The following is a 144,179-nucleotide window of genomic DNA, read 5'->3' as shown; positions in this document are numbered from 1 at the left end:
AAATGTCAGTCTAATTCTTCTATCCACTGACCATCTTTGTCTACTTCTCCAGTTCACCATTCAGTGACAGGTCATGGTTTTATTGCAGAAGAAATTCTGCATTCTCAAATCGAGAATATGCCCTTCTCAGAAGCTGTTCTGACCTACAATAACAAAACTATCTTCTCACTCTAATGGATACTTTTTTCTTTTTCACAGTATTTTTAGATTCATTAAAGACTGTGGTCATGTTTCTATGACTCTAGTCCATTCTTATTTTTGAATACCTTATGTTTTATTAGCTAAGCTGTTCAAGCAGAAGGATAATTATTGGGAACTCTCTTAGTCAATAAAATTTCATTAGATCATCTCTATGCACATCTTGAGCTTTAATTATTGTGGTTTCATCATGATGTGTAAATACATTAAAATGAGTAAGTTATTCCAATCCTAATCAATGGAAGTAAACAGAAATTTATATTTATGAGCAAAGAATATTCTTAATGAACCATCCACATGCCTAACTTAGGTTTAATGCTGGGGCAAATGTTTTAACTCAAGAATAACATGCTACCGATATATGTATATGAGTGTTTCCTATGCTTTCGCCTCTTCATTGAATACACACTTGAATTAAATGAATTCCTTCTACCCTAATTATATTACATTGCACTGAAATCATTTCGTTTCTAAGGCACGTAGCCAGTGTTTGGGGGACCTAGCAATTTCCATTTCCTAGGTACACATAAAATGCATTCTGACAAATACTGTGGACTGACAAGTAACATGGATAACATATATGCCAATACACTTCTAGCAGAGGTTGAGAAGGCAAAAGCTATATTTTTTAGACTCTTTTGAAGCTTGGGTCTGGGTTGATGGAGGATCCACCAATCAGATGCCATCATGTGGGAACTGCTTTCGGAATGGTATTAAGTGGGGTGAGAAATACCACCATTTGGGTGCGGATCAGGCTGGATCTGACTGAGGCTGCAGCCATGCGGCTCTGGACTGAGGACCTCAAGCAAGACTCCTGATTTAACAGATGGCTTCTCAATCACGGCAGCAGAAGCCGGGCAATTCTCTGGACGATTTGGGGTTGCCTGTGGAAGCTCAGACTCTTTCTTCAGCTCCCTGCCTCCAATGATTCTGTAAGCTATTTTAATTCTGCAATACATTCCATTCTGCTTCTCTTAGCTAGACTTGATTCTGTGCTCAACAGCAAGAAGCCTTCCATTTAAGACATTTCTCATCAGACACGATACATATTATCCTCTCCATGCACATCTTGAACTTAAATTTTTTTTAAGTTCTTAAGTTAAATTAAGTTTTTTATTTCTTTGCACATATCACAGTTACAGTGCATGTAGCTGGCTTCACTTAATGATCTGGTGATACAATAGTCTAATTTCCACCTCAACCTAGAAAATGCAATTATCAGGAGGTGAGAAGACAACATAGAGATTGGATTGTTCCTTGGCTCAGGGTTTTAGGTGGGACTGGTTTACTGGGAGGTCTGTTAAACCTACCCTTCTCTGATTATAAGCCCCAGGCATCCTGAAGGTACAACATACCTTGCATTCACAGAATGCTTTTATAGTTGTAAATGTGCAGTCACATATATTGCCTCAGTGAAGGTTAACAACAACTGGAAAGCAGAAAGAAAACAAAATGATCACATCCACATTAAAAATGAAAGAACTGAACCTTCAAGGAAGTTAGGAAGTTTGCTTAAGGTGTTGTGGGTATAAAGTAGAGGCAGGACTAAGATCCAGGACATCTGTCTCTAATCCAGTGCTCTCTCTTGAGCTCTTCTCTGAAGTATGTATATCCTTAAGTCCCTGTGTATGTACCATTGCAGGGACCGTAGCTGCTACCGAATATCCATTCCCTTCTCTTTAGAAAGAGAACCCCAGGGACACCTGGGTGGTTCAGTCAGTCAAGCGTCTGACTCCTGATTCCTGCTCCCGTCATGATCTCGGGGTTGTGAGACTGATCCCACCATAAACTCCTCCCTGATCATGGACCTTGTTTAAGGTTCTCTCTCTCCCTCTCCCTCTGCCTCTCCCCACTCTGTCCTCTAAATAAATAAGTGAACAAATAAATAAATAATAGAACCCCAGTCTGGTTGGAGGCAACAATATACCTAATTATGAGATTATATTTCCCATTCTCTCTGAAACCTAGGTGAGACCATGCAATTTCATTCTGGTCAATGAAATTTAAGCAGAAGTATCAAATGGCTTGCTGACCTCGAAGGCCGCTAAGAAGCAGCTAACTCAGCTGGGAGAACTCTTATCCTTCTGTATTTAAAAAACAAAGTAACAGTTAATTTTGTTAATGTTTCCGAGATTCTCTCCTTGGCCATCTTCTAACGGTATTCACTTCCTCTGTGCCATCTCATCCACATCCTTCTGTGCACAGTTGACTCCTGGGCTCTGAGCCAGCATTTTCCAACCATTGCCCTGGCATCTTCCCTTCAGTGTCTTCATGCACCTCAAATTTAGGTGTCCCAAGCTGAACATCTCTCTCCTCAAATCCTTCCCACTACTTAAATGCAGGTGTAATCGTGAGAACTCCATCAGCCATATTGGATCAAAAATGTCACTTGCTAAGGTTCAAGTAGCAAAAGAAAAAAAAGTGGGGTGTGGGTCAATGACTTTACAGAAATATGCTACTCCTGGACTTCTACCTCTGGACATTTTTTTAGATGAGAGAAGATAAATATTTATCTTGTTTGAGCTACTGTAATTTGGGGTTTCCAATTATATGCAGCAGATCTGAATCCTAAATGATACACATAATTTTCCCAAATTATTTCTATTCTAAGGTTACGTTCTTTTAAATAAATGCTTTCACCAATGAGCAATCAGAGAATGGAGTGATTATCTCAAGATCATAGTTGTCCCAAGTTACAGAGCCAACATCTGGATATACTGTTAGATCTATATTACATTTGAAGAGTAAAAGCTAGATTCTCCTTAATCTACCTTTTAGAATGAAGGCTTAAGTTGCATCAGTGTGTTTTACACATTATCTACCCATCCATCTGGACACGGGAGTACTTAACAACATAGGTAAACTTGTGCAGAAATTGTATGGGTGGTTACTTCACATAGTCCAGAGAAATACCACAGTCCACCTGGGTTCATGTCTGATAGACCGTGAGTAGAAGCATCCTTTGCTATTGACACCTGGGGCCTGCTCACATCTCCAGCTACTGGCTGGCTGGTCTTCTCTATGGCCAAGATTTCTGACTCAGATCTGTTGTACTGAGGATCAGTCATCCTTGCTGAAAGCAAAAAAAGCAAATGAGGTTCTCTTTCTCTTTCATAAGATTCTCTGGACTCCACACCGAGAATTTGGTTTCGAGGCTATCTTTGAACAGATCCCTTCACTCAATATACCTTCACACCAACCTTTCAGGGGTTCTTTTTTTTTTTTTTTTTTTTTAAGGATTTGTTTATTTATTTGAGAAAGAGAGAGAGAGAGCATGAGTAAGAGGGACAGAGGGAGAGAGAAAATCACTCATTCCATGCTGAGTGTGGAGTCCAACGGGGACTCGACCTCCTGACTCTGAGATCATGACCCAAGCCAAAATCAAAAGTCAAGACACTTAACTGACAGTGTCACCCAGGTGCCCCCTTTCAGGGGTTCTTAACCTATGCTGTGCCATTCACCCATCTGACAGTCTGGTGGATCACTTTCAGAAAAATGTGTTTAAGTCTATGAAATTAAATAGGATTGCAAACCAATTACACCAAAATACAGTTATCAACATATTTTGAGGGGTTGGGTTTTTTTTTATTCCAGTGTAGTTAACATACAGTGTTATATTAGTTTCAGTTGTGCAATATAGTGATTCAACAATTCCATACATCCCCCAGTGCTCATCACGACAAATGCACTCCTTAACAGTTATCAACCTATTTTTTGAAATTGATATGCTAATATATGTACTTCTTTAAAGCATTAAATTTTAAAATGTCACAGATGTCTAATAATCACCACGACTTTAAAATTGAGGGGAGGATAAGTAATATTTTATGACATTGGTAGAAATTGTAGTATAAAAGGAAAATAGCTGTGATTTCTATTAGAGACAGAATCACAGATATCATCAGTAGGTGATTCTATTGTGGTCTGTGGCCTACATTCATAAGGGAAGGAAACACTACCCTCCAGTCAGAGAGCAGTGAAAATAAGTATGTGGATTTTTTTCCCATCAAGTATATGGATCCCTCAGTCCTAAACACGATGCCCTTGGAGTCTATGAATTCCAGGTTAAGAACCCTGCTTTAAATCATGAAAGAATTCTCGTGATTTCTTCACACCATTAGAGACCACGTGAGAGGTCTGGTTTGTAATATGATTAATGTCTGACAGGGTCAGCCCTGGATTTTAGTAACTTTCACAGTTCAAGAACCTTGTGGAAGCCATAATGGATATCTGACTCCAGTCATTGTCCTCCACAGAGGTCTGTGTTGTAAAATGTTAATTCCACTGCCAATGACAAATGACATCAGGTTGCAATTATAGGCCAATGCATGGATTACAGGAAAAATGAACTACGAGCTAACCCCTTGAAGATCTCTCATTGGAGGATTGAGAACCAGGAAATTGGCTATATGTTTATTCTGCACAAATTCTGTTTTGGCCAATCCTCAGATAAAAGATCTCAGTCTCAAAGGCCTTATTTAGGACATCCTTCTGAACACTAAAATCAAATATGAAACTAAGAAAAATAATAAAAATCAAATTCTTCTGAAAATTCGCCATAAACATTAAGCTCTAAGCTCTCCCCAAAATCCAATTTAGTGAAAGAAAGTTCTACAATACAGTGGTGCTTGACAAGAACAATTTAAGGAAATAGTTCTGGTGTCTTTGTCTACTATTAAAGAGACATACACAAGTAAAATATGATTATGTGTTCACCACAAACAATATGTTTTGCAATTTTTTCAAAACCATAAGAGATTATAAAAGACAGCCTCAGTGTTCATGAAAATGAACTATAAGCCAGGCTTGAAGTAATATCTGAAACCTATATTCAAATCAGTTCAGTGGAATTAAGGAAAATCAAGAGAAAATATTTGTGATTTATAAGATACTTTTTGAGGGGCGGTTCAGTGGGTTAAGCCTCTGCCTTAGGTTCAGGTCATGATCTCAGGGTTCTGGGATCAAGCCCCGCATCGGGCTCTCCACTCAGCAGGGAGCCTGCTCCCGTCCACCCCCGCCTGCTACTCTGCTTGCTTGTGATCTCCATCTGTCAAATAAATAAATAAAATCTTTTTTTAAAAACAATACTTTTTGAGAGAGAGAGATGCCACCTGTGTGTGTGTGTGTGTGTGTGTGTGCACGCGCACATGTGTATGAGCTCTGGGGGGGGGGGGACAGAGGGAGAGGGAGAAAGAATCTCAGGAGAACTCCATACCTTGTGTGGAGAGTGTCACAGCGCTCTATCTCATGACCCTGGAATCATGACCTAAGCTGAAATCTAGAGTCAGACACTTCATTGACTGAACCTACCCAGGTGCCCCTCATTTAAAAGATAATTTTAAGTGGAGCAAAACTTGAGGGTAAAAGTCCCTTTTTAACAAAATGGTGTTTCTGTAGAGACAATTTTTTATTAGAAATTTCTTAATAGGTGCACAAAGCATACAGAAAATTTATAAAAGCCTCGTGGCGATGCTAAACACACAGATGCACCATAGAGTATGAGATCTAGAGTCAGAGAAAGCTGTTTTATATCTTTGTTCTGCAATATATTTAACAGTGCTAGCTTGGGCAACTTATTTAGCCTCTCCGATCTTCAACTTCCTCATCCACGGGAGTGACCTGTCTGGTCATTTGTAAGAATTAAGTAAGGAAATAACTGTAAAAACACCTAGAACAGTGCCTAGTATATACTAAGCAATATTTTATCATCAAAAAAAAACTCTTGTGAGGATTAAATGTGATATTTATTACCTACACAGTCCTTGGCACAGCGTCTGATACATACTTAACACTCAATAAGTGGTAGTATGTATCAGAAGTAGAAGTAAGATTTTAGTATTGGCATTTAATAATACTGGAATTAGTACTGGCATTAATATTCATGGTGTATCGCTATTAGTATTGTAATTGGTATTGGTTTGGATAGCAATAGTGGTATCAGCATTTAGTATGATGTAATCCAGGAAATCATGCCAAGATGAGGGACCCCTCCTCAAGGTGCCATTGCATTGTGGAACCCCCTTCCTGCCTTGTCTGAAAAAAGTTTTTGACTGGGGCCCACCATCTTTCTTTGGGCCTATCCTAGAAATGGATTCCAAACCAACAATTCCATGGCTACGTACAATGATGGCCAGAGACTTTGTGCCATTATCCTTGGGTTCAGACAATAGGGCCATGCAATACTAATAGGACAGCTCTCTCTCTCAATAACATCCACCAAAGAACTCACTATATCTGCAACAGATACTGCCTTTGGCCCCCACAGCCACCAGCCCAGCTCTGAAAAGGTCAGCTATTTCTGTGCTCAAGTTGGATCCATTAAGAAAATATTCAATAGTCCATGGGTGTCAGGGTGGCTCAGTCAGTTAAGCCTCTGACTTTGGCTCAGATCATGATCTCAGGGTCTGAGATCAAGTCTCCATCAGGCTCCCCACAGAGCAGGGGAGCTTTTCCCCTGCCTCTGCCACTTGTGCTTGCTCTCTCGCTCTCGCTCTCTCAAATAAATAAATAAAACCTTTAAAAAAAATAAAACATTTAATAGTCCAATGATTTATTAATTTGTTAGTGGTGAAAAAACTTTCCATAAAATCCCATTGTCCAGAATGTCTAGAAATAACTTCTCAAACTTAGCTACATTCCTTGGGAACAGAAATTACCCTAGAACCATCTGTAAATCACTGACAAGCTATGATAACGCCATGAGAAGCATCTAGTTTTCATGTTCACCTCAGAAATTCTGAGCTATCTCACATGGAGTGAAAGAACTTTGCCCACTTAAACAATGATCTCAGTCACCATTAACTAAATGCCTACTATATGCCAAGTGTCTTTCATAAAATACCCCTGTTTCTCATAGCAGTCCTGTGAAGAAGTCATTATTGTCTCCAATTTGTGAGCAAAGAAACAAAGTCCCATTTTTTCAGCAATTTTCACCAGTTCACAAGGTTACTAGGTAGATGAACTAGGATTCAAACCCAGGTCTTCCCAGCTCCAGAATCTTCTTTATCCTCCACTTAAAGTTAGACTTGCCAAAGTTGATAGGAAGAGCCATCACCTTCCAGGAGTAACTCTCTCTTCATATTTCAGGGTCAGCTGAGCAAGAGCGACAATGCTGAGCTAGCACATTAGGGCTGACAACAGAAGACAAGGGGAATAAAGCAAGAACAGTTAAAATGTCAGTCTGAGTGACAGGAACAACAACAAGGCAAGCAGGACAGTAACAGTAGTGGTGGGAAAGCCGAGAGGTCACCAGGCCTAAGGAATGCAGCTCAGAGGCCCAGAGTGCAGAGTTATCCTGAATGCCAGACTCGGCCCTCCCTATGCCCCACTTAAACACACACTGACTGCCTGACCTGAATAAAGAAGGCAGACCTATCAATGAGCAGGCGCACCAGTTAGACTCAAGTAGCAAGGGACAAGGGAAATGTCACAAGGTGACAGAGCCAGCCAAGCTGCACCCAGACCCAGACAGAAAATAACTTCTTACACTTTTTAAGAAATTTATACTCACCCAGAAGCACCTGGATGGCTCAACTGGTTAAGCATCCAACTCTTGGTTTCCCACTCGGGTCATGAGCTCAGGGTCATGGGATCGAGCCCCCCATAATGCTCTGCACTCAGTGGGGAGTCTGCTTGAGATTCTCTCTCTCCCTCTCCCTCTGCCCTTTCCCCTACTCTCACTCTAATAGATAAAATCTTAAAAAGAATGAAAGAAAGACAGAGAGAAAGAAAGAAAGAGAAAGAGAAAGGAAGGAAGGAAGGAAAGAAGGGACTCGTCCAAAGGTTGTCCTGGACCCGTCTCTGCAAAGACCTCTGTTCCAATCATCCCTGTATAAACAATTCCCCAACCTAGCCCATCAGTCCCCAAGAATAAGGTGCACCAGGGAATTGATCAGATTTAAAGATCAGCTTTTTTTTTCCACTTGAGGTAGAGTAGAGGGAGACAGCAGTGAGGGAAAAGGAGGTCCTAGGGGATTTTGTGGGGCACATGAACTTTGTTTCCAGAACTCACTTCCTTCTCTGCATTTGCACCTCCCCATCTCTTGGCACATTTACTCTTTCATCCCTAATATCTGGCTGATGAAAGTTCTCCTGTCAAGGACTCCCTGTAAAGGTTTCTTCTCCCCAAAAACTCCCACCCCTCACAATGTATCTCTTTATTCTCTTCCCTCTCTTCCCCCTCTCTTCAGAGCTCCCTCTCCTTCAGTTTAAGTATTAGAGAAGCAGTTGATGATTGATAATTAAACTCATCAATTCCAAGTGTAAATGAAAGATCTCCAACTTCAGGGAACCCTCTAGATAAGTGTCTGATAGGAACCATGTGAACATTGTGGAGAAAACATCTCACACCGGAGAGCCCTTTTCTCAAGCACACCTTGTTTTTATTTTTGGTGTTTTTGTTTTGTTTTTTTTTTTTAAGATCCATTTATTTATTCATTTATTTATTTAAGAGACAGAGAGAGCGCATGAACGTCTTGGGGTGGGGGAGGGGCAGAGGGAGAGATTCTCAAGCAGACTCCCTGCTTGGCAGGAAACCAGACTCTTGGCTCAATTCCATGGCCCATGAGATCACAACCCTTGAGAGCATGACCCTAGCAGAAACCAAGAGTCAGAGCCTCAACTGACTGAGCCACCCTGGCGTCCCCTTAAGCACATCTTTGAGGGAGTCTTGATAGAGTGGAAAAACAGAGGTATTGGCAGCGCTTCCTGGGAGTAGGAAGGAATTAGAAAACCCTGGGTTCTCTCCAATGACCACAGGGTAATAATGTAGGCAAACTGGGTTTGGCTGGGTTAGGGAGTGCTCCCTGACCCAGGTGCTCTCGGACGCCCTCCAGGATATCAGTGCAATGTCTACAACGTGCTGGGAGGCAGAACAGGTGATAACCGAAAACAGCCAATTTTGCTAAAAGCAAAGCTATTCCAGCACTCTGCTGTGGGTGTTGTCTGTGGCACTGTTTACTAAGAACTGGATTCTGGGGTAGCTGAAATGTCCAGATCCAAGCAACAGGCTGGCGGAGAAGGAGGAGCTACCAGCTGATTCCTCCCTCAATTGGGAGGAGGTGAGCCCTTGCCCCTCCTCTTAAGAGAAGAATTCAAGGGAACCTCTTGTCCCTCCTACTCTCAAAACCACTTCTCTGTTCCCCACCTTATGCTAGAAAAACACAGCTATGAAAGCCCTTGAGTAACAGATTCAAGATCCTTCAAAGAGACTCTGAGAGCAACTTCTTGCTCTTCTTCATTTTAGTTTTCCCTGTCTTGGCTTGGCTGTACAAAATAATTACAATGACACATTAAAATGAACTACTTACCATTTATGCCTTGTTATCATGCAGCACAATAATTATTATGGCTATCATTAAATATATGTCTAACTTCATTAAAGGTGTTATTTGATTAGAATCCTAAACTCTGTTCACAGATGCTCATATTTCATACTTTATTGCTCAAGCGGTATGATCATTCACTCACAATTTTAAAAATATTAGGAGAACCATTAATTAAGAGACCAGGTTTCAGTCCCAACTCTGATTATAATTAGCTGTGTGATTTTGGGCAACTCCGTTAGTCTCTTTAGGTCTCAATCTCCTCAAATATCAAATGAAGTAATTGGACTAGAAAGCTCTCTAATTTACCATCTATATCTAAAAGTCCAAACTGTTGTGCTTATGGTAACATTTTAACATTATTAAGGAGACTTTTTAGAACCTTATACAACCTCAAATATTTTTTATAGAAGCTACTTATGTTACGATATCCTGCCATTCACTGAGCATTGTATCTGTCCTAGGCACTATCTCTGGCATTTCCCAACAAGGGGCTCATTTAATCTTCTTAACAAACCTATTAGGTACATACTATTGCCCTGATTTTAGAGGTAAGAAGCCTGAAGCTCAGGATCCCAAAGTCAGCAGAGCTAGAATTCACATAATAAGACTCCAAAATCGGTGTTCTTCAAGCCATATCTTGATGTCTCCAAAATAATTTTGCATAATGTAAATGGAGTAAAAGATTGGTTTTAATTATTTGCAAATTTGAAATACATCTTGGAATTTGCATGTATGTATTTTTCCTCTCCCAGACTTTCCTGCCCCCATCTCCTTCTCCTTCCTCTTCTTCGGCCAAATTTCCCTAAAAATTGACTTTTAATCATCTGTTTCTTTCTCATAAAATAAAAATTTAAAATGGCTACAAGCGTTCCTATTACCAGAATTAACTGGTTATTGAAATACCTGATAAATTAAATTTACTGACTTAGGCTAAAAACCAAAAATCACACAGAAAATGTCCTATAATGATTTGTAATCTATATGTAGAGAGAGAATTCAGTGCAGTGAGGTGCATAGGCTTTGGAACTAGCTAGATAAAGTTCAAGTACTAGCTCTGCCAAGCAAAAGTCCTGTAATTTGTAGTTGATTTCTAAACTCCACAGGTTATGAGTTTACTCATCTGTTAAATAGATGCAGTAATGCCTGACTCCCAGAGTAATAGTAAGGACCGAAGGTGTTAATGTAAGTGAAAGTAGTTACAACAGTAAGAATAAATTGCTGATTAGCACCGTGTACTGTGGTAAATATTTTGTTGTATCATCTCATCAGTCCTCACAACTGTGTATGACTGAGTCCTGCCATCCCCATTTTATAGATGACAAAACTGATATGGCAAGGTTAAAGAGTTTGCCCAACTCATGCAAACAGAGAATAGCAGCGCCCGGATTTCAGCCTAAGAAGTCCGTCTTCAAGACCTAGACTCAAAGTGAGGTGCCTGACAGAGAAGAGAAACTCAGTAAAGATATGTTTCTTTCACCCGCGTAAATGTTTAAAAAGATTTATAGTAAGAAACTGGTCAACACATTATTTGATGGAATGAATTTAATTTCTAGCCTTAAAAGTCCTAGATTTTGTAGAGAATATCGTATCTGACTGTTGGAAAGTATAGAGTGACCTACTTCAAGCAAAGCAGCTTTAAATAAGGTCTGTTTTAAATAGAACGCCCTAGAGTATTCCCCACAAAAATTGCCAGCCATTTATCAAGTGAGCTACCAGTGCATGTGTATGTGTGTGTGTGTGTGTGTGTGTATGAGAGAGAGAGAGGGCAGGGGAGGGGGGCGGGAGAGAGAGAGAAAGGGCATCTCATCCACTGATTTGTTCTTCTGACATTTGGTAAGTAGAATTTTACCTTTGTCTTTTCTTTTTTTTTTAAAGATTTTATTTGTTTATTTGACAGTCAGAGATCACAAGCAGGCAGAGAGGCAGGCAGAGAGAGAGGAGGAAGCAGGCTCCCTGCTGAGCAGAGAGCCCGATGTGGGGCTTGATCCCAGGACCTTGAGATCATGACCTGAGCCGAAGGCAGCGGCTTAACCCACTGAGCCACCCAGGTGCCCCCTGCCTTTGTCTTTGATACCTAATTTCATCTGAACTTGAGCTTGAACACAATATGAATCAAGATTAGTCACACTTGGGACGCCTGGGTGGCTCAGTGGGTTAAGCAGCTGCTTTCGGCTCTGGTCATGATCCCAGCGTCCTGGGATCGAGTCCCACATCGGGCTCCTTGCTCTGCAGGGAGCCTGCTTCTCCCTCGGACTCTGCCTGCCACGCTGTCTGCCTGTGCTCGCTCTCTCTGACAAATAAATAAATAAAATCTTTAAAAAAAAAAAAAAGATTAGTCACACGTTAGGGGAAAATATTTAGGGATCTGACACTCTTAATAGAGTTCTAATTTTTTGTTACTTGATTTCTACCAAATGACACAAATCCCACAAAGGAAAAAAAAGAAAGAGGGAAGGAAGGAAGGAAAGAAACTCAAGCCAAGGCAAAAGGGTACAGCCACAAATACCCAAGTCAATGAGAGAGTATTTCAAAAATTAATTAAAACAAAAAATAAACTAAATGTACATCAAGTACTTCAAAGATAACAATAAATGGAACACCATACAGAGACGAGAACACAACTGTTCATGTATTTATTATATACACAAAAATTCAGGTATATATTCTCTAGTTCTGGTGAAGAATGAATCTAGTCCTGCAAATGAGAAAAGAAGTAGGTGGTTTCTTCGGAAATAAAATGTATTCCTTAGTAGGCAGTAGTAATTGGGAAGAGAGTCTGTGAGCTTGGGGATGTGGGCAACAGACAAACAACGTGACATGACGTCATACGGAGCAGGGCAGAGATGCCCCTTCTGGTTAGAAATCACCAGTTCTAGGTTCTGTTTCAGTCCTGCTATGTAAGTTACCATGTGGTTTACGATAAATTATGTAAACTCCTTTAATGCATTAAAAATGATGGTATGACCACAATTAGGCTACATAGTGCATTTGAAAGTCTTAATTTAGAAATGCAGTTTGAATGAAATCTCAGTAACATGATGTTTTCCCATCTCTATTTGACTTTGTTTTCAATGCATTTAAGGTGAGTTGAGGCTAAACGTGCATATTTCAAATGCGATAGTTTGCTCCGCACTTGAGGTGAATAAGAAGAGATGTGGATAGAATATTTTTGCTAAAGGGTCTCTTCGCTTGGGGTTACCCTTCATGTTTTAAAAAAAAAAATGTGTGTGTAAAATTTGGACATATAAAGTCTGTTGGATGGGGTGGGGGGGTGGAGTGTTAAGCCGGAACGAATAAAAGTTCCAGCACATCACACAGCCCACATCCTCAATTCTGTTTCCTTGACTGACGCTAGATATGAAAAAATTGAAATGCTAATTACAGTGGGATTCAAGAGCAGGGAGGAGGAGAAAGCAACCGAACTGATCACAATTTTATTTTCATTTAAATCAGTTTGTTAATTGGGTTAGAATCCTCCTGCTGAAAGATGGAGAAGGAGGAGGACCATAGATTAGTTTATTTTTAGCTAGTTGCTACAAAATTTTCCAGTGCTTTTTTCAGCTGGGAGTCCAAAGAGGAGTAAATGTGCTTTAAGGTAACAAAAGTTTCAAGCTTCTTTCTCACCAGCCACTTCCTTCTCAGGAACCTGAAGTTTGATGTGAAGACATCAGACCCATTACCACGCTCCTTGCTCTGCCTCCAAGCCTCTGGTGCACGTGAAAGAAAGTTTTACCTTCCCCAGTTTTAATATATTGCAGTTGAGCTCTTCATAATTTTACAGCATAAACCACAGCCTCATATATATTAATTTCAAACTATTTATGGCTCACCGTTTTTTTTCTTCCATGAATAATGCATAAGAGAATAAAACATATGGAATCCGCCTTTTATTTCTCTACCAGCAAAAACAAAAATAAAAATGAAAAACACCTAGACCAGTCTTTGCTGAACAGCTTTCCATCCAGAAGAAAGCTGACGGCTGAGAAGTGGTCGGTGATGGATCCCCCAAGACTTCAATTCTTGTGTTTCTCCCAAGACCCATCTTGTCGTCTGCCTTGTGTTGTTATTATTCTTCATTCTTCTTCATTCTCTTTGTTTAAGTCTTGAATTTCTGGCGAGCATCATCCTTGCTTATTCCATGTTTTCTTACTCCCCAGGACCAACCTCAATACATCACAGACAATATAAACTCAACATATTTTGCTATCATTTTTTCTTTTTAAAGAAGGAATTACCCTACTATGTAGATAAGGAAATGGAGAAAGAGCCAGCCTTGCCCAAAGTCTCAGAGTTGGCTTTGTGGTCTTTGTCATTCTATTAAATGGGCCGATGAACTGATCCCTGTCACTAAGTTACTGTATCAGAGAACTTGAAGTGGAAGTTCCCAGAGTTGCCTCGCTACACACACATGACTTCAGGCCATTCGCTGTCAGCTGCAAACCTCACAGCCTTTGAGGTCCCTAAAAAGCTTGGTCGCTGTTTTTCATTGGCATGATTGGCACAGGGACGTTCAACTCTGTTTACTCAGATTTGCCTCAAAGCACAAGGTTGTCAGTTGTCGTAACGTGAATGGGGCTGGGCTGCTCCACCAGTATTTGGTGGATGGCTTCCCAAAATGGCCAGGTCATATGAGAAATGGCAGGTGACTCACTTCTCGTGGCCCACATTCTGAGTCATTGTCCGCCAAATTCCTCCAGAGAGTGCGAAGGAAAAGACTAAGCTGGAGCCTCCCAACCCCAGGGAACTGTGAAATAAGTCACTTTTGCCTTTTCTCTCGTCTCCTTTTCTCCTCTGTACCGCCTCTCCAGCCCCACTTGACCCTCTGGGTGCCAGGCCTGGTCACTATCATTCTTGTCTTCCCCAGACTCAGACTTTCTCCCTCCTGATTCTTCAAGACCGGTTGTTCATCTCAGAAAAGGAGTTCTTACTCTTGGTCAAGGCAGTCTCTTCCTTTCTAAGAAATACGTTTTCATTTTGTGACAGCCTGTGACAGTTAATGCCCTTGCTTTCATACTCTAATCCAAGGGTGGCAAGTGGATTTCATGTCATGTGTTAAAGGCAGCGGCCTGGTGGTCGAGCCTGGGATGCTGGGCTGAATGCTGGGATGCTGGGATGCCGAATCTATTCCCAGGCTCAGCAGTGAAGAGGGTGCTGCTGGAGAGCGGGCGCTCTGGGTATGGGCATGTCTGCCATGTGTCCGTCATCCCTGACCTCAGAGGAAGTGTTTCCAATGGTAGGAATCTCCAGAGAGGCAGGATGAGAGGAACCATCACAGCCGACTCCTGGTGACTGATACAGTTAAGTGGATCAGACACTAGGGCATTCTGCAAATTATGTCACTTAAGAAGCTTCAGACTTTATCATAGGCAGGGTCCGTTTCAGCCAGAAACATCATCCACAAATATAATATCTTAGGAGTTTTTAACTCATTTATATTATGGAAAGTACAGTTCCAGTTGCATATAATTATTATTGTTTTGTTCAAAAGTAACGTGTGAGAGGTGCCTGGGTGGCTCTGTCATTAAGCGTCTGCCTTTGGCTCAGGTCATGATCCTGGGGTCCTAGGATCGATCAGGTTCCCTGCTGTGCCAGAAGCCTGCTTCTCCCTTTCCCACTGCCCCTGCTTGTGTTCCCTCTCTCACTGTGTGTCTGTCAAATAAATAAATAAAATATTTTTTTTAAAAAAAGGGGGGGTGAAAATCTACCTTTTTGTTCTAGTTATAAATTGATTACTTACTGTCTTTTTCTCTGTAGAGTTCCAGCTGAACACTTTATTTTTAATATCCCTTTCTTTTCTTTTTTCTTTTTTATTTAAGATTTTATTTATTGGGCGCCTGGGTGGCTCAGTGGGTTAAGCCGCTGTCTTCGGCCCAGGTCATGATCTCAGGGTCCTGGGATCGAGTCCCGCATCGGGCTCTCTGCTCGGCAGGGAGCCTGCTTCCCTCTCTCTCTCTGCCTGCCTCTCTGTCTACTTGTGATCTCTGTCTGTCAAATAAATAAATAAAATCTTAAAAAAAAAGATTTTATTTATTTACTTGAGAGAGAGAGAGAGCACAAGCAGGGGAACTGCAGAGGCAAAGGGAGAAGCAGGCCCCCCACTGAGCAGGGAGCCCAACATGAGGCTCAATCCCAGGATCCTGGGACCATGACCTGAGCTAAAGGGAGATGCTTAACTGACTGAGCCACCCAGGCGCCCCAGTATCCTGCTCTATAAGCAATGTTATCTAATGTTATTGCCTAGCTACCACATACCACGGAGCTGAAAATACTGCAGGAGTTGAAAAGTAACCTTGATTTCCCATGTACTCAGAGAAATATGAAATATTTGAGAAACAAATGAATTCACATCTCTACCTTACACGTCTGATGGATTTCCAAGGAAGTACAGGACTCATTACTTGCATTTGACTTCTATTTAATTTGCAGAGGAGTCACCTCTGACAATGGCAAAGATGCAGCTACCACCACCAAAGTTCCTGTGGGGACTCCCTACACTGTTGCACTTGCCATTGAAGAGGAGGCTGCTTCAGGGGCACCTGGTTTGTTTAATTGGTAGAGAGTGCAACTCTTGATCTTAGAGTTGTAAGTTTGAGCCCCATGTTGGGTAAAGAGATTACTTAAAAGTAAAGTCTTGAAAAAAAAAATAAAACAAAAAGAGGGCACTGCTTCAAAGCCTATTCCTCTGGAACCTACCAAAATAACCATTTCCTGTGGATCAAAGCCATTATCAGCAGCCAGGAGCTCTTTGCCTCCACTAACACGGCTACCATATAGACACCAAGTCACCTGAGATGCCACCAATGCAGCCTCTGGAGGAGTAAGGCCAGCCCAAGAAAACCTGGAAAGTGGAAAAATGTGTCTTCTGTGCTAATCTTTCATTGTCATCTAAGAAAGACTCCAAGCCTTGACGGGGTGGAGACCATGACTTTCTTACTCATTTTTCCATCCCTAATATCTAGCAGAGTTTGTGGTACCTCACTGGTACTCAAGAAATCATTGTTGAATGTGTAGATGATGGATGGAAGGACGGATGGACAGATCAATGGACAGAAGTTTGGGTGGATGGATGGATGGATAAATGAATGTTGTTCCCTCCAGATGCCTTATGTTAACATGTTGATGTGAAACAAACAACAAACCCCCAGATGGTTGCAGTCAGGGGAAACATTTGATAGTTTGACACAGGAAATAACTATCAAGCAAATGAATTTTTTTTTAGTAACAGGAGAAGGCTTTTTGATGCAGCACTCAACCTGAAAGTTGTTTTCTTCCTGTCAAGGTTAGGGCAGTATGACACATTGAAGAAAAAGAAAAGAGATTCCTGGGTATTCGCAGACAGCTGTAGAAATCAGCACTGGAGAATTTTCCTTGGAGAATGTTTTTTGCACTCCAGGAAAGCTTCAATAGTCTACACCATAGCGAATAGGAATGAGATTAGCTAGAGCTCTTTAAACACAGTTCATTAAGACACCCTACCTAAAGTCTCAGGGCAGAATGCTCTTAAACTCCATTGCTTATACATGACTTTTCAACCCTGATAATAGAAAGTCAGCACTCTACAGCAGATCAGTGGGGGGATAGGATGGAACTGGGCATAAAACATTATGAAATCCCCCAAAGAAGCTCAGCAAATAGTGTTGGACTAAGAGATTTCTTCTTTCTTAATTATTTTTAGCTGTGGTTTTACTGGTGGTAATTCAGTCGAGATGACTGAGTATAGGACAGAAACAGCTTTATTGAGGTATGATTTACATACCATAAAATTCACCAGTTAACAAGTATACATTCCACGGATTTTAATAAGTTTATGCAGTTGTAGGAACATTGCTACAATCTAGTTTGAGAACCGTTCTCTCACCCTCAAAATTCCTGTCATCTCTGCTTGCAGTCAATGGCCACTCCCATGCCCAGCCCAGGTAATTACTATTCTGTTTCTCTGTCTTTATAGATGTGCCATTTTCAGAAATTTCATATAAATAGGGTCGTGCAAAATATAGTCTTTTGCGTCTGTCTTCCTCAACTTTGCCTGATGTTTTTCAGGTTCACCTATGCTGTCCATAGATCAATAATCTGGGTGGGAGGGCCGATTGCTGGTTGGTATTTGTGGTATAATACCACAATTTGTGCAATGGGCATTTGGATTTTTTCCATTTTTAGCTATTATAAATAATGATTCTATGAACATTTTTATATAAATAATGATTCTATGAACATTTTTATACAAGTCTTTCTGTGAGCATATGTTATTTGTTTCTCTTGGGGTATATACCTAAGAAAAGAATTGCTGGGTCATACACTAAATATATGTTCTACTTCTTAAGATGTTGCCAAACATTTTGCCAGATTGGATGTGCCATTTTACATTCTCACCAGCAATGCGCAGGTGCTCTAGTTTCCCCATATCTCCCACAAATCATTCCTTTGAATCAGTTGTTCTGGAGGCTTTATAGTGGAATTTCATTGTGATTTTTAATTTGCATTTCCCAAACCAAGGATGTTGAGCATCCTTTCTTGTGTTTATTAGCCATTCAGTGAAATGTTTTTCAAATCTTCGGCCTGTATTTTTAATTAGGTAGCTTATCTTATTATTATTGAATTGTAAATGTTTTCCCCCCCCCTGGACACAAGTCCTACATCAGATATATGGTTTACAAATATTTTCTCCCAGTCTGTGGCTTATCTGTTCATTCTCCTAACAGCACCTTTTGAAGAGCAAACTTTTAAAATTTTGGTAGTGGCTGATTTATCAATTTTTTCTTTTATGGGCTGTGCTTTTGGTGTTGCGGCCATACTTTTTGGTTTTATTTCCCTTGTTTTACTTCTTAATGTTTTTATATCCATATTTTTAAATTAGTTGTATCTATATTTATGCCTAAGTTAAACTAAATAGGTATTTTATAACAAAGTGTTTATCTGATGGCCCTCCTCTTTCTTTCATAAATTTACACATAAAAAAGAGCTCCACTGGGTATTTTTAAAGTGAGGTGGACTGTTTGACAATTTCAATAAATATTATGATGCCTCAAAAGCTAGAAAAGAGAGGCGTCTGGGTGGCTCAGTGGGTTAAAGCCTCTGCCTTCAGCTCAGGTCATGATCCCAGGATCCTCTGATCCACCCCCCCACCCCTCCCACCCCGCCTTGGGCTCTCTGCTCAGCAGGGAATCTGCTTCCCTTCCTCTCTCTCTGCCTGCCTCTCTGCCTACTTGTGATCTGTCTGTCAAATAAATAATAAATAAAATCTTTAAAAAAAATTTTTTTTAAAGCTAGAAAATAATAGGAATTTGTCAAGGGCTTACTGTGTGTCAGACACTGTTTTAGGCACTTTGCTGATATTAATTCATTGAATCCTAATGGTCTCATGTAGTAAGTACTTTATTACCACCATTCTAGAGGGGAGGAAACAGACACAGAGTATACTTACTAAAGTTGCCCAAGAAGTGGCAGAGCTGGGATTTGAGCTCAGGCAATCTAGACCCAAAGTCTGAACTCCCAACTGCTATGCTATCCTGCCTATAAGCAACTTCCCCTATAGAACGACTCTCCACGTAACATCTCTTTCTGTGGGGCTATGTGGAGGGTATCTAATAATTGTCACCCCCCCCCTCATCTCTGCCCACAGGGAGGGATCCTGTTTCTGTTGCGTGAATTTCCCCCCCCGCACCAATCCCTTCCCGTCCCCTGCTCAGCCATTGCTGAGTAAGCCAACTGCCAAGGATAACCTAAGCCAAGCACATTCTAGTTTCACTCTCACTTGAAGCTTCAGAAACACTGGAACCAGAAGTCATGTCAAATCACTGGATTTCCATAGGTGGGGACCTTCACCAACTGCCAATACAGTCCCAGGACGTACCTTGACTCCTCCCTTTCTGGTCTATAATTCCATAGTTCCCTGAGGTACCCCTGTATTCTTCTCATACTTCCCCTTTCTGCTTAAGGAAGCTCAGGTTGTATCTGTTACTAGCAACAAACAGACCGTCACTACCGCAGGCAGCCATGTCTGTCCAGGGTCCTCACGCTGCCCCTCGCTACGTGGGTTTCAAGACCTCTGCCCAAACCTGCCAGCCTCACTGACCCCCCTCACTGAGCACGAGTGACACTTGTCAAGTGTGTCTTTGCTGAGGCTATGATCATCTTTCCAGGCTTTCCAAGACACAACCAGCTTATCTCATAAGCTCAAGAGTGCTAATGAGAGAGAGCTGAAGGAAACCCAGTCTCCCTTTCCTGCTCCGAGGTAGCCTGGGCATACAATCACACTTTTGTTTTCCAAACCTACTGGCTTTAAGAGTAGCCACTTCGGGTCAGAAAAGAGGAGGACTACTTCTGGGCAAAGGGGCTTTCTTGTGCCCCCCTCCATTTGCTTTCACTGGGCAGTAGCTTCTTCCCTCTTAGTAGAGGGTGGGCTGGAGGGCAAAGAGCCGTCATGACATTCCACCAGTGGTAGCCGTAGTTCCCAGGTGTGACTTCAGAACCTGCAGCAGCTCCAAAAGTGACCCTAGCCCTTGGGACAGTAAAAAATGGCAAGACATTGTAGTTTGGGGCATGTGGTTTGAGATAAAGAGCATGGACATTGGAGCCAAATCAACCTGTATTGAAATTACGGCTCTTTGCGCGCACACACACACACGCACACGCACAGAGAGGCAAGAGTCGGTTTCCTCATCTTTAAAATACAGTTGAGGGGGCGCCTGGGTGGCTCAGTGGGTTAAGCATCTGCCTTCGGCTCAGGTCATGATCCCAGGGTCCTGGAATGGCACCCTGCACCAGGCTCCTTGCTCAGCAGGGAGCCTGCTTCCACCTCTTCCACTCCTCCTGCTTGAGTTCCTGTTCTCACTGTCTCTCTCTCTGTTAAATAAATAAAATCTTTTTTAAAAATTAAAAAAAAAAATAAAAATAAAATACAGTTGAGGACAGTGACAACGTTAGTAGGTCAAGGATTGATTTGTATAAATCCTGGCACACCGTTTTCCCTATGTTATTCAGGATTACCCCCCCCCCTTTTTTTTTAAGATTTTGTTTATTTATTTGACAGAGAGAAATCACAAGTAAGCAGAGAGGCAGACAGAGAGAGCAGGGGAAGCAGGCTGCCCGCCAAGCAGGGAGCCTGATGTGGGGCTCGATCCCAGGACCCTGGGACCATGACCCGTGACGAAGGCAGAGGCTTTAACCTGCTGAGCCACCCAGGAGCCCCCAGGTTTACCCTTTTAATAAACAGCAACTCCACAGCTCTTTCTACTGTTTCTCTCTCTCTCTCTCTCACACACACACACACAATATAATTCATGAAAGGATCATAACTGAGTGTTAAATTAAGACATTTCACAATTATCATTTTGTAATTAGTCGAGTCAGTAGACCCACACCTGGCACCAGTTTCCTAGAAAGACATTCTAGGCCAGACAAAATGTTCCTATAGTTGCAACCTGGAGAGTATCTCCTGGATTCTGCCACAAATGTTACCAAACAATTAAAAAAACTGCTAACATATCAGAATATTCAAAAATCAATATTAATTTCCTTGCTACTTATTTTTGAGCTGTTGAAACTGGCTGAAAATTGCCCCGAACAAGAAGAGGTTCTTTTATATTTATTCCAATATCTTTGCTCTTTCCACCAAACTGCACACTGGAGCTTCCTCCCTTCCATCAGACTCTCTAGATCAACTACATTTGTTGCTGATGTGGGGTACCCCCCCCCGGAATCACACAATTCAGACATCTCTATCTGGAGGAAATTCCTAAAAATGCATCAGAAAATCTATGTAATAACTAAATGATAATAAAATCATAGTGGCTAATATTTTTTGAGTAGTGGCTATGTGCAAGGCGAGGTGCAAAGGATTTTAAATAGATTGCTTTATTTAATCCTCAGAAGTCTGTAAGGCATATACTATTCTTATTCCAATTTCTAGGTGAAAAAACTGAAACTTAGGGTGTGGAAATAGCGTAGGTTCTCACAACTAATGAAGTACTGAGTCAGAGTTTAAACCCAGGCCTTCTGGCTCAGAGCCCAAGTTCTTCACCAAGACGTTTTTGTACTGGGGTGAAATATACATAACCCCAAATTGACCAATTTAACCACCTTTAAGCGTACAGTTTTGTGGCATTAAGTACATTTACATTGTTCTGCAGGCATCACCGCCAGCCATTTCCAAAATATTTTCATCTTCTCACACTGAAACTCTGTACCCATTCAACCCTAACTCCCCCTCACACCATAGCCCCTGGCAACCACCACGCTACTTTCCATCTCTATGAATTTGACTACTCTAGGGACCTCATATAAGTGGAATCTTACAGTATTTCTCCTTCTGTGGCTGACTTATTTCATTTAATATACTATCTTCAAAATTCATTCCATACTGTAGCAAGTGTCAGAACTCCCGTCCTTTCTAAAGTTGAGTAATATTCCATTGTATGTATATATTACATTTTGTTTATCCACTCCTCCATTGATGGACACTTGGTTTGCTTTTATCTTGGCTATTGTGAATAATGCTGCAATGAACATGGATAGAATAAATATCTGTTCTTGTCCCTGCTTCAAATTCTTTGGGGAATACACCCCTAACCAAGATATTTTAAATACTTTTCTTCTCTTTGCTATTGGCCACTTATTCTTTGCTTTTGTTTGTTTGTTTGTTTTTTGCAGATGTTTCCATTTATGAAGCACTTATCAAGGTATAATTACCTACACAGATTCCTCTGTCATCTTACACAAGAGGAGATTGGACTGACTCACATCTTTGGTAAATGTAGACACATTCAGGCAGGCTAGTGAAGCAGACAGAATTTTTCAAGCCAGATATATTTTAAATACAATTTCCCTCCCTTGGCTACCATGATCTTTGGACATGCTTTCCTAGGCATTAAGGACATGACAAGCTACTGAAGAATTTAGATAGAGACAGTTAGGAAAGGGATTCTAGTGAAAAAAAAATTGTGGTTCTGAGGTCTACTGAGAAGCAGGAAGGAAATGTATAAGCACATTGGTGATGTTCAAGTCTGTCTTTAAAAAGGCAAAGGATATAATTTAAAAAGAAAAAAGAATTAGACAGGATCGGTTAGAGTGGGTCACTGAAAAATACATGCCCTTAGAAGGCTTCTTCTGCCACTATTAAACTTCTTTCAGACTTGAACCAATTCTTATCAGAATCCCACTAAATAATTACTTTCTCAAATATATTTACCTGAGGCCAAAATAATCTATTCCCCCTGATTATACACTCAGGTAGGACTCTGTATTTTCTTTTCCATCTGGACAAAGAAACTACTAGAATTTCCTTTGGATCTTCACCCCCTCCCCTGCAAAACCATCCCTCATTACTCCATCACTATCTTTATTACCGCCACAGTGTAGTCAGGTGGGGAGACCAAGAGCCCCTCAAAAAGACAGACCTCGCCCTGCCTCAGACTAATACTATAGCCCCATATTTTTCCATAGTTTCCCTCAATCTCTTTCTTACCATAAAAACAGAGGCAGAAAAAAAAAAAACCAACTCAAAGAATTTTTCAAAAGATGAAGTGAGATAACTTCTTAGTATATAGTGTATGCTTAAGGCTTATTAACTGGACTTCTTGCCTGTATTTGGGGATGGATGAATAGTTTTCAATCCATCTTCTATATTTTCTTCACATTATGTAAATATGTGAAAGCGAGGTCCTTACTTTCTCAAGCATGTATTTATAGATAAAGATGTGTAATGAAAAGCTATAGGAGTTTTGCCACAGAATGCTTATGAAGGCATTGACGGAAAGTGATGTCATTTGTACAGAAATTGAAGGATAAGGAAAGGCACATTGCAAGAGAGAAAAATACAAATAGTCATTCACTCAACAAAAGGGAGAGAGACTATTAGAGATTAAGAGAGATTTAATAGGCAAAATAAGTAAATGTAATGTTTGAACTTGTTTGGATGATAAATTTAATAAACCAATAGTAAAAATTCATCTTTGATACAATCAGGAATTTTTTTGGACTAAAATCTTTATTAACTCTTCAGGCTCTGGTTTCTACTTCTTTCTTTCTTTCTCTGTTTAATCAGGATAAAATTGGTATATAACATTATATTAGTTTTAGATGTGCAACATAGTAATCAAATATTTGTATACATCACAATGGAAATATTTTTAATTTTAAAACTTTTTATTTTTCAGAGAGGGAGGGCAGGACGGGGAGAAGGAGAGAGACTCTTAAGCAGGTTCCCTGCCTAGCACAGAACCCAGGACTCAATCTCACAACCCTGAGATCAAGACCTGAGTCAAAATCAAGATTCACACACTTAACAGTCTAAGCTACCCAGGTGCCCCACAGTGGAAATTTTAAATATGGACTGGCTACTATATTTTGTTAAGGAATCCACTATTCAGGGTAGGAGGAGGGACAAAAGTGAAAGCACATAAACCAACCAGACAATGGAAATGGAGAAGAGTGGTCATGTTGTAGTGATTTTGGAAGTAGAATTAAAAGGACTTGGTAAAGAATTTGCTATGTGAAGTAAGGTAGAGGGAAGTGTTAGATTTCTGTTTTAGGGAGCTGCTACCATCTATTGAGATGAGGATTCCTGGAGGAAGAGCAGTTATGGGGGAGGTCAACCAAGGAATGTTTTCGAGAAGGCAATTGGCTCTATGCATCCAGAGTTCAGCAGAGAATTCTGAACTGCAGGCATAAATCTATGAGCTGCCATTATTTAGATGGCATATAAAGCCATGGGAAAGCCCAGAACTGCCCAGAAGAAGGTGTACAAGAAGAGGGTCTAGGATCAAGCTCCAGGGGACTCCAACCCTTAAAGTTCAAAAAGAAGAAGAAAAAAAAGCCAAAGAGAAAAGAGGAAAGCCACAAGAAAAAGGTGCTGTGAAAACTGAGGGAACAGTGTTATAAATGCTGATTAGTAGTAGTGGAAAGACTATAGGTATGCCTTGTTCCATTATGTTTCACTTTATCGAGCTTTACAGATACTGTGCTTTTTACAAACAAGATTTGTAGCAACCCTGAGTCGAGCAAATCTTTTGACACCATTTCTCTAAAAGCATTTACTCACTTTGTGTCTGTATCACATTTTGGTAATTCTCACAATATTTCAAAGTTTTTCATTATTACCATGTTTGTAATGGTGATCTGTGATCAGTGATTAGGACTTGCTGGAAGCTCAGATGAGGGTTAACACATTTTAGCACCTGAGAGAGAGAACACGAGCAGGGGCAGAGGGAGAGAGAGAGAGAGAGAAACAGACCTCCTGCTGAGTGTAGAGCCCAATGCACGGGGCTCCATCCCAGGACCCCAAGATCATGAGCTGAGCAGAAGTCAAACACTTAACCCACTGAACCACCCAGGTGCCCCAGCAATAAAGGGTTTTTAAATCAAGACAGATACATTGTTTTTTAGACATAATGCTATTGCACACTTCATAGACTATAGAATATGTGTAAACATAACTTTGTATGCACTGGGAAGCCAGAAAAATTCAAAATTGACATGCTTTTTGTGATACCCATTCTATTTTGGCCGTCTGTTACCAAACTGGCAATATCTCTGATGTCTGTCTACTTTTAGAACTGCATTTTAGTATCTATGGATTAAAATCGGCTTTTTAAACTTCCTTAATAATCAAGTCATATTTTAAGATACTCATGTTGTAAACTTTGTAACAGTTTCCACTGCATATGTATCTTCAAGTTATAAGCTACTAGCAGGAAGAAACTCCAGAACACAACCAATCTTTAATGGAGAACTGTCATAAGCAAGGCAAAAGGAAAGTTTAACTAACGCTTGCTGAATTCTTACTATGTTTGCACAAAATTTTAATGTGCCAGAGGCTGTAGTAGGAACCAACATTTATTATTGGTTAATTAACAATCTTTTAGACGACGACAGCTAACATTTATAGACTGCTTGCTTTGTGGTGGGCACCATTTGCATTGTTAACTCTTTTAATCCACCCAGTAATCCCATAATGCAGGTTCTATTACTGTCCACATTTTACCAAGGAGGAAACAGAGTTGCCATTCTAAGACGAATGGAGGCTGTGTTCAAACACTTGCAGTCTGATTCCAGAACCAATACACTTCCTTGCTGCTCTGTGTTACTTTCATTTTTGTATCTGCTCTCTTATTTTTAAAAAGTTTAAAGCTGGGGTGCCTGGGTGGCTCAGTGGGTTAAAGGCTCTGCCTTCGGCTCAGGTCATGGTCCCAGGGTCCTGGAATAGAGCCCCGCATCAGGCTCTCTGCTCAGCGGGAAGCCTGTTTCCCTCTCTCTCTCTGTCTCTGCCTGCCTCTCTGCCTACTTGTGATCTCTCTCTCTCTCTCTCTCTGTGTCAAATAAATAAATAAAATCTTAAAAAAATAAAGTTTAAAGCCTTACATTATAGATACAGTTACTCGCCTTTTAAAGATTACTGAAAAGGAATTTGGAAAGGTTAAATAACTTCCAGAGTTCACAAATCCACTCTGATCAGCTTGGAGGGTCTAACCAAGATTAGCAAGACCCCCCAACTACATTTTATTTCCACTGTGCGATGCCAGGCAGTATGGTAGCTGCAAAAAAATTGGAAGATAGGTCTTGGCAATCTCAGGATGGAGGGAAGACAAAAGCAATTTAAATAAGGTCATGTCTGATAAGTACCAAATGAGTGATACAAACAATATTATTAGGGAAATTCAGAGAAGCAAGAAACCACTGGGTCTTAAATAATGACTAAGATTTAGATAAGAACAAAAGAGACAGGAGAGATTTTCTGGATGAAAGAACAGCATTAATAAAAGAATAATTGGACAGCATGGTGCCAAAAGAAGACAGACAAAGATAACAAATTTCAGCTCTGCCCACATAGTTCCATATGGCTGTGGCCACTTAGCCTTTCTAAGCTTTAGCCTTCTCATCTGCGTAATGGGTTATTAAAACCTAGCTCTCGGAATTTGGCCATTTTATTGAGCTATGTGATTCAGACACAGGATTCAAGGCTAACTTAACTAGAAGCCAAGTACTTGTATCATAATGATAAAGTCTAAGGGGATGCCTAACTTTAGAGCCTAATGATTAGGCTGTTTTATGTGGAGATGCCCCAGATTCTGAAAGTACTTGTATGGGATTTTTAAAGTCTTTCTTCATTTAAATTTCTTTTTAAAATGTCATGACAGGGGATATTTCATGAAGCTGGTTCTTCCAGTGGTTTTCTCCTTTAACATTCATTTACATGCCAGCTCTGGGAAGGTCCTTGTCATTTGTATGGTTTTCCTTAGCCACAGCTTAAGAAAGGGGAACATTTTAATTGCAATCTATCTGTTCCTTATGTCATAGACTTTAGCAATGACAAAACTATAGAATTGTTAGATTTACTTAATGTGGCATAGGCAGGTTTGATGGTCAAGTCTCCAACTGCTAAAATAGAATGCAGACAGAATTTGAAATGCATTTTGAGACAAATACGTGGTTATTACACAGAGTAGAAAACATACCAAGCTGCCTCATTTTTTCTTATATATGAATACTTGGTTTCCCCAAAACAGAAATCTTAGAGGCATACAAACTACCCTTAGAGAGTATGAGTTCTGAGTTGTTTTCCTATAATAGCAATGGTCAAATAGGCTCTTATCAGGTCTCTCGTGTGATAAAGGGCAGAATTTATAAAAATGACCACACAGAGTTTGGAACACAATGTTTGACCAAAAAAACCCAGAATGAACCTAACTGGAAAGTTAAGCCATGTTTTTTTCTCTTTCACATCAATAAGCAGCCTCCTTATCCTTCTCAACCTCCAACCCCAGCTATGCCGGATACGGCAAAAGAATAGAACTATATTTACATACTAAACATTATATATGTTGGTGCATATATATTATACATATACATACATGTTACATATACACCATACACATACATATTAAATATATGTACACACACACACATACATACATGAATACACACAACAGAGGACAAAAACAGTAAGTGCCTTAAAAGGATCAAATTTCACTATTGTTCATTTGTGAGTGAAATAATAATATTTAAGGTTAATGACTTTCAAGCCTCTTGATAACATACTTAATTGGAAGTTAAACATCATGACTCTTATTAATGCTAATAATCATTAACTGTTAATTAGGAAAATTATAAATATGAGGATTTTTGAAATCTAATTTTGGACATGCAATAAGACCTTTATTTATGTGGACCTTTTTAATAATATTTTATTTATTTATTTACTTACAGAGAAAACACAAATGGGGGAAGGGGCAGAGGGAAAGGGAGAGAATGTTTCAAGCAGACTCTGCATTGAGCATGGAGCCCCGTGTGGGGCTCGACCCCACAACCCTGAAGTCATGACCTGAACCAAAATCAAGAGTCGGACACTTAACCAACTGAGCCACCTAGATGACCTTTCCTTTATGTGGACTTTGAAATTAAACTAGGCATAGATGTTATCTGAAGTATAACTTTTAAGGAAGCAAAGCATGAAAAATCAGAAATACTGTTAAATACAGTATTATACAGCTATATACAGTTAAATAAGCAAGAGTTTTGGACAAGCATCCTATTAATTCACTTCCCCTAAAAGGGAAAAAAATAATTTTGAGCTTCATCCACTCCCAGGGGCTAAGACATAGCTATTTTCTATATTCAATCTCAACATTCCATAAGGCAGAGTTTATTATCCCCAAGTTATAGAAGGGAAAATCAAGGCTCAATATGTTAAGGAATTTGCTTAAGACCCTACAGTTAATAAGCGGTGAAGCTGAACTCTCTCCTGTTCTCCACTATTCCACAGTGCCTTAGGAATAAAAAATTCAACAAATACTTTTTTTTTTTGAGAGCCAAAGGACTTTATTACTCACAGTAAAAGCAGTAACCAGAGCATCATGCTTGCATTGGTTCTATATACCCCCTAAGTCCCCTGGGGGCAATGAAAGTAGACTTCTGTGGATGTCTACACTTGCAGGTGGTTGTGATACAGGAGGGGGTCCCTGAGCTTAGAAGATGTGCTGCTTTTAAAGTGAGCAGAAACAATTCTGCTCTTGCAGGAGGTGGGGGGGGGGCTGTTACCTCATTCTTCAACACTGCTCAATGCAAACACAACCCCGAGAAATCTCTCAGCTAATACATTTTGAGTGCCTATTATGTGAAAAACACCATACAAAACATGAGAAATATACATTGTATGGATTTTTCTCTTCTAGTACATGCAGGACCCATCTACATAATTTGAGGAACCCAATGCAAAATGAAAATACAGTCCCTTTGTTTAAAAATTATTAAAAATTTCAAGATGGTGACATTAGAGCATTCAGCTGATCATTGAGCCTTTCTTAAGCTCCGGGCCCTGTCACAGGCTCATGAAGCTTGTCCTGAGCACAGCAGGGCAAACATGGACAAATCCACCCCACTACCTGTTTTTGTACAGCTATGGGCTAAGAATGGTTTTCACATTTTTAAATGAAAGAAGAGGAAGAAGGAGGAGGAAGAAGGGGAGGAGGAGGAGATTCGTGACATGTGAAAATTATATGAAATTAAAATTTTAGTGTCCATAAAAAAAGTTTTGTTAGAATACAGTCACATGGTTAAAGCCTCAGCCTTCGGCTCAGGTCATGATCCCAGGGTCCTGGGATTGAGCCCCACATCGGGCTCTCTGCTCGGCAGGGAGCCTGCTTCCCTTCCTCTCTCTCTACCTGCCTCTCAGCCTACTTGTGACCTCTATCTGTCAAATAAATAAATAAATAAAATCTAAAAAAAAAAAAAAAAAAGAATACAGTCACACTCATTCATTATGTATCCTATGACTGGTTTTGCACAACAAAGGCAGAGTTGAGTAGCTACAACAAAGATCATCTGGCCCCCAAACCCTTAAATATTTACCATCTGGCTCTTGGCAGGAAAAGTTTGCAAACCCCTGCTGCAGTAGGATAGTAGAATACAAGTGACCAAAGAAAGGAGCGATAGAGTGTTATGGGAATTCCAAAGAGAAGAAACCACATTCAGTTGAAAATATCAGACCATATTTGACTGGAAAGATGTTCTTTCTTAGAGAAAGTAAACAGACCTTGATTAGTGGACAAGAGTGGGAAGGAACATTTCAGGCAGAGGAAATCACCTATACACACCAGAGCAGTAAAGCACTGTCTTTGGGCAAGATGAAAAATCCACTCTGACTATAAGGCAGTTTTAAGTGAGAAGGAGGAGTAAGACAAGCTACAAGGATTTTAACTTTATTTTGGTAGGGCAACAGAGTAACTGAAGGCTCTTGGAGGAAGAGAGTGATTTGCTCAGGATGCTTAAGATAATTCATCTAGCTACAGAATGGAGAATAGATCACAGCAAGACCAGACAGAGGCCACAAGGCAAGGTAGGAAGGTGTGGCTAAAGTCCAGGAGTTGAGAGGTAGTGCCAATCTAAACAAGTGTGGTACTAGTAGAAATGAATAACTGGGACCCCTGGGTGCCTCAGTCATTAAGCGTCTGCCTTCTGCTCAGGTCATGATCCCAGAGTCCTGGGATGGAGCCCCATATCAGGCTCCCTACTCAGCGGGAAGCCTGCTTCTCCCTCTCCCACTCCCTCTGCTTTTAGACCCTCTCTCACTGTTTCTCCCTGTGTCAAATAAATAAATAAAATTTTAAAAAAAGAAAAGAAAAAGAAATTAATTATTATCTAATAGATGTGCTAATTCACTGATGGTTTGAGGAAAGGCAGAGAAAGAAGTGTCAGGCTTGGACACTGGCTAATTTAAAAGATGGTGATACAATTAACAAATGAAAAGGTGGAGAAACTAGTCTGGTACTAAAGATGACCGTTCAGTCTGCAAACACGACCAGTTGAAGTTGCAAGTGGAATATCCTGGTGAAAATTTCAAGAAGACAGGAACCCGGACTCCAAACCCCAAAATGAGTTTGGGGTCAAGACATGAAGATTCTGGCATTCTCTGTATAAAGATAATAGTTTAATACAAGAGTAATGATTTCGGGACACCAGGGAGGCTCAGTCAGCTAAGCGTCCGCCTTCAACTTCAGACCATGATCCCAGGGTCCTGGGATTGAGATCCACTTTGGGCTCTCTGCTCACTGGGAGCCTGTATCTCCCTTTCTCTCTACCTCTGCCTTTCCCCCTGCTGATGCTCACTCTCTCTCTTTCAATTAATAAATAAATGCTTTTTTAAAAAAAGTGTAATGATTTCTAGTCTTTTTTTTTTTTTAAGATTTTATTTATTTATTTGACAGACAGAGATCACAAGTAGGCAGAGAGGCAGGCAGAGAGAGAGGAGGAAGCAGGCTCCCTGCTGAGCAGAGAGCCTGATGTGGGGCTCAATCCCAGGACCCTGAGATCATGACCTGAGCCGAAGGCAGCGGCTTAACCCACTGAGCCACCCAGGCGCCCCTGATTTCTAGTCTTTAAGAAAAGTATTCTTAATTAAAATAAGTATTCCCTTAAATTCTAAATAATCCTAACTCCAACCTTCTAAAACTGACTTTGGGGGTGCCTGGGTGGATCAGTCGTTAAGCATCTGCCTTCAGCTCAGGTTATGATCCCAGAGTCCTGGAATCAAGACCCATATCAGGCTCCCTACTCAGCGGGAAGCCTGCTTCTCCCTTTCCCACTTCCCCTGCTTGTATTCCTTTTCTCACTGTCTCTCTCACTCTGTGAGATAAATAAATAAAATCTTTATTTAAAAAATAAATAAATAAAACTGACTTTGAAAATAAAATAAAAAATCAATTGCCTAAAGGTCAAAGAGAGATGAAAGAAAGAAAAAGAGAAAAACACAGGTATACCCCAGTAACATCTGCTTCCATGAACTTAGAGAGTTTAAGGCTTTCAGACTTGATCAACATTCCATGCAATAACTGAAAAGTCAGTGAAGTCTTAAATTTTATTTAAAATTCATTCATTTATAATAATTCCTACAGACTGGCATGCCTGGGTGGCCCACTCAGTTAAGTGTTCCCCTTAGGAGCATGTCCTCATCCCATAGTCCTGGAATCCAGTCCCACCTGGGGCTTCCCTGCTGAAAGGGGAGTGTGCTTCTCCCTCTCCCTTTGCCCCTCTCCCTGCTGGTGCTCGCTCTCTCTCAAACAAAAAAATAAAACCTTTTTTTAAAAAAACAATTCCTACAGACTGCTCTGAAATTTGCCTTTGAAATTTCCATTAAAAAGGGTTTTCTAACAAAATAGAAATTGCAGAAATATGTAACATTCAATTAACATAAACTGCAAGATACCTAGAAAGCACTTACCTACAGAAAACTTAGGATAATTATAATTCATTCTTATTTATTCTTTAACTTGGTTAGTTTTCAATTACTAGTATTCTTTAAGGGAGGGAAATTAATCATACTTTTTTATTAATCTTCCAAGTTCTTCAAAGTTCACCAAAATGTAGTTCTTTTTTTTTTTTTTAAGATTTTATTTATTTATTTATGTATTTGACAGAGAGAGATCACAAGCAGGCAGAGAGGAGGAAGCAGACTCCCCACTGAGCAGAGAGCCTGATGTGGGGCTGGATCCCAGGACCCTGGGATCATGACCTGAGCCGAAGGCAGAGGCTTTAACCCACTGAGCCACCCAGACGCCCCACCAAAATGTATTTCAAGAATAAAGTTAAGCTGAACTAAGCAAAAGTTAGTTTTCAATTAGTTCCCAACCCCAACTTTCCTTTGCATTTTGCACTTTCTTTGAATCTCTCTCTTCTTTCATCAAAACTTTGTTTCATAAAAGAGCTGATGTTTTGTATCAAGGGTAGATGTATTTCAGTCTTTATAATAATGTAAGTTCCTTTGTTAAGTTTCCACTGTTTTTGGAAGAAGACATTTTTGGAACAGAAGGTATTTTCTACTGCCCAGCAGTTTCACCATAAACCTACCTACGAGTAACCCTTTAAAGTGCCCGACTTGTGTATTTAAATATGCAATTTATTTTATTTCTACAAATAGTTGATTTAGGCAGAGTACCAAGTTGTTTGGGATCTTCGATTTGTTAACCGAGTTTGGAAAGGTAATTTGGAAAGAGGTTAAGACACCAGTGTATGAAATACTTGTCAGGAGAAAAACCCTTTCAAGAATGAAAAGGACCTTGCCCAATCTGGCCCCCACCCATATTACCCTCAGCTATAGAAGGTCCCTGGCCTGGTTTCCTTGGTGTGAGATCTAGGTTGTGTGGAAACTGTACGCTCTGTTACTTCCCCAGCCACTTTTCCCAGCACAAAGGAATACGCGAGCACCAACTGTTGGGTGGCGTTAGTGATTGAAATATTAGTTTCATTAGAAGCACCTTTTAAGTTTCGGAGGGCTTTTAAACCATTCGCGTCACTGTAACCCGCTGAGGTCAGGGAAGTCGACAGGCGCATCCGTCCCGAGCCCGGTGGCCCAGGAGAAGCTGAGGGGGCCTTAGACGTGGGAGAGAAACACCGCCCAGAACTACCCGCGAAAGGGGCCGCGTGTGTCCGGCCAGGGCTGCGGCGGCGCGGAAGGCCCCGCCCCTCGACTCCCCTCGCTCCGCCCCTCGGCCCCGCCCCTTCCCCGGCCGCGCACCCGCGCGCCCCGCCCGCGGACGGAAGCGAGAGCGAGGCTGAACGCCTGACGTCAAGGCGACACCGCCAAACCTCGCCCAGAGTCAGGCGTGTAAACCAGCCGGAGCGGCGGCGGCGGCGACAGCGGCAGGACCGCCGTGGCGCCGGGAGCAGCGACCCGGAGGGAGCGCGACGCGCGGAGCGACGCGGGCGGCGGGGACCCGGTGACAGCGTGAGAGGTTCGCAGAGTGCGTGCGTGGCCGCTGAGGGGAGCGGCGACGGCGGCCGCGCGGGGCGGGGGCCGGGCGCCGGCTGAGGGGAGCGAGCGGGTGGGGTGCGGCGCGGGCCGGGCGGGGCGCGCGCGGCGGTCAGGGACCCTGGCGGCGGCGGCGGCGGCTTCACGGCGCGCGGCAGGTGGTGGAGGGCCCGGCGCCCGACCGGCGAGCGCGCTGTCTCCCGGGCCGGCGGGGACGAGCCGCCGCCGCCACCGCCGCCGCCGCGGGGGAACAGCGCGCTTTGCGGAAGGGGTCAAATGTCTGAAATATGGCGGAGGAAGTGAGAGCCCGAGGACCCCCCCCCCCCACGCACACCCGCTCGCTCCCTCCTGCCCGCGGCCGCCGCAGCTTCTCTCGCTACCTTCCGTCCCCCTCCGGCTCCCCGGAGCACTCGTCCGCCGCCCCGGAGCCCCCTCGCTGACCACCTCGGTGCCCTCCTGGGTGTGGGTGGAAGTTAGAACGGAAACCAGAAAGTTGTCCTTTGAGAAGACGCAGCTTCCCCCAGCCCCGAGCCAGGACGAGGAGCGTTCGGGGGAAACCACTCCCCGGCGCCCTGCAGGCTCCAGCCTGACAGGGAAAAAGTTTGCCTGAAACGGGACTGGTTTGCTCCATTTGTTGCGGGAAGTGGCAGGAGGAAGGCAGCGGAGGGAGCCCCACCTAGTCTGGCAGCAACCACCGCGTAGGGAAAAACTGTTAAAGGGGCCTTTCCCTTCGTCAGCAAGAGGAAATCTCTTTTCTTTTACAGAGGGAGACAAAATCCAGGAAGTTTGTCGTCTTCTCTTTTTCGCCATCTCAATGTGTCTAATCCTAAAACTGTCAGCACCATGAGTTTTATTTAAAAACTATCCCAAATTAACCAGGCCATTTGGATTTTTCTTCTAAAAAGAACTGATGACTTTTGGAGAAAAGATCATCCTGGCGAGTTTAAGCACAAGATTTGCTTCCCCTTCGCCCCCCGCTCCCATAAGTTTAGCAAAACATTTTTGCTCTGCAAAACATTTGGAAGGAATGTACGCAGTTCTGTATTACAGTAACAGGAAATTACATTTTTAACGGGTAGAAAGTTGACACTAAATGAATATTGTGATTTTAATATTTTAAGATTAATTCAGTCTAACTGGATTTTCGTTTTGCTGGTAGCATCTGATATATATCGAGTGCTTACACCGTAAAGCTTCTAACTCGCAAATTTTTTACTCTTTTTTGTAATTACAATGCTGTTTAGACTTGCTCAACAAAACCTTATTTTAGCAAGAAGTAACTGTAAAAGAGGAGGACGTTCATTTAACTTCAAACTCCTAAAAGCTGACTTTTGAATAGTATTTGAGTCATAATGGAGTCATGGGACTTTTTAAGGGCCGGAAGGGACTATTTAGGTCATCCAGTCCCACCCTCTCATTTTATGGAGGAGGAAACTGAGGCCTAGAAAAGATAAGGTTAGTTAGTGGCTTTGCTGACTTGTAGGACAGTATGTAATAGAGAACCAGGAGGAGGAAATAGAATATTTTTATAGTGAATTACATTTTTACAGGATAACAGTCATATACAGAATGTTAGTATCTTAGTCAAATAGTGTGGAAGAACCACATTCTCAGATTTTAGGAGAGGAAATTGATACTCAAGGAGGTTAAGTAACTTTAAGGACACAGAGCCTGAATAATGGTTTTATTTGAGCCCTTCCTGCTTTTAAACTATACATGACACAGTGTTTTCACTTGGATTTTCTTTTTTGAATTCTCAATAAATTGTGAGGTTGCCTTCTCTGAGTAAGCCACAAAGTAAATCTTTAAAACGCCTGTAGCCCGTTTAGTTTTAATGTGCAGATAGCCGAATACCACTGAAGAACCCAATAATAAACTGGCTTAATTTTTTAAAATGTGATAGAGGGCTTGAAAACAATAACTCTGACTTTTGCGTTCTCCCCATAACACCTCCGGCTTCACTCCATGAATCGTTGTCTCTTTCTTTCTAGACACATGTCACTTCCAACATTCTGTTACTGTTCTGTTATCATTATTCATTTGATTTTTGTTACCTAGTTCATTGAGTTGTAAAGTCCAAGGACAGGATGTCTTCTTTGAATGCCCCAAAGCACTGGCATGGTACATTGCACTTAGGTAATACCAGTTTCTTAAATGTAAGCGCAATGAGGGTAGGGACCATTATATTCCCCATTGTATTCTTAGTTCCTAGAGCCTTGTCTGTGCAGATAGCAAGGGTTTAGACTTAAGAATTAACTGTAGTGAACATACGAGAATATTATTTGAAGAGAACTTTGTCTTCCTTCAAAAAGAAACATTTCCACATTGGCTTGGAATCCTTTTAACTTTACAAATTGATTTCATTTTATCCTCAAAACAATCCTTACTAGATTTCCAATATAGAATTCCAGTATTTTCTCTTAGCCATAGAAAGGGAAAGTGAACCCCCATGGTAAAGAGTCATCATGTAAGGAGCATCTGTTGAGATGTAATAAAAGAATTAATTGTGAACTTTGATCATGTACATAAATATCATATTAAGTGCATTTTCTAGTGTAATTCAAGACTGGTAGAAGGTCTTTCCAGAGGTCGGTAACACAGTAACTTACTATACATGTTGTTTTAAATATAAAGTCTAAGATTTGGATGAGAAATTGCTCACGTTCAATTTTCACTTTTGTAGTAGGTACTTGATGAATATTTGTTAAGGGGGTAAACTTAATCAGTGAAACTAGATCTCAATACAAAGAAAATTTGGCGATTTTACACAGGTGTTTATTTTTTTCCCAAATGTGTAATTTTAAATAAGCAATTTTATTATTGAATACCAAGATCTCACTGATTGGCACGTGTCATTTTCCTAGACTAATCAATAATATGCTCCTGTGTATGTATTAATAAAGAGGGTGGGTATTGATCTGTACTTTCTATATATGACTTACCAGGAATAGTTTAGTATTTATGAACTAAATAGTCAAAAGTGCTTTTTTGTTGTTGTTGTGGCAGTGATGTCACATGTCTATAGAAGAACTTTGATAAGATCTTAAAACTTTATAAGACCACACAAGGTTGTGATTAAATAAATGCCTTGATTATTTTTCCCCTCTTGTCATTTTTGAGGATTCCTTAGTCTTAGAGATTAGGGTGAAGTTTTTACTATTAGCCTTTTCAAGTTGAATTTCTTGTAGAAAAAGTTTAAAAAACAGACATTTTGGATGATGGCAATGATTCATTGTAACACTGGACAAATTTTTCAATAAACAGGAGTACTGTACTATGTGCTGAAACACTGTACCATGTGTAATGCTGTACCATATGCTGAAAGCCCAATATTTTTCAGTGTTCTTAGATATTTTGCAATAGTATCCAAAGGTACTAATTACCATTTGAGGACTGTTGTTAATTTATTAATTCTTTGGAAATCTCATGAATACATTGGAAGCAGTAGCTACAAAGAATAGAATTTATCCATTTACAAGAAAGACTGGCTTGCTATATATATATATATATATATATTTATAATCTGTTGTACTTTGAGCCTAGTTGAACTCTGGATTCTAAAACCAATCCTTTAGGTTGGGAGAAGGGAGGTAGGGTTATGGACATTGGGGAGGGTATGTGCTATGGTGAGTGCTGTGAAGTGTGTAAACCTGGCGATTCACAGACCTGTACCCCTGGGAATAAAAATATAAGTTTATGAAAAATAAATAAAAAATGAAAAAAAATAAAACCAATCTTTTAGTCATAGAATTTCTATTTTATAAGAAGAAGTGTTATGAGGAACTTCTGTGCTGCCTTTAAAAAATTAAAACCACTTTTTAAAATGTTGCACAAACAAAAAGAAATACCACTATTTCATTCCTCACACTGGTGTGTTTATTCCTGGTGTTAGTCAAATTAAGGGTATACAGCAACTGATTATTTCAGTAGCAATTTAGAAAGAATTTTTGCTCAGCATTAATAGAGGATCAGGAATTTTTAAACTGTTTCCAAAGAGCCTTAAAACTTATAAAAGAAAAAAATGAACATTTAGGGAAATACACCCATGTTTTAAATAATATTTAAATTACTTATCAAAGGGAAAAATATCTGCAACATGAACTGAAGAATTTCCATCTGGTTTTTATTGTACAGAACAATATTCTGGAATATAACTATAATTAAAATTGATGGTATTTGAGGTACTTGAGTACTAGAAATATGTTCACTTTTAAATTAAGAACCCTAGTCTCTCTAACCATAGAGAATAATTTTCTAATGTTCTGATTTTGGATTTTACATTGAGCTGGTTTCTGAAACTTACTCTTGTAGTTATGCTATTTTATGATTTTATAGTTAAGCTGCTTTATATACTTCATATATTTTATGCATATAACCAATGAGACCATTTAAATTTAAACCAGATTCTGATCTCATGAGATAATTTGCTAGGTAATCTTTTTCAGTGGTGAGGAATTGAATATTTTTAACTGTTGTATAAGTAGACTCAATAAAGATTTTTTTTTTAAGATTTTATTTATTTATTTGAGAGAGAGGGTCAGAGAGGGAGCATGAGAGGAGGGAGGGTAAGAGGGAGAAGCAGACTCCCCGCTGAGCATGGAGGGACCTGGGACTTCAGGATCATGACCTAAGAAGAAGGCAGTTGCTTAACCAGCTGAGCCACCCAGGCACCCCAGACTCAATAAAGATGTTAAAGGAAGAGAGCATTTATTTAACACAGTTAGAATTTTGGTTGCATTCAGTTATTGCCTTCTTGGAATCATCACCTTCACTACATTATAAATCTTGCTGAATTTTTCAGTAGTTGATTTGAAAGTCTAAATATATACTTTTAATAGATTTTTTTTCTTATATGCAAAACTTAGCATTTTATTAAGTAACTTTATTTTGAAAATATACAGTGAACTGGTTGTCCCGATAGTGGATTATCTCTACCTGTTCCTTTCCTCTTCTTTGCCTTGTGGAAAAGAAAAAAGATGAAAGAAAATCTGTTTTGTCCATTTAATAGCAATTTTTGGCAAAAGCTTCTGGAAAGGAAATGGAAAATGTTACATAAAATAAAATCCTAATTATCTGTGTCTTCTAAAATTTATATTTCTAAAGTTTATACATTGGAATATACTTTTCCTGCTCACTTTATTCTAAAAAAAAAATTGGGAGACTTTCTGAGAGTTCTCAGTAAATGGGACTGAGGATGTCAGTAAAATAAAAGCTATAAATATAAGCTCTTTAATTAGTAGGTTTTGGGTGTCAAAGTGGTATGCATATTGCATCCAGCTGTTAAACGTTGTGTTTTAAGGTTATAGTGAAAACATTACTATCACTACTTAATGATAGCAAAGTTAAATAGCTGCTAACTAAGATTGATAAGTTATGGTTACGTTCCTTGAAAATAAAACTCAGGAATCCCTGGGTAATCTTGAATTCTGTACTGGACAGATAATAAAGATGGATAGGGATGAAGCATGTAATATGTGTCTGTTTTCTTTTCTTGAAATTGTGCAACTTGAGATATTGCATTGAATTTGTGTGGGTAAGACTGGCTGAGTTTTTAAGTGTATGTCTTTTGAATTTTCTTATTAAAATATTTCAAACAGAAGAGTATAAAGAAAAAAATTAATATCACTTTTAATACCACCAGAACAGTGAATTTCTAGGCAAAATTTGTACCTCCTTTTTCTGAACCTTTCCTACCTCCTTGGTTCCTTAGTGGGAACAGTGGCTTATACTTAAAGAATCATCATAAATGATTATAAAAGAGATACTAATACAGTATTAGTTTTTGTTCTATGAAACTTTTCTCTCTGGCATTGTTTCTCCCAATTGAAGTTATTCATTAAGGCATGAATAAGGACTAAGAAAGAATAATTGTGACTGTGAACAGCTTAACAAATTGTCTGGTTCAGGGATTTTCAAAATTTACCCCAGGGAATCCTGGGGATTGCCTGAACATTTTCAGGAGTCTGCAAATACAAAACTATTTTTACAATAATACTGAGATGTTCTTTGCCTTTTCACAGCGTTGACATTTGTACCAATGGTATAAAAGCAGTGGTGAATAAAACTTCTGCACCTTAGAACAAATCAAGTCATAACACCACACTGTATTCATAATCACTGTATTCTTCACTGCCATGCATTAAAAAACTAAAAAACTTTCACTGAAATGCACTTGATGAAGAAGTTTTTTTAAAAAAAGGTGTTTTTTTTTTTTTTAATCAAATCTTGGCTCTTACACATAATATTTCAATATAGTATGACAAAATGGAAAGTATGCTTGAAACACTATTTTGCTGCCATATTGAGGGTGAAAATGGTTGTCTATAGGAAAAGCATCTGTGTAATTATTGCAGTTGCAAGCTGAACCAGCCGATTTCTTCATAAATACTTTTTATCCTTGAAGGAACGACTGAATAACTATTCAGAGTTATTTGGACCTGGGTATTGGGCTGACATTTTCTTGGAAATAAACAGAATGAGCCTGTTGCTTTAAGGAAAAGATCAATACTATTTATGGTCAGTGATAAAGTTCTAGTTTTCAAGTGAAAATTAGAATTTTGAAAAATTTGTATCATCCACAGTGCTCTTGACTGCTTCCCAATATTTAGAAAATTTATCTGAAGATATTGATGTTAATGAACATGGTTTTTTAAAAGTAATATATAATGTGTCAATATTTGAAGATCCACATAACTCTTTACACAAGTATTTTCCAAGTGTTCAGTGAATGCATGATGTTACAAAATCATGCATGCATAAGAAATCCTTCCTAAGCTCTAGCTAGACCTATGGATTTTAATGTTAAAGCAGACCTCAAGTTTATTGGTAAGGTTTTCCTTTCCAATATATTGGAACCTGTTGTCAGGTTTTGGTATAGTATCAAAGGAGAATATCCACATTTATCTGAAAAGGCTACTAAAATATCCCCAGCTGTGTGTTTACATTCACTTTTTTATTTACTCATTTTTCCATGCTTTGCTCTCAATGTACAATGTCTTTGATTTATTTAGTTTATATTTTTGTTGGAGGGGAAGATAAGAATAGGAACCAGAGATACAAGTGAGACAGTATTTTCATGCACTTCATCTTGACATCTCTTATTAATACATAATCATTTTAGGTTGAATTTTTTTTAAAGATGCGTTCAAAGAGAGGGTGCGTGAGCATGAGTGGGAGAGGCTGCACGAGGAGAGAGAATCACAAGCAGACTCTGTGATGAGCATGGAGCATGATTTCATGATCCTGAGTATCACAACCTGAGCCAAAACCAGGAGTGGGAGACCTAACTGACTAGACCACCCAGCACCTCCTAGATTGACTCTCTTAATAGTCTTCTCCTTGAGCATTCCATTCCCCTTTTGAACTGTGTAATAAATTAGGTGGTTGGTATTTTTTAAGCCTATTTCTTGGTTTTAATACTTGTACACCTGATATCTCATGCACATAGATTGCTTGTGTGCCCAGATTTTGACATAGCCTTAAAAAAGCTTTTAATAGTTGACTTTCTTAGGAGTTTAGAGTATTTAGCAGCTTTCCTGTAGTAAAAGCTATGGACTTTCTCCCATTTCAAGTTTAATAATGTCTCTTTGACCTGAGTATTTGCTGTGTTGTCTACCTTTAGTAGATATTTTTTAAACAAATTATAATATCCTTACCTTTTGGGCGAAAACAGTTTCTTGTTCGTGCTTGTTTGAGAATAGTCGTAGCAATCCTTGTTAACAACTATTTTTATAAACCATTTGTCATAGTACAGTTCCGATTTTTAAAGTATTTTTAGGCTAACCATTCAGTTCATCTAAAAAGTTTCAGAGTATGAGAGAAGATTGGTAAGTTGTAGATTATACTGTACTTAGTTTCTTGGAAATTTAGTGCCAGTTATTCCCCTAGAGGTAATAAAATGAGTGTGTTCTGTGAAGAAAGAGTAGTTGAGTCTGAGTTCTATTGGTTGTAAGGACAGAATTGACGGAAGAGGCAGACTCCTGGAGTGGAATGGTTTAGAGGAGTAAGTGTGAAAATGCTAACTTTGGAGTAGCTTTGAGGAATAAGCATTATGGAATAAGCATTATGGAATAAGCATTCCTGCCTGCCTGAGCTAATCCCACAGTGAGGGAGGGAATTTAATAGGAAGCTTTAGTTCTCTCTATATTAAACAAGTACCTGGTCAGCTGTTCTAGCTGTTCTGAATTAGGGAACATACTGAGGTCATATTTTATGTTCAGGACATTCAAATTAGTCAGAAGGTTGCCACTGGCTATTGCTTATTCAGTTTTAGTTGCTAGCTGAAAAAATTTTATGTAATTTCCTCTATTTTAGATTTTTTACATTTAGGCTTTTTTTTCTTTCTTGCAAGAGTCCTGTCACCTTAATTCATCATCCTTCGACAAAGAGAAGACAGGATATGCAAGCTTTTAAGGATAGAAGAGCATTCATAACATTTTTTTTATTGTTTACATGAAAGTGATGATGGTAATAGGAAGTGGAGAGGTAGGAGGGCAGGAAGTAGAGCAGAAAAGAATAAAGATGATGATTAAGAGATTCTCTTTCTAATGAGCAAAGCTACTCTTAACTGCACTCACTTTAGAGTTCAGATTAATAGGAATGATACACACTTGGAAAAGCATTTGTGATACTTTAGTGATTGATAAATCTTGTCTCCTGAGAAATGGTCCTGGGTAGAAGATAAATTGATACTATCTATTGTGATATTATGGGGTTAAAGTAAAAGTTTTATCAGTAAACAGTGTAAGTTGAGAGTATGTTTACTTTTACTCCCCAACAGGCTTTTAATGCACTTTTCTCTGAACCTTCAGTGTTTAAATTGGACACTTATTTTTCTCCTAAGTTTTAGCTGATTACTTTGAGCATGAGTAATAAATTTGAGAACAAGTTAATGTCTCTCTCTCTCTCAGGATTTATCTTTACATAAGCCAGTTTGATTAACTAACTGGCTTTTAGGTCTTCTTGAGCTCTAAAATTCTGTGTTTCTGTGATACTACCCTTGTTTAAGCCAGTCATCTCTTGTTTAGACTCCTTCAAGACCTTCCTGACTTGTTTCCATTCTTGTCCTCCTCTACCTCAGTCTCCACCTAGATTTTTAAAATCATCTTCTAAAAATGTAAATCAGATCATATAATACCCTCCAGTCCAAGCTCCCCTCCCACCCACTCTAGTGGCTCAAAGTAGAAGCCAGATCCAGTTCTTGCTTACTTCACAATTTTATCTCCTCTCTCCATTGTTCACTAAGCTCTACCCATATTGGACTTCTTTCTGATCTTGACCCAAGAAGCCCTTTACCATCTTTTTTTTTTTTTTTAAGATTTTATTTATTTTACTTATTTATTTGAGGGAGAGGGCACACCAGCCAGGTGAGAGGCAGGGAGAGAAGCAAACTCAGAGAATCTGAGCAGGGAGTCTGATATGGGGCTGGTCCCTGAATCCTGGGATCATGACCTGAGCCCAAGACAGATGCTTAACTGATTGAGCCACCCAGGTGCCCCCGCCCACCGTCTTTTGAGGTTTGGTGTTTACAGCTGCTCTCTAGCATGATCTTTCCCTACCTCTCTGACATTCTGCTAAGTAGCACTAGATCTCGGCTCAGATGTACATTTAAGGGAGGTTTCTCCTGATCACCTATATAAAGGAGCATCGCCTTCATTATCTTCTTAGCTCTTATCATAATCTGTAATTACACTTACCCATTTATTCTCTCTTGCCCTCCAAACTGTTTGTTTCAAGAGAGCAGGAAAGCAATGTCACTTCACCACCACAATCTCAAATGGTTATCCCAATAACTGGCATATGGTGCCAAATGTTTTTTATTTTAATAAAAAGGATATATAAGGTATTGAATGATTTCTTTATCACTTCCCATCATAGGCTACTTACACTAATTTTTTGAAGTGTTACATCTATTTCCAACTATAATTCCTCATTATTTAGGGCTTCTGTCCCTGGTGACTGCATGTTTTTGAGAGCTAATTTTTCTCAGTTACTGGATGTTAGGATTAAATTGAGGTTTTTAGCAAAGGCATTAAAAGTTAATATGAAATTTTGGGGCGCCTGGGTGGCTCAGTGGGTTAAAGCCTCAGCCTTCAGCTCGGGTCATGATCTCGGGGTCCTGGGATCGAGTCCCGCATAGGGCTCTCTGCTCAGCGGGGAGCCTGCTTCCTCCTCTCTGTCTGCCTCTCTGCCTACTTGTGATCTCTGTCTGTCAAATAAATAAATAAAATCTTTTAAAAAAAAAAAGTTAATATGAAATTTAAATAGCAGTTCAAAATAATAATTGATACCCAAATGAGTGATACAGAAGAGTGCTTTTAGAGTCAAAGGAGTAGCAAAAAGTCATAAGCTCTAGTAGTCAAAGAAGAAATTATAAATGAGGTGGGATGTGTACATGATATCAAGAGTATGTAAGTTTTAGACTAACAGTGAATCAGGGTGGGCAACAATACAGAAATTAGAATATGCAACGTATGTTCAGAGGAGTGTTTTGCTATGGTAGATGTTTATGAAATGGATTACTGGTCCCCTTAAAATTCTTGGTCTCAGATCTTTGGAATTCAAAATTTTGTGGAAAGATTTGTCTTGAATTTTAGTAAGAATAATCAAATTAATATTTCTCAAGTGAAACATAAACAGTCACACTAAATGGGATGAATAAAAACTATAAATAGCCTCATAATAGTGCTTAAGTGAAGTTTTGCTGTATAAAAAAAATTATCTACTGTGAGAAATGGATCTGAAATTGTTGGAAATGCTTTACTCTTTATTACTTTGTGTCTTTGGGGAGGACATCAGGGTCTGAAAATGTTACTTTGAAGCAGTCAGCTTGCAAACAGTCTCTGCCAAGGAATTCTTCTTGACACAGATTCAGGATGGAATGCACTGCTTAGGCCTATGAATCTTTAAGGTTATGGGAAAACCAGCTAATTCCTAGGAGTCCCATTAAATGTTTGGAAATTGTATATTGGTGTATATTTGGGAAGTGTATATTGGTGCCTGGAACATAATAAATGGTTTTTAAAATGTTTAATGATTGAGAATTCATATGTTAGCCACAATTTCTTAATAGATTTTTTAAGTCTTTTAAGATATCATGTGATTTGTCTCCCAGTTCATAAGGGTTCTAAGAGTTATATAATACATTTCATTGTTAGAGTACAGTCTAGAAGATTGAAATAAGACTATTACAGGACTAACATAATCTCTAAAGATTCTTGATGGAATCACTCATTTTTCACATGGAAGGAAGTAAATATCTGAAGATGCTTCTTTGAAACTCAGAATTGATTACAGAAAGTGCCTGCCCACTTTTTGTGGTTTCCCCATATGCTCTCCTTATTCTAACAACCTAATTAACACCCAGACTTTGGTTCTCATTGCTTTTATCCATTCATTTGGTACATACTAATTTCCAGGAATGCAAACATGTATATATTATTTTTTGGATACTGACCTCTATTTTATAGAATTGCCAAGAAAGGCAAGTTCTGAAGTGACTTTTAAAAGAAAAAAAAATGCTTACTGACCTAATTTTGGAAGTTAAGTGAAGTAATGTATCAGAAAGCCAAATAGAAGCATTATTTAGGGCTTCAAAGTGTGGCATGCATTTTATTTTTATGAATGGTGTTTATTTTATTCAATCAGTGTATTTGAAGAAACTGAACATGGTAAAGTGTAAAAGGAAGAACTTAGTGAAAAATAACTTCGTAAGGCAGTTAGTTGTATAAGCCAGTGTTAGCACTAAGTAGCTAGCCTAAACTGCTGCTTAGCTTGAGATACTAAAATTACCAGAGAAAATTATGGGAACTACCTCTGCTTCCCCTGTTTTTTTGTAAGTTGGTTAATTTTTCTCCTCTGAGCTTTTGGCAGGTTTACTAGGGAATTTTCCATTAGAAATGTCCTGGCCTTGAAATTTCATTTAGATTGTAATTTAGTCATGCAAATTATGAACCCACAGTCTAAATCATGGCTTTCTAGGTATGGTTTCTCATGCATTTGGGGACAGTCTTACTAAGCTTTGTCATTTAATCCTAGTTAGGAGGTTAACAGTAAAATAAAATAAAATATTTTTACAGTCATTTATTCCTTCTCTCATGGAACACACTAATTCTGTTTATTTCTGAACTCAGCCTTATGTTGAAACAGATTGTAAAATAGGTTTTTTAAACAATGTTCCCCTTTTAAACAATGTTCCCCTCCCATCCTTGTGGAGGGTGGCATTTTGTAAAATCTGAGTATTTATATTAAAAAATATTTGTGGTGGTCTTCCATTATGAAATCAGGTGTGGTTTATTCTGGAATCTTTACCCATAAATTCTAATTTACCTGCGAGTACTAAAGTGCCTCACTTCTGATTTCTTTTACTTTTGCCCCAACAGGTCATAAACTGTACTTAGTATATATTTGCTTAAAATATATAAAAGCAGATATTTTCCCTAATAGGGATATTTCTGGCTAATGTAGTTTTCTCATTCTGCATCTTATTCAGAAGACATTACTGAGCACCTTTGGTGTTAGTGTTAAATTCTTGAATGACAAATCAGCAAACTTGGAAAAAATACGGCTTCAGCTTGGAACAGAAAAATAATGGTTAGCTTTCTTGGTCATCCCTTTGAAGTGATCATATCTCTTTCTGTGATTTGCCATAGTTGATACATTAAGAGCAGGTTATTTAAATTTACTGAAGAATCTGATTTCTGCAGACCTGAAGAACAACAGACTCTCTTTTTCTTTATTAAATTTTGGGACAGTTATTTGAAAGCAAAATGATGAATATAATTGTTTCTGGTGAACCCTGACTTTTCTTTGCTAGGGATACAGGTCTTAGGGTCTTTAGGAGGAACAGGGAGGTGTTATCAGAGTCTTCTAGAGGTACTTTTGAAAACTTAATGCGCGGGGCACCTAGGTGGCTCAGTTGGGTAAGCCTCTGCCTTCGGCTCAGGTCATGATCTTAGGGTCCTGGGATCAACTCCTGCATCAGGCTCTCTGCTCAGAGGGAACCTGCTTACTCCCCTCCCTCTGCCTGCCTCCCTGCCTACTTGTGATCTCTCTCTGTGTTAAATAAGTAAAACTAAAAATCTTCAAAAAAAAAAAAATGTGTGGCATGTGTGCACACATACACAATTCCTACTATGATGAGAGATGTCACTGATGACCACCTCTGTGATACCCCTTAGCTTTCCTAGGCTTCTTCGTCTTGAGACTTAAATGTGATCTGACTTTGAGACCTTCCTTCCTACCAGTTCCAGCAGTGGTTTTGTCACCTCTTCAGATATCCCATGCATGGCTCCTTACTTGTCAGGCTAGGATGTGGCCCATATGGGCCAGACCTTATCTAACAGAAACATAGTATCTGCCTCAAAATGTCTTATATAGACGTATGCATGTGTGCGTTCACATTTATTTTTAGAGAGACTTACCAGTGTCTGAAAAGACATGGGTCTAAATGAATCTTGGTCAACAACCTTGCTTTGTAGAAAGTAAAAATGCCAAGAACTAGCTTTCCCAGCCTCCTGTGCAGCTAGGGTGCAAGTACTTGAGGTGCGTCCAGCAAACAAAGGAATTTTCTAAAATTCAAGGGAAACTGCAGAGCTCCAGTAGCATGAATCCTTCAGTGTGAAACTGTTTATTAACTACTTCCAGAACCAAAGTGGGCAAATTTTTAATAGATTCAGCTTCTAATATAAAAGTACTTACTCAGCATGCCCTCCTTCACAGTTTCATCTATAAAGGTTGATGGAGTTTTAGGGCATGTTGGGGACTTACCTTCTTGCCGTAGGTTCCCCTAATAATACTGTTCAGTCATTCTCAGGAATAGTTTTAAACCACTGAATCTGTTGACTAAGTGAATAATGAGTGAATATGGAGTGAATGCATGATTATAGTAAAAATGAGCATCAACTGTGCCAGAACCCAAACCATTGTTTTTGGCAGACAGTCTTTAGCATTCAGGCATACCCTTCTCAGTGATTCCTTCAGGGTTGGGGTGGGTGGGGAGAGATTTGCATATTACTTTGCCGCTAATCACCTTTGTAAAACTATCAGACAACAGTGCTAGTTCTTTAGGGGAAAGTATTCTACAGCAAAAGTTTTTGAATGTTTTTAGAGTTGTAACCCTATTTCTCCTTCCTCTAAACCCCTGTAGTCATTAATTGAGACTATACTCTTTCCCTTTGGGACCAGAGTGGGTCTCAGAATCATTCTCAACACTGCACTCCAGGTAGCTGTTTAGTTTTGCATTGGTGTTTGAGCTAAAACCCATTTGCCACCTGTGAATAAATAGACAAGATTTATCTTTATTTCATCCAGGGTCTACCATATAGGGTAGATAATAAGCAAACTTTTTCTCTAAAGGACGAAATAATAAATTTTTAGCCTTTGGGGACTGGACCATACAGTCTCTGTCACAACCATTCATTTCTACCAGAGCAACCATAAACAGTATGCAGTTGCATGGCAGTGTTTCAACAAAACTTTAATTACCAAAAAAAAAAACAAAAACCAGGCAGTAAATGGGATTTGGTCTGAGGTCTGGAGTTTGCCAGCCTCTCCTCTAGGGCAAGAAACTGGTTTTGATTCATTCAACAGATAATTGCCTTCTGTATGCCAAGTGTGTTAAGTGCTGGTTATGCTGCCATTAACTTTACACTTATATCCCTTGCCATGAGATACTTAAGACTTTTTTTTTCTTTTAAAGAGAAAGATAGTGGATGTGGGAGGGGGGAGTTGGTGAGGAAGAGGGAGAAAGGGAAGAGAAAATCTTAAGCAGGCTCCATGCTTAGTGCAGAGCCTGACATGTGGCCTGATCTCAAAACCCTGAGATCATGAGCTGAGCCAAGATCAAGAATTAGATGTTTTAACCACCTGAGCCACCCAATCCCCCTGAGATATTTAAGTCTTAACTGGTATTTTTTATGCATGTGGACAGATCCAAAGCAGTTTTTTGAGGAAAAGTATGGCCTCCCCCATAAATCTGTTCCATTTGTCCATATAAATGAGATCTTAGGCAAATATGCTAAGTGGTGCCATGATATGTAGTAACAATATTAGCTAAAGGAAATCTCGGTATGCTTTGGACATCACATGGTGTGATAGCTAATACTCTGTTGTGGAAAATAGCCTTGATACATGCATCTGATATCTGCACTGTCTGCCCATGGTAGGTAGGTACACAGTATTCATATAGTCTTAAAGAAAAGAAAGCTAAAATTGCTGACTGTCTTAGCGATCTTTTTTCAGTCTCTTGCAATTTCCTACTCTATGCAGTATATTGTTTCTGACTTCTTAATTTTAGTTTTTTCATCTCATTATAGGTTTTTGTTGCAACCTGTGCTATTTATTTATTTGTTTGTTTGTTTTGGTGGGGGGTAGTTGGGAGGAAGGAAGAGAATCTTAGCAGTCCCCCTGCTGAGTGAGTGCAAAGCCCACTACAGGGCTCAGTCTCATGACCCTGAGATTATGACCTGAACTGAAATCAAGAGTCAGTCCCTTAATTGACTGAGCCACCCAGGTGCCCACAAACTGATGCATTTTAAAAGTAAGCTGTATATTTATTATATTTCAATAAAATGCTTAACATTTCTAGATGTATTGTCCAGGCTTCTGTTAGAACTGCTTTTGTTCATTTAAAAAGTAGTTTAGTTTTCTCAGTCTCGGTTGTGTTTCTCTTCAGATCATCCAGTACTGTTGCTTATAAAATGAGACCACGTTCTTGACCAGTACTCAGAGATCTATGTTATGTTGACTGTAGACAGACTATCTTGCTGGTTTTATTTACTTATTTGTACCCTGAGATCACTCAGACTGTGCTTTCTATTGTAGTCTAATCATATTCCTGCATTTTGCTGCCTTCTGTGCTTTTGGCTTTCACTTTTCTTTTCTCTAATGTGTTCTTTCCTATTGAAATGCTGTGCCTTGTGTTCATTTGCCACCTTCTTCATAAGTTTGTTCTTGACCTCTCTTCAAATTTCATATTTCTGTTTCTTATATTTTTCATATTTTTATCTCATTTTTCCTACAAAACTGTAAACTTCCTGAAAGCAAGTATGTTTTGTTTATCTTTGTAACATTCATAGTGACTTGCACTTAAGGCATATTAAAATACTAATTAGATGAAAGGTACTCCTAATTAAGCAAGGGACTATGTTTCTTCCTGAGAAATGTCCTTAGTCTTGTATCCAAATGAGAAAACTCATGTCAAGATACACCTTAAGTTGGTAAATACTATACAAATAGTGTCTCTTATGGTAAACACTCAACGTAGCTCTTGTGCTAAGTGCTGCACAGTTTGGTTTTTAATTTCCGTATTTTACTTCAGAGAAGAGTAGGATTCTGTTGTGGCAAAAGACAAACTATGTAATGCCCCCAAATGTTTGCAAGATGTTTTTTAAGCCTTCCCAGTTTCATATCTTGAAGATTATGAAACATAAGAGGAAGCAAATTCCCATTAAGATATATTCCTCTTAAGATGAGCAACCATCCTGATTTGCTCAGGACTGAGGATTTCCTGAGACATGAGACTTAAGTGCTAAATCAGGACTGCTGGTTAGAATCCACTTTATGATGTAGCCATCTCCTTTGCATGTCTCTGTGTCGGCACAGTTTTAAGAAGTGTAATAAATGCCTAGTAACTGGGTGATTGGTTTGGTTGGAAGGAGGTGTTGGGGCACTTGGGCTTTTATTTGTTAAGTTTCTGACTATGATTTTGAACATTTTCTAATGTTCAAATGAAAATACAAAAGTATTTAATTAATTGATCCATTTAGGAATGTATTTGTATATCATTGGTGACCTTATCAGAAGGTGGTCCTACCCAACTTTTTAATTTAAAATTGCATATTCTGTCAGATGATTAATGCTTTATTTAGATGTACCTTATTAGATAAGGCAAAGTCTGAGGTGGCCTGAAGTTTTCCTTAGTTAACCCTTTACAGCAGTTTAAGCTTTACTCATAGATTTGCTTTGCAGAGACCATGTGTCTGAAGAAATGTCTAGGATGGTCATACCTTTGCTGGAATTATCTCTTGTATATGCTCATGTATAAAGATCGGAGAAGTCCATGGCTGAGAACTCTCTAATAGCAGGGGTATAACTTCCAAGTTACTAAAAATCCTTTTAAGTTTTATCAGCAGTTAGGTAATAGTGACTTAACTATTCTGGGAAATACACTATGCATGGTGGTATTGTTGGAAAAGGGCCATTAAAAATTTTGATACTTTATACCAAAAAGGACATTAATGACCCAGTTCCTTCCCTCTTCCCCCCTCCTTCTTTTGTTTTGAGTTCCCTCCCATTTTGTAATGATTAAATTTTAACTCTACCTCTTGGGGCTATGTAGAATAATAATAGCATCCTTAATTTGATTAATCTTTGGCTAAAATAGACTCTTCTGGACTGGTTTGGTTGGTTGTTACCCTCTTGTTATTTTTCTTGTTTTAAGAATGTGAATAGAATCCTTTGATGTTATTTTAGCTTTTTAATGGTTCTTTTTGCCAACCTTTGGACTTGCCAGCTTATGTCTTGGGCCATATTGTTGTAGAAAAATTACTTGTGCCTTTAAAACAAATGTATCCAACGTTATATACCTATATAGAAATGTAGAGATCAGATTTGGGTTATGGAAAGACTTGAGAAGGCAAGACCATGGAAAAATTTAGGTTGAAGTTGAAAAAGAATGGTCTTTTTTCCAAAAAAGAAGGAGGGAATCTGTACTTTGCTTATAGTAGTTCTAGTTGATTTTTCATAGTTAAATTTTCTTTTAGACTAGATCTTAAGAAAAGAAAGTAAAGTAAACACTGGCAGTGGTGTCACCATAACAGTAGTTTTTTGTTTATTCCTAAAGAAATGAGTAAATAAGATCTAAGATAGTTACTGGTCTGTTTACAAAAGGCTACCAATAAAGAGGAAAAGGGAGCAAGTGTAAAGACACTGTGTGGCATTTTGTGGGCAAATGATTTTTCTGTGTTATGGTTTATTGTACAACACAAGTTAGTCACTGAGTATTTTGCCCTGAGATACTCATTAAGCCCAGAAAGGTTTTTGGTTTTGTACAGTAGTAATCTTTTCTGTTCATATTTCTGTTTCTCATAAATTGGCAAAAAACTCCATCACATTTCATTTGATGAAGACTTAACGACTAAAACTATAAACCTTAACATTGAGATTTCTAATCATCTAAATAAATTACATATTTCACATTAATAAGCCAGGAATATTGAGTGGAACAAATTACACCTGGTACATTTATAATCTTGCTAAAAAAATCAGTGTTCTGTTTTATGCCTGAAGCCTTTTGAATACAGACAGTGAGCATCTTCTTTCCATTCTCTTTAGGAATAAGATGCTACTACCATGTCCATACTATTGTTAAGTTTTTACTCTGCTGTCTTTGAAACCTATTGCAAAAGATAAAAGGTACTTCCTGAACCGAGTCTGTTCCTCTTAAGTCCCCAATCTGATTTAATGGCCTCACTATCCATGTTTCATCATACTGCATCATATTTTTCTTTCCTTACCTATCTAGTCAGTCACCATGTTCTCTTGATTGCTTCTGTCATTCCCCTAACCTTGGTCACTGTCTCTCAGCTGTGGCAACCTCTTACTGAATTCCCAGAATTCAGAAAACAAATACTTAGTTTCTGCGATCTTAGTAAAGCACAGATATGTTCATATCATTTCCCAACTTGCAAATTCTTTGTCTCTCAGTTTCTGGTAGAATACAGGTCAGGGGCACCTGGGTGGCTCAGTGTTAAGGTTAAAGCCTCTGCCTTTGGCTCAGGTCATGATCTCAGGTACCTGGGATGGAGCCCCACTGTTGCGCTCTCTGCTCAGCAGGGAGCCTGCTTCCCTTCCTCTCTCTCTGACTGCCTCTCTGCCTACTTGTGATCTCTGTCTGTCAAATAAATAAATAAAAATTTTTTAAAAAGGAGAAGAATACAGGTCAAACTCTTAAGCTAAGAGGGTTCCCTACCTCTTCAATCCACTCCCCCACTTAGACCACATGCACTCCTCATCCTTTCCCCACAGAATGCCCTCATTTCCCAGTGAACTCCCCTGTTTAAAATATCCACTGGTCTGGTTTAAATACCCATTTAGTGAAGCCTTGCTTGACATACCCTTTTAGGCAGAGAATTCTCTTACATGTATACATAGCACTTTGTTCTGTAGACCCTGCTTGACTGTGAGGTAACACAGTCCAAACACTCCATTTTGATGTTTTATTTATTTATTTTTTCATTAACATATAATGTATTATTTCTTTCAGGGGTACAGGTCTGTGAATCGTCAGTCTTACACAGTGCACAGCACTTAGCATAGCACATACCCTCCCCAGTGTCCATCACCCAGCCACCCTATCCCTCCCCCCATTTTAATGTTTTAAACTAATGGTTTCTGGGGTATAAAGGCCTCTAAAATACAGTTGTCATATACTGCCTTTTTCTCAAATTTCTAGCATGCCCTACCTCTTTGTGTTCACAGTCAAAACTAAAATATCTCTAATCTGGTCATTGAAATTCAAGTGTATGACAGGTTAGTATTTTCCTTCATATTTGCCTCCTGTATCCCACCCCCGCCTTTTCCTCTTTGGGAAATAATGAAGGCCCTTACAGGGTGATGAAGGGGGGAGAGAGTGCAGTTGATTCCAGAGATGCCAAGGTAGAATGGACCAGACTTGGTAACGGAATGGAGAAAGTAGAAGTGTTAGTGACAGTTCCCCCAGGTACACAGGTTCCTGTAATATACTGTGCTTTTGAGGCACTGCAGGTGCTTCAAGTTGAACACTGTAAATAGATGGGATTTTTAAAATAGCGAGTAACACTGCTTACTGTGTGTTATGTGTTTTGTTAAACATTTTCATGGGATAAGTTATTTTATTTGAATCTTAAAAACTTTAAATAGATATTATTACTCCCATTTTCAGATTAGGAAATGAGGGACCTAGAGGCTAAATAGCATGGCCAGGGTCACTTAGCTAATAGTTAGAACTGGCAGTCTAGGAAATCAGATTAAAGCCTATCCTCTTAACACCTACATTTTCCTGTCTTACCATTTTTTCAATTTAAAACCTTGTTAAATAAGGCATGCATGTTTCAGATTCTAAGATATATAGCCAGTAGTAAAGCTAATCTCCATACTCCTATCCATATTTACCTAAATTATGTTTGGAATACACAGCAGATCTTTGAGTCACTGTGTACACCTATAGAATTACTGCTAGATCTGACGAACCAAAAAAAAAAAAAAAACCATGACAGGTTAATTCTTAAGTCATGTTCAAAAAACTCTGGGGAGCAGGGGAGAGTTCTACATAAATTCGATATATTTAGAGGGATCTGGTAAAAACTAATAGGTCATTTTTGAGCCAACATTATTTCTTCCTGTTTTCAAAACATGAACATGTAAGACTTAATTTTTTTGTCACAAGCTACCAGCGCATCCCTTGATTTTGCTGAGAAAGCTAAGAAACAGGTTCTTCTGCATTTGTCATATTACTGATAAATTGTTGTACTATAATTTCTCAGAGACATGATCAAATACTAAACTGAAAGGTAGTAACTCCAGTAATAAAGCTAGAAAACTTGATCTTAACTTGGATGTCATAGTATATGATGGAATAAGCTTTATTTACTGGCAATATTAATCCATGAAAAGGTCAAGGGAAGAATTTTTTCCTACTTGAGATATCATAAAAACAGGTTAGAGAAAATGCTATGAACAGTTTGATAGTCTACAAATTATACACTTGACAAGATTTAGAAATCTAGTTCACAGAGAAGACTTTTCTCAGCAGAATGTAAGATTGGAAGCATTTCCCTTTTGCCCTCATTACAAGAGACACAACTCAAAGTAAATATGGTAAGTAACAGCTTATTGATTTTAACAGCTTTCTGTTTATTTTGAAGTCCATTGTTAGTTTTATTTTTAAAAGAGAGTATGAGAGGTAGTGTTTGGACCTCCAAAAATAATTTTTAAATCTGCTTAAAAGTTTTGAATTCTCTCATTGTCTCCCAACAGATTAGTACCAAGTTCTCCTGACATTTTAGTTAGTTTTATTTAGGAGGGCAAAGAGAACAAGTAATCCTCTTCAGCTGCTAAAATACTACTTTGGGAGTTGGAGGCGGAAAGGAGAAATCAAATATCATCTCTTCCAGAAAGTGTTCAGTGGGAGAAGTCACTTGACTTCAGGAACCAGTAGTTAAGTTTTTTACTTAGTCCTTTATTTATAATTTAAGATCACAGAATTTCAAAAATGGATGGTTGGGGGTGGGTGTCGTAGGAAAATAATGGGGATAGGATTACTTGAGTTACCATAGTTTTGGGAATTTTCTAATTTGACTATAACTATTTGGAGACTCTATATGACATATTTTAATGGAAAGGAATTATGCTTTTTGAATATCACCACTTTTCAAGGATTTGATTCTTACAGCCTTTTTACATTTATTAATGAGGTTGATTAAAAGAATAAATTAGATTAGAGGTTGAGAGCAGGTGTCTCTGGAATCCAAAAGTTGGCTGTTTTAAATACTTTTCCTGCTTCAGAGCATTTTCTTTTTTACTGGAATTGCACTCCTACAGGGCAAGTATAAAGACTTTTTTTTTTTTTTTCAAGATTTGTATAGTTCATTTTCAGCTGAGATTCTTGACATCTGTCAGTAATTGATGTGAACTCAGATGGCAGTTTACATACAAAAGGTAACTTGTTTGTGGTCTTTTATTAAAGATCTAAACAGTTCTTTCCTTTGCTGGAACTGAATTCTTAATCTCTAGTCATTCCTTGATTCAACAAACATTTCTAGACCAAACAGGAAAAAATAAGGGAGTACTGTGCATCTAGTTGATGATATGTAATGACTAACACTTAAAACTCTTACAGACGGGGCACCTGGGTGGCTCAGTGGGTTAGGCCGCTGCCTTCGGCTCAGGTCATGATCTCCGGGTCCTGGGATCGAGTTCCGCATCGGGCTCTCTGCTCAGCAGGGAGCCTGCTTCCCTCTCTCTCTCTCTGCCTGCCTCTCTGTCTACTTGTGATTTCTCTCTGTCAAATAAATAAATAAAATCTTTAAAAAAAAAAAAAAACTCCTACAGACAATATACATTCTTCCTTAATCTGTCCATTAAGTCTGTGAAATTGGTCTATGTTGTCTGTATTTTACACACTAAGACACAAGCCGAGAGTAAGTGCCTACCCTCTGGTAAATTACATAGGTAGTCAATTCTAGGGTTCCCTTATTTCCAGATTCCATGTTTTACCACCCTGGGCAAGAGAGGACCTTGTGTCCATCCCCAATCTTGAGTTAGTTCAGAAGACCTTACTCGTACAAAGCAGGTTGGACTAGCATGCCAGAACTAAGAAGAAAATATGGAAAGCCTTTGCATCTTGCTTCGGTTGAATGCCCATTAGATCAATGGATTTTCCCATGTTAGAGCAGCCTATGAATCTGTAGGTTGCCCTGTATTTTCAGCCCCTTTATTTTAGTTTTATCTGTATTAAGTTTGAAAGATAATAATCCTAAAATGTCTGTAATATGAAACTACCATTATGAAGTTAGGGAAAAATATTTACATTATCATTAAATGTTAGTACCAACATAGAATTATATCTTTTTTTATAATAATTAAGAAGAGAGAATATAACATTAAGATACTTTTTAAAAAAGTTCTGTCCATATATAATTCTTCAGAACCCTGGTATATGTAACAGTACATTTTGGAATTGAAAGAGACCTTAGAGATCATTTAGTCCAGAAGTAGAAAACTAGTGACTCACAGTCCAGATCATAGATTTTACTGGTTTTCACAATATTCACATTTTTTAGAATTTGAATGACTTTAGCTATAAAAGCATTCATTCCCCTTGGACACAATTCACACCATTCCCTAATATTAACACCTTGCAGCTTCAGACATTGATGTCTCATCTAGGGCAACTCTGTGTACAGTACTTCCCCCTTCCCTGTTCCTTCATTTTCCAAACAAGGAAACTGCAAATTGAGCACAAAGTGGTTTATCTCAAATTGTATAACTTTTTAAATAAAGCCAAGCTTCTTAAACCTTAAGATAATGTTCCTTTCTACAATTTGTTGTCTCTTCTTAGAAAACAATACAAGACAGTATATAATCAAGTGCTGAAGTATTTGGTGTGGGTTGTCAGAAAGAGGAACTATCATTGTGTGCTGGGACAGTTAAGAATACTTTAGAAATCTTTCTTGACACTACCCTTGTAAGAATTGCATTCTAAGTATTTGCTAGTCAGAAACATTCTATCCTGATATGTGTATGTAGTATTCTTGCTACATAATAATGGAGGGAGTGGTGCTGGAGATGGGATTGTGAATGTCTTTCCCTATAGAGCTGGCAAAGGAAATGACTGAGGGGCATTTTGTGCATATTGAATAATGATATCTCATAAGACCACCTACATTTAGATTGCTCCAGAAATCCCATTTTTGCTCCTGGTAGGAGAGGAAGAAGGGGTATTTTAGCCATGAGCTCTCCAATGGATTCTAGACAGATCTCTGTGACTTTCCCAAATCCAAATTTAACTTTAGCTACAAATTAACTGGCATATTATCTTACTAGAGATGTTGATTTGAAACTAAAAAACAGAATAAAGCCAAATGCTAGAAACTTTTTTTGAAAACACAAATTCAGTCTATTGAAAGGGGGCCTTGGGTACTGAGCTATACAGTTGATTCCTGAACAACGTGGGGATTAAGAGTCAAATCCACGTATAATTTACTCCCCCAAAACTTTACTAATAGTTTACTTCTGACTGGAAGTATTGATTAACACATATTTTATGTCATATATATTGTGTTACAGTATTATTAGAACAAAAAAAGCTAGAGGAAATTGTTTTTAGAAAATCATAAGAGAAAATAGATTTACAGTACTAAACTGTTTTATTTACTTTTTCTCTATATTTTATTTTTTATTTACTTTTTATTAACATATAATGTATTATTTGCCCCAGAGATACAGGTTTGTGAATCATCAGTCTTCCATAATTCACCAGACTCGCCATAGCATGTACCCTCCCCAATGTCCATCACTCAGCCACCCCATCCTTCCCCGCTCCCCCATCACTCAGCCACCCCATCCTTCCCCGCTCCCCCAGCCGCCCTCAGTTTGTTCCCTGAGATTGAGTCTCTTATGGTTTGTCTCCCTCCTTGGTCCCATCTTGTTTCATTTCTCCCTCCTTTGTACTGTATTTTTTTAAAAATCTGCATGTAAGTGGAACCATGCAGCTCAAACCTTTGTTAGAGGCTCACCTGTATAGTACCTTCACCTTAACAGAAGTCCTTTATCACCATATTGTGCAAGATGATCCCTCCGTTCCCACACTGTCCCCTTACCTTACTTTTATTTCTTTTCTCCATATTGTTTATATCACTTCTAACATGTTTTATATTGATTTTTGTGTTCCCCTACACCCCATTGTAAATTCTGAGGACAGAGTCTTTTGTTCACTGCTTCATTCCCATTGGGTAGAGCTGTACCTAATATGTTGTAGGCACTCGTGATATATTGATATTTAATATTAAATGTTATAGTAATGTTGGTATAAGTCATCATTTCTTAGATTTTTTTTAATCTTCAGGTATTAGCACAGCTTGGACAAGAGTAGGTCTTCAGTAAATGTTAACACTAAGTAAAAGCTATGAGTTGTTAGTTTTTTTTTTTTTAATTCCAATGTAGTTAACAGTGTTAAATTAGTTTCAAGTATACAATATAGTGATTCAGCAGTTCTGTATATTTGTCAGTGCTCATCAAGATAAGTGTATTCTTAATCTCCTTCACAAAAAATGCAGAAACACTAATTTGAAGGGACATATACACTCCTGTGCTTAATGCAGCATTATGGAAGCAGCCCGTGTGCCATCAGTAAATGAATGGATGTTAAAAACTAGAACTGTGTATATAGTTTGAATATATATATATATATATATATATGCAAAACTGTATACATACATATATATATATGGTTTTTTAAAATACACCCATCATTCTTTTATGCTTTATTTCCACAGTGTTTTTTAGAATTACTCTTACGGTTCATAATTAGGGTCAATAATATTTGAAGTTGGGTCTGTGTTAGGTCTTATTAATGAAAATTACATGTAATACAGAGTGGTAGATAATCAAGTCACTTACTTCCTTTGGGATATGTATTTTTATATAATGAACACATTTAAATTAAAATTTTACTGAATTTTTATTTTTTCTGACTCAAAAGTCTCTAGAATTTTCTCAGAATCATAGCATCCTTTTTTTTTTTGTATTTTTGTGAAAATTCCAGTTCATTTCTGGTTGATGAAGTACTATCTTGGATATATTTACTGAACTTCAGGTAGACTATGATTGCATCTGTTTCCTCAACTTTCACTTCAGGCAATTACGACGCAGCCCATGAAACCTGACTTGGCAAGGAGCCCTAGAAGGTTTTGTTTTCTTGTCCCTTCATGTCTTTGCTATGATTATCTTTGAGACTAGAAATAAACAACTTCTTAAATTAACTGGGAAAAAAAATGCCAGTAAAACTAGATCTGTAGAGTAAGTGGAGGAAGTTGTAGAAGGTAATAATAAAATAACCTTTTAAATTAGTGAATAGGGTATCCCAAGTGCTTGTTCTGCAACAAATACAGCAAAGTCTAAGATGTGTCAGTTACTTTCATTGATCAGAACTTGGTTGTAAGTCATACAAATTTTAGAAGCTCTATATAAGTAATTAAAATTAGAAATCTTTACATGTAAATATATAATTCCTAAAATTACCCTCCCCCATTTCTTTTAAGAGATTTTTTTTTTTTAAGATTTTATTTGTTTATTTGACAGAGAAAGAGATCACAAGTGGCAAAGAGCTAGGCGGGGAGGGGTGGGGAAGCAGGCTCCCTGCTGAGCCAAAAGTCCAATGTGGGGCTCAGTCCCAGGACCCTGAGATCATGACCTGAGCTGATGGCAGAGGCTTAACCCACTGAGCCACCCTCATGCCCCCCTCACCCAATCTTTAATGCAACTTTTACCTCCCCCCAACTATTTCTTACTCAGTTCATTTATTAAACCAATTGGTTTGCTTCATCTGTAATCTTAGATTGTTGGAGAAGTAATGTGAATCATGCTTCATATTTATAATTGTTTAAATGCCTGCTTGTTGTGGAAGTTACACTTCCTTGCTAATGAATTCAGAAATGGCATTATTGGTAAACCACCATTCTCAATTCGCATATATACATTCTTTACCTGTTTAACTACCAGAAGAAAATGAGGATCTGAGAGTGCCCCATTAATTAATGACTTAATATATTAAAGCTTAGTTCAAATGCAGATTAATTTAGGCATATTATTTTTAATTAGCAATTCTTAACTTTGCTTTTAACTTTCAGAGTGCACCTAAATTTTACAAATAAATGCCATTATTTACAAGGAATAACCACAAAAAAAGAACATATGTAAACCAACCAAAGCGCGTGACCTGTATTAAAAAGTCAAACTAGAATGTTTCACAATTGACCAATAGCACCATAATTTTTGGCAATGTTTAACCAGGACATTCCCATTGCTGATGGCATTTTCATTTAACATTTTCTCGTGGTGTTGCCCTTAATTTCCTGAAAGTTGCTACGATTTCTTTCAATGTAGTTTTGGGGTTTTTTTAGTTGATTGTGAAATGTTTTTAACTGTACTTCCTATTTCTTCCAAGTGGCAGTAACATCTGGTTACCAGAACTCTTAGTAATTTCTAATATCAAGTACTGTAATTTTACCTTGTATCTTTTCTTGTATTTTAATCTTTATTTTCTCCTGAAGTACAAGAAAGTAAACCAGCAAGCTTTTCAGAATACAATCCTTTGATTGTGGCATACCAGTTAAAGTACTTAGAACTTAAATTCTTTGCTACCCTACTTATCTTTTCTTTCTAGGTAGACGCTTTGGCATGCTAATTAATATAAAGATAAATTTTGCTTTGACAATAGAGAGGAAAGTGTTTAAAATTTACTATTTACATTGTTAGAGTAAATATTGTCAGTATTTATGTTGATAATTCTTCTGTAAAGCACTTAAAACAATGTTTAATTTTGTAATTTTCAATAAATACCTCTTAGCCCCTTTCAAGAACAAGCATACTAGTTATTAAGGTTTAAAAATAGGATTAAAAATTGTTTCTTCTTTTAAGCTTGCCTGTTTGTTTTATTTAAACATGCACTGTCACCAATAGTATATTTTTCTGAAAGATACTTCTCTCTGCCAGCGTAAGTATAATAATTACTACTCATTGTGAGTTGAATGACTGTCTAAACTTGGTGTTTTTTGCATTACTAATGACCACTGTATAAAAATGATTGGGGCACCTGGGTGGCTCAGTCATTCAGTGTCCACCTTCAGCTCAGGTCATGATCCCAGGGTCCTGGAGTTGGGCCCCCCCACATCAGGCCCCCTGCTCAGTGGGAAGTCTGCCTCTCCCTCCCACTCCCCCGTGTTAACCTCTCTTGCTTGTCTCTCTGTCAAATAAATGAATAAAATCTTTAAAAGAATAAAATTAAAATGCCAATGATTATCAGCATTCATAAATGATAACATGAGCTAATTACAAGACAACTCCACAACTCCTCTTTTACTTTTGGTTTCATTTGTATATTTTATTAATTGTTTATTAGTAATAAAACTCTCAGAAAAAAAACATAAAAGTAGAAGAAAAATGATCCCCCACATTATCACATATCTGTTTTATACATTCAAGGGAATTAAAATTCATTTTATATTACAATCTCGGGATTTTTCTCACTGTTCCTAAAGTGTACTGAGATTCTCCCTAGGCTGTCAAAATTACAGTCTGCAAAACTTGAGGTATAGTAAAGTTCATTGACTTGTGTAATTAATATTAAGGGTCAGAGATAACACCAATATTGCAGAATTTTTTGTGAAATCATCTGTTTTTTAAAGACTTGCAAGAGGATTATTTCCCAGTCTTTCTCCCTGAACTATGTCTTTAAACGATTCAGAATACTGACATGTACTTAGCTTTTTCCTTTTGTATTGACATGGGAGGGAGGTTGTAACACATTCTAGTTGCAGAGATGTTAAAATGTATTTTTTTAAAGGTTTTATTTATTTATTTGATGGAGAAAGAGAGTATGTACACAAAGGGCGGGGGAGGGGGTGAGCGCAGAGGGAGGGAGAAACAGGGCTCAATCCCAGGACCCTGCAATCATGAATGACCTGAGCCAAAGGCAGACAACCAGCTGAGCCATCCAGACACCCCTAAAATGTATTTTTTAAGTGCCTCTTAGATTTTAGTAGAATATGGTAGTAAACTTGAAGAGTCTACAGCTTAAAGAATTATAATATAGTTCAGTTGATCCAAACTGGTTATAGTGACAGGAGGACTTAATATGGTTGGAAAATAGTTTTAGCCTATATATTGTATCTTTCCCTACCTAGAAGAAACTTCCTCAGACAAAAGCTGGACTGCAGTCTCTTACTTGTATTCTTTCATACATGTTTTATTGAGCTAGTGGATAGGTAAGAGTAGAGCAGCAATTCTCAGTTGTGGCTGCTGGAACAGTAGCTCAGACCACTGGTCCTATTATTATTTAAAAAGCTCTCTTTTGATTGTTATTATGTGCAAGGCACCAATGACTCTTAAAGAAAATTACTGCATTTCATTCCTTAATTTATTGAGCATGAACTGTGTGCCCCAGGCACTAGTTCATGTTCTAGAAAACAAAACAGACAAAACTCCCTATTTTTCTGGAGTTTACTTTCTTGTGTATCTGCCTCACAACTTTATCATGTAGATATTATTGTTTCCATTTTCCCTATAGAGAAAGTGAAGCTTTGAATGGTTTCATGACTTGGCAGGATTATACAAAGCTAGGATTTGAAACTTGGGTGCTGTGAACCACTATGCTGTGCTGTCAATTGTCCCTCTTTAGGATTCTGTCAAAGAGAACAGTTATTCTCAGTGTCTCAAACAACAGTTACCACAGATCCCTTTGAAATTCTGATGTAACTCTCCCCTTCAAATTTGTGCCTGAAATTTTAGAAATTCAGACTCTCAAGTGCTCATTCGTGGGCATTAAGAGCACTTGAACAGGAAGGTCCTGCCCTCAGCTCACAAATATGTAGATGCTAGCACCTTTTCCCTCCTCTCTGCCAAAAAAGCTAATAACAGACATTACATTACTGAACAGGGTTGTCTTTTCTGCGAAAACTAGATACAACCACAGAGTCCTTTTAAAAACAGAAATAATGGCCATTCCTGTCAGTCACTGAAATTGAAATACATTATTTCAATCATAGAATCTGTAAACAATTTAAAGCTGGTATAGTAGAAAGCACCTATTTGAAAAGCAGATTTTAGTCCAAATCTTAGCTATCATACTGCTGGGTTTTTGTTTTTGTTTTTGTTTTTAAGGAAAAAAATACCCTTAGCCTTGTTACTTATCAGGATTTAGATAAAAATATTTTAGTTTTTTAGACATGGAAGGAGAAATACTGATAAAAATTAAGTGACTTTGCTCAGTTGAATTACTTTACCCCAGTATTGCTTGTTACAAAAATTTCTTATTGGCAAGTTACATGTGTTTTGCCACCAGTTTTGGATTTGAAAGTTTATTAGCAACTTAATCATATTTCTCTACCAAAATTTAAAATTTCAGTTCTAAATTTTCTATGACCATAGGGCTCTCTGTAATAAAAGTTACTGTTTGAATTACTAAAATCAAAACAAACAGACAACCACTACTTTTTTTATTTTAGAGAGGTGGGGAGAAGGATAATGGGGGAAGTGGGAGAAAGAGAATCCCAAGCAGCCTTCCCACTGAGCGCAGAACTCAACACAGGGCTCAGTCTCAGGGCCACCTCCCCTGACACAAAATGCCCTGAACTGAAATCAAGTGTCAGATGTTCAACTGACTAAGCCATCCAGGTCCCCCAATAAGTATTATTTATAATATCCACAAGCCAGAAATAATCCACATGTTCATCACCTGATGAATGGGTAAAGAAAATGTCATGTAGCCATACAATGGGTATTTTCTTTGGATATATTTTTTTTATCATAAGAAATAGAAGGAACAGATTACTGATGGAAGCAATAATGTGGATGAACCTGATTCTAATTCTAGCAACAGGTAATATTTACTATAGATAAATGAATCAATTGGGGAAACAGGTCTCAGTGATCTCACTAAGAAATGCAATTCCATAAATGTTTACTTTTTATAGTCTATTTTTAAATGGAAATTTTTATGTTAATTCAATCATTTGTGTCATTGTTTTCATTTTGGGATTTTAGTAACTTTATACAGTTGTGTGTCATCACTACAACCAGCATTAGAACACTTCCATCACCCAAAAAAATTCACTCGTGGCTCTGGGTAGTTAGGCCATGTCTACCTCCAGTGGAGAAAGGGCAGGAATTGCTGGGTGCTCCAGTTTTCCTTGGAGCAGCATTATGGGACAGATTTTGAATCATTGTACTTTTCTTGCTTAGTAAACATGGAACATTGATCCTTCCTGTGGCTCTTCTCTTTGCATTATATAAAATGTGTCCTCACTCATAGGCTCCCATTTCTTAGAATATAAAGACATTTTGTTTTTCTTTCTAGCTTTTTCACTTTGTAAGGGTCTTTTAAAAATCTCACCCATTATAGATTTCTAAATTGCTAGTTTTGTTTTTGTTGTTTATTTTTTTTTTAAGATTTTATTATTTATTTGACAGAGATCACAAGTAGGCAGGGTTGGGGGGAGGGTGTTGGGGCGGTCGGGAAAGCAGGCTCCCCGCTGAGCAGAGAGCCTGTGGTGGGGCTTGATCCCAGGACCCTGGGACCATAACCTGAGCCAAAAGCAGAGGCTTTAACCCACTGAGCCACCCAGGCACCCCTAAATTGCTAGATTTTTTAAATTTCAAGTTTCCCAATCAGGTCTGAGCCCAATTAACAGAAAGAACAAACATGTGTTCCTTTACCTCAGCTAAATATATTTTACAGTTTCCTGTCATCAATTTTTATTTTGTTTCATATCAAGTCATTTTTATTTTGCTTACAATTTTAAATCTTGACCAATCTACCTTTAAGAAAGACTTCTAAAATAGTGTAGTTCCTAAGTAGATTCTTGATCTCCCAAGACCAATTTTTTAAAATATGCTGGTGGTTTGAGTCTCGTCTTTCCTATTCTGCTTTTAACCATTTTTCTTTATAAAGAGGAAATTAATTAATTAGTGATTAAGTTGAAATTCTGAAACAAATTTGTCAGTCTCCCTGAGATTGAAGAAAATCCTCACTATAAATTCAACTAAATCTAGACTCATGTCTAAACTCTGTTTCTATAGTTCTGCCTTTTAAAGAGGCTAATAAAATTGTTCCTTTGCTGAGAAACCTTCAAGAAAAGTAGTTCATTTCAGAGGTAAAGGGAAAGAACAAAAGGAATAGGATTGTGTGGGTATTTTGGAGACAGAATAAATCAAGGAGAGTAGGCTTCCAGAGGTTTGAGCAGGGGGAAGTAAAGAAAGACTATCTTAGTCATTTTATTTTGAGGCCCCGGAATATCAATTAAAGAAGTTGACTGTTGATTGTTATTTTGTCTCATAATTTTTTCTGTAGTTGCAGTTCCTCTTAAGCTACTAATTTTGGCATTTTAGAAGTTGGTCATAAGTCTGGTTAAGTCACACTTGTCAATATCACAGTTTTTGTCATTTGCCGATGTAAGTACAAAAGTCAAGGTTATATTGGGACCTTATTAAAGGAAAAAAATGAAGTTCTTCCTAGAAGAGGTTGTGGCTTTGACAAATAAAGCAGCCACTAGAGTCAAGAAAAAGGGTGTCAGGTTAATTAACTGGGAAGAGGCACATTGGGAACTTTCTGGGTGGTAGAAGGGTTTTAAGTCTTAATGAAGTGTGGGACACCTGGCTCGTGTAAGCTTCAGTGTGTGCAACTCTTGATCTCAGCAGTTGTAACTTTGAGCCCTGTGTTTTGTATAGAGATTACTAAAAAATAAAATCTTTAAAAAAGAATCTTAATGAGGGCTCTGTTTATGGTTGTTACTTGTTACTATGACTACAGAACTGTCATTTCTTGATTAAGAAGATTTAGAATCTGTTCTGGTGGCTGCTTTTGTCCCATGGCCATTGACCAATTCTTTCTTTCTAGGATGGTAAGAGCTTTGTTATTATTTCCCTAGCCAGGAAACTTTTAGGATCTTCTTTCTCTATCTTTCGTGTACTGAAATTTGATGGTAATAAGCCTTGGTATGGGTTTTTTCTTTTTGGTTTTGTTTTGATTTCCACTATTTCATCTTACTGAAAGCCATAGCAGTCTGGGGCTCATACTCTTCAGTTCTGTCTCTGATTTCTAACCATTTTCAGACTTTTTGTACCTTCCCCACTTGAGGAATAGATAATTTGGTCCATTTTCTCGGCTAACTCATTTACCATTCATGTATCCCAGGGTTTGGCAGATTTTCTCTGTAAATGCCAGATAGTAAATACTTTAGGCTTTGTGGACCAGATGGCCTATATTGTAACTACTAAATTCTGCCATTACAGCAAGATAGCTACCACAGATTCTACACAAATAAATGGACATGGCTGTATTTCAACAGAACTTTATGTACAGAAAGAGGTGTATTGACTGGATTAGTTTGCAGACTTTCGTTTTAGCCTGTTTATCTTTACTGGAATATTGCTTAGTGAAGACAGGAATTTTTTGTTAATTGACTGTATATATCCCCACACTTAGTAGGCACTCAGCTACTTGTGACTCAAGGTTACAGATAGTTCAGGAAAGGGAGTTAAACATGCCTGTTACTGCCATCTTGTAACCAGTAATATACCCCTTCGTGCTGTTTTTCAGCCCCCTCCCTTTTTTTTCTTTTTTTTTTTTTTTTAAATAGAGCAAATATTTTATTTTGTTTGAATTTAGGTTAGGGCTAAAGTCACATCAGTAATTCTGTGGTTTCTTTTTACCTCTGATGTGATATAAAGAGCCCTACCAGTAGCATCCTTTTAGTAAGTCTGTTTATCAAATGTGTATATTAGTATGGTAGAGTAATCATTTTTTTTAACTATTTGGTTGAATATCTAATTTATATAAGAAGCACATGAATACAAAGATATATTACCTAAGAATTCTCTCTCTTTCTCTCTCTCTCTTTGTTTTTTCCTTATAAGGTACTAGCTTTTGACAAGTTTGCACCATGCGTGAGTATAAGCTAGTCGTTCTTGGCTCAGGAGGCGTTGGAAAATCTGCTCTGGTAAGTCATTATCACCCTACCTAAGCTATTCATTGCAACACATGTTCTTTTTCTGTTGAGTTTTAGGTTTTGACTATTTGTCTTCATTTATTTGTTAAAGTGAAATCTAAGTGATTTTAGAGGCAGTGTATTTTTCTTGTAATTTTAGTCCACTTCTAGTTGGACCTGTGTAGATCATATTGTTTCTGGTCTGTTGGTTCCAGACCAGCATGAGATATGCCAGAATACAGTTTGGCCTAAGCATAGAGAGTGGGAGCATATAAATTTGTGTCCATCTGTATTTCTGAGCCAGGTAGGAATGAATTTTGGTCTTTCTTATTGTGACTTGGCTTATAATATGTATTTTCTGAAAATATTAAATAAAGCTTTTAAAAAACCTTTTTCCAATACAACCCATGACTGTCCAGTTTTCACATTATTTTAGCAGCCATGCTTTCTGTATTAAGAATAGTGTAGTGGGGGGGGAAATAGTGTAGCGATTGGGAACCAGCTGGCTCAGTGGAAAGAGCATGTATGTCTTGATTATTGTGAGTTCAATCCTCATGTTGGGTGTAGACATTACTTAAAAATAAAATATTTTAAAAGTAATAATATAGTGAGAAAAAAAGACAGTTTGACAGTAGTGGCTGGGGAAGGAGAGATACTTAAGGAAAATGACTTGATGACTAGTTCAGTTTAATAAAGCCCCAGTGTAAAACAGATTGACCATCTCACTCAGCCACTTAGAATGGCCACCTAGCACAGAACTTGAAGTTTGAATCAAACTGAGAAATGTATGCAGTGGGGCATGAGCTGCTTTTTCATTTGTAAATATATCCAAAATGATGAGGAGGTGTCTTGAAGGTATGTACTTTTGTACATGAAACAAATAGCCCATTTCTAATTAAAATTCAAATTTAAGCTGTTAAGACTGAAATAGAAGACATTTAAAATTTTGCTTAAATATGGGACCTCTGGATGGCTCAGTAGGTGAAGGTTAAACGTTAGACTGTTGATTTCAGCTCTGGGTCTTCAGATCACTCCACACTGGGCATATGATGCCTGCTTTAGATTCTCTCTCTCCTTCTCCTAAAGCTCCTCCCCCCATTTTTTCCTCTCTAAAAATAAAATAAATAAATTTTAAATATATGAGCTCCAAAGTTAGAATTACCTAAAAGGGAGAATAGTGGTTATTAATGTTTTTTAAAAGCTTTCTAAGGTAATTTACTCACCAAATGCATACATTAAATGTAGTAGTGGTTATATTTTCATCAATGATGTAACTGGCTATGTGAAATCAATAGTGCAAAGCGTACAGATTTGAATTTCTTGTTTTCTTTAAGTGTAAATGGTATATTTTTTTTCCAGACTGTACAGTTTGTTCAAGGAATTTTTGTTGAAAAATACGATCCTACGATAGAAGATTCTTATAGAAAGGTATATGTTACTTACTCTAGAAGACTTTTGCTTTTGACTTTACTATAAATATAAGTTCTTAGTTTTAGCTTTGTAATTGCTGAATGTTGTTTACAAAGTCGGAGGAAGAAGCAAGAGTTTATTTAAAAATTAGTAGGAAAAAGCACTTGATTTCCTGGTCTTGTTTCCATACCAGTTAATGAAAATAGTAAAAACACTTGCTCGTATGTGTTCTTTCTCTCTCTCTCCCTGTAATCCTCAGAGAATTTTAAGTTTATCCGACCCTAAAATTGTAATTTGACACACAAACTTCAGAATTGGGCTATCCATTTCAAGTGATAGTTGTGCCCGTCCACCCCAAACACCACCAAAAACTGAACACTGTCAGGCTCCCTTCTTATTAAAGTATCACTACTAATAATAGAATTGTTTCTATGTCCACAGATACAACATGTGACAATAAAACTTAATATGCAGACATTTTTAATTTAGGGGGAGAGTTATCTCCCCACCTTATGTAACAGTTTGACACACCCCCCCCCGCTGCTATGTAGATACTGTTTGTATTCTTCCCTTTGTGTCCACAGTCTACCAGAGAAACTGGAAAGCCTTGAGACAGTATTACTCTTTTCTTTCCGAATCTAATTCTAAATAACTTATTTTCCAAGGAAATGTTAGGTGTAAAGGGGTCACTAGGATACATAACTTATTTGCTGGGTGTCTTTCGCTTCTTTGAACATTGTTCCAATATGGTGAAGGGGATTGTAGTTATCTAGAGAAATGAAGGTATATCTAAATAAAGCCTGGCAGTGTTGAGATAGACAGAATGACTTCTGATCTTACTGAAACTAGTACTGGTTTTAAAAAATTTTGAGCTATTTTGAAATCTTTTCCTCCCCAGAATTAAGTTCTGAGTGATTCACACAGAGCTTGGATCTTTGAGGTATCCTTATGTTGAGAACACATGGTTTTTGCACCTAATACAATTTGGGGGTCAGTGGACCTTGATTATATAGCTGTTTATTCTCCTGTTCTATTCAGGTATTGCATAAAACTAGTTGTAAAGTTACAGTAATCTCACTATTTAAATATCATACTAGTGTTTATATATAATAAGGTACTCTTTTACACATTAAAGAATGAAGGTATATTTTAATTTTTCCTCCAGCAAGTTGAAGTAGATGCACAACAGTGTATGCTTGAAATCTTGGATACTGCAGGAACGGTATGTAAAACAAGTATCAAAGTATGTGCACAACTTCTGTGGTATTGACCTTGTAAATGCTAATACTCTATAGACAAATGCTCATTAAACTTACTTAAAAGCCTACAACTTGCATTAAATCTTATAGCTGTTTTTCTTATTCTCTTAAATTCTGTGTGTGTGCGCTTTGTAATTGCAGTGGGCCATTTACTGAAGAAATAAATAGAAATTTGTTTGAATGAGAGGTTCCTGGATGGCTCAGTTGATTAAGCAGCTGCCTTCAGCCCAGGTCATGGTCCCAGGGTCCTGGGATCGAGCCCCCTCTTCAGGCTTCCTGCTCCCTTTGCCTCTGAGCCCCTGCTCAGGCTTCCTGTTCCTTTGCCACTGCCTGCTATTCTCCCTACTTGTGCTCTCTCTGTCTGTCTCAAATAAAATTTTCAAAGAAAAAGGGACGGGGGGAGAAAGAAAGAAATTGTTTGAATTAAAAGTTTCAGTCTCATAGTACTTTAAAAACAAGTCAAAATATATTATGTATTTTAGTTAATGTGGAAAATACTTCAGTAAACATTTATTTCTCAGTGGCTTTTTGGAGTAACTTGAATAGTATCTTTTCTTCAGAGTATTTATAAACCAACTAGATTTGTTGGTATCTGAAGGGGAAGGGAAGATTTATTCTGGATATATGGTATTCATTCATGTTTGAGTACCTGATACGTGCCATGGACAATATTCTTACTTATAAAGGTTCACAGTCTAGTGAAGGAGGAAAAGTGTGAGGAAATAGCAAGATATAGGTAAGCGTGCTGGTGAGCCCTGTAGAGCTAGAGTATTGTGAACTAGCTGTGAGTAACTTGGGAATTCAGTTTTGGTACCATACATATTATATATTAAAAAGCTGTCTTAAATAGCTTTTGGGGAAAGGATATTTCTTTCCCAGTTAAGTATATTTATTGCACATAAATCTGCTTTGGTTGTATTATTGTTAAAGAAAAACTTATTTCATGAAATAGTTTTTCAAATCACATCTTGCCACAGACTATAATTTTAAGAAATGTTACATAACACTACTGTATTCTTCATTGAGCGCTAATTATAAACTTTAAAAATTGTCAAATTAACTGTCAGAACTTTATTGTTTTTTAATGATGCTTTCTTTCTACTATAGGAACAATTTACTGCAATGAGAGATTTATACATGAAAAATGGACAAGGCTTTGCATTAGTTTATTCCATCACAGCACAGTCCACATTTAATGATTTACAAGATCTGAGAGAGCAGATTCTTCGAGTTAAAGACACTGATGATGTAAGCTGAGTTCCTAATAAATATATTTTATTTCAGACTCTTAGTGTAGTGATATCCAATTTAAGAGTTTCAGTTTAAGTGGAATTTAAAGTTCATGTGTTTGGGGGAGGGGGATTTCAAACAATTTTTTCCTAGAAGGCAAAAATAAATCTTTACCATTCGTGCATATTTTCAAATATATATAATGTGGAAAGTGAGAAATAACTTTCCTCTCTCCTTAGCCTGTGTAAAATAAACGTTATATCCTTCCTATTTTTAAATAATGTGTTTGGTGGGGCAGAAGGAAAGATGTGGGTGGCAGATGTTACTAATAGATGTCTGGGTATATTTCTGGTAGACCTAAGAGCCTTTCTAACAAGAATCAAAACTACATATGAACACATCTCAAGCAACTGACAGAAAACTAACATAATAATACTTTTAAAAGGAAGCCAACCAGTACATTAAATTCTAACATTAATTTGCATGTCCCTTAAGTGTACCATAATGGAGTTTAATCCCTGTATTAAACTTCAGAAGGATTACTTTAATTCCTTATCATACTATAGATAGCAGTGGTTCTCAAAATTGATCTTGCATCAAAATCACTTGTAAATCTAGTTAAAACAGATAGCCAAGCCTCACTCCCAGAGTTTCTGATTGAGTGGGTCAAGAATACTGCTCAAGATTTTACATTTCTAACAGGTTTACAGATGGTGTTGATGCTGCTGGGGTCCAGGAACCACACTTTTTAAAAATCACTGTATTACATATATAATTTAATTAGAAGCAAATATTGTGTGAGTTCAGAGGCATCTGTGGGAAATGTTGCCATTTCTTAGATTTCTGAAACAGGAGAACTTTGGGTTATGCTCACATATTTATAGCTCAGTTACCATTTCTCAATTAGTAAATATTTTCTACTGTCTCTGATACTAGTTTTCTTCTTCTGTCAGTTACATTAAATAAGTATAAATATAAAATTCTGTGTCTATTCCTAAAAACCAAAATTCTTGATATTCCTAATTTGGATCTTTTTCCAAAAATTCTCTAGAAAGCCAGCCTCCAAATGGTTAATGGGAATTTTGCAGAATAAGTATTATTTCTCTCTATCGTGTCCTTGTAAAATAGACATCAAATGATTAAGGTGTTCTAAATATTTAATAATTTAGGATGATTTTACTTTCTGGATTTTTAATATATATTATATTAAATTTATATTATATGACATATTATAATTGTATATTATATGAATATTAAATATTATATTTAATATTATATATTAAATATATATAATATATTATATGAGAAACTAAAAATTCTACTTCAGGGCTTTCCAAATTTCTCCTTTTTGTGTCATGAAATGGAGAATGATTATTTGATAAATGCATGTCAGTAAACCAGAAAACTTGAAGTTACTTCACATCCTTTAGAAAGACTTAAAATTTTGAAATGTATTGGCTTTTCATAGTAATACTCTTATAATTTATTTTTTAAAAGGTTCTGTGTTTTGCTAACTATATCTAGTTATAAATCCATTGGGACGTAATTTTAAGGGGTTTTTTTTTCCTTTCTTAAAAGTAGATCATAGCTAGTTTTCTAAAAATTTCACATGAAGGATTCTTAACAGGCTTTCATATTAAACTGTAAAGTTTTTTAGTTACTCAATATTTTTCTCTGGCATATAAAGTAATCCTTAGGGTTGACTCTTAGAATTCTTTGGTTTTGCCATAAGAGATTCTTAATCTCAGGAAACAAACTGAGGGTTGCTGGAGTGGAGGGGGGTGGGACGGATGGGATGGCTGGTGATGGATATTAGGGAGGGTATGTATTGTGGATGACACTATGTATTGTGTAAGACTGATGAATCACAGACCGTACCCTTGAAACAAATAATACATTATATGTTAATTTTTTTAAAAAATTCTTCTGTTTTGAATTTATATAACATACTTACTTTTTTTTTACCCTCACAATTTTTTTGTATTTTTAGGTTCCGATGATCCTGGTTGGTAATAAGTGTGACTTGGAAGATGAAAGAGTTGTAGGAAAGGAACAAGGTCAGAACCTAGCAAGACAGTGGAACAACTGTGCATTCTTAGAATCTTCTGCAAAATCAAAAATAAATGTTAATGAGGTATGGTGAAATACACTTTAAAAAACTCGATTTGGAATTCAACATTTAAAATTAATGAAAAATAATGTGTGTGTATTAACACAACCTTAGGTTAATGTTTGCTCCGGGTGCTTTGTTGAAGACAAAAATCTTATGTTAATATATGTATGTTAATAAGCAACAGTGCTAGAATTTGCTCAGAGAAAAAAGAAGACTGGGGCACCTGGGTGGCTCAGTCAGTTAAGTGTCTGTTCGGCTCAGGTCATTATCCCAGGGTGCTGGGGTCAAGTCCTGCATCAGGCTCCCTGCTCAACGGGGAGTCAGTTTTCCCTCTACCCCTCTTACCTGTTCATGATCTGTCTCTCAAATAAGTAAATAAAGTCTTTAAAAAAAGAAAAGGGAAGACTGGACAGAAAAGGTTAGGGGTGGGAAAGACAGGATTAAGTATTCAGGTGTATATATGTAGTGATGAAGGATGTTTTGTAAAAGATGGAGACAAATTTAAGAAGGCCTGCATGGTTCTTGCCTTGAAGGGGCTTAAGTCATGTGGTAGGGTAAAGATAACATAGGGAAGATTTGAAGAGTAAAGGATTGTTTTCTTTGAATGATATTAAATGTTCTAATGAATGACAGTAAGATCTCTGCTGCTCCTTAACTCAGTTCTTATTTTAAGGAGAGAAATTTTAGCACTCCCAAAAAATAAAAGTATTTGGTAGTTATATGACTACCTAGTTTTACTTATTCCTTAGCTGAACAGAATATTTGTTGGAGTTCATATATATACGTGGAGTTCAGGTTTTCAGTTTATTTTTTCCATTTTTTTGTTTTTTGGGGTTTTTTTCCTAATTAAAAAAACAACCAAAAAAACAACCCACTCTGTTGCAGATCTTTTATGACCTAGTGCGGCAAATTAACAGAAAAACTCCAGTGCCTGGGAAGGCCCGCAAAAAGTCAACATGTCAGCTGCTTTAATATATTAGATGAATTGTAGCTCTGAGCCAGGTATGTTAATTTATCTTTTCCTCTATTTTTATATTCTTTTCCTCTAACTTTTAACCTCAGCTTCATTAAGGACACTCTTTCAAGAAAACAAGTATAGAATGTTTTGTTGTTCTTAAAAAAACAAACCAAAAAACCGAGATTACTTCTCTTTAAGGTATCCATGAGTTAGAATGATATCCTAGTAATTAAAATAATTATTTCCTTTATATGTCATCATCAAAAGTAGGGTATTCCACATAAGTGAATATTCTAGGTAAGTTCATCCAATATATACTTATGCCCCATTGGAACACTGGTTTGTGCTGACAGTACAGTGATGAGCAAAACCAACCTTCTTTCCTTGCCTTAAGCTATTCAGGTCTAGTGGAAGAGTTAGACAATTGAAAATTACGATAAATGAGGGATAGACTAAGTCCAGCACAGTACTGGTAATAAGAACCCCTGACACAGTTATCATATGCTAGCTAGCACTCTTAACTATTATCCACATATTCATTGAATTCTTACAACAATCCTATGATGCAAGAACTATTATTATTCCCATATTACATATGAGAGAACTAGAGCACTAAAAGATTATTACTTGTTCAAGCCCTGCAGTTAGTAAATATAGGAGCCAAAATTTGAATCCTATGATCTGAGCGCATGGCTCAGAATTTGAGTGATGAACTGGCTCCCAAGCCCATGCTTAGTCATTATGCTCTTATGGGTACTACAGGAGCATGAATAACTGGAACCCCAAATTAGTCAGATGTAAACTGCGGACTCAGGGAAAATATGTCAAAGTAAAAGACATCTAAGCTGATATCCGAAGAGTTGTCAGGCAGAGAAAACCACAGAAACAGCTCAGAGATGAGACAGCAAAGGAAAACTGAACATACAACATTTTTATATGGTTTTTGAAAACAGACATATTAAATGATTTAATACTTGTAAATCAGATCAATGCCTGGTACTTGGTAAACTTACCTTCAGCTATTAGCTGCTGCTCTTTGCCAACAAGAATGGCTTATTGCTCCTTTACCATTAAAACTATATTTTACTTGGGACGCCTGGGTGGCTCAGTTGGTTGAAAAGCTGCCTTCGGCTCAGGTCATGATCCCGGGGTCCTGGCATGGAGTCCCGCATCGCGCTCCTTGCTTGGCAGGAAGCCTGCTTCTCCCTCTGCCTCTGCCTGCCTCTTTGTCTGCCTGTGCTCGCTCGCTCTTGCTCTCTCTCTCTGTCTCTGACCAATAAATAAATAAAATCTTAAAAAAAAAAAATATTTTACTCTACCCTTATTCTGGGAGCTTGTAATGTTTGTGGCTCTCCTCCTTCCTATGTTAAATGACCCTCTACGGTAGCACACTTTAATCTTCGAGCGTTTGTCCCTACTCTTCATTTAAGGCTTTCTGTTTAGAGATACATGCTCTCATTCCTGATAATCCTCTCAATCCTCACCACATGCCCATTCCTAGCAGCACACATGTGTGTAAACTCGTATACTCCAATCTGTCCTATCTAATTTGCCACAGTTGGTTTGCTAGGATTTAGAAAATTTACCAAATTCATTCAGACTGAGGACTTAAAGCTAAAGGCATTTATGAAAATTGCCTCAACAGCCATATCAATATTAACATTGTTTCTGGAACTTGCAACAAGTCTAAATCCCAGAAAAACAGTAAAAAGAAAACTTTCTTTAGCCCAGGAGTGTATGCAGAAAATCATCCAAAGTAAATAAATACTTGGCAGACAATGAGTTCTAATTTTACCTTTTTTTATATCGCTCACAGTTTTTTGAAGTTTAATTACATAGGATTTTCGTATAATACCAGCTTTTTCTAACATCCATCAAGTTGATAGAATTTGTTTAAATATGAAATTAGAACGCTTATAACTGTCGACTATAAAGAGCCATCATGAAATAAATTATTTTTTGTCTACTTCTCTGAACCAGCTTTGTAGCTACTCTTTCTGGAAGAGTAAGGAAGAAAGGTTTTGATTTTCAGATACTAGAAACCCTGATTAGATGTACATTCTATACTTACGATGTAATTCTAGGATTGGAAACACTCATTTTGTTAATATTGCTATCTTTTTTAATTCTAATTCTAATAAAGTTGACCTGACCTAAAATATTAATGTGTTTTTTTGGTTTTTGTCTTTCTGCTTTGAATCTTTGGAAGATAATACACAGAAATTTGCACTAAGATACCTTCCCTTTCTGGGTCTAAAAGTTAATTTGACTGACTTTAAAGAGGGCAACAGAGTAGATGAAGTCATTCTGAAAAGATGAAAATGTCTACCTATGCTTCACTTTGCTATGAGTTCTGTGGTGCATTGTCATACGTTGTCATGAATGTAATGACGAGAGCCTGTATTATATTCATTTCTAACACATAAAACACTGTTGCTTTAATGTATACCTATGGATCTGTAGTCTGCTGTTTTCAACGCCATGTTTTCAATTTAATTTTCTCCTTTCAACAGGTCTGAAGAACTGTTGCCCAATTCAACAGTGCCAGCATTCCAACTTTGTTAAACCTACCAACATCTTAAATGGACTTTCTGTGGTGGTACCCTTTAAGAGGCGGATGAAAGCTACTACATCAGTTTGCACATTCTGATCACTTTCCAGTATCACAAGAGAGATTTTTACTTATATAATAGTCCTAGAGTATGCAGCTGGTAAAACCAGAGGCTACAATCCAGTATTACTGCTAAGAGACATTTTTCATCCACCAATGTTGTACATGTATGAAAATGGTGTACTGTATACTTTAACATGCCCCATACTTTGTATTGGAGAGTACAATAATGTAAATCCTAAAAGCACCACTATTTTAGCATAATAAAAGAAAGTCCAAAGAGCTCCTATATAGACTACTCCAGATAACTTCGCTTCTTTGATACTTGTAGCTTATTGTAATTTTTTTTAAGAAATTCAAGGTCATTATCATTGTATTGTACAAATAAGCGCTTTGATTAACACAGCTATATAGTTTTTTTAATTTTTAAAAAAACCTGTGGAGACAGTGATCTTGTCTTTAAAATATGATAGTCCTTTCAGTATAATGTCTTAGATTAAAGACATTGCCTTTAATATCTGTTGGGAAGGAAATGTCCAGACTTTTCAAATCTTTTATTATATGTTTCCTTTTTTGTTTACATAGGGAACAATGTTTATAGTTGTGTGTACAGTGGGGGTCTACAACAAGAAGTGTATATTTTCAAACAATTTTTTAATGATTTAACAATTTTTGTAAATCATTTTCAGGCTTCTGCAGCTGTAGATTCTCACTGTGAATCCCTTGCTTGCTCATGCATAAGTGTATTTGCAATACCAAATATACAGGTTTAGTATTTTTGCCTGTTAGTGATTGTTTCACATGTGTAACGTTTTGGTTGAGATGTTAAATGGTGGACGAGTACTGTGGATGTGAATGTGGGAAGTAATTTTAATCATGTGTAATTGGTCACAAGGCCTAAGTTGCAGTAACTATTGCTGTTTTATTTAACAATGCCTTGTTGCTTTGTATGCATTAACCGTTTGGGTGTAAAGATTGTGTGTCTATCCAACAGGGAGCCACAGTATTTAAATTGACCAACCTAATGTTACAACTACTTTGAGGTGGCCAAATGTAAACTAAAAGCCTTAATTAAAGTGGTGCAATTTTGTATAACTTAGCATCAGTAGTTCAATAAATTTGGATTGCCATGCAAGGGCTTGCATTATAATTACTTGCCACTTGAATGTTTTGTGTAATGTTTAACAGTGCTAGCAAATAAATTTGGGTTTAACTTCTTTTTAAATGTAACAGGTGCATTTTACATAGTGTGGTTTCATAATTTAACATTTGGGCAAGCTAGGTTGATTCATTGATTACAGAAATAATGAGTGAAAGATACCAGATTTTTCCCCCAGTATTGTTTGAATATCCACATAACCATCTTTTGAATTTTGGAGGGGGGGAAGAATTTTGTAACTCAAGCACTATTACTGATGAATATATGCTTTTTGGGTAATATTCAGTAGCTCTTTGAGGTGTAGGAGAAAGAATTGAAAATACTTTGATAGATGTTATGCTTATGGATTTTTAAAAATACATAAGATGAAGTTATACTTAGAATGTTATGGTTATAAAGATCTTTGAAGTGGACTCAAGAACTAATTTCTTTATAGATGATCTGTCTTTTCCTTAGGTGTGCTATAATTTAATTCTTTTTGAAGTTTTTAAACAAATCTTAATCTTTCTCAAAGTATTTGCCAGTCACTAAAGCATATCCACAGTCAACTAGTGATATCATCTAATTTAGGGGTGTCTGTTAATCTCTTAAAGATACATCCTATTTGAATGGAACATTTAAAGGCTTTCATTTTAGGAAGAAAAAGGTATTATTCCTTACAAATTTAACTCAAGGAGTTCCGTGTATTTAAAGGTTTTATGTATCTTAGGAAAAAAATATTCTCTCAGAAGGCCCACTTAATTAAGAGACTTGTCTTGGCAGAACTGGTTTTATTTATAGCCATTAAGAGAAAAACCCCCAAATGTGGCATTATAGAGCACAAAATCACTTCAGTTTACTATATCCAGTTACACTCATTTGACCTTTGTAGGTACCACCATTAATTCAGTTATTTTTAATAAATGTTTGTTGCCTACCAGCTATGTACCAGGCTGAAGTCTAGGCTCTTTTTTTTTTTTTTTTTTTAAGATTTTTTTTATTTTAGGGTGAGGGAAAGGGAGAGAGAATCTTCGAGCAGACCCTGCTTTGAGCAGGGAGCCTGACGCTAGGCTTGTTCCCACAACCCTGAGATCATGACCTGACCTGAAATCAAAAGTTGGACGCTTAACCAACTGAGCCACCCAGGAATCCCTGAGTTCTAGGTTCTCAAAAACAAATATTCAGATAAGTGTAAGTGTTCTAGGTCTGAGTGTAGAGCAATAACTGAGATCAATTTAGGACCCCGCCCTAGAATTTATATTCTATTATAGGGTTTCTCAGCCTCAGCAGTATGGTGTTTTATGCTGGATAATGAGTTGTTGAGGAGCGGTCATGTGCATTATAGGATTTTTAGCAGCGTATCTGTTACCTACCCTTTAGATGGCAGTAGTACCACCCCCGCCCTCAAGTTGCAACCACTGAAATTGTCTCCAGATATTGCCAAGTGTTCTCCAGTTAGATTCAGGGTGGGAATGTTGAAGGGCAAAATCACCTGACTGAAAACCACTGACCTGATGGTAAGCAACACATTAGTTATAGATTAGTTTTAGGGGAACAAAATGGACAGTTTAGTGAATAAGACTGGGCTCCCCTGGAACCAGAATTCTTGGGTTTCTAATCTCAGCTCTGCTATTTCCTCGCATGTAACACTACTTTATCTGTAAAATGGTAATGATAGTAACACCTACTTTGTGAAGAGTTAGAGAGTGAAGTAAATGCAAGTGACACTCTTCGTCATTTTTTTTATTTTATATTTTGCTACTAGAAATAGGATTGTGGTTTGGTAAAAAGCATCATTGTCTCATACAAAACAGTAGCTACAGCTTAGGAATGCAGATCATGTAGATCGACTTTTCTGGTGCTTACATTGAAAAATACTATAATTCAGTCAGAAAAGTCATATGAGTTATTTTTCATGTCCCCACAGATACTTGGAGAAATTTGAATTTTAGGAGGAAATTAGTGACATTTCACCTAATTTTTTTCTTTAAAAAAAAATACGTAAAAATCCCTGCTTCGACTTTTATGTTAATGCAGCTGCTTTTTTCTTACATAGAAAAACTTTATCACATGCAGATATTAGGATACAAAGTTTTAAAACCCCCAATTAATGGAAGTAAATTTTGCTTTGCTTTTTTAATCATCTCATCTTTAGATGTGGGGCAGCAAACTTAGAATCAAAACTTAACCACCACAGTGTTTTTTCTTTTGGTTTATTTCAGTCTGTGTCTTCTTTGAATTTAATCTCCATCTACCCCTTTAAATCTTGGAAATATAGAATGACTTTATTTTAAAAATCTGAGTGTTTTCAGGCTTCTTCTGAACTGTTGGTGAATCTCAACAATTTGTGATTTTATAGGACTCAAAGATTTTTTGTTAAGATTTTACTTACTTACTTGAGAGAGAAAACACTAGTGGTTAGGTAAGAGGCAGAGGGAGAAGCAGACTCCCCACTGAACAGGGAACCCACAGGCATGGGGCTTGATCGCAGGACTCCAGGATCATGACCTGAGCCAAAGGCAGATACTCAACTGACTAAGCCACCCCAATAAGACTCAAATTTTTTCTTTTTCTTAAGATTTAATTTTTAAAATTTAAAAATTAAGATTTAAGATTTTTTTATTAACTTTTTAAGTTTTTTTATTAATTGAGAGGGAGAGAGAAGCAGACTCCCTGCTGAGCAGAGAGCCCCGTGCAGAACTTGATCCAGGGACTTCGGGATCATGATCTGAGCCAAAGATAGACACTTAACTGATGGAGCCACCCAGGCACCCTCAAATTTTTGTTTTAATCTGTTCTATAATTTGTTAACAGTGCACAGTTTATCTGGTGTATACATGAGTGAAGTGTAATGATTCTGAGTAGAACTAAACCTGGTTTCCCATAACTTGATAGAAAAATGCATAAGTCTTTGTTGGGATGTTGATAATACTTGTCTAAATTGGCTAATAAGCCTATTAGTGGAGCAGCTAAGTTTGTAGGCTTGACAGTTTACCTTTGAAAGTTAGAAGTAAAATACTGCTTAAAAGTTCTGTTTTCTAAATGCAGATAAAAAGTATTCCACAGGGGCGCCTGGGTGGCTCAGTGGGTTAAGCCGCTGCCTTCTGCTCAGGTCATGATCTCAGGGTCCTGGGATCGAGTCCCACATCGGGCTCTCTGCTCAGCAGGGGGCCTGCTTCCCTTCCTCTCTCTCTGCCTGCCTCTCTGTCTACTGTGATCTCTCTCTGTCAAATAAATAAATAAAATCTTTTAAAAAAAAAAAAAAGTATTCCACAATGTCACACATACTTTGAACTTGCTTCCTTAAAACATCCTTGTTTGTAGCCTATAAATTACTGAGCTTAAGAATTAAAGATTTTATCCAAAATTAGAGACACCTGCCTGACTTTTGTATCCAAGAATCAACAAATGTATTGAGTACTGCATGTCTACCATGTTCCTGGCATTGTTCCTGTGCTAGGGATCTAGCAAGGATGTTCTGCCTGCATGGAACATACATTCTATCGGGGGAATAAAAGACTCAGCAAACGAAAAAAGCTCAATTGGTAATAGTCTATGAAACTGTCTCACAGCTTTCCATTTGGGACAATTTAATGATTTTAGGAAAACATTTTTAACCTGTATAAAGATTATCTATAGGCAGCCAGTAATTTCTCTGATTTGTCTGAAAGGGTATGGAAAGAGTTTCTCTCTTGTTATGAACCTTGTTTAATGTGATTTTCTTTATACAATGACATAAATAATTACCCAGATTCAGCGTTTGGGCCAAAATCCAGGGTTTTTTGTTTTTCTGAAAACTAAACACCTACCTTACAGGATTTTTATGTGAATAACATTTTCACTTAAGTCAAAAGCTTATGGCAGTTTTAAAATAGGCAGAGATCAAAGTCTTTAATTTTTGATATCTGCCATTGTTACCCATTCAAATTTCTGCTTATACTGTGATAGTCTGTATCCCCTGTGAACACTAAGTTCAGAACAGGAAACTCTGCTACTATCAGATAGTATGCTACTGAGGGCATAGAGAAGTAGCAAAGAGTAAGTGATAGAATAAGCCCAGACCCTGCTGACAAGGTATTTAATGAATCAGTGATGGGGAAGACCAGTCAAAAAGTAAAACTCTAGTAATTCATGTCTAACAACAGATAGTTTGTATTTAACTATCTGTTCTAATAATAATGACTAACAGTACAAATTGTACTTTGTTTTTAAATGTATGGACTATTTGATATATATTTCTGTTTTGCTCAGGTCAGTTTTAATTAGATTCTCTGAGCAAATTAACCAGTGATGGAGAACTCTATGGCTGGCAGGAAAAAACTAGTATCTTTCCATACTGGAAATGGAGTACAATCAATGGGGTAGAGAACACAGTGGGTAATTACCAGGGAGCTACTCTGCTGTTGTAGATGGGAGTTGTATGACTGAAGCAACAACAGATTGGATAATTGTGTGAAAGATAGCCCCGGGAGGAGTAATGGTAGAACCAGAGTTAACCCAGCCATCTTGTGGGCTGCTTGGGTCTGTAAGCATGAAATGACGGGTTGGAGCCATGGTGCGAAGGGAAACCCAAGAAATTTCATTTTTATGGAAAAGAAAAAAGATTTTCTTTATTAGGGAGAGAGAGCGAGAGGGACAGGCAGAGGGAGAAGTAGGCTCCCCCACAGAGCAAGGAGCCTGAGGCAGGACTCTATCCCAGGACCCTGGGATCATGACCTGAGCTGAAGGCGGATGCTTAACCTATGGAGCCATCCAGGCGCCCCGCTGGAGAAATTTCTTAAAAGGTATAACTGGAGAATTGGTTAAGACTTAGATGTGAGGACTGAAGGAAAGAGTGAATATTTTATTCTAGTAGCAGGACCAAAGGGATTGAGCCCCAGTAACAGTAAAATGGAGACGCCTGCGAGGAATTGTTTTTAGTGCATGAGCAAAAGAACTTTTTTGGTGAGATAAACTTCATGTGAAGTGAATAATTTTACTGAGTATATTCTGAGAAGAGGCAGATTTTAACAGTTGAGTCTTGGAGTCATTGACATATAGGAGCCAAATGAAACCATGAAAATCCTTATTTTCGTAAGGATTAAGCACAGAGAAAGTGAAATAGGAAAGCCTGGCCTACGTGGGCTGTGGTTGAGAAGGGTTGGAGTGCAAAAGATCGGTATTACAAAGGGAAGGCAGCAAATAGCCTTCCATAGCCTAAGAATACAGCATCTTTGATCACAAGGAGCAAGATAATGTTCTCTACTTCTTGGTGGGGAATTGACTACTAATATGAGAGAGTAGGATGGTTTTGGAAATACCATCCTCTAATTAGTACCAGGTCTATGGATGTCAGTGTAGTGACTAAAATGTTTCAGAGCCAATGTTGACCTGCTTTTTTTCAAATTCAAACCAAAAGCAAGAGGCGCCTTTCAAATACATCCCATTGAAGTATTTCTCCCCATACCTTTCAATAATAAAAACACTTTTGTTCCTCTCAATTTTCTTACAAGGCACTTTGGTGTTTTAGCCACCGAAATGTGTTAGGGAGATAAACTCTTACTAACTGGGCTCTTACCTGTTGTTGATCTATTGCTATGGCTCTCTAGAAAGATATTCATATTCTAGTTGTACAGTATGTATTAGTTTGTAGGGCTACTGTAACAAATTACCTCAATTTTGGTGGCTTAAATGAACACTTTTTCTCACACTTCTGGAGGCCAAAAGACAAAATCAAAGTGTCAGCAAGGCCTTGCTCCCTAGCAGCTCTAGAAGAGAACTGTTCCTTGCCACTGGCATTCCTTGGTGCTGGGCTACAATCATTCCAAACTCTGCTTCCATCTTCATATCTTCTCTGTGTGTATCTCCTCTCTTTGGAGGACGTTTGTGATGGCATTTAGGGCCCCCCTTGGTAATCCAGGAAAATGTTATCTCTAAGTTCTTAATTACATCCACAAACAAATAAAGATAACATCCCAGGTTAGGGCTTAGGACTTGGACATTATCTGGGAGCCATTATCAGCCTACTGCATGTTTTTCTAATTTTACAGTAACAAAGACCAGCATGGGTCTACTCTAGGATCACCTCCAAACATACTGAATTGAATCAGCAAGCCTAGGAATCTCCCTTGCGAGAGCCCACCTAGGAAAATCCCCAGGTTTGAGCTACTCTAGAGATTGTTTGGAGGGAAACCTAGAATCAGATGAGACTTAGAGAAGTCCATAATAGGTCTATTCTGGGCTAGTTCCACAATTTCAAAACCAACATAGTACCCATGGATTACTGTTATTATCCCACTGAATTACCATCCACTTATGTGTTAGCATACATCTTGTCTACATATTTTATATTTTTCAGTGGTGACAAATTTCCCCTTCTACTGACTTAGATTTAGAAGATTTAGATAAATAACGAACTTTATTTCCTTACTTTCATTTTCAGTCTTGAGGATGTTCCCTCCACCTCACCCCACCTTTAATCAGATATACATGATATATATTAGGAGAAAAGGAGCGCTTCCAAAAGCAAACAGTGTCATGATTTAGATTTTACTCAGCTTCTGCACTGAATTTAACGTTTACTACTTTTTGGGTTGTTTCTTGTTTTAGAAATGAGAGTGATGGACAGGCATGAATTAAATAACAAAAATTTATTTGGTTGAACAGAAGGAAGTACAATGAACATTAAAGCAAATTAGGGATGTAGTCCAATAGGTTTTTTTTTTAAATTTGTTAGCACATCTTACATTAGGGGTGAGGTTTCCGTCTGTGTAATCACTTACCAAAACTGAATTTGGACCATCTCCAGGTAAGTTTTATGCATTAATTACTTGAAGTAATGGTAGAAGGAGACAGTAACCATCTGTATGGTATACATGTTTAAGATATAAACCTAAGGTTCCCAGAAGTTGATTTAGTCATTCTCTTCTGAACTATTTTGGAAAAGGTTGTCATTTCACTCATTCATTCCTTTGAATTTTCTGACTTCAGTAAAGCAAAGATTTTAATTGGCAGGCTTAATAGAGTCTATATGGTTAGACTAAAATACAGTATCAATTCCTGAAATACATTTTGAACTCCTTGCAGAAGCTGGACCAGCTGGTAATTAACTATGTAGCAAACACCTGACAGCTAGCTCTTTCTTTTTCAGGAACAAAGAATGTTGTTAGCCACTGCCGTAACACTAATTTCATTCCATCAATGCTGTCATAGAGGATGACACCAGCGAAGGAAGTGACACCCACTACCCCCTCTTTCCACTCTGAACTAGTATAGGATATTCTTACTGTCAAGGCATTCTCGCCTTCTCAGAGTGTGGCTAATGTCAGATGTAGCATTAATGATTTTGTTGTCCAAGGCCCTCTGCCAAGGCTTGTTCAAGGAGGGTAAAGAGGACAAGTCTCAGGAAGTCATCCAAACAGGGTGGATGTAAAATGCCGAACTATGTCAGCCCTGGAAAGTGAAGGAAATCTGCAATGCCACCTCTTCCACTACTGGCAGAAGAGCTGCATCTCCCCAAGAGTTCCTCCCCCATAGACTATTACATCATAAGAAAGAGTCTTTTTATTTTTTTTTTAAAGCTCAGTTCCTCATAAAACTCACTGAGAGAAGCAGTAAAATTGGTCACAATTGGCTCAACTGCTTTATCTCACTTTGAAGAAGAAAGATGAATTCTAGGTAGCAAAAGATTGGCAGGTCTCCTTGACCTGCACAAAATAAACTTTGAAACCCACTCTCTGTATATATATATTTTTCAACATCTAGGCTTAAACCTAGTTTGACTATAACTCCTCTTTTCCTAAGGAAAATAATCTGTAAAACTGTAATAATTATATTTTAATTATTAACCTGTTATGACATAATAATCTATGGAACCATTCCATACATAGGCTATTTCTCTGCTTTCCTTTCCTGCTATTCTGTCAAGGTGAGACAAGCACAAACAATAAACAATAAAAGTTTAAGAAAGCTGTCACCCAGGTTCCCCAAAACTAATTAAAATGGGGAATGATGAAAGAACAAGAAAAACTAGCAAATGATTCTTTAATTCTTGTTTTTTGGTATAGTGTTTGCATGAAAGAGACCTTTTTAGATTGAAGAAGAACTCAAGAAAAGAACTCAAGCTCTAATAGTTGGAAGTAATAATCATTCCTTGGAGCCCCTATTATATGCCAGTCACTGCTCTAAGCACTTTACATGTTTTTATTTAGTCCTCAAAACAATGCTATGCAATAGGGTTATTAGTGTCCCCTAATACTACTAACAGAAACATTAAATTGGTGGAATTAAATGTTCATTTTATACACTGGAAGATGAACTTATTTTTGCTGTTATTATAAGTGAATATCTCGAGGTGCCTGGCTTGCTGAGTTGGTGGAGCCTGCAACTCTTGGATCTCAGGGTTGTAAGTTTGAGCCCCATTTGGGTGTAGAGATAACTTAAAGTCTTAAAAAAAAAAAAAAAAAGAAAACAAGTGAATACCTCAAAAGCTCAAAAAAAATCTGTTGGAATTATTCAAGAACTTGAGAAAGTGGCTAGATACAAGATAAGTATGCCAAAAATTAATAGCTTTAGTCTATATTTACAGTAACCACCTGGAAGTTGATATGAAGGTAAACATTTATGACAAAAACTATAAATCCCTCAAGGAATAAAGCTAATAAGGAAGAGCTATTATAAAGTCCTAATAAAGGACATAAATCAAGTTCCTAACAAATACTATATTCTTGAATGGGAAGACAATATCATAAAATAATCAATTCCCCCAAATTAATATTTTAATGTGATATAATTCCAATTTGAACTTTAACTGGGTGAAGTTTTGAAATTGAAATTTAACTGAGTGATCTTAAAATTCAAGTGAAAGAAGCAATGACAAAAATAAATAAATTTTTAAAAATAAATAATTTTAAAAGAATGACACTAATCAGCATAGAATTGAGTTCAGAAGTAGATTCTAGTGTATAACAAAAATTAATATATGAGAAAAATATTTTTCTTTTTAAATTATTTATTTATTTATTTATTTATTTTTTCCAATTTATTTATTTTCAGAAAAACAGTATTCATTATTTTTTCACCACACCCAGTGCTCCATGCAAGCTGTGCCCTCTATAATACCCACCACCTGGTACCCCAACCTCCCACCCCCCCTATTTATTTATTTATTTGACAGAGAGCAAGAGAGCACAAGCAGGGAGAGCAGCAAAGGGAGAGGGAGAAGCAAACTCCCTGCTGAACAGGGAGCCCCATGCAGGGCTCGATCCCAGGACGCGAGGATCATGACCTGAGCCAAAGGCAGACACTTAACCAACTGAGCCACCCAGGCACCCCAAGAAAAATGTATTTCAAAAGAAAGAATGTTAATAAATGATGCTGTCACAACTAGCTATCCATCTGAAGAAAATAAAAGTTTAACCCCTGTATAAAGCAAACTTCAGATGTTTTAAAAATTTTCAAGCTGTAGAGTAAAACAAAAATCTTAGAAGAAAATCTAAGAGACTAGAAGTGTAGTCTAGAGATAAAGAAGACCTTTTAGTAAATTCAAGAAAATCTATTTTTAAATTAAAATATTTTATATATTTAAATTATCATAAAATTAAAAATATCTATTTCTATATACCGAAAGAATATATATACATATACACAATTTGCTTGGCAAAATATACAAAGCAGATTCGGGAAAATAGAGAATACGAAGTTCTTAGAAATTGTGAAGAAACAATCCAAAGGAAAACTGGATGAAATATTATCAGGCAATTCAGAGAAGAGCAAATAAATCCAAATAGCTCATAAACATAAGAAAACAAATGCTTCAACTAGAGCAGAGAAGTGCAAAGGAAAGTACCAAAGAACCCAACATATGGGCCAAATTCACTAGAGCTCACTAGAGCTAACACTCTAGTTTCAGAAAGTAGTTTAGAGAACAAGAGAGGAATCCTATATTGCTGATGGCAATGTGCATTGTAGAGCCCTTGGGTAAACCGAAATTTTAATTTGCTATCTGCTAATATCTGTTAAAATTGGAAGCAAGTATATTTGACTCAGCTATCCTACTCCTGATAGCTACACCAAAAATGTGAAAGGGAATATACACAAGACTAGTACCACACACTGCTGAAGAAAAAAGAGAGACAGGGTGAATGACATCATCAGCGAAGAATAATCGAATAGTTTATGTTTCAGGCATAACATAGAACATTATGTAGCATTTCAAAATGAGTGTGATGTTTAATGGTTGTCTTAGAGGGATTTCTATGAGGTATCGAAAGTGGACAAAGCAAGGTACTGAAAGATACACACCCGGTTGTTAACATGGTTACCTATGAGGAAGAGGTGGAGAAGTTAGGGGGGTCTCAGTAGGTGGAAGAGAAAAAGCAAAAATACATCAGTAAGGAAAAGAAAAAACAGGAACACAAAGATATAGGGCATCCTCACTGTCAGTAACAGGTAAATAACAGTTTCTGGAATATAAATTTTAAAAGCTATATGAATGTCATTATTAGGTATAAAATATGAATGTAAACATGTAGGGATTATTTGCAAAAATAAAAATCACTGTGCATATCAGTAGTAATATGAGTGACTTTTGAATTATTTGTTTGCCCCTTGTGGTGTTATACTATCATTAAGTAAAAGTAAGTTTTAAAAAAAACATTTTTTTAAAGTTTGTTTTGGTTTTGGTTTTGGTCAGAGAGAGAGAGTGACTACAAGTGCTCAAGCAGGCAGAGGCAGAGAAAGACTCGGGCTCCCTGCCAAGCAAGGAGCGCGATGCGGGCGGGACTCGATCCCAGGACTCCAGGATCATGACCCAAGCCGAAGGCAGTGGCTCAACCAACTGAGCCACCCAGGCGTCCCAAGTTTTAAAAAATTTTAAGTCATCATAGCTTCATACTTAAATCAGGGGGAAAAAATCATCATTCAAAAAGTCAAAGGAGTTTAGTGGTGTCTGGGTGGCTCAGTGGGTTAAACCTCTGCCTTCGGCTCAGGTCATGAATCCAGGGTCCTGGGATGGAGCCTTGCATCGGACTCTGCTTAGTAGGGAGCCTGCTTCCCTTCCTCTCTCTCTGCCTGCCTCTCTGCCTACTTGTGATCTCTGTCAAATAAATAAATAAAATCTTAAAAAAAAAAAAGTCAAAGGAGTTCAGCTTTCTTTCACTACCAAAAATTCAACCTTTTAACATGGCTTACTTCAAATTCAAAAAAAAAAATTCAAGAATCAAACTTCAGTTGATTCTGTGAAGGACAAGGAAGCTGTACACCCCCAGACTGGCAAGCAGTGTCCTAAAGATTAAACTCACTCATTTAAAATTGCAAATAGGAAGCCAAGATGGATTTTGAAGTACAGATTTACCTAATGCCCTTTTGCAGCGCAGACTAAAACTTCCAAACAAGTTTCAAGGTCAATGTTCAAGACCAACACAGCTTTTTCTTGCATTATAGTGCACTGCTAATACTTACAGTCTATCATTTTATGCTTTTAAATGCACTTCTATTCATAGAAACTGCGTAGTTTGTTCTTGTATGTCAATATATTTGTAGCTCAAAATACATTCGGAGTATTTTTAAAGTCAACTCCTGCTCTTGATTTATGAACCAGATACTCTATGTTTTCGATAATTAAAATAGCACCTTGAAAACCTTGTTGTTGAAGAATGACTCATAGCAGGGCACCTGGGTGGCTCAGTTAACCGTCTGACTCTTGATTTTGCCCCAGGTCATGATCTCAGGGTCATGAGACCGAGCTCCAGATTCTGGGTGTGGACACTGCTTCGGATTCTCTCTCATCCTTTCCCTCTGCTATCCCCGCTCTAGGGGGAAAAAAAAAGGAATAGATTCATAATGTTATGGATGCATAATGCATCCTCTGAAGGATATATTTTGATAGATTCTCTAAATTAGAAAAATGTTTCTTTATAAAGAAAGATAATGGTACATATTTGGTAAGCTGCCTATTCAAATTTTTAACTATTTGTTATAGTGTTTCTTAAAGTCTATCATTTAGTCAGATCATAATGTGTGTTCGTTCTCTCTGTATTCCTTCCCCCACCCTGCCCTCTTCCGTCTCACTCTGTATCTCCATCTCACTCAGCTCATGCCTCCCATATTCAGCCAACACACTGAGGTCTGGACAATGACCTGCACTAGGGAAATTGGACGGAAGGCTAAATGCCCTTATCCGGGTGTTCTCAGCTTTATAGAAGCCGCTCCCTGGACTCTTGTGCAAACCCCAGAAAAGAGGAGAGAACACCCGTGATGTGTGAGATTGAATTTCCTGCCTTCAACCCACTAAGCCAGGCAGGATGAGGGCTCAGTCAGAACTAATACCATATAAGAAAAACAATTCAATGTGACTTTTCTTACCCAGTTGAATTTATGGGTAAGGTTTATGCTAGCTACCTTCTTTTCATAATAAAACTAAACAGAGTGTAAATCGTGCTATTTAGAGAAAACAGAACAAAGCAATGCTCTCTCCAGGGCCCTAATAAATCATTCTTCAGAAACACAAATGTGTTTGATTTACAGGATTTCTATGCCAAGCAGAGAAGTATGAGAAAACAGCAAAGTAAAATGCATAAACTGCATTGTGGTTTAGTCGGAGAATGTCCTATATCAACAGGGAATAACGATTTTAGTTTTTCAATTGCTCCCAAGATCATTTCCACTATTGATGAAGCCTGAGATGTCTGTAAGGAGGAGTCATTGCAATTGATTTATTTGTCTGGCAAACTTTTTGTCAGCAAATTCACCACTACCTTGAAAACGTCACTGACTATGCTTAAGATCCTAGAAACCCAAACCACAATGAAACCTATATTGAGCTAACCCTTACTGTTAGAATTCTAAGAAGCAATAATATATTTATGATTTTATGTTAAAAATCTCCCAGACATCGATGTTTAAATCACAATTCAGCAATAAAAGAGTAACTCAAAGCTACTAAGTTTCACATTTCATCATTCTACTTGCTCCTCAGATTGAACACAATTTAAAAGAGTAAGAGAAGCTGTAACACATAAATTATTCAAGGGTTCTTCCTGTTTTTAAGCTTCACAAGATTTAGATGATAAAGAAATCTTTTGAAGTGGTAGACAGTACCGTGAAGTATCTATCTATGATAGACTATAACATAATGAAAATAAATTTAATCGGATTATACAAATATAGATACTCTTACTTGAATATTTTTTGAGGAATTGAGTCAATTGTATTGATTGGAAATGACCCACTCATTCAAGAAAAATTTGAGCACGTACTAAATGACAAAAGGTAGAGGTGAAAAAAGCAGATGTGCTCCCTGCGCTCTTGGTGCTGAACAAAAGAGCCAGCACTTCTATTGAATGCTTGCTGTATGTGCTGCGTGATAATATTAGCCAATGTTTATTGACTGGTTATTATATACCAGGACTGTTCTAAGCAATTTATATATGTAAACTGATTTAATCCACACAATAAATCTGTCCAATCTGTCATACAGAAGCACAGACATAATTTGTCCAAGGCTCCACCAAGTTGACAGGGGGAGCCAGGATTCAAGCCAAGGAGTTTTTGTGTTCTGTACCACCTCTCAAATTGCGATGTGAGGGTGGCTCAGTGGGTTAAGCCGCTGCCTTCGGCTCGGGTCATGGTCTCGGGGTCCTAGGATCGAGTCCTGCATCGGGCTTTCTGCTCAGCAGGGAGCCTGCTTCCTCCTCTCTCTCTTTGCCTGCCTCTCTGCCTACTTGTAATCTCTCTCTGTCAAATAAATAAATAAAATCTTTAAAAAAAAATTGCGATGTGAATATCATCTAATTACCAGTACAAACTGTTAAGGATAATACTCATTTTCTCAATTTTACAGAAGAGGAAACTGACTCATAGAGAGGTGAAATAACTCATTAAATGTGTACCAAGATCCTACCCGCTACACTGCTCTGTTGGGAAGAAAGATCAATGTCAAGCAGGCTCTGCATTTAAACTTTGACCCTGCTTGACCTTGGAGTAAAGCATTTTTCTTCAAATCAGACAGCATCACCCTTCCCCCTGCAAAAAAAAAGAAAAAAGAAAAAGAAAAAAAGAAAAAAATGTCATATCTGAAAAGACATAATGTTTTCAGTCAATAGCTTCCCGTTATTACTACCACAACCACATCCTTGTCTAGAATCCTATCAGTGTCTCATTGTTTTTCCATTAGTTTTTCTCCTATACATGAAGTTCAAAGAACACATCTGAATCTTCGAGCGCACAGTTTATACCTCACACTTAAGTATTTTTTTCTCCCTGACTTATGAACTTCTTTTTTTTTTAATTTAACATTTTATTCCATCTTTTTTTGCTTCCTGATCTGAACCAACTTTGTATCTTGCAGCAAAGCTCTGTTTTGCTTCACAAAATTGATGTTTTAACCACTTTGTAATATCTCTACTGCTTATGCATAAAATGTTGGTCAAAATTTCATTCTACTTACCGAGATCTAATACATTTTGAGCAGAAAGACTAATTAAATAAAACATTATTTAGAGTTTATTTTGGTATATATATACTAAACATTGCCTTGCACAATAATGAATATACTTAATGCCACTGAATAGCACACTTAAAAATGGCTAAAATATTATATATTATATATATGTCACCATAATTTTTTAAAAGATTCTATTTATGAGAGAGAGAGAGAGAAAGAGCATGAGTAGGGGGAGAGGGAGAAGCAGACTCCCTACAAAGTGGGGTGCGGGGCTCAATTCTAGGACCCCGGGATCATGACCTGAGCCGAAGGCAGACGCTTAACTAACTGAGCCACCCAGGTGCCCCTATGTTACAAGAATTTTTAATAAATAAATAAAAGAGCTGGTTGATGTGAAGGGGGAAAAATGAATAAAATATTGGCAACCAAGCACCAATATCAATTTGTAATATGGAATAGTTTAACTTCATAATAGGTTTTAAGTAAGAGTATTTTGTTTTTTTTTTAAAGATTTTATTTTTTTGAGAGAGAAAGAGAACAGGAAAGGGGGAGGGAGAAGTAGAGGGAGAAGCAGACTCCCCGCTGAGCAGGGAACCTGCCACACCACAAGACTTGATCCTGGAACTCCGGGATCGTGATCTGAGCTGAAGGCCATCGCTTAACCAACTGAGCCACCCAGACACCCCAGTAAGAGTATTTTAAGAAAATAATAACCAGATTTTATTTGGTAACTACAATAGTAATTTAGAATACTTATTTTATCCATGTTACGACCAAATAACTACGTTTGAGTAGGTAACCTTACATGATTTTTTTTTAATTGAGTGAATGTTCCTTTTCCCCCCAATGTATATCTTCCAGGTGCAAGCACAGTGCCCAGTACATAGTAGACATTTAATAAAAAATTGTGAATGGATGAATAAAGGCTTCTTCAGGATTAGATCCCCTGAACTGCTCTCTGTGGAGAACAAAAGGAGACTTAACAGTCAAATTTATATTATTCAGTATGAAGTTAATTATTTTGAGCTCTTGATCTAGACAGGGAAATACGCTTCTGCTGTTACTGCAACATCACAGAAGAAACAGGATCAGGACTAGTCCAATTCAATCCATGTTGCTAATGCCTCTATCACTATGTCTTGAGTTTGATGTTGCCAAATGAACTGATAATTATTATTAGAGGAAGAATAAGATCATTTTTGGACATATATAATATGCCATACATATTGTTAATGCCTAGTGCTGTTCTAAGGCTTTACACATATTAACTCATTACATTTTTATAACAACCTTATGATCTAGCACTATTATTACACCCAAAAGGAAAAACTGAGGCATGCGCTTGCACTCAACGTGACATCGCTAGGAGTTGGTGGAGCTGGGATGTGACACTCAGGTAGAAGTCACATGGATTCAGAGTAAGAAAACCACGACCCGCTGCTTACAATTTACCAAAAGAGAAATTGAGCTGAGAAGGGAAAGACTGAAAAGATGACAGCCAGAAAGAAGAACCAGGTGTAAGAATGCTTTCTTCTGAGGGAATAAAGAAGTCAGGCAGATTATGCAACAGAGACCAACTGACCTCACGCGCCATCTGATGCGATCGTAAGAAACACTTAACAATACTGGTGTAGTATTCCCGCACCTTGTCCTTCCAAAAAAAATTTTCTTTTAAATGCTTATCATGAGAAAATAATGGGGGCAAATCCAAATTGAGGAATATCCTGCAAACTTGGTCTGAGATTCTGGAGGACTATTCTAAATGAAAGTAGAACAAAGTGGACAACTATGCCTAATCCTCCATTCGATCCTTTTTGGGAGGAGGGCTGTTCTTAATGGCATTATTGAGACAATGGAGGAAACTGAATATGTTAATAATGGTTTTCTGTCCATGTTAGATGTTCTGAGTGTTTACTGTATTAGGTAGAAGAATGGCTTGTTTTTGATTTAGGAGATGCCTTCTGAGGCACTTGGGGGTGAAGTGTCAAGATGTCTACAACTAACGTTCAAATGGTTCAGGCAAAAAATAAAAAGAGCAAGCAATTGTGGGGAAATGTTAGTAATTTAGTAAACCTAAATGATTGTAGGTACAGAATATATTAACCCCCCGGGATCGCCTGGGTGGCTCAGTCAGTTAAGCATCAGACAAGTCCTTGAAACAGGCAGAGTGACATTCCCCTACGGACTCAGCTGCTTCAATGTTAATATTTTGCTAAGAGCAAAAGGCAATCTTAGCTTGACCTCCCCTCCCCCCAGGATCCTGTAAGTCTACTTTATAAAAATTCCTTTGGAACATTCCTTTATCTTTACACTGCACACACACACCCGCCACAAGATACATGTTAGGAATCATTCTCCAAGCACATGGTCCACTAGAGAATGATACGTGACCTTTCCTAACATAGCTAGCCCCTCAGGGTGCTAGAAACCTTGTTTCCAAAATACCTTGGAGGCTTGTGCTATCCCTAACCCCCTCCCAACTTGAAACTATCTAATCAGTCCCTCCTCACAACCCCAGTGCAGCTTTTTCTGCCTGTGGGTTCTGTCCCTGTGCTTTAATAAAACCACCTTTTTGCACCAGAGACGTCTCAAGAAGTCTTTCTTGGACATCAGTTTTGAACCCTAACATCTTTCCTACGTTGTATTGACACCTATTGTGCTGTTTTTCAGCTTTAACGTTGGTTTGAAAGTTTTCAAAATTAAAAGTTGGGGAGGGGATAAACAAGTCGTGATTTTCTTCCTCAACTGTTGGGGGTAAGGGAGAGGACAGAGTGCTCCAGACCCGATAGTTTGGGTCTGAGTGCTCTTGGGATTGCTGTTTCTTGGTCTTTAGCTCCTGTGCAGCTGTTCCCAAGCCTTTTCTCCAGCTTCTTAACAATTCTGTGAGTTTCTGATAGGCTTCTAGTAAATTCCCTTTTGCTTAAGTTAGCAATAGTGAATTTCTATCATTGAAATCAGGATCTCTAAATATAAAGCTAGAATATATACAGTATGCACCACACAGGGAGTTTATTCCAAATAGTTTTAAAGTACTTTTAAAAAATATTTTATTTATTGATTAGACAGAGATCACAAGTAGGTAGAGTAGCAGGCAGAGCAAGAGAGGGGAAGCTCCCTGCTGAGCAGAGAGCCCAACATGGGGCTCAATCCCAGGACCCTGAGATCATGACCTGAGCCGAAGGCAGAGGCTTAACCCACTGGGCCACCCAGGCACCCTTATTCCCATTAGTTTTAAAGCAGGTAATCAAGTGAATGTATTTTTAAATATTTTGGGGGTAGTATGATGTTCATGCCTACTAATTAAGTGTGTCAAAAACCCTCCCTGCACTCTTCAACAAGCATTTTCTCTTTTCCTATGAACTGAACATTGGGCTAATCCTTTGCCCAAACTGCTTTTTCTTCTTATTGTGTGTCTTATGGTCGGTCACTTCAAATACATTATATGAATAGAACACATTGGAATTCAATGGCCAGGGGATACATGGCAAGAATCTGAACCACTGGCTCACACTGTGAGTAAATTTGCTCTAGCACCACAAAATCATTAGGTCCAGATTTCACTTTCTATGAAAAAACAGGTGCACTTTTGTACAGGAATATTAGGAGACAAGAAGAGTGAGAGAGCGCAAGAGTTGGACTCATAAAATAGGTTATTGAAAGAGGAGACTTTTTAAAATTTTAGTAGTGCAAGATCGGTTTCTGGAGTAGAGTTAGGAGATTCATCACTTACATACAATACCCAGTGCTCATCACAACAAGTGCTCTCTTTAATACTCATCACCCATCTATCCCATCCCACTCACTTCCCTCCAGCAACCCTCACTTTGTTCTCTATTGTTAAGAGTCTCTTACAGTTTGTTTCTGAAAGAGGAGAATTTGAGGACTACTATGTGAAGCGTACATTTGGCATCTCATTTATCTTTGTGATAACTCTGATAAAGGTGTTATCTCCATTCTACAGATGGGGGGAGGGTAATGGTGCAAGCCCAGATAGAGCCCAAATTCACTTTTTTCCCCAAAAATGTCATGTGATTTTAGTGGGAATCCAGTATAAGAGGCCTTCCAGTACACTACCTAGGATTGCAGCAGAATATAAACAGGTAAGGCAAAACTTGGACTCATTCCTTCAGGGCCACAATATACTACTTTTGCCTATAGGGGTACTTTGAAATAGAGGGCAATACCGTCACCCTTTATCCTTTTCTTTGTATGTTTATTTCAAATTTTTTATTTAAGTTTAAATTTAAACTTTAAGTTAATTTAAATTTAAGTTAATTGCAGTATGCATACTGCAATTAACTTAAATGAAACTATTAGTTTCAGGAGTAGAATTTAGTGATTCATCACTTACATATCACTCTTTATGCTTTTTAGGACAGCTGATCCTTTTCTCCTCAATAGGGAAAAATATCAAGTAAAAAATAACTGTTATGTTAAAGAATTTCAAGAACTGTAGGGCGTTTACATTACAATTCAAACAAGGTGAGTATAGCGAGACTGACAGGGACCCCTGAGGTGGAGGGCAGAGTCTGCACGTCTGCATTCCCGGTCCACGGTTCCTTCTTACTAAAAATACCAGGAAATGATTGCACACATTTCCCTAGACTGTCAATATATATCAAGTTTCCCTTTAGGATAACCTGGCGCTTGGACCACGCCTGCAAATACCCGTCAGGCAAAGTGGTCGCCCCGCCTCCGCGCCGGACCCCCTCAGGCACCGCCCCCTGCCCCGCCCAGCTTGATGCCTTCACGCCCTTCCACAGCCTTCGCGCCTGCGCAGGACGGACCTGCGGCTGTAGGCGGAAGTGGTTGCGCGTGCGCTGGAAGAGAAAGCTATTTCTTCCCTCCCTCCTCTTTTCCTCTAGGGCGGCTTTTCTAGGACATGCTTCCGGGTTAAAGGGTTTGCTTCCGGAAAGCGGGAAGGCTGAAGCGGGTTGATTAAACTGGAGTGGAGTTTGCGAGGTTCTCGTTGAAGAAGGCTGCGGCCATGGACAGGTCAGTTTAGGTGGTACTATCTAAGCTCGGAGACTTGCCCCTCCTGCTTGTTGGCGGAACGTAATAGGCGAAACCCAACTCTTAGAGGAAGCCGTGGAGGGCCCGGGTTTTACCTTAGGACTCCTTACCCGGACTGGGGGTCACTGTAGATGGTGGAGGAAAGGCCGCTTGGGTCGGGGTGGATATAGACGGTGATAATGACCGTCTCACGGCAGCTCGGGCACGTGTTTTGTGTTTTCGCGCATTTTTCGCTCCTCGGGTGGGCGGGATAGGACGTGGCCCGGCGTTCGAGATGCTGAGTGACCTGCCCGAGATCACAAAGCCAGTCAGTGACGGAACTGGGTTCTCAACTCAGACTTTCTGATTCCAAGTTCCAGCATCAGAGTTACTGAATTGAGTTTTTTCAGTGACCTTGACACTATGCTAGCCACGTACGACATAGGTGAGTTTTTCTGTGTTCTTGGCCACGGGGAATTGGTTGTGTAGTGGAGGAGGCATCCGAGTGTTGCAAAGTGATGTGTTTTGACTGTTCTATGAGAATAGAAAATGAGGATGCGGTTAAGTCTACCTGCCACGGGAAGTAGCAGGAAGAATTCTCAAAGGAAGTAACTTTCTAGTTAGTCTGAATAATAGTAGCCAACATTGAGTACCTTAAACGCTTTCAATATATTACTAGCTAATTTAATTTTCCTATCTTTGAGGATAGGTACTATGATCCTCTTTTCATAGATAACACTGGGGCTAAAAGAGCTTAAGAACTTGGTCACAGTTAGGAAGCTAATAAATAGAAGAACCAAGTTGCCAACCTGGATCAATGTGCCTCCAGACTCCAGGTGGCTCTTTCTGGTGAGTTAAGTGTTCACTGGGCGGATCGAGGGTGCAAACGTAGGCCTCTGTAGAGGAAACAACATGTACAGGGTGCAAGAATATGAAAAGGAATGTGCTGTGTAGTCTAATGGTCATATGCAATATGTGTTTGTGTGGGGATGTTGGTTGCTGAATATAAGGCTGAACTGGTAAGTTAGGGTTAGGCTGTAAAAAACAAAGGAAATTTGGACTTGATTCTGTAAGCCAGAGAGATTCCGTAGGCTTCAGAGCTACCAAAGGTTTTAAGTGGAGGAAAAGCATACTAGATTTATTTCTCAAAATACAGGTCTTTTAATTCACATAATTTATGTTCTAGACCTTGGACTGAGAATGGTGGGAGATCATGGACACTGTGACTGCAATAGTACTGAGTCAAGAGACACCATTAGTGTACTCTGCGGAGAAAGAGTTTTCTCTCCAAGTTACTAGAATTCTTTTTTACTTAGCCTTCCGTTACACCAGTCCAAACAACAGAATTTTTCATAGTACCCCTAGTTTGAAACATTTTGGAAACTATAGAAGATCCTTATAAGAGATAGTTCCTGCAGTTTTAGGAAACTCCTCAAATTAACAGAGGAAATACCTGCCTTCCTGAAGCAATTATGTGAAATGGTGTTATAGATTCCTAGTGTTGAAATCATTCCATAGGCAAATATAGTGAGTACTAGAAACTCAAAGATGCCTGGGCAGGAAAAATTTGGGAGGGACTTTGAAGGATAACCAAGATTTGGAAACAGCACTGTCAACCAAAAGATCAAAGACTTGGCTCCTAGGATGATCTGTACCTTGAGTGACCCAGGGTCCTTTGCTCCAGTGATGATAAAGTTCTTTGCAAATGCTACATTCACATGAATTTAATGACACTATTTTAGGAGTGGCTATGGCGAGATGTCATCCCCTGTGATCCGGGAGGCAGAGGTGACTCGGACTGCTCGGAAACAGAGTGCTCAAAAAAGAGTTTTAAGTATCCTTTTCATTGTAAGTGTTGTTATACAAGTTGCCATATGCTTGGAATCAGGATTATAGAATTTTCTTTTTATGAGATATACTAAAACTCGCTATTATAATAAAATGCTGTGTAATTAAATTTTTTAAGTTCCCAGATATGTTTGGTAAATGCTGAAATTCAGGGAGATTAAGATTTGTGTTACCCTGAAAATAGGACGTTCTGTTTTACTATCATATTATAGCTTCTGCTGAGATTAGATATCCTTTTTTTAAATTTGAAATGTAAGGACCATGTGTAGTAATCTAAGACTGATATCTGCGAAATTAAATGGTAGTGGGAGTTATTTACTCTTTATGCGTAGACAAAATGGTAGCCATAAAAAATATGTATTCACATATTTTATGTAGTGTAAATATGGTTAATTTGATCTTTAGTGGTGTCTTTTCTATGTGGAAAACTTTTCTTAACACTTCCTATAGTTCGGCCATCCCAAGATGAAATTTTTGCTACTACTACACCAAGAAACCAGGTTATCCCTCGGACTCCCAGTTCATTTCGACCACCTTGTAAGATTTTTTTGCCTTTAAAGCATTTAACAATAATAATGGTAGCTGTAGGTTAAGACTGAACAATGCACATAATATAATCTTTCTTACAGTATCAATAATTAAGAACAAATAATAATGACTACAGTTACTATTTGTTGAACTCTTACCATGTACAAGGTACTGTACTTTACATAAATACACAGTCACTGTAACATAATTATCTCTATTTTGCCAAAACAAAGACTTGGACAAACTATTCTGTAAGGATAGCATGGCTGAGTAAATATGTAAGTAATGGAATCAAAATTCAAGCAGTGATTGTATACTTCAAAGCCTGTGCCCTGTACACTAAATGGCCTCTTCAGAATGCTTTATAAAATTAGAATATGAAGAATCCATAGACTTAGTCATGTCCTTTTTTTTTTTTAACCACTTGGTTATGTTTTAACAAAAGCATCTCTATTTGTAGTAAAAATTTTTCCTGATGGGCTCAATAGTACCAAAAGCTGAAACTTAGAGAAATAAGTTAAATCTTCATGTGACGGAAATGTTAATATTTTTAAAGTATTTACTTGGTTAGAATCTATGTAACTGAAAAAGTTATTGGGGCCACCTGGCTGACTCAGTAGAGCATGTGACCCTTGGTCTTGGGGTTATGAGTTTGAGCCCACTTTGGGTGTAGAGATTACTTAAATAAATTTTAAAAATTAAAAAAAAAAACAAGTTATTTATTGTTTGTTTAATTGTTTTGTTTTCATGATCACTGTTCATGCACTTTAGGTTCTTTTTACTAACCTCTTATTTGTAGTTACTCCACCTGGCCGAAGCTCACTAAGGCATCCAGATGTTTCCTGCATTCTTGGAACAGGAGGCAGGTCTCCCCGGCTTACACAGTCTTCAGGGTTCTTGGGAAACCTATCTATGGTATGTAGAAAGCAGGGCTGAAAATTTCTCTTTTTATGCAAAAGTATGATATTGAGCTGAAACGTCTTTAGTGTGATTTGAAGTCGAGTCATCAAAAGAGTAACTAGGTGATAGAGACTGAAATAATTTTTAGGTTAGGCTTTCAGAAAACAAACCTGAAGCGTCTCATGTCACAGGTGGAAGCTGTGACGCCAAAAACATTTAGGTGCAGATAGATTGTGTTAATCTGATAGTGCTGATCCTAAGAAATAATTGGTGGGCTGCTGATAGCTATAAAAGCTGAGCCCTGTTTTGAAGCATGGAAGAGTAGGAAGCCAAGAGTAGTGGATGAGTAGCATAAGGAAGAGAGACGCTGCATTAAAGGAAAGAAAAGGGAAATGTTGGGAAAAGTACATGAGATGCTCTTCAGGAATTACTGTGGTACAGTATTGAAAATTGAATAAATATTGAAATATCATATAAACTAATACAGATCGACTTGATCTAGGTGTTTTTAAATATCCTCTAGAAAAAGAAAGGATTGTATCTGAGACAGAAACAGAAGAGTTCTGTTGGAGTAGTAGAGTATCATGGCTAGTTTAGTGCTTAAAACAAGATAAAAACAGTCCTTCTATGTTTGCCTCTTTGCTTATTAAAAAGGCACAGGGATTTTTACACACACTTGAAGTTGTCTAGATTAGGTTTTCTGAAGAATGGTTTTGCATGTTAAATCTCTTCTGTCTTAATCTTTAAAATATTTACTGTCTTACAGATTTTTGTGTTAATGTCTAACAGTGATCTAGCCAATGAGCAGTTTTACTCCGCATATGAATCTGGTTCATTTTGGCAGTGTTGCTTGAAAACTTGAGGGAATTGACCACATTTGGTTTTAAACAAAAGAAGATGACTTATTATTTACTGTTTCAGAATTGCAAGATTAAGAGTAAAATTCTTACTGTCTTAAAACCCAGGACAGAGAAAATATGTATTGATTATTATAAAATGTTTGGGTTTAAATATACATTTTTATTGTTGCTTGTGCCTGGATTTTAAATAAAGGCAATTTAAAAAAAAATAAAGATTAAAATTTTTAAACCTTTGGATAGCTTTCCCTGGCTTAAAAAGATGAATTTTAAATAAAGGTGAATTTTAAAAATAGGGACATGTTTTTAATATTTTATACATGTCCAAAAATAGTAGAGTAAGCCCCCATGTATGTTCTCATTGCCCAGTTATCAATATATGGCTGATATTGTCTCATCTACACCCACAAGCGTTTCTTCTGTGCTACTTTACAACTCCCAGATTTCATACCACTTTACCCATAAATAGTTTCGTATATGTCTCCCAAGACATAAGAATATATTTCTTTAACACATTCCTATTAACACATCTAACACTGTATATACACACACACAGAGTAATTCCTTTATCATTTCAAGCTTCCATTTTGTATGTATTTTTTCATTATTGTTTATATTTCATTAAGTATTCATATTTCCTTGGTTATGGCAATTTTTTTAAGTTGGTTTGTTTAAATTAGGCTTCAAATAAAATAAACACATTGCATATGCTTGATCTGTCTCATCTTTTAATCTGTAATTTCTTCCGTCATCCCTTTTATTACCATTTATATATTGATAAGACTGCGTCATAGGTCTCTTACAATTTCCCAGTCATGAAAAACTGATATGAACTTAGAACTGTAGGATTTACCTGTTAATATCAGCTTCAGTAGTACAAATGCAATGTTTATTGCCTTTAAAAATATATATATGGAGTAGTACAAAGAAGAAAACAGTCATGAAAGCTGTGATTTCCTTAACAAAATAGCCTATGGCTATCTCTTAAATACGAAAAATACATATAGAGGTTTAAAAAAATTTTAACAATAGTTTAAAGTCTTTATTCCCTCAATGGCAGTAGCTCATTTATTACTTTTTTATATCTTCCTGGTTTGTTGTTTTTTGTTTTTTCTTTTGTTGTTTTTTTTTTAGGTAACTAATCTGGATGACAGTAATTGGACCACTGCATTCACGTCACAGCGATCAGGAACCCTCACAAACACGGAGTCTCACAGTGTAACAGAGGACGTAACTCTGAGTGCTGTTATGTTACGTGAGGATGACCCTGGTGAAGCTGGTAAGATGGCTTTGAGCTTTTTAACGAAGTAACCTGCTCCCTTACTAAGATGAAGGAAGTGATGTCTTCCTTGTGAATGTCATTAACATAGTTTTTGTTAAGCTGATTAGTAATGCCGGAGTCATTTGATGTAGTCTCTTTGGAACATTGAGAACCTCACCTGAGTTCTCAGCTACCGCATCTTGCTTCCGTGTAAATACCTTGTTGGGTGAGTAGACTAGTCTCATCTTTATTCTTTTCACATTTGTTCTGTTGGAAGAACATCTCTCTTTTTTTTTTAGGTTTAGTTTTCAGATAGTACCGTTGATATGTTTTGATGTGGGTGCTAATGCTGTTTTTGTTTTGTTTTGTTTTTTTCAAATAGTATTGTGACCTTTCTAGTTTTAGGTTGGTTATTACCATTCCTTTTTGGAAAAAAGTATGCTTTTCATGTGTCTGTGTGTAGTCATTATTACAGAGGTTCTTCACTTTATCATCATCATAAGCTAACATAATAGAGTCTGTGTGCTTACCTCTGCATGAACATTATCTCCTATAACAATCCATTAAAGAGTTACAATAACTATTCCCATTTGAGGGGAAAGGAAACTGCTGCTCTTTGTGGTTAACCTGCTTCAGCTCACCTGGCTTAGAATTGAGGGCACCAGGATTTGAAACTAAGCAGTTTGATTTCATAGCACTTCTCTTAACATGGTGGTAACCACTGCTTCCTTGTAGTATCTGCCAATAATAAGTACTCAAATTTTGAGTGACTCAGAAATCCTTTATACTGAATCTTTAAAATACAAAAAATGTTCATTTTTAGTATGAGTAATGGATGAGACCTTAAATATGATACAGTACTTTAGTAGAGGGTATGTATTTTCCCTGAGTAGACCATGTCATCTTAGTATCTGTTACAACTGTCTCAGCTTCTTTGTTATGTATTTTAAAATGCAATTCAGATATTTTAAATTTTGGTTCATATTCTCTTAGTAATTGTGGATAGATCAGATTAATACCTAACACATCTTCAGGCTCTTAAAAGACTTGTAGGTAACAAGAAAAAAAGTTGATACATTGGACTACATCAAAATCTAAAATTTCTATGCATCAAAAGATACAATCAGTAGAGTGAAAAGGCAGCCCATGGAATGGGAGGATATTTGCAATTCTTATATCTGATAGGAGATTAATATCTAGAATGTAGAAAGAACTACTTCTCAACAACAAAAAACAACACAATTTAAAAATGGGCAAAGGATTTAAATAGACATTTCTCCAAAGAAGATATAAAAATGGCCAATACGAATATGTTATGATGCTCACCATTACTAATCATTAGGGAAATGCAGATCAAAACTGAAATGAGACCACCTCACACCCATTAGGAAGGATACTACCAAATCAAAACAAACAAACAAAAAGAAAATAACGAGTGTTGGCAAGGATGTGGAGAAATTGGAGCCCTTGTGCATTATTGGTGGGAAAGTAAAATTGTGCAGTGCTATGGAAAACAGATGGTGATTCCTCAAAAAATAGAATTACTGTATGATGAGCAATTCTGCTTTTGGGTATATGCCGCAGAAAAATGAAATCAGGATCACAAAGAAATTTGTGTATCATTGTTTGTAGCCCCATTATTCATAATCAAAAGGTAGAAGCAACCCAAATGTCTTTTGATGGATGAATGGATAAATAGATATGTTATATACATATACTGGATATTATTCAGCCTTAAAAAGTAAGGAAGTTCAGACAACATACTACAACATGAATGAAACTTGAAGATATTTTGCCGAATGAAATAAGTAGGTGACAAAAGAACAAATACTGTATGATTCGACTTATATGAGGTACCTGAAGTAATCAGACTCCTGGAAGATAGAATGATGATTGCTAGGGACTATGGGAAAGAGAAATGGAGTAATTATTTAATAGGTACAGAGTTGGGTTTTTTTAATTGAGATATAATTGACATACTACATTGTGTAAGATTAAGGTGTACAACATTGAATTGATGTATTTACATATTGCAGTGTGATTACTAGTGTTGGCTAACACCTCCATCATACCTTCACATCACAGAAATACTATTTCTTTTTTGTGGTGAGAACATTTAAGATCTAGTCTCTCAATACCTTTGAACTGTATATAATACAGATTTGTTGACTATAATCAATGCTATACATTAGATTTCCAGAACTTACTCATCTCCTAACCGCAAGTTTGTACACTTTGACCAACATCTCCAATTTTCTCACCTATTTGCCCCATAGCCACTCCTCTACCCTTTATTTATATGATCTCGGATTTTTAAGATTCCAATGTGTAAGTGTTATCTTATAGTATTTGTCTTTCTCTGTCAGATTTATTTGACTTAGCGTAATGTCCTCAAAGTCCATCCACATTGTCACTAGTGGCAGGATTTCCTTCTTTCTGATGGCTGAATAATATTCCATTGTATGTATTACCACTTCTTTACCCGTTAATCTCGTGATGGATACTTGGGTTGTTTCCATGTCTTTGCTATTATGAGTAGTGCTGCAGTGAACATAGGAGTGCAGATACCTTTTTGATATTCTGTTTTCATTTCCTTTGGATATATATGCAGAAGTAAGATTATTGTTTCATATGGTCATTCTTTTAAAATTTTTTGAGGAACCTCCATACTCTTCTGTAGTAAACTGTACCAGTTTACATTCTTACCGATAGTACACAAAAGTTCCCGTTTCTCTACATCACAGCACTTGTTTTTTCTTATCTTCTTAATGATAGCCATCCTGACCAGTGTGAAGCAATACTTTCATTGTATTGATTTATGTTTTCTTCTGATACTAACATGGAGCACCTTTTCATATATCTCTTGGCCATTTGTAGGTCTTTGGAGAAATACTATTCAGTTCCTCTGCCCATTTTTTAGTTAGACTGGAGTTTTTTTGTTAATGAATTATATGAGTTCTCTATATATTTTGGAACCTCCTAGCAGATAGATGGTTTGCAAATATTTCCACCCATTCCGGAGGTTGTGTGTTTGCTTTTTCATTTTGTTAATTGTTTCTTTTGCTGTACAGGGCTTTTTAGATTGATGTAGTCTTACTTTTTGAGTTTGCTTTTGTTTCTTGTACTTTGGTGTCATATCCAAAAAAATTGTTGCAAAGACCAATGTCAAAGAGCTCTTTGCCTATATTTTTTTTCTAGGTATTTTATAGTTTCAGGTCTTATGTTTAAGTCTTTAATCCATGTCAAGTTAATTTTTATGAGTGGTATAAGATAGGGTCCAGTTTTATTTTTCTGTATGTGGTCACCCTTTTCCCAGCACACTTTATCGAAAAGGCTGTCTTGGGACACCTGGGTGGCTCAATTGGTTAAGCATCTTCGAGTCCTGTATTGGGCTTCTTGCTCAGCAGGAAGCCTGCTTCTCCCTCTACCTGCTGCTCCTTCTGCCTATACTTTTCTGTCTCACTCTCTCTCTGGCAAATAAATAAATAAAATCTTTTTTAAAAAATGAAAAGGCTGTCCTTTCCCCACTGAGTATTCTTGGTTCCTCTGTCAAATATTATTTGATTGTGTTATGTGGGAGTTTATTTCTGGGCTCATCCATTGGTCTGTGTGTCTGTTTTTATGCCAGTCTCATACTGTTTTGATTACTAAAACTTTGTTGTATAGTTTGAGATCAAGTGTGATGCCTCCACTTTCTTGCTCTTAGGATTGCTTGGGCTATGCTGAGTTGTAGTTTTGTAAGATGAAAAGAGTCCTGTGGGTAGATGGTGGTGATGGTTCTACAACAGTGTGAATGTACTTAATGCCACTACCTACATAAAAGAGGTTAAAATCGTAAATTTTGTTATATTTTTCTTACCACAGTTAAAATTTTTAAGAAAATACAGAAGTGAAGGAAAAAAAGGGATGTGTAGCTATGTTTTTAAGTGTTCAAAGAAACAGAATTACCTAGGAATATGTCACTTAACTTTTGTTCCTTTTCTTTTTATGTGTTCTAGCATCCATGAGTATGTATTCTGATTTCCTGCAGTCTTTTTTAAAGCACTCTTCGTCTACAGTTTTTGACCTTGTAGAAGAGTATGAAAACATTTGTAGTTGTCAGGTAAGTTTATTTCGCACTAAGTTTGGTCAGACTTCAGTACTCTTAGTTTTTTGAACAGCCTCAACCTGTGAATTTCCATACTTTATTTAAAGGGGATGTGTTAGGGGTATAGTGGCAGGGGTGGCATGGTTGGGACATTAGCCAGAGAAGCTCTGCTTTTTACATATTGAAGTTCCATAAAAGATTTATTTGGGGGGCGCCTGGGTGGCTCTGTGGGTTAAGCCACTGCCTTCAGCTCGGGTCATGGTCTCAGGGTCCTGGGATCGAGTCCCGCATCAGGCTCTCTGCTCAGCAGGGAGCCTGCTTCCCTCTCTCTCTCTCTGCCTGCCTCTCCATCTACTTGTGATTTCTCTCTGTCAAATAAATAAATAAAATCATTAAAAAAAAAAAAGATTTATTTGGAAACAAAAGGATTCTGCTGCTTTAAAAGAAATTTTAAAAAGGAAAATCCAAAATATACAAAGAACTCTTAAAATCCAACAATTAGGAAATGAACAGACCAATTGAAAAAATGGACATGGGGCTCCTGGGTGGCTTACGGTTAGGCGTCCAACTCTTAGCTTAGCTCGGGTCTTGATCTCCGGGTTATGAGTTCAAGCCCCGTGTTGGCCTCCACGCTGAGCATGAAGCCTACTTTAAAAAAGAAAAAAAAAAGACAAACTATGTTAATAGACAGCACACCAGAGAAGATACACAGTTGGCAAATAAGCATATGAAAAAATGTTCAACATCGTGTGTCATTATGGAATTGTAAATCAAAACAATGAGATGTCACTGTACACCTATTAGAATGGCAAAAGTCCCAAACACTAACAACGCTAAATGACAGCAAGGATGTGGAGCAGCAGTAACTCATACATTGTTGATGGGAATACAAAATGGTATAGCCACTTTGTAAGACATTTTCTCAGTTTCTTACAAAACTGAGCATACTCATATCCTATGATTCAACAACATTCATACTCTGGTATTTACCAAAATGAATTAAAAACTTATGCCCACACAAAAACCTGCATATAGATGTTTATAGCAGCTTTATTTGTAATTGCTTAAACTTAGAAGCAAAAAAGATGTCCTTTAGTAAGTGAATGGATAAATCAACCGTGGTACTTAAAGACTATATTGATTGACGCTAAAACGAAATAAGCTATCAAGCCATGAAGAGACAAGAATGAACCCTAAACACATATTACTAAGCTAAAGAAATCACTTTGAAACAGCTGCATACTATTTAAATCCAACTTTATGACGTTTTGGAAAAGGCAAAACTTGGAGAGAATAAAAAGACCTGTGGTTGCCCAGGGATGGAGAAAATAAGGATGAAAAGTGGAGCTGGGAGGGTTTTGGGGTGAGTGAAACTACTCTGTATGAGATTATAATGTGGATACCTGTTATACATTTGTCAAAACCCGTAGAATATACAACACCAATGCCTGGGTGGATCAGTTGTTTAAGCATCTGTCTTCCACTCAGGGCATGATCCCAGGACCCTGGGATTGAGTCCCACATCAGGATCCTAGCTCAGCAGGGAGCCTTTTTCTCCCTCTGTCTGCTGCTCCTCCATCTTGTGCTCTCTCTCTGACAAATAAATAAAATCTTTAAAAAAAAAAAAAAAAAAAAGAATATACTGCACCAAGAGTGAGCTCTTTAATATAAACTGTGGACTTCAGGATGATCATGGCGGGTCAGTGTTGGTCATTGATTGCTGTAGCAGATGTACTCTTCTGGTACTAGATATTCATAATAAGGGGTGAAGTTACACGTGGAGTCAGAAAGCACTGGGAACTCTGTACTTTCCCACTCAGTTTTGCTGTGAACCTAAAACTGCTTGAAAAAATTGTCTCTTTTACTGTATTATTTATTTATTTTAGAGAGCAAGTCCACATGTGAGCTGGGGGAGTAGCAAAGAAAGGATGAGGAGAGGGAAGGGGAAAGAATTTCAAGCAGATTCCTTCCGCATGCCAAGGATGTAGTCTGACATGGGCTTCATCTCACAACCCTGATACCATGACCTGAACCAAAACCAAGAGTTGGCTTCTTAATTATCTGAGCCAGTAAGGCGCCTGTTAAAAAAAGTCTATTTTTTTTTTTTTTTTAAAGGAAAAGGAGGTGTGCCTGGCTGGCTCTGTTGGAGAAGCATGCAACTCTTAATCTTGGTATCTTGAGTTCTAGCCCCACATTGGTGTAGAGATTACATTAAAAATTAGTAAATAAACTTAAAAAAAAAAAAAAAAAGGACTTCAAATAACTATTGCATTTAAGAATGATTGAAATAATAGCCAATATTTTTTGAGCATTTAATACTGTTTCAATAATCAGTCTTTGAATTGCTCTATTAATAAAAGCAGTAGCTTCATTAAATAACAAAAGCAATAATAATCACTTAGTGAATTACTGGAGTTAGGATTCCAATAGAAAATGTAATAATGAGAAGTACAGATAACACTGTTATTAAACATTGCCCTTAAGATAAGAGTGCCATTACTTTGTGAATGCTTTTTGAATGGAGAGAAAAATTGCATGGTAGCAATTCCTCATCTTCTGAATGAGAGAGCTCCTGTTTCCTAGTTCCCTTTGGTAAGATAAGGAAGTACTATTTGTAACCTTTGAGAAGGGTTTCCTTTACCCTGTGTCCTTAAACTTTCTGATAAACAGTTTTATGTGTGTTTCTGGAGAGACCATCCCCACTTTTTTTTTTTTTTTTTTAAAGATTTTATTTATTTTTTGACAGATCACAAGTAGGCAGAGAGTCAGGCAGAGAGAGAAGGGGAAGCAGGCTCCCTGCTGAGCAGAGAGCCCAATGCGGGTCTCGATCCCAGTACACTGAGATCTTGACCTGAGCCGAAGGCAGAGGCTTAACCCACTGAGCCACCTAGGCGCCCCCCATCCCCACTTTTCATTAGATTTTCACATGTGCTTCAACTGAAAAAGGTTAAAAACTACTGTTTTAGAACAAGGAGGGATTTTAGTTAAGTTTTTGTTAGAAATGACAATGTTTTAGTACCAATCTTTTTTTTTTTTCCTTCTTTTAAGAGATAGAGTGCTCACCCGTGGGTTTGAGGGGGGATTAAAGGGGAGGGGTGAAGTGAGAGGAGAGAGAGAGAGTCCCAAGTAGGCGCCACATGCAGCCTGGAGCCCGGCTTAGGGGTTTGATCCCAAGACAATGACCCAAGCTGAAATGAAGAGTCAGAGGCCCAACCGACTTGAGTCCACCTGGCATCCCTCAGTACCAATCTTAAAATGTTTTTCTTGATTTGTTATACAGTATTAAGTTTTCTGTCATAATTTGAAGATATTTTTAATTTTCATTGCCATGCTATTCATGTTATGATTTTGTCAGGTATAGGTTAGAATTAGCTTATCTTCTGAGTAGGTATATAGGATGAAAAAAATAAACCCATGGCTGTTATTGTTGAATCTGAACTCTAGAGTATATTAAAACTTTTACGTAAATACTCAAATAAGCATACCTTACTACAAAGGCTGTTTCTGGTGGGAATGTTAAATTTCATTCAATTAAAAAAGGCAATAGATAGGCAGGAACAATTTATAATACAGTGTGTGTGTGTGTGTGTGTGTGTGTGTGTGTTTATACATGTATATATTTAGTTTTAGCACCATGCAGTTGAAGAACACAAAGTTATGACTTAGAATGAAAGAGAATCTCTTTTGTTTTTATGACAGGTGAACATACTGAGTAAAATAGTGAGCCGAGCAACACCTGGACTTCAGAAGTTCTCAAAAACAGCCAGTATGCTCTGGCTTCTTCAACAGGAGATGGTCACATGGAGGCTGCTGGCTTCTTTGTATAGGTAAAACTGTAGGACTGACTCAGTGAAATAAACACACAGTAACCAATAGACAAAAGTGAAAGTAGTATGTGTTTGGAAATAGGTTCTGCTATTTTTGATATTTATCATTTTGAATGCCTTGTCATTAAATCATTGTTGGGGCTGAGTTAGGAGGGAAGAGGGAATACTAGGTCATAAAGCCGGTAGCTCCCAAGAATATACATATAATGGTTTAAGGAAAGTGCTGAAAATACTTGAGTACTTAGGAGAGGATAGATAAGAAAAAGAACTGAAAAACAGACTTTATGTCAAGTATCAGTTTGAAAGAAGTTAACCATGTTTTCGTGCTCTCAGATTCTTGCTCTCAGAAGTTTCGGCTCTCATTCTGTTGCTTTTTCATCATGATGAGAAAATCTTGAGAGGAAATCAGATTATTTAATTTTTGCCATATGAAAATATTATATTAAAAATTTAGGTGTGTGCATTAGTAGGTAGCCAAGAAAGTCTTTTTGCACTGTGTATTTTTAGTATCAGTTTTGTTCAGGTCTCAATATCAGATCCAGAAGATATTTATTGCTTGTAACTTTGTTTTTAAAGAATGATTAAGTTTGACTGGAAATTCATTCATTTATGCTGACTAGAATAAAAGTTTGTGTATATATGTAGTTTAAGAGGTGATTTCATATATAAATTAAGGCTTTTAATTTTGTGTTATCTTCCCTCAGAGACAGAGTACAGTCTGCATTAGAAGAGGAAAATACATTTGCAGTTACTGTAAGCTTAAGATTAATTTTTTCCTCTATAAATATTTAAAACTTAAAATGGTTTTTAGTAATAGATTTTTATTTTTGACCATCTTGAGTTTCTTCATTTAAAAAATTTTACAAGTAAAGGGGCACCCCGGTGGCTCAGTGGGTTGAGCCTCTGTCTTCAGCTCAGGTCATGATCTCAGGGGCCTGGGATCAAGCCCCGGGTCGGACTCCGCTTGGCAGGGAGCCTGCTTTCTCCTCTCGCTCTGCCTGCCTCTCTGCCTACTTGTGATCTCTCTGTCAAATAAATAAATAAAATCTTCAAAAAAAATCTTTTTTACAAGTAAAGATAATCTCATAAAATGTTTAAATATCAATTTATATTATAGAGTAAAATGTAAAATTTTATCTCTCTTACTCTTAAGTCTTTCTGCTAACCGCTTTTCTGAGTATCCTTATATGTATATACATACACATAGTTTTTGGTTTTGATTTTGGTTTTGTTTTTAAGATTTTATTTATTTGACAGAAACAGTGAGAGAGCACAAACAGGAGGAGTGGGAGAAGGAGAAGTAGGTTTCCCACTAAGCAGGGAGCCTGAAGCAGGGCTCCATCCCAGGACCCTGGGATCATGACCTAAGCCGAAGGCAGATGATTAACGATTGAGTCACCCAGGTGCCCCACATAGTTGCTTTTTTTTTTTAATGTATAGTATGATTTCTCTTATATATTATAGCGATTTTCCTTTTTATTCATCAATATTTTTATTTTTTTCATGTCAGTTCATGTAGATTTAGCTTATTTTTTCATAGTATGCTAGAGTATAAGTGAACCATAATTTTTTCAGACATTCTGATGAACATATTTAGGTTGTTTCCAGTATTTCTGCTATACCAGTCAATAATGCCATGAACATTCTTCAATTTATCTGTATATTCCAAAATTTTCTACATTTCTAGAAGTGAATTGTTGGGTCAAAGTTTGATAGAGATTGTCATATTGCCTTCCCAATGGAATATGCTGATGGTGGGTGAAAATGTTTAATATCAATCATTTGATGTTGCCAATTGGAGAAAAAGTGTGTTATATTAATATGCATATCATTGATCATTAGGAAGGTGGAGTGTTCTTCATTCTTAAGCATTAATAGTCTTTTTTTTTTTTTTAAGATTTTATTTATTTATTTAACAGATAGAGATCATAAGTAGGCAGAGAGGCAGGGGAGGGGGCAGGAAGCAGGCTCCCTGCTGAGCAGAGAGCCAAAGCAGGAAGCAGGGATCTATCCCAGAACTCTGAGATCATGACCTGAGCCGAAGGCAGTGACTTAACCTACTGAGCCACCCAGGTGCCCCTTAAGCATTAATATTCTTATACTAAATTATATATTCAATCCTTTACTTATTTTCCAATTATTATTTCCTCGTATATGTTAAAGATAGTCTTCTGTTACTTGTCTTTCAACTTTAAGGAGTCTTTGTCAAGCAGATATTTCCCTTTTTTGTGTTCACATCTGTCAGGTTTTCCTTTGTCATTGATTATTTTGTGTCTTGTTAAGGAAGGCCTTTCCTACCTATTTTTAAAGTAATTCTCCAGGGGCACCTCGGTGGCACTCAGTGGGCTAAAGCCTCTGCCTTCCGCTCAGGTCATGATCTCAGGGGCCTGGGATTGAGCCCCGCATCAGACTCTCCAGTCAGCATGGAGCCTGCTTCCTCTTCTCTCTTTGCCTGCCTCTCTGCCTACTTGTGATCTCTGTCAAATAAATAAGATCTTTAAAAAATAAGTAAATAAAATAAAATATTCTCCAGTGTTGGGGCGCCTGGGTGGCTCAGTGGGTTAAAGCCTCTGCCCTCGGCTCAGGTCATGATCCCGGGTCCTGGGATTGAGCCCCACATTGGGCTCTCTGCTCAGCAGGGAGCCTGCTTCCTCTCTCTCTCTGCCTGCCTCTCTGCCTACTTGTGATCTCTGTCTGTCAAATAAATAAATAAAATCTTTAAAAAAAAAACAAAATATTCTCCAGTGTTTTCTTATAAACCCAAATCTCATTTTCTTCGTAATAAGCTCTTGGAATTCACCTAGAGTAATTTTGTCTCTGAAGTAAGAAAGAGATTTAACTTTTTTCAGATGGATATCCATTTAGTCCCAACACCACTTATCAAACAAATGTATTTATCATATTTATACATATATCTTCTTTCTCTTTTATTGATTGATTTGAAAACCAATATTATACAGCTGAGTGTCTAATTCAGAAGTTTTGGTATTTCGCAAGATAAGTCTCCTTCATTTAAAAATACATTTTTGCACACTTTTTTCCAAATGAACTTTGCAATTTTTATTTTTTTGCAAGTCCTATTAGGATATTTATCGAAGTGGCTATTCAATTTGTAAATTTGGGGAGAAGTGACATCTTTACATGTTGAATCTGCATATGATCATAGCATATCTTTCCCACTATTTACATTTTTTTAACATAAAATGTATTATTGGTTTCAGAGGTACAGGTGTGTGATTCATCAGCCTTATATAATACCCAGTGCTCATTATATATCACTTCCTCTCCTAAAGGTCCATCACCCAGTTACCCTATCCCTCAACCCCCTCCATTTATTTAGATTTTTTTTTTTAAGATTTTATTTATTTCTTTGACAGAGATAGATCACAAGTAGGCAGAGAGGGAGGGGGAAGCAAGCTCCCTGCTGAGCAGAGAGCCCTATGTGGGGCTTGATCCTAGGACCCTGAGATCATGACCTGAGCCGAAGGCAAAGGCTTTAACCCACTGAGCCACCCAGGTGCCCCTCAGATGTGTTTTAGCCTCCATGAATATCTGCTTTAATTTATTAATGTAGTGGCTTGCATTTTCCTAATGTTGAGTTACCTTCAAGTAGGATAAACTCTGTTATGATATATTCTTAAATAGACTACTAAATTTTTTAGCTAATATTTTATTGAGAACTTTTGCAAATTTATTTTCTTTTTTTGTTACTTATCCAGTTTTGGTGTCTGAATTATGTTCCTCTCCAGAACAAGATCATATATCTCCCATCATTGTTCCATACTCTGTTTAAAGAACATGGAAACTACTTGTTCTTTAAAGATGGGATAAAAATATGCCTTTAAAATCATAAAGACCAGGTAGTCTTTGGGGGTTTAATTGCTTTTTATTTTCTGATTATATTTGAAGCAACTATAAATAGATTAAAAGTGAAAATAAATACACATTTTTATAGTAAATGATTTCAGTCATACATGTCTGTTAATCTGCTCTTCACCTAAAATACTTCTAACATCTTTTCAATCTTTTAATTTATTCATTCTACAAACACTGTTTAATTCTAACCAAGTGACATGCACATGTAGGAAGATTGATTATCATATACTTAGCTATTATAGAACTTACTAGTTTTTTGGTTTTTGTTTTTTTTTTTTTTAAGATTTTATTTATTTATTTATTTATTTGACAGACAGAGATCACAAGTAGGCAGAGAGACAGGCAGAAAGAGACGGAGAAGCAGTCTCCCCACTGAGCAGAGAGCCCAATGCGGGACTCGATCCCAGGACCCCGGGATCATGACCTGAGCCAAAGGCAGAGGCTTTAACCCACTGAGCCACCCAGGTGCCCCTGAACTTACTAGTTTTAATAGTTTTCCATTGATTGTTTTATTTTTCTATCTACAAATAGTGATGACTGACTTTGATGTTTTTTCCATACTTATTACTACTTAGTTCTTTTTCTGGTTTTATATATTAGCTAGAACTTTCAAAGTAAAGTTGAATAATTACAGTAATTCTTTTCATCTTCTCGATTTTATTTTTTGTTTGTTTGTTTTAAAGACTTTATTTATTCAAGAGAGAGAGCAAGCAGGGGAGGGGGGAATTGGAAGAGGGACAAGGAGACTCCCCACTCAGCATGTAGCTCAATGTGGGGCTCTATCCCAGGACCCTGAGATCATGACCTGAGCTGAAGTCAGATGCCCACCCAGCTGAGCTTCCCAGGCACCCTTATATTCTCGATTTTGAAGGAATATCTCTTTATAGTTACTTTGCTATAGGTTTCAACAAGATAGTCTATTATAATGGCAAAATATTCTATTTCTAATTTATAAAGTTATTTTTTATCAAGTGACATTTGGCATCTATCAAGGTATTCATGTTGCTTTTTCCTTTTTTTAACGCCAAAATAAGATGGGTTAATTAATAGATTTGACCCGTGCTTCTACTGGTCGCAAACCTTTTGATACACTGCTTAATATTACTTGCTAATATCTATGTGACGTTGTCTTTAAAAGTCAGTCTTAAGACCCTTGGATTGTGGGGCACCTGGGTAGCTCAGTGGGTTAAAGCCTCTGCCTGCAGCTCGGGTCATGATCCCAGGGTCCTGGGATCGAGCCCCGCATTGGGCTCTCTGCTCAGCAGGGAGCCTGCTTCCTCCTTTCTCTCTGCCTGCTTCTCTGCCTACTTGTGATCTCCGTCTGTCAAATAAATACAATCTTTAAAAAAAAAAAAAAAAGACCCTTGGATTGTTAAGTTTTATTACCTATCAACTTCTGCTATGTAAAATGAAAAGAATTTAAAGTTTTTAAATGTTTACTTTCTGTTATGTCACATGACTACCTACTGCCCTTTATTAAGATTTTTTTGTGTTTCATTTGTTCTGTGTTTTATTTTTCCCCACAACATCATCTCTGGGGAAGTAATGGTTTAAAATTTGAAGTGTAGCCAAAGAATTAAAGTATCAAATAAGAGCAGCTGCAAATTGATCTAGCAGTTTGAAATTTACTTAGGAAAAATTTTCAAACATGAATACACAGATTTGTTGTATGGTTAAATGTTTATGCATAATTAAATATAATTATGTCAGATTCACTTTTCCCTTTGTTTTAAAATAATATTCTTAGAACATCTTCTTTTTTTTCTCTCCCTCAAATAATTTTTTAATAGGCTCTTAATGCCAGTGAGAAAGTGGTGGTGGAAGCATTATTTCAGAGAGATTCACTTGTCCGACAAAGTCAGGTATGACTAAAATTTTGAAATACTTTTTTATGAAACATGGAGAAAAACTAAATGACATACGAAGAACTGAAGATTTTTAAGTTTAAAACAACTTTTTTTTTCTTTTTGACCTTCTACTTGTAATTAAAAGGCATTAAGAACCTTGTTCTTCAGTTTTTGAATAATAGCCCTAGTATTTGCAGGAATAGCCTTTTAAGAATTGTATTATTCCTGTAGAAAATATCTTTCTTTTGCCATATTTGTATATCTTAAAAAAGTAAAAAGTAGTTGGAAAAATTGTTAGTTGGTATTTTTTTAAATAGAAACCTTTTTTAAATTAAGGATGGAAGTACCACTTTAAATAAAACACTGACAGGTTTTATAGTTAATACTTCCTTTTTTTTTTTTTTTTTGTCTTTCCTAGCTTGTGGTGGATTGGCTAGAGAGTATTGCCAAAGATGAGATCGGAGATTTTTCTGATAATATTGAATTTTATGCAAAATCAGTGTATTGGTAAGTTACTAATCATTTATTCTTAAAGTCACTCAACATTGGCTTTGTTTATCTTTCAACACATATTCAGTTCTTATTGCTTATTCAGCCTGTCAACAAAACAGATTAAAAACTCTGCCTTTATGGTGTCATAATCTTTTAACAGCTTTAGACCACAAATACGTAGCCTGTTGGAAATCAGAGCTTTGAAAAAAAGTGTCAGAGTTAATAGATAGAGGATGACAGTGGGTGCAAGTTTAAATAGAAGAGGTAATCGGGGCAGGCCTCTCTAAGAATGTAACAGGCAGTGAGTGAGAGGAGGCAAAACACAAACATCTGGGGGATAAGTGTTCTTGGCAGGAACAGAAACTGCAAAGATCAGAAAACAAAGTATTTACACAAGGAGGCCAATGTGAGCACAGCAAAGAAAAGTATGGTAGGAAATGAGATTGAAGAGGGTCAAATACTATAGGACCTTTATAGGCTGGCCAGGGTAAAGCTATGGGACTTTATTCTAAATGTGATAGAAAACCTTGAGAACAGAATAATGACATGTCTAATATGTATTTTCAAACAGTTACCTGGCTATATTTTCTTAATAATTGTAATTCGATCATCAAAAAGATACTTCAGCTATGTTTACCAGCTACTTGTGATTTTTTTAAAAAAAACTTTGGTCACTGCCTCCTTTAATACCTCTAAATTATTTTAGGATCTTGAAGCCAAGAAGCATCCCTAGGTTAAAGGGACAGTTGATTTTAAGACTTGAAGAAAAAGTTCAAATTGTGTTCAGTTCAGTAACATTATGCCTGTACAAAGTCTGCAAGTCCATCATTATATCTTTGCTTAACTAGGAGATTAGTGCTATTCAGTGTTTGTTAAAAATTAAATCTTGAGAGGTTGTGATTTTTCCAGGAAAAAATCTTTTTTTGTTTTTTTAAAGATTTTACTTATTTATTCGACAGACAGAGATCACAAGTAGGCCAAGAGGCAGGCAGAGAGTGTGTGGGGGGAAGCAGACTCCCTGCTGAGCAGAGAGCTGGACTCGGGGCTTGATCCCAGGACCCTGAGATCATGACCCCAGCTGAAGGCAGAGGGTTAACTGACTGAGCCACCCAGGTGCCCCAGAATTTTCATTTAAAACTTAAAAATTTTAGGTAAAATGTCCTGTTAAGGTTTTTCCACAATTTTTTATGTTTAGTCTCCTTTTCTTACTGATCAGTGGAACAGAATATAGAACCCAGAAACAGACCTACACCTCGATGGTCAGTTGGTAGTCAATAAAGGCATTAAAGCAGTTCAGTGGGGGGTATTGAATGTCTTTTCAACAAACCATGCATAAAAAAATGGATACTGCTGCAAAAAAAAAGGTCAGCCTTGACACCTCCCTCACACCATACCCAACATTTAATTCAAGGTGGATCACAAAAGCTAAAAACCACACAGCTTTTAGAGGAGAACATCTTTGTGACTTGGGGATAGACAAGAGTTTCTTAGGTCATGGGAAGCAATAATCAGGGAAGATTGATTGGACTTCATCAATGAAAAACCTCATTAGAGACATCATTAAGAAAATGAAAGAGAGCAAGCCATATACTGGAAGAAACATGTAAGGCTTGTAGCCGATAGAGAACAACTCAATAAAAAGATAATGCAGGGACACCTGGGTGGCTCAGTGGGTTAAAGCCTCTGCCTTGGGCTCAGCTTATGATCCCAGGGTCCTGGGATGGAGCCCCACATCCGGCTCTCTGCTCAGCAGGGAGCCTGCTTCCCTTCCTGTTTCTCTGCCTGCCTCTCTGCTTGCTTGTGATCTCTGTCTGTGAAATGAATAAATAAAATCTTTTAAAAAAAAAAAAAAAAGATAATGCAGTAAAAAGGGCAAAGATTTGACAGATACTTCACAGAAGCAGGCAGATGAATGGCCAATAAAGACATGAAAACATGTTCAGCATCATTAGTCATCTAAGCTCAAATGCCTCTTTCTATTAAGCATTTTTGCATGTATTTCTGAGTTTGTACTCTCTTTTTCTTACTTTGACTTGATTTTATTTTCTTAAATAGACCTACTAAAATTTCTCCTGTAAGAACTTTTATACTTTTTCTTATAGGGAAAACACCCTGCATACCCTGAAACAGCGGCAGCTACCTTCTTACATAGGAAGTGTCCGGCCCCTTGTCACTGAATTGGTAAGTTTCTTTGAAATGAAAGTTGTCTTCAAGGATCCATGATTGGTTTTTTTTATTAATTCATTTATCATTTTTATTTTTTAAAAGAGTTACTTATTTATTTATTTGAGAGAGAGAAGGGAGAGGGTCAGAGGGAGAAGCAGACTCCTTGCTCAGCAGGGAGCCCAATGTAGGACTCAGTCCAGGGACTCCAGGATCATGACCTGAGCCAAAGGTAGTCGCCTAACCAACTGAACCACCCAGGTGCCCCCTGTAATTGTTTTCTAAAGTCTGAGAATTTTTATTCACACAGATCCTAGTTTTGGTTTCCCAAAAGTTTGCATTATACCATTTAACTCTAAAGCTACTCAGTTGCATTTGAATTTGACCAAATGTATTTGAACATATCTGTGGCCCATGAATTGTAAATTGTAGAAGAAGGTTCAGAAAGTGATTTCCCAGCTTTAGAAATAAGTTAATTTTGGTCTTAAAGTAAGGTTTGACCTCTCAACTGTAAGGTGATGACTTATGAAAGCTCTTCTATAGGGAGACTGGGTGGCTGAACTGAGTTGAGTGTCTGCCTTCAGTTCAGGTTGTGGTCCTGGGATCCTGGGACCGAGCTCCACGTTGGGTTCCCTGCTCAGTGGCGAACCTGCTTCTGTTCACCTACCTCCCTGCTGCTTGTGCTCTCTTGCTATCTCTTGCTGTCTCTCTCTAGCAAATAAATAGATAAAATCTGAAAAAAAGTGGGGGGAGCGCCTAGGTGGCTCAGTGGTCATGATCTCGGGGTCCTGGGATTGAGCCCTGTGTCGAGCTCTCTGCTCAGCGGGGAGCCTGCTTCTCCCCTCTTTCTCACTCTCTGCCTACTTGTGATCTCTGTCAAATAAATAAATAAAATCTTTTAAAAAAAAAAAAAGGAAAGGAAAGAAGAAAGCTCTTACATATAAAAAGCAGGGGGAAGAAAGCTTGACATTAGAAAGGTCATTCCAGGATATGAGTAATAGGAATAACAGTACAATTGAAGAGAACAGGAGTCTAATTCCTGTAGAAATAAAGGAGCAGAGCTTTGTGACAGGTGGAGACATGTGCACTAAATATTTATAATGAAAAGTGGGAGAAATAAGTAACAACTGGAAAAATTGATAGAATTCCATTGGGTACCAAAGTGATGTTGATGAAAATTGTTTTGGAAACTACTAGAAGAGCTTGCAATAATCATAGCTAAATTACTCTGTAGCAAGCAACTAAAAATCATTTAATCTTAACATCTGAAAAGTGGTGATTTCCTTCTTGGCAGAAAGAGACTGTGTTCCAAAACTGAATGATTGTATTAGTCTGCAGAATATTTGTGAAAGAGCTGTTTTCCTTATTATAAACTTTATTTTCTGAATCAATATTCATATTACTGTATACTTAGTAGCATTTGAAATGAGTCACATTAAAATAGTTTCTCACTTAAAATTCATCATGAAGATCACATGGGCTATTTACTGCAAAAGTGAGGACAGTATGTTATCCCAAATGTTTAAAGGCACATTTTGTTCTATTTATGAAAAATAGTAGGTGGGAATAACTGTTAAAGGTGGATTTTATTTACTAGAAATCTGTTCTTAAAACTTTTTTTATTGGACACTGGTGTGTTTTATATGGTCTTAGTTCCATAGTGAGCTCTCTTCTCAGTATGATCTCAAAGTACCAGCTAAGCATTTTCAAGTTACGGAATGTGCTGCCGACTCCCTTAGTTTTCCTCTGGCTCCTTCTCCATCTAGGCCTCATTCTGTTTTGTTTATAAGTTTTTTTGTTTGTTTGTTTTTGTTTTTTTTAATTTGACAGAGAGAGAGACAGCGAGAGCGGGAACACAAGCAGGGGGAGTGGGAAAGGGAGAAGCAGGCTTCTCTATTCCAGGACCCTGGGATCATGATGTGAGCCAAAGGCAGAGGCTTAACGACTGAGCCACCCAGGTGCCCTCAGTTCCGTTTAGAATTAACTTGGTTGTGTAATTGCTACAACAGGGTACAGCTCGTGTCAGCTGGAATGATGAGTAGCATTTTTAGAATTATCTGGCTAGGCAGCCGTAGTAGTGTTACTGCCTTGCCTGACTAGACCTGTACCTTTGTGGGCCAACAGAGTTTGTTTTGAATGGGCAGCAGATAGTTGTGTGTCTCTCTGGAATACCTGTGATATTTTCACTCCTTTTGTTACTTAACTAAATTGTAAATAAAGTTATTTCAGTATATAAACTCAGGAGATTTATCATCTCTTGGTGATATTCAAAATGTATGTGGGTACAAAGAATTTATCATTGATTTTTTTTGGGGGGGTGTTAGGACCCTGATGCTCCTATTAGACAGAAAATGCCCCTTGATGATCTGGATAGAGAAGATGAAGTCCGATTACTCAAGTATCTTTTCACTTTAATCCGTGCTGGAATGACAGAAGAGGTAAGTCATATATCCTGCTGCTTCAGTTTCAAAGTCATAGACTCTTCAAGTTGGAAGGGATCTTTGTGACCACCTAGTTTGTCTCCTCGATGCAATCATCTCTTCCACAGTATTTCCCTGGGATCATGACCTGTGCCGAAGGCAGAGGCTTTAACCCACTGAGCCACCCAGGTGCCCCCCCCCTTATCTTGTATTTAAAATATGCAAGTCAATAGTTTTGATACATTGCATTATTTTTTTTTTTACTGTAGTAAAGTATAACACAATTTGTCATTTTATTTTTTAGAGATTTTATTTATTTGACAGAGAGAGGTACAGTGAGACAGGGAACACAAGCAGGGGAGGTGGGAGAGGGAGAAGCAGGCTCCTCACGAGCAGGGAGCCCAATGCAGGGCTTGATCCAGGACCCCAGGATCTTGACCTGAGCCGAATGCAGATGCTTAACGGCTGAGCCACGCACATGCCCTAAAATTTGTCATTTTAACCATTTTTTAGTGTACATTTCAGTGCCATTAATTGCATTTATAACTTTATGAAACCATTACATGTTTCCAAAAGTCTTTTCATCAACCCAAACAAAAACTCTGTAATCAGTATGTAACAACTCATTTCTCCCTTCCCTCAGCCCTTGGTAACTTCTGATCTACTTCTGTCTCTATGAATTTGCCTATTCTAGCCATTTCATGTGAGTGGAATCATGCAATATTTGTTCTTTTGTATCTGATTTATTTTATCCTTCCTTTTTTAGATAGCATATCAAAACATTTTTCCATGTTACTACATAGCATTTATAATTTTTAATAGCCACAAATCCAGAATGATGTTTGGGGTAGGGTATTCTATAACTGGTTATATTAATTGGGTTCTCTAGCTTCAAGTGATAGAAACCCAACTCAGGTTATTTACAAGGGAGGAATTGATTGGTTTGTAGAACAGGGAAGTATAGGGGGTTATATTTGGTTTTAAGCAGGATCTGGGGACTCACTAGGATACCATCTCTTTCCCAGGCTCTTGGCTCTGTCCCTCTCTGTGTGGCTTCATTCTCAAGAAGCCTCATGTCACTGATGGCCAGCAGCCCCAGGCTTACATCCTTTTGTCAGTTAGCATTTCCAGCAGAAGGAGTTATGTCTCCTTCTCAGAATCTCCAGCAAGAGCCCTGGGAGTGATTCTTGTTAGGTCACATCCCTAATCCTAGAGTTCAGAGGTGGGATCATAGGATCTTACCTAAACCATATGAACTAAATGGGGAAGAGACAGTTCCTAAAGAGGTGATGCTATCTATCTCACTGGAATGTTTCGCTGATTAGTCTAAGTTCATCTGTTTGGTCACAGTTAATATAAATATCAGTGGGCTGAATGAGCACTAGGGCCTTGTCATTATAGAGACTGGTTTTCATAATACTTTTGCTTAGATCAGTGGTCATATCAATCTCTTAAGCCCCATTTGTCTCTAGTGGAACTAAATCCTTGTAGGCACCATGGGAGCCAATTAGTAAGCCCAAAACCAAAAGGTTTATTAGGGAAAGATAGAAAGGTGGAGACCACAGAAGAGACATGTTTGCTGGTGGCAAAGTGAAATGCCAGTACTAGTTGCCTACATTGTCCTTTGAAATAATTGTGCTTTAAATTATCTAATCCTGAAGTATATTGCTTATACTTTCATTTATTTATTTATTTATCATTATTTATTATTTATTTATTCATTCATTCATTCATTCGTTCATTTTTAAAGATTTTATTTATTTGACACAGAGAGAAAGAATACAAGCAGGGGGAGCAGAGGGAGAGGGAGAGAGGGAAGCAGTCTCCCGCTAAGCAAGGAGCCTGACGTGGGGCTCGATCCTAGGACTCTGAGATCTCGACCTGAACTAAAGGCAGTCTCTTAACCAACTGAGACACCCAGGCACCCAGATTTTATTTACTTATTTGAGAGAGAGAACACAAGTGGAGGGGAGAGAGAAGCAGGCTCCTGGCTGAGCATGGAGCCCGATGTGGGACTTGATCTCAGGACCTGAGATCTTGACCTGAGCCAAAGGTAGACAGATGCCTAACTGACTGAGCCACCCAGGAGCCCCTGCTTATACTTTTCTTTAAGTCACAAATGCTTTTAACTCTGGTTATATGACTGACTGCCCCTTTTTGTTTCTGAAGGCACAACGACTCTGTAAACGTTGTGGTCAAGCATGGAGAGCTGCAACACTTGAAGGCTGGAAACTCTACCATGACCCTAATGTGAATGGAGGTATTTTAGTAGATTTGATTCTCAGAATGAGATGATATATTTAGCTTAAATGCCAGTCTTTATGAAGCATAGCTTTTGTTTTTAGAAATTGTTGAAATAGGAGTTCTCTATTTTAAACTGTAAATTTTTATTTCTTTTACTGTTTTATAGGAACAGAATTAGAACCTGTAGAAGGGAATCCATATAGAATCATTTGGAAAATAAGTTGTTGGAGAATGGCAGAAGATGTAAGATACAAGAAAACCTTTATTGATACTGATTTTTAATTAATTGCAAGCCTGTTGATGGTGCTGTGAAACATTTAGAGTGGTAGAACACTAAGGTTTCTGTTTCCAAAAACTTTTTTTTTTTTTTAAAGTAGGCGCCACACCCAGTTGTGGGGCTCGAATTCACAACCCTGAGATTGAGTTGCATGCTCTACTAACTGAGCCAGGAAGGTGTCCCTATTTTCAGAAAACTTCTGATCACATTGCCTGAGCCAGGCAGGGGCCCATTTTCAAAAAACTTCTGATCAAATTGAAGAATGGGTTGGGAGGTTTAACTACCAACCAGAATTATTCAGACACTAAGTACTAAGAATTAAATACTGATAAAAGGTAAAAATAGAAAGAAGGTATCAAATGAATTCAGAGAATAAGCATTTGGGCTAAATCTGGCTTCCCAGGGAAGAGAATTGAATTGCAGTTTAAAAAATTACTAGGATTTGAGTTGTTGGATATGAAAAGAAATGGAAGGAATTCTTGGTAGGTTATGTAAGTTGGAAAACCTAAGGGGAAGGTGGTAGATCTAGGGCTATCAGGTTGGAGCAGAGGGCTCATAAAAGGAAATAGAATCAGTTCTGTTACCATACCATAAGACCTGTGCATTCCTAAAAAAAAAATCACTGCAGCATGCAAAATTTTGCAGAAAACCCACAGGCCTTTTGGGGAAAATAGAGTTTCGAGCACAGTACTCAAAAACCATCGGCAACACATCAAAAGATAAAAACTTAAGACCCTGTTAAACAGGAAATACACAAATGTTACAGTAAATATGGCATTTTACCTTGAAAAAACACTGGTTTACTTGTGCATTTGAGTGTCAGGGCGTTGCAGCTTGAGTTACTGTGAGGTGTAGAAGGAGGTTAGCTGAAATTAAAATGAAAATTGTAACTCTTGATATGGATGGAGTTAGCTTATAATATACCTAATGAAGTGAGGTGGCAGGTAGATGTTTGAGATATGTTAGTTTTGTGTATTTATAACTGGCTCCATTCAGCTCGGTGTGGTTTTCTGCATTCACCTAGTGTTTCTTGTAGATGAAATTTGTGTTATGAAAAATTGCATTACGTTTAAGTTGTTCCTTGATAGATCAGTTGCACTGGAACAAATTCACATTTTCAAAACAAAGGTTGGAACAGAACTAATGGAAAAGATGATTGAAAAAGTTAAATTAAGAACAGGCACTGGGGGCACGTGGGTGGCTCAGTGGGTTAAGCCTCTGCCTTGGGCTCAGGTCATGATCTCAGGGTCCTGGGATTGAGCCCCGCATCGGACTCTCTGCTTGGCAGAGAGCCTGCTTCCTCCTCTCTCTCTGCCTGCCTCTCTGCCTGCTTCTGATCTCTATCAAATAAGTAAATAAAATCTTTAAAAAAAAAAAAAAAACAGGCATTGGTGGTCCTCAAGTGTTTCTCTAAAGAAGTATATATCATTGATAGTAGTGAACCATCAAAACTTTGAGAGCACATGGTAACAGTGCTTTTAATAAGATTAACATGATAGGGGAAAAAAAAAAATAGGCTTAAAAATTGAATGGACCAAAGGCTGAGAAACTAGTTAGGCTGTTGGAATTATTGAGACACTAAGTATGAAGGGCCTGTTCTAGGATAATATTGATAGTGGAAAGGAAGGAACAAGAGTGGTCAAAAGGGTGATTGGAAACAAAGGCAGAGAAGGATTCAGGTAAACAGTGAAAGTCTCTGAAGTCTTATTTAGATGATAAGAAAACAAGAAGTGCCATCAATAGAATCTGATAGTAAAATGAACTAATTTGATAAACATAATTAGTCCTGCTTTGGAATTAAATGCAGACTGATAAAAGACAGGTCCCAGGTGCCTAGTTTTGATGTTCTGTAAGTATCAAGTAGTATTAGGCATTTAGGAGCTTCCTAGAGGAAAACAGCTACTCCAGATCTATCTGGAATAAAATTTAACTATGATAAGTAATCAAAGCATCTGTTGGAGTTGGATCTTTCATCCTATATTTGAAATTGAGATGATTGATTTTTCCTGAAGATTTCAGCACTGCCTATATCAGCAAACCAAGGAGTCCTTTTTTTTTTTTTTTAATCTAAGATTTTATTTATTTGAGAGAGAGAGCGAGCAAGCATAAGAGGGGGAAGATCAGAGGGAGAAGCAAACCCCATGCTGAGCAGGAAACTGATGCAGGACTCAATCTCCAGGATCATAACCTGAGCCGAAGGCAGTCACTCAACCAACTGAGCCACCCTGACGCCCCAAAGGAGTCCTTACTGCCCCACTAGATCTTTAACTGAAGTTTAGAAACTATCAAGTGAATACTTAAGGCCATTTTAGAAGACTTATAAAATTCCAGATTATGAAAAAATGTACATCCTTAGAAAAACAGTATTTCACATTTATACTCATTGTATTTCAGGAGCTTTTTAATAGATACGAGAGGGCAATTTATGCAGCTTTAAGTGGAAATCTCAAGCAGGTATGTAATCTATTTTAATTCATTTTTCCCCTGTGGATCAAAATCAGATACATATTCTAATATTCATATATAATAAATTTTATAAGCTTAAGCTACTTTCTAAGAGTAGCAGTGACAGCAAAATCATGAAATAGAATAGTGACTTGAGTTGCTTAATTTCATGTATGCCCTACACCAAATGATGTTTTAATAAATGGAATCAGGCTTTAATTTCTAAGAATTACAAATTTAATTCCAATATATATGTATTTTTTTTTTTACAAAACACATTTATTGATGACTTACAGTGCCCATCGGTTTATACAGAAGTGTACCACTGAGGCATAGTGACTGTTGGGATTGTTCTATGTTTGTGTATGTGTGTTTCTTGCAAACCCCACCACCCCCTGCATTTTATAGCTATTTGTGTGTGTTGTAATAACTAGTTGAAACACCATCTTACATCCAACATGGAAAATTGATGCCATTGTGAACTGAGTATGGAAAAAATCTTAATAGTTAAAACTTTTTAAAAGATTGGTATGAGTTGGGTAATGGGCTGTTTGGTATGTATATTACAATCCACTATGTTTTATGTCATTAAAATGACTTTATAGTCCATATCAATGGAAGTAACTGCTCTCCCCACCCCTTGTTGACTGTATATTTGTTTCTGGTTTGGTATGGGAAAAAAAGCTGCTTCCCGTCTGTGACACCTGGGAAGACACAGTGTGGGCCTACTTTCGGGTGATGGTGGACAGTTTGGTAGAACAGGAGATCCGGACATCGGTAGTGAATCTGGATGAAACTGAAGAACTCCCTAGGGAGTATTTGGAAGCAAAGTGAGTTTGTTCTTTTGTTTTTTGTCCTGGTGATTTGCAGTACGCTCTGTAAAGTTTTATTTTGTAGCCCTTATTCATATTATTAATATTGTTTTATCCTTTCCTATTTTCTTTTTAAAGTTGGACCTTAGATAAGGTATTTGAAGAACTTCAAGCTACTGATAAAAAGGTAAATATTAGTAAGAACATTTTAGGATAACTAGAATAGGAAACAATGTTATGCTGTTGTACCACATATCTGAAAAGGAAAAAAATACCTGAAACTGTTATATTTTCTCCTTTTCCTTACCTCTTATCTAAATGAGAGACATTCTTTTTTATTTTATTTTTTTTTAAGATTTTATTTATTTATTTGACAGTCAGAGATCACAAGTAAGCAGAGAGGCTGGCAGAGAGAGAAGAGGAAGCTCCCTTGCTGAGCAGAGAGCCTGAAGTGGGGCTTGATCCCAGGACCCTGGGACCATGACCTGAGCTGAAGGCAGAGGCTTTGACCCACTGAGCCACCCAGGCATCCCTAATTTATCTCTTTTTGAAAAAGGAAAATATTAATGGAAAATGAATAAGACATTTCCTAGATCTTAAAATAATCTAATATTTTTAGGTAATATTCTCATAAATAATTTTAAATAACTGAAGTATGTAGCAAAATAATCCAAAGGTATAAATAAAATCTATATAGTACAAAAACTATAAAGTAACTTCCTCCCAACCACTTTATGGTTATTCTCATTCCCCAGAGATGATAAAATATATAGCTATATAGTCTTCTATATTTTTCTCCTTCTCCATAATCTTACAAATATGTGTAAATAATGTAGTTAATTCCGAGATACAATTTTGATTTTTCTTGTTTTTTTTTTTTTTTGCATCATATTACATGCATTACTCTCCAACTTGGGAGGAGTGTTTTGTCTTTATTTATTAACTTTTTGAAAGAGAGATTTCATGGAGGGGTAGGGGCAGAGGGAGAAAGAGAATCTTTTTTTTTTTTTAAGATTTTATTTATTTATTTGACAGAGAGATCACAAGTAGTCCGAGAGGCAGGCAGAGTGAGAGGGGGAAGCAGACTCCCCGCCGAGCAGAGAGCCTGATGTGGGGCTCGATCCCAGGACCCTTAGATCATGACCTGAGCCTAAGGCAGAGCCTTAACCCACTAAGCCACCCAGGTGCCCCAGGAAAGAGAATCTTAAGTAGGTTCCATGCCCAGCACAGAGCCCAAGCATGGAGCCAGACACAGCTCAGTTTCATAACCTTGAGATTGTGACTTGAACTGAAATCAGGAGTCAGATACTTAACTGAGACACCCAGACACCCCAGCTGTTTGTTTTTTGGTTTTTTTTTTTTTTCTTTTAATGATACTTTCTCCAAGTTAGGGGATATAGATTTAGGGTAACCTGACCTATTCTTTTTAATCATTCCTCTTTTGATGTATTTAGGTTGTTTCTAGCAGTGCAGTGAGCATTCTTATATACATACATGCTTATCTACTAGTCCTATTTTAGGGTAAGTGCCCTAAAACCAGGGTTGCTGAAATAAAGAGTAGATATATATTAAATTAATTACCTGGTTGTAGCATTTAATTCATACTCCCATAAGTAATTTATTAATGCGGCCATCTGCCTGCATTCTCACCAGTCCCAGATGTCACACTTTGAATTTTTTGCTAATGTATCAGATTAGGTGGGAAATAGGAACTTGCTGTTCTGCTCTTACTTCCCTGTCTATTCATAAGGCTGAGCAAGTTTTCCTGTGTTTATTGACCATGTGTGAATTTCCTATTCACATCTTTTACCTATTTTTCTGTTGAGTTTTATCTTTTCCTTTTTACTATATATGACTGTATAGTAAAGAAATTAATACTTCTTCTGTCAAGTATTTTTTTTTTTTTTAAAGATTTTATTTATTTATTTGACAGAGAGAGATCACAAGTAGGCAGAGAGGCAGGCAGAGAGAGAGAGAGGAGGAAGCAGGCTCCCTGCTGAGCAGAGAGCCCGATGCGGGACTTGATCCCAGGACCCTGAGATCATGACCTGAGCCGAAGGCAGCGGCTTAACCCACTGAGCCACCCAGGCGCCCCTGTCAAGTATTTCTTACCCGTCTGTTATTTTGTGGAGATTCCAGCTAATTAAAAATAAAGCAAGTAAAGGAATAGATATACATATTAGAATTAGGAATTAGATATACATATTAGAATTAGGAATTAGATATATGTATTAGAAAGAGGGGAATATTTACATATGAAGAAAGTATAAATCTAGAAACTCAATTTACTAAAAACTCAGTTACTAGGATTCATAAAAGAATGAGAATTTTTAAGTACCTAAATTCAATACAAAGTTACCCCCCAAAATCATAGCCTGTCTGTATTTTTCACAACTAATTAGAAAAGGATTTGGTGCTCCCCCCCAAAAAAGTCCCATTAAATTATTGACCAAAACCATAATATACATAGGAATAAAATTTAACTAAGGGTTTGAGGACTTTCAAAAAGAAACTGTTGAATCTTATTGGAAGACATGAGTATAAATAGATGTACCATGTTCCTGGATGAGAGGATTTGATGTAAATGTAAGCCATTCCAAAATTAACATAGAAACTTAGTCTTTGGGGGATTATTTCTTTTCTTTTTTTTTTTTTTTCCAAGATTTTTATTTATTTATTTGACAGGCAGAGATCACAAGTAGGCAGAGAGGCAGGCAGAGAGAAAGAGGTGGAAGCAGGCTCCCTGCTGAGCAGGGATCCCTATGTGGGTCTCAATCCCAGGACCCTGGGATCATGACCTGAGCTGAAGGCAGAGGGTTTAACCCACTGAGCCACCCAGGTGCCCTGGAGGATTATTTCTAAACAGAGAATTTTACAAATAGAAGAATAAATGAGAATGGCAAGATGGCAAGAAAACTTGAAAAAGAATAATATGCACTAGTTGCCTTACTTAATAATAAAACAAAATAATTATACAACAAAACAATATGCACTTAACACAGGAATGAATAAATAGATCAGTGAAACACAGACATCGTTATTAGATCTAAATATGTATTAGCACTTAGAGATGACAGAGGTGATTTTTCATTTCAAAGGAAGAGGGATTTATTTACATACATGATATGGGCATGGTTGACTTTCTGTCTGGAGGAAAACAGCTAAATCCCTACCTCATGCCTCATTTTAAAATCAGTTCCAGATAGAGCAAAGATTTGAACGTAACCAAGAATGAATGCTGCAAGAAAAGTTAGATAATGAAATAAAAAATTAAAATGTGTTTGGCAAAAAAGAAATAAACTATTTGCTTCCAAACAGTGCAACAGAAGGTCACTTACAGTTTTTTCTACTGTCTAATCACTATTTTGGTGGCTTCTGTTATGCATGGTGCCCTTTGCAGAAGAGAATACAAAGGAATGCTTTCAACAACTGTTCGTTTTTGGAGAAATCTTATAGTTTGTTTTGCTTAGGTTACATGTGCCCTTCCTTTCTGGCTCACCATGGAGTGCCAAGAAAAACAATAATAAAATATTAAAAATGAAAGTAATAATATTCAGAGATTAAATTGTTTTATCACAATTCTCTGCTTTCAGCGATTGTTCAGCTTGAGTATATTCCAAAGACATTACTTTCTCAAATTTGTTTTCATCTCCTAAGACCCCTCATGTGCAACTTTTCCTTTATATTGTTTCAAAAGTTGACCTTTGGCTTACTAATGAATACATACTAAAGAATGATCACTGGGAGATTTATGGAAAATGTAAAAATTTTTTCAGAGAGTTTTGGAAGAGAATCAAGAACATTATCATATAGTTCAAAAGTTCCTTATCCTGGGAGACATTGATGGTAAGATACTATAATTTTGTTTTACTTTCTATGAGTTCTTTGTTTCCTTTCTTTCTTTCTTTTTAAGATTTTATTTATTTATTTGAGAGAGAGAGAGAAAAAGAGAGCATGAGAGGAGAGAGGTCAGCGGGAGAAACAGACCCCTGCTGAGCAGGGAGCCCTTTAAAAAGTTATCAAAACAGTACAGACTCACCGCATCTTTTAATCTTTATATCAGCCTATTTGAATGCAGCTATTAATTGTTAGATAATAGAGCTTGAATTTAATCCTGGGTTTATTTTATATGGGGGTTATTAACAATGAGGTAGTGATTTCATAGTACTATAGGAATACAGTAAATATCCTGAGTAATGTTTATTTCTATTCTTTTGGTCTTTATTCCTCTTAACTGAATTTTTGCTTTGATGTCTTGTAGGTTTGATGAATGAATTTAACAAATGGCTTTCCAAAAGCAGAAACAATCTGCCTGGACACCTTCTCCGCTTCATGACTCACCTCATTTTGTTTTTCCACACTCTGGGACTACAGATCAAAGTAAATAAAAAAGAACAATTAACTGTCCTTTGCAAGGGTGATGCTGTATGCCTCTCATCAGGAAAACATGCTACTTTTTTGTGGGGTGTTTTGTTTTTTTTCCTAGAAATGGTGGTAAGGGTGCAGAAGTCTGTTTTTTTTAAGATTTTATTTATCTGAGAGAGAGAGAGAGAGACGTGCGGGGAGGGGTCAGGGGAGTGGAATGAGGAGGGAGCCTGACATGAACCCCAGATATGAATCCCAGAACCCCGGGATAATGACCCTGACCTGAAGGCAGACCCTCAGTCGACTGAGCCACCCAAGCGCCCTGGCATAGAAGTCTTCTAGACAGTCTTGTATGGTCACTCAATGATAACTCACTGTGGATGACCCTTTAGGGCTCTAGTCTATGGATGCAGAATACCAGTGAGGGTTTGTGTGTGTGTGTGTTAAGTAATTTTTTAAAAAGATTTTATTAGCACATGTGAATGTGCTGAGGGAGGGACAGATGGACAAGCTGACTCACCACTGAGCAGGGAGCCCAATGTAGGGCTGGATCCCAACACTTTGAGATTATGACAGGCTCTGAAGTCAGATGCTTATCCAGAGTGAGCAACCCAGGTGCCTTATGTGGTTTTTGATAAATTCATAACTTTATCCTCATCAGTACCCAGTTCTAAATCAACCCTCCAAGCTAACTGAACAAGACTGCTTTTTCTATGTGAGGTTTCAAACCTTTGTTTTCGTTTTTCTTTTTGTTTCTTTTTCCTAAATGATGGTACACATTTAGTACCTATAGGAGGCAGAATGATAAACAGTAGTTGAAAGTTTGGACTTTGGAGTTAGAATCCTGGGTTTGCATCCTTTCTCAGCACCTTCTAGTATGTAATTCTGGGTAAAATAAAAACCTCTGTAGTTTTCTTAGTTTAGAAACTCTTAGTTTCTTCCTCTGTAAATTGTGAACAATGATAGTAACTACTCACAAAGAGTTATGGAAGGTTCATTTGGGCAGCATATAAACTTTGCTAAGCACTTAGCCTAGCATGTAGTCATTGCTCCATGGTAAATATTAAAATCATTCAATCACTTAATAGAATTTTTATTAGATACCTTGCTGGTACATATAAGCAGTTTTGTTTATAATTGAATTATATCCTTTTTTCTATGAAGGAAGAAGTTTCCATTGAAATTTTAAAGACCTACATACAGGTAAACTTTAAGAATCCACAATTTTATTTATTTATTTATTTATTTTTGGTGGAAACAAAAATCAGAATGGTGATGTTTTAATGCTCAGTGGTGGGAAAGTCATCAGAATCTGTAAGAGATCTTTTAATTATCTTAAGTATATTTTATTTAGAATTTAAAATCATTTTGTTCAGTAGAACAAATCCACATCTATATGAATCTCTCATTAATGTTTGAAATTTTGAAGTGAATTTTTTAAAAAACACTGCTGATCCCAGAACCTGTTGTTATTATTGACATATTTTGATCTTTTTCTGTTTTTTTAGCTTTTAATAAATGAGAAGCATACAAATCTCATAGCATTTTATACCTGTCATTTGCCTCAAGACCTAGCTGTAGCCCAGTATGCATTATTTTTGGAAGGTGTTACAGAATTTGAGCAGCGCCACCATTGCCTGGAACTGGCTAAAGAAGCAGGTAAAAATGGTTGAGAACTTTTTGTTGGGTTTCACAGGCAAGTTATCATTTTGGCATTAGTAACATTTATCTTTATAGTTTTAAATCTTCTCTTGAGAGAAAAAGAATGAAATTTGTGATGAAATTCTGTTTTAGGAATAAAATAACTTACACTGTAACCCATGTAGAATATCCCTGTTGTGGCATTTTCTTTTACAATTTTATAGTGTCTTTCATATTTTACACGTTATATTTTTATAGAATTTTAATTCCAGTTTCCAAATCATTGTGACTGTTTAGAGAATATTAGTGTAAATGATTAATTCTTGTTTTTGTCTCTTAAAAAAATTCCTCAGATTTGGATATTGCAGCTATAACAAAGACTGTAGTCGAGAATATCCGAAAGAAAGATAATGGTGAATTCAGTCATCATGACGTGGCCCCAGCCCTAGATACCAGCACTACTGAGGTAACATAAGGGGCAGGGGAGTTGTGTGTGTAACTCCTAATCCCTCTTTGGTGGCTCTTTGGTGAACTTCCTCCTTAACATACTCTGCCTCCTTTCTTTAAGAATTTTTTTTTTTTTTTTTTAAGAATTTTTCTTTGTCAGCCAAAACCTTTTAAATTTTAAAAATTGGCAGCAGACTTAATATGTAAGGGATTTAAGTTACTTGCAGTAGTATTGTGTTAAAGGAAGCTTCTTTAACAGAAAAAGAAGTGAGCTTTGGATTTTTGCTTATTGGATTATTCTAGACACTTGATCAATCTCTATCTCTTTAAGTTGTTTACTTACCCTATTTTCAGGAAAAACAAAAACAAAAACAAAAAACCATTTTAGAGTAGCCGTTAAGGAATCACCTGGTTAAGTTGGTGGGACATAGAATACTTAATTCCAGACTCATACTCCAAGAAGTTTTTTGTAATTTTTTCAGGGTTTTTTTTTTGTTTTTTTGTTTTGTTTTTAGATTTTATTTATTTATTTGTCAGAGAGAGGAAGAGAGAGAGCAAACTTACAAGCAAGGGGAACAGCAGGCACCCCACTGAGCAAGGAGCCCAATGTGGGACTCGATCTTAGAACCCTGGGATCATGACCTGAGCCAAAGGCAGACACTTAACTGACTGAGCCACCTAGGCATCCCTTTTTTGTAATTTGAGTTACTAAGTGTGAGAAGAAACTAAGGAAAGCTAGATTCTTTCATAATTTCATGTAACTTGAGGGAAAATCATGTTTACTAAATGTAAGTTAATTCTACTACTAGAATATATTAGAAAAAGTTACAATCAATGTTTCTTTTTTTCCAAATAAATGAATAGGAGGACCGTTTAAAAATTGACGTAATTGACTGGTTGGTATTTGACCCAGCACAGAGGGCGGAAGCACTTAAACAAGGCAATGCGATAATGAGAAAATTCTTAGGTATGCTTTATTTTAATATTCTCTTCTCAGGCTTTTGTTCAAACTTACATATTCTTAAATTTTTGTTTTGTTGTGGTTTTTTTGTTTTTGTTTTTCTAATCCTTCCGGGGGAGGGGGGGCAGGTGACAAAACAGCCATTCTTATATATCAGGTCCAGTATAATGAAACAAAACATTTAACATTATCATTGTCCTAATCAGTATTTCATATAATCTCAAGGCTTTGAAAAATGTAATTGCCTTAAGATGCAAAAGTTGGTAAAAGCAGCTGCATTAAATGAATCCTTTTGTGACTTGACCCACTGAAATAAGGAAAAAGCCTGGCTATTAAGTACAAAGAATCACCCAAACTTTTAATAAAACTACTTTGGGACTCAAGATGCTTACAGCTGACTGTAAAAGTTGCAAACCAATTAATTTGACTCCTTTAGAAACAACCATACAGCAATTCACATATATTGAAAAATTGTGCCTCTTTTTCACAGCATCAAAAAAGCATGAAGCTGCAAAAGAAGTATTTGTGAAAATTCCTCAGGATTCTATAGCAGAAATCTATAATCAGTGGGAGGAACAAGGAATGGAAAGTCCACTTCCCGCCGAAGATGATAATGCTATCAGAGAACATTTGTGCATTAGAGCTTATTTGGTGAGCCTATAAAGAAAATCACAAATGAGTCTACCTTCATGATTTTTCTGATTCACTCTCAGACTTTGAACTGTTCATCCAATAGTGGTGACTGACTTTTTATCTTCTCTCTCTTGTGACTGTGGTACTGATTGGTCCACAGGAGCATTGAGATCATGGTCTGGCCTTCATCAGCATAAGGTTCTAATTCATGCTAACCAACCAAGAACTTCACTTCGTAGAGTGTGTGATGTCTGAAACTTAGTGTCCTTGCAATTCTTTAGATGCTTGTATCAACTTTAGTGTTTCTTTGGGGGTGAGGCGTCAATAACCGAGAAAGGCGAGATAATTAAATTTGTTATACCTAAAATAACAACATACTCATTTAAAATGCTTTCAACAAAAAATGAACATCAGGCTAGGTTCTAGGGGACATCTGTGGATAGCAGTCTATCCTTGCCCTGTAGAAGCTAATGGGCTAGTGAAGAAGACAGACAAGTAAACATCACAAAGTGGTAAATGTCAAGATATGTATATGACCAGAGTGCTTGAGATAGGACTAGGTGCCAGAAAACACAATATACGTGTACCTTGCTGGTGTTCACCATTTGACAAAATATTTATTCACAGTGGGTTTTTTTGGGTGCAAAAAATAAATGTTGAACAGTTCTGTTTCTTGATGTTGCAAAATTACTTCTAAGAACCAGATTTTAAAAGCTCTATAGAACATACGGAAAACTTGTGTTTGTTTCGTATTTTTATATTTTATTTTACATCTTAGGAAGCCAATGAAACCTTTAATGAGTGGTTTAAGCATATGAATTCAGCTCCACAGAAACCTACTTTGATACCGCAAGCAACTTTTACTGAGAGAGTGGCTCATGAACACAAAGAAAAGAAATATGAAGTAAGTTGAATTTAGATAAGACCTATCTATTGCACTTTAAAAAAAAGATCACATTTTTTTTCAGATTTTTTTTTTCTAGTTTTGATTCCAGTATGTTAACATACAGTGTTCTATCAGTTTCAGGTGTCCAAAATAGTGATTCAACACATCCATACATCCCCTAGTGCTCATCACAAGTGCACTCCTTAATCCCCATTACCTATTTCACCCATCCCCCAACCACCTCCCCTCATACATGGACAGACACTTGGACTGATTCCATAACTTGGCTATTGTAAAGAATGCAGTAAACATCGGGGCGCGTGTATCCCTTTGAATTAGTGTTTTTATATTTTTTAGGTAAACTCCCAGTAGTGCCAATTGCTGGTCATAGGGTAGTTCTATTTTCAACTTTTTGAGGAACCTTCATACTGTTTTCCACAGTGTCTGTACCAGTTTGCATTCCCACCAACAGTGCACAAGGGTTCCTTTCTCTCTATATCATCACCAATATTTGTTGTTTCTTATGTTTTTGATTTTAGCCATTCTGACAGGTGTGAGGTGATACCTCATTGTGGTTTTGATTTGCATTTCCCTGATCATGAGTGATGTTGAGCATCTTTCCTGTGTCTGTTGGCCATCTGTATGTCTTCTTTGGAAAAATGTCTTTTCAGGTCTTCTGAATATTTTTTAACTGGTTTATTTCATTTTTTTGGTGTTGAGTTGCAGAAATTCTTTATATATTTTGGATACTAGCCTTCATTGGATATGTTATTTGCAAATATCTTTTTCCATTAGTGGGTTACCCTTTAGTTTTGTTGATTATTTCCTTTGTTGTGCAGGTTTTTATTTTGCTATAGTCCCAATAGTTTGTTTTTGGTTTTGTTTCCCTTGCTTCAGGAGACATATCTAGAAAAGTGTTGCTATGGTCAATTTTAGAGATCTTTACTGTACTCTCTTCTAGGTTTTTTTTTGTTTTTTTTTTAAGATTGATTTATTTTATTTGAGAGAGCGAGAGTAAGAGTGAGTGCAAGTGGGAGGGGTAGAAGGAGAAAATCTTGAGCAGACTCCTCACTGAGTGCAGAGCCTGTTGCTTTGCAGGGCTTTATCACACGACCCATGAGATCATGACCTGAGCTGAGACCAAGAATTGGGTGCCTACAAGTTGAGCCACCCTGATGCTGCTCTCTTTAGGATTTTTATGGTTTCAGGTTTCCCATTTAGGTCTTTAATTCATTTTGAATTTGTTTTTGTGTTTGGTGTAAGGAAGTGGTCCAGTTACATTCTTTTGCATGTAGCTATCCAATTTTCCGAACATCATTTGTTAAAGAAACTGTCTTTTTCCCATTGGACTATCTTTCCTGCTTGTTGAAGATTAATTGACCATATAACTGTGAGTTGATCAGGTCATATTTAAAGAGGTAATTTCTTCAGCAGTTCTATTCTTACTGTAACAGGTGATCTTTCTGTTAATGCTATTTGAAAAAAAGACACCTGTTAGTTTTCTGCAGGTTATTACCCTCAGGTGACATTAATGTTCATTTATGAAGTTAACATTTTAGTGTTTTATTTCACTGCAGTCTGTTGATTATTTTTGTATTTGGCTGACTAAAGTTAACTTTATTTTTTTTAAGTTTTATTTATTTATTTAAGTAATCTCTGTACTTATGTGGGGCTTGAACTCATGACCCAGAAATCAAGAGTTGCATGCTTCTCAATAAAGTGAACTCTTTAGAATGATGTTCCATGTAAATATTCCTGTATGTACTTTTACAAATACATTATTTATTGGTTTTAGTCTGTTAATGTCTTGTGTTTGTTTTGCAGATGGATTATGTTATTTGGAAAGGACATTTAGATGCCCTGACTGCTGATGTGAAGGAGAAAATGTACAATGTCTTGTTGTTTGTTGATGGTGGGTGGATGGTAGATGTTAGAGAGGTAAGCTCTGTACATTGTATATAGCTAAAAAGGAAAAGTCTATTTTCAAAGGTTCTTTCTCTAAATAGAAGCACCTATGGATCTTATATATCCTTTGCTCTTGTAACTGAACATCCCTTAATTTAAACCTAGACTGAAAATACTAACTAGGGAATAGAAATCTTGGACTATTGAGTAAACTTATTTCTTCAGATTTAGTGTGTTCATTCAAGATACTAAAATGTAACTTTTTAAAATTCTGGATCTAAAAATTTAATTGTATTTGCATTCAATTCAGTTTAAGGATACAAAGATAAGTCTAGTAGCCATGACCCTCACCTCTGAGCTATCCATTTAAATGACCTTGGTGGGGGCAGGCAGCTTTTTTAAAATGCTGGGCTCCACTCTCAGAGATTCTGATTTAATTGATCTGTGATAGGGCTGGATTTATTGGTTTTTGGGTTTTTTTAATCTGCTGGAGAGCTTAAATGTATATCCTGGTTGAGACTAGTTACGAAAGTACCTAATGCCATAAGAAAAGCACAGATTAAGTATTTTGTGAGTTCAGGAAAAGAAAAGGTTGGTTTTACCTGGAAGATGTCTAGACAGGGTACTTGAAAGGTATAGTATTTGATTCCTAAAGAATGATGTCAAAGCTGAGTGAGTAGAGGGAAAAGGAAGGATACTGAAGGTAACTATCATGTGAGTGAAAAAATACAGAGGCCTGATCCTGTGGTTTAACAGAAACCTTGAATAATCAGCTTTGCCTCTGCAGACTTCATGATCTGTTAAAGGGGAACTGTAAATGCTGGATTCTTGAATATTTAGTGCAGTATTTTGAACAGAGAACCTAGAATGCCCTTTCCCCGATAGCTATACCGATGGCTTTCCTACCTCCTTCAGTAGTATGCCCAATGTTCTCTCTCTAGAGACCCTCCCCATTTTCCAGCCCCAGCCACCCTGTATCACTTTCTTATTATCCTGCATTGGTTTTCCTTGTGGCAGTTACATATAATGTATAATGTATATTATTTGCTTGTTGTGTGTCTACCTCCATTAAGATTTAGACTTTATGAAGGCAGCAACATTGTTTTCTTCATTTCTCTGAGTTTGGCACTTAAGTTAATGCCTGGAACATAAGAAGCTTTCAGAAAATGTTTGGTACATTTAGTAAATGACTGGGGTGAATGCACTGTCTTCATATTAGAGATACCTGTAATGTCAGTGCAGTTCAACTCCTGTGGGCAACACATACCAGTTAATGAATCTTTCTCACATGTAAGGCACTAGTATATGTCCCTAATGGAAGGAATGTTTTAATTTTATACATTTACAGGATTTTTCAAAGCTTTTGTTCATTCGAATGACAAAAACAGCTTAGGTTGTGGAGAGCAACTGATTTTCTTTTCCTTGTGGCAAATTGCTGGGCCCATCAGGCATAATTCAGGACAGTTGGTAGCCTTCAGTCTGCTGGTGTGGGAAGCCATTTGAGTTAGCAGAACAGATTACCAGTAACACCCCTTTAATATTTGGCCAGCAACAAGACCAAGAAGAAGCAGGGGGCCAGAATCCATCCTGTGTGATCAGATTACTAATAGACCTGCTGCTACTTTCAGGTGATAAGGGGTCTGGGAGCCAGGGCCGCTTTGCCTCCCTAGCAAGGGGGCGAAAGATGCCCTTGGAGTACAAATGGAGTGACTCAGAGGAAGTGCTCACATTCTTAACAGGCTCTGGGTGGAAACAACTAATGTGAATTATGAGTAAGACCTTTGATTTTAAATCCACCTCTGAAGGTAGTGAGTGCCTATTTGAGAAATAAAAGTGCTTTCCCTTTCAAAGTTAAGAAAACACAATGCATGCATGCATTTTAATATTTACTGTTAATATATTTATATCTCAAAATAAGACTGAACAATTGATAGTAATTTTTCCTATGTGTGGAAAACTGACCTACATCAGCCTAAATTAGTACAAATCACTCCTTGGTGGAATTACCACATACATTTTGTTGCTCCACTTACATCTGCTTTTGAAAAATGCTTTCGCAGCTTAACATAGTCTGTCCCATGAAGATACTTACACTGATTAATATAAGTTGTCATAAACAACAACAGAAAGTTCCAGACTTCTAAGAAGGTACTGCTTTTAAAAAAATTTATTAGGTATTTTATTAGGCTTTTCTAAAGACCAGGTATTAAGCTTGTCTTGTTCTCTGTTTTGTCTTATGCTGTGAACTCTGTGGATTTCCTTTCTATTTTTAAGATTATTTCACAAAGGTTAAGGCTGGGTTCTTTTTAAATTATTTTAATGATTTTTAGATTTCAAATTTGTTGCGAGAAAACGTTTTGGGTACATTTCTGTACTCTTACTACTGCCCACATAATTTTTTAGAAAGGCCCATATGTACTTCGAAATGCTAATTGTTTTCTCCACATTGTTTTTCTCATATATCTGTTAGTTCTGTCTCCTTAATTATATTATTCAAATCTATAGGGTCTTTTAATTTTTCTGTTTTTGAAAAGTTATACAAAGGAATCATAAATTCACTTTGCTTAAAAAGAGTTTGTGGTGACATTGTCCCTCCCTGTGTGCCTCTCCCCACCTCATGACCCTTCTCCCCAGCAGCAGTCACCACCGTCAGTTTATGTCCTCTCACATGTATTTCCATCTGTGCACATCAAGGGAAACGGTGCTTCTTTTCTCTTCCCAGTTTTGTTCCAGTGGTATTTAGTCTCTTACTGCTTTAAGCATGTTTTTATTCAAGACATAATAAATATTAGAAATACAAATTTAAAAAAAAAGAAAAATATAAATTCAGAAGCATTTTGTTTTTGTTATCAGACCAGGGACTCCTCTGTATTAGGTTTTGTTTGCCTTCATGCAGTTTTACCAAAAATTGTGTGTCTGTCATGATTAAAATCCTGCCTTGTTTTATTTTTAATGGGCATCATGAGCTTTAGAGAAACCCCATTAGCTTCTACCTGTTGCATTTTGGTTTTGATTCAATACTTGGGTTTTTTATAACAATATTTACCTTAAACTTGTTAAAATGACAACTTGATGTCCGACTATAGGATGCTGAAGAAGACCATGAAAGGACACACCAAATGGTTTCATTGAGAAAGCTTTGTCTGCCGATGTTGTGTTTTCTGCTTCATACCATTTTGCATAGTACTGGTCAGTATCAGGAATGCTTGCAGTTAGCAGATATGGTCTCCTCTGAGCGCCACAAACTGTATCTGGTAAGTTCTGGAGCATTTACAGTTTTAAGTTTTAGTGATTTGATAAGCTCTGTAATAATATTTGATTTTGTGAGATGTGTTTACATTTTTGAGATGTTCTTAGATTTTCTTAAAGTAATGGTCCACTTCTAATGTTTGTTCTTTTTTTTGAAAATACATACATATTCATAAACACTTAGAAGTAAATAGACTGGCTCAAAGAAAGAGCTTTGAACATAGTGGCCCTTGGCTATATAAATATTAAAGAGGAATTTCTTATGTTAAGCTAATCGGGTTGATTAAATGACCATAAATTCATATATTCTTCCTTGCTCTCATTCTTAACTTTTTTTTTTTCTTTTCTTAAAATCAGGTATTTTCTAAGGAAGAACTAAGGAAATTGTTGCAGAAGTTAAGAGAATCCTCTCTAATGCTCCTAGACCAGGGACTTGATCCATTAGGATATGAAATTCAGTCATAATTCATCCACTCTGCTAATTTCTATGATAAATGGAGTTTCTTGTAAAATACACATATTTGTAATTACTGGGTTTTTTCTTTTGCATTGTCATGGGAAAAATGAAAATTTACACATTTGCATTTTATATTTTTCAGAATATTATGATGATACTTTGAAAATTTAATGTATTATATGACTATTTCCCTGCATTTATTAATAAAATTATATAAAAATTAAAATTTTCTGTTCTTACAAATTCCAGAATTACCTCTTATGTAATAAGAAATTAAGTTTCCTGTTATCCTACTTTTCTCTTGTGAGCATAAATATGCTGATACCTTAAAATTATAAAGAGGATGAGAAGTAGATTCATTTCTAAATCAGGTATGTAATTTCTTATAAAATTTAGTGGGTTTTTCCGGGGGGGAGATAAAGATTTTATTTATTTATTTGACACTGAGAGAGGGAACAGAAGCAGAGGGAGTGGGAGAGGGAGAAGCAGGCTTCCTGCTGAGCAGGGAGCCCGATGCGGGGCTGGATCCCAGACCATGAGATCATGACCTGAGCAGAAGGCAGATGCTTAACGACTAAGCCACCCAGGCGTCTTATAAATTTAGTGTTTTTTAAATACTGCAGTTAAGATGAATATAGCAAGAGTTTTGTCTAATATTATGCTTTTGTTTTCTTTATTTTGGAAACATTTCTTTTTTATTAACTCTTATTCAATAAACTGGCTACTAATTAAGTTAGATCTTATGAAGTCTTATCATGGTATCTGGTACACAGTAGGCACTGACTAAGCTGGGAAATAAAAAAATGAGTGGAATCTACACCAGCCCTTCTAGTAAGGGTTATACAACAAATACCTTTTTTAAATGCCATTAAAAAAATGCAAGTAATCTGCGCAGTAAGGCACTGTCACCAGCTAAGAGGGCTCTGAGGAGGTAGCATTAGAGCTGCTGTTTGAGTAATGCACTGAATTTGCCAGGGCAAAGATAAAGCACAAGAAGAGTGAGGGACTGCACATTGGGAAATCAGTATGAGCAAGGCCCAGAAATGGTAATGCATAGCATATTTATGAATCAGCAAGAATTTTCTTTCTTTCTTTCTTTCTTTCTTTCTTTCTCTCTCTCTCTCTCTCTCTCCCTCCCTCCCTCCCTCTCCCTCTCCCTCTCTCTCTCTCTCTCTCTTTCTTTCTTTCTGTCTTTCTTTCTTTTTTTAGAGAGAGATTGCATGCAAGAATGGGGAGGAAGAAAGAGGGGAGAGAGAATCTCCAGCAGGCTCCAGGCCTGCAACGCAGGGCTCGATCTCATGACCTGAGCCGAAATCCAGAATCGGATATGTAAGCAACTGAGCCATCCAGGTGCCCACACCTGAGCAATTTCTTTTTTTTTTTTTTTTTTTTTAAGATATTACTTATTTATTTGACAGAGAGACAGTGAGAGAGGGAGTACAGGCAGAGGAAGCAAGAGAGGGAGAAGCAGGCGCTCCGTGGAGCTGGGAACCTGATGCAGGGCTTGATTCCAGGACGCTGGGATCATGACCTGAGCAGATCATGACTGAGCCACCCAGGCACCCCACACCTGAGCAATTTCTTAAAGATGTATTTATAGATGCCACCCTAGAGACGTCTGGCTAGGAGGCCTGGTATAGGATCCTGGAAGTTGTATATTTAAGTATAATATGCCATAGGTGATTTTAATTAGCTTGGGGTATTCTGGCTTAAATCAGAGATGGATATTGTACCGAACACAGCGGGAGTTGATCATGATACACTGTTTGCATCAGCCCTGGAGAGGTGTAGAAGCAGTGGACTCCGCCTCAAGTTCTTATGCTAGCAAGAACGATCCAGAGGAAATATTTACTTTCCAAAACCTCTTTAGTTTTTATACATTAAAAAAATGAGGTGGAGCAGTATGAACTGACTTGGAAGTCTAAATCTTAACGAAATATGTATAAGATTTGTATGCTGAAACTATAAAATACTGATAAACCAAAGAAGAGCAAATAAATGGGAGAGACCTACCATATTCATTAAACGGAAGACTCAACATAGTAAAGATGCCAAATTGATAAACAGGTTTAACACAATTCTAACCAATATTTCAGCAAGAAAATAGATTATATATTACTTGGTATGAGTGAATTAATCTTCTTAGGTGTGATAATTGTGGCCAGATATGAGAGTGTCTTTTTTTTTTTTTTTAAAAGATTTATTTATTGGACAGACAGATGCCAAGTAGGCAGAGGCAGGCAGAGAGAGAGAGGAGGAAGCAGGCTCCCTTCTGAGCAGAGAGCCCGATGTGGGGCTCGATCCTAGGACCCTGGGATCATGACCCGAGCCGAAGGCAGAGGCCTTAACCCACTGAGCCACCCAGGCGCCCCGAGAGTGTCTTTTATTCTTCAGAGATATACCCCGATGGATGCCTGGGTGACTCAATCGTTAAACGTCTGCCTTCAGCTCAGGTCATGATCCCAGCGTCCTGGGATTGAATCCCACATTGGGCTCCCTGCTAACTGGAAACCTGCTTCTCCTTCTGCCTGCTGCTAGTCCCCCTGCTTGTTCTCTCTCTCTCTCTCTGTCCCCCTGCTTGTTCTCTCTCTCTCTCTCTCTGGCAAATAAATAAAATCTTTAAAAAGAATAAGAGATACCCACTGAAATATTTAGAGATGAAAGGCCATGAAGTCTGCACTTTAAAACAGTTTAGCTTTGGGGCACCTGGCTGGCTGGCTAGACATGGATAGAGCATGTGACTCTTGATCTTGGGGTGGTAAGTTCCAGCCCCATGTTGGGTATAGAGATGACTTGACTTAAAAAATAAATAAAAATTTAGGGCGCCTGGGTGGCTCAGTGGGTTAAGCCTCTGCCTCATGCTCAGGTCATGATCTCAAGGTTCTGGGATCGAGTCCCACATTGGGCTCTCTGCTCAGCAGGCTCTCTGCTCAGCGGGGGGCGTGCTTCCTCTTCTCTCTCTGCCTGCCTCTCTGCCTACTTGTGCTCTATCAAATAAATAAAAATAAAATACTTTTGGAGTGCCTGGGTGGCTCAGTGGGTTAAGCTGCTGCCTTCGGCTCGGGTCATGATCTCAGGGTCCTGGGATCGAGTCCCACATTGGGCTCTCTGCTCA

At 37.5% G+C, this 144,179-nt stretch overlaps 2 protein-coding genes across 4 annotated transcripts; both read left to right on the top strand.

The window, feature by feature from the left end:
* Positions 1-33,133: 33,133 nt before the first annotated feature.
* RAP1B (RAP1B, member of RAS oncogene family) lies at positions 33,134-77,234 on the top strand. Its single transcript, XM_044229161.1, has 8 exons — positions 33,134-33,244; positions 66,433-66,515; positions 67,863-67,931; positions 69,079-69,135; positions 70,280-70,420; positions 72,393-72,536; positions 73,401-73,517; positions 75,987-77,234. The coding sequence occupies exons 2-7, from the start codon at positions 66,459-66,461 to the stop codon at positions 73,485-73,487; spliced, it is 555 nt and encodes a 184-aa protein (XP_044085096.1). The 5' UTR covers positions 33,134-33,244; positions 66,433-66,458; the 3' UTR covers positions 73,488-73,517; positions 75,987-77,234.
* Positions 77,235-96,503: 19,269 nt separating this feature from the next.
* On the top strand, positions 96,504-141,280 carry NUP107 (nucleoporin 107). Of its 3 annotated transcripts, XM_044226269.1 has the most exons (28): positions 96,505-96,639; positions 98,379-98,470; positions 98,935-99,021; positions 99,812-99,927; positions 101,904-102,048; positions 106,029-106,132; positions 109,817-109,944; positions 110,649-110,697; positions 115,611-115,682; positions 116,086-116,174; positions 118,262-118,340; positions 120,647-120,760; positions 122,912-123,002; positions 123,153-123,229; positions 125,658-125,717; positions 126,393-126,538; positions 126,659-126,707; positions 130,297-130,366; positions 130,782-130,900; positions 132,050-132,088; positions 132,394-132,544; positions 132,880-132,992; positions 133,838-133,940; positions 134,425-134,585; positions 135,346-135,471; positions 137,278-137,391; positions 140,445-140,612; positions 140,965-141,280. In XM_044226269.1, the coding sequence occupies exons 1-28, from the start codon at positions 96,632-96,634 to the stop codon at positions 141,070-141,072; spliced, it is 2,778 nt and encodes a 925-aa protein (XP_044082204.1). In that variant the 5' UTR covers positions 96,505-96,631; the 3' UTR covers positions 141,073-141,280. The 3 variants fall into 3 exon arrangements, with proteins under 3 accessions (XP_044082205.1, XP_044082204.1, XP_044082206.1); XM_044226270.1 differs by lacking the exon at positions 120,647-120,760 and having other exon boundaries at positions 96,504-96,639; XM_044226271.1 differs by lacking the exons at positions 96,505-96,639; positions 98,379-98,470 and having other exon boundaries at positions 98,950-99,021; positions 99,784-99,927.
* The last annotated feature ends 2,899 nt before the right edge of the window (positions 141,281-144,179 follow it).

The sequence above is a fragment of the Neovison vison genome, chromosome 12, assembly GCF_020171115.1.
Source record: "Neovison vison isolate M4711 chromosome 12, ASM_NN_V1, whole genome shotgun sequence".
Taxonomy (NCBI): domain Eukaryota; kingdom Metazoa; phylum Chordata; class Mammalia; order Carnivora; family Mustelidae; genus Neogale; species Neogale vison.
The sequence above is the reverse complement of the archived record's forward strand: the minus strand, read 5'-3'. Positions and strand labels throughout refer to the sequence as shown.

Excerpts from the sequence above, each read along its gene's own strand:
- RAP1B (XM_044229161.1), top strand. The coding sequence starts at position 66,459 with ATGCGTGAGTATAAGCTAGTCGTTCTTGGCTCAGGAGGCGTTGGAAAA. Across the intron at positions 69,136-70,279 it reads TCTTGGATACTGCAGGAACG|GAACAATTTACTGCAATGAG; the intron begins GTATGTAAAACA and ends TTTCTACTATAG. Across the intron at positions 70,421-72,392 it reads GAGTTAAAGACACTGATGAT|GTTCCGATGATCCTGGTTGG; the intron begins GTAAGCTGAGTT and ends TTGTATTTTTAG.
- NUP107 (XM_044226269.1), top strand. Across the intron at positions 110,698-115,610 it reads AAAATACATTTGCAGTTACT|GCTCTTAATGCCAGTGAGAA; the intron begins GTAAGCTTAAGA and ends ATTTTTTAATAG. Across the intron at positions 118,341-120,646 it reads GGCCCCTTGTCACTGAATTG|GACCCTGATGCTCCTATTAG; the intron begins GTAAGTTTCTTT and ends GGGGGGTGTTAG.